General features: G+C 35.6%; 11 protein-coding genes, 2 long non-coding RNA genes, 4 other non-coding genes and 1 pseudogene across 26 annotated transcripts in view; 7 read left to right on the top strand and 11 right to left on the bottom strand.

Moving 5' to 3' along the window:
* The first annotated feature begins 11,844 nt into the window (after positions 1–11,844).
* On the top strand, positions 11,845–14,433 carry LOC110823805 (two-component response regulator ORR3-like). Of its 2 annotated transcripts, XM_022054284.2 has the most exons (6): positions 11,845–12,148; positions 12,305–12,468; positions 13,397–13,470; positions 13,662–13,733; positions 13,864–13,934; positions 14,040–14,433. In XM_022054284.2, the coding sequence occupies exons 2-6, from the start codon at positions 12,348–12,350 to the stop codon at positions 14,170–14,172; spliced, it is 471 nt and encodes a 156-aa protein (XP_021909976.1). In that variant the 5' UTR covers positions 11,845–12,148; positions 12,305–12,347; the 3' UTR covers positions 14,173–14,433. The 2 variants fall into 2 exon arrangements, with proteins under 2 accessions (XP_021909976.1, XP_088070221.1); XM_088214095.1 differs by lacking the exon at positions 11,845–12,148 and having other exon boundaries at positions 12,163–12,468.
* Positions 14,434–14,767: 334 nt separating this feature from the next.
* On the bottom strand, positions 14,768–25,388 carry LOC110823721 (uncharacterized). Of its 4 annotated transcripts, none has more exons than XM_088214094.1 (18): positions 25,207–25,250; positions 24,813–24,914; positions 24,277–24,328; positions 23,693–23,715; positions 23,247–23,428; positions 22,747–22,915; positions 22,579–22,621; positions 21,994–22,082; positions 21,654–21,749; positions 21,056–21,110; positions 20,247–20,346; positions 19,807–20,008; positions 17,550–17,715; positions 17,435–17,472; positions 16,366–16,432; positions 16,182–16,292; positions 16,060–16,085; positions 14,768–15,950 (listed from the first exon to the last, which is right to left on the bottom strand). In XM_088214094.1, the coding sequence occupies exons 5-18, from the start codon at positions 23,262–23,264 to the stop codon at positions 15,703–15,705; spliced, it is 1,428 nt and encodes a 475-aa protein (XP_088070220.1). In that variant the 5' UTR covers positions 23,265–23,428; positions 23,693–23,715; positions 24,277–24,328; positions 24,813–24,914; positions 25,207–25,250; the 3' UTR covers positions 14,768–15,702. The 4 variants fall into 4 exon arrangements, with proteins under 4 accessions (XP_088070220.1, XP_088070218.1, XP_088070217.1 ...); XM_088214092.1 differs by having other exon boundaries at positions 22,747–22,860; XM_088214091.1 differs by lacking the exon at positions 24,813–24,914 and having other exon boundaries at positions 22,747–22,860; positions 25,207–25,388.
* Positions 25,389–29,873: 4,485 nt separating this feature from the next.
* LOC148268971 (putative glutathione S-transferase parA pseudogene) lies at positions 29,874–37,146 on the top strand (annotated as a pseudogene). Of its 3 annotated transcripts, none has more exons than XR_015817250.1 (3): positions 29,874–30,572; positions 30,775–31,080; positions 36,850–37,146. The product of XR_015817250.1 is annotated as a putative glutathione S-transferase parA pseudogene, transcript variant X3 (transcript). The 3 variants fall into 3 exon arrangements; XR_015817249.1 differs by lacking the exon at positions 36,850–37,146 and adding an exon at positions 31,200–31,598; XR_015817248.1 differs by lacking the exon at positions 36,850–37,146 and having other exon boundaries at positions 30,775–31,598.
* LOC148268972 (small nucleolar RNA snoR100) lies at positions 31,218–31,333 on the top strand. The gene has a single exon (XR_015817446.1). It is a non-coding gene; the product is annotated as a small nucleolar RNA snoR100 (small nucleolar RNA).
* A 1,340-nt stretch (positions 37,147–38,486) lies between the features above and the next one.
* Positions 38,487–41,353, bottom strand: C4H (cinnamate-4-hydroxylase). Its single transcript, XM_022054210.2, has 3 exons — positions 40,468–41,353; positions 40,215–40,348; positions 38,487–39,253 (listed from the first exon to the last, which is right to left on the bottom strand). The coding sequence occupies exons 1-3, from the start codon at positions 41,250–41,252 to the stop codon at positions 38,655–38,657; spliced, it is 1,518 nt and encodes a 505-aa protein (XP_021909902.1). The 5' UTR covers positions 41,253–41,353; the 3' UTR covers positions 38,487–38,654.
* A 29,978-nt stretch (positions 41,354–71,331) lies between these two features.
* Positions 71,332–81,269, top strand: LOC110823708 (DEAD-box ATP-dependent RNA helicase 20-like). Of its 2 annotated transcripts, XM_022054147.2 has the most exons (15): positions 71,333–71,793; positions 73,831–73,923; positions 74,024–74,188; positions 74,302–74,397; positions 74,691–74,765; positions 74,957–75,118; positions 76,024–76,104; positions 77,061–77,159; positions 77,253–77,348; positions 79,070–79,201; positions 79,635–79,709; positions 80,040–80,129; positions 80,227–80,301; positions 80,482–80,722; positions 80,904–81,269. In XM_022054147.2, the coding sequence occupies exons 1-14, from the start codon at positions 71,461–71,463 to the stop codon at positions 80,656–80,658; spliced, it is 1,749 nt and encodes a 582-aa protein (XP_021909839.1). In that variant the 5' UTR covers positions 71,333–71,460; the 3' UTR covers positions 80,659–80,722; positions 80,904–81,269. The 2 variants fall into 2 exon arrangements, with proteins under 2 accessions (XP_088070216.1, XP_021909839.1); XM_088214090.1 differs by lacking the exon at positions 73,831–73,923 and having other exon boundaries at positions 71,332–71,793.
* A 3,522-nt stretch (positions 81,270–84,791) lies between these two features.
* On the bottom strand, positions 84,792–89,051 carry NET4B (Kinase interacting (KIP1-like) family protein). The gene is made up of 4 exons (XM_022054146.2): positions 88,853–89,051; positions 88,158–88,196; positions 87,304–87,415; positions 84,792–86,833 (listed from the first exon to the last, which is right to left on the bottom strand). Exons 2-4 carry the CDS (start codon positions 88,170–88,172, stop codon positions 85,125–85,127), a joined length of 1,836 nt encoding a protein of 611 aa, XP_021909838.1. The 5' UTR covers positions 88,173–88,196; positions 88,853–89,051; the 3' UTR covers positions 84,792–85,124.
* Positions 89,052–90,156: 1,105 nt separating this feature from the next.
* On the bottom strand, positions 90,157–95,663 carry LOC148268970 (uncharacterized). Its single transcript, XR_015817247.1, has 2 exons — positions 95,513–95,663; positions 90,157–90,739 (listed from the first exon to the last, which is right to left on the bottom strand). It is a non-coding gene; the product is annotated as an uncharacterized LOC148268970 (long non-coding RNA).
* Positions 95,664–98,034: 2,371 nt separating this feature from the next.
* LOC110823794 (pFDCC methylesterase MES16-like) lies at positions 98,035–99,820 on the top strand. 2 transcript variants are annotated; one of them, XM_022054271.2, is made up of 4 exons: positions 98,035–98,326; positions 98,434–98,562; positions 99,122–99,235; positions 99,394–99,820. In XM_022054271.2, the coding sequence occupies exons 1-4, from the start codon at positions 98,090–98,092 to the stop codon at positions 99,667–99,669; spliced, it is 756 nt and encodes a 251-aa protein (XP_021909963.2). In that variant the 5' UTR covers positions 98,035–98,089; the 3' UTR covers positions 99,670–99,820. The 2 variants fall into 2 exon arrangements, with proteins under 2 accessions (XP_021909963.2, XP_021909962.2); XM_022054270.2 differs by having other exon boundaries at positions 98,039–98,326; positions 99,122–99,265.
* A 2,156-nt stretch (positions 99,821–101,976) lies between these two features.
* LOC110823673 (uncharacterized) lies at positions 101,977–105,216 on the top strand. The gene is made up of 6 exons (XM_022054110.2): positions 101,977–102,143; positions 102,218–102,346; positions 104,174–104,351; positions 104,448–104,524; positions 104,614–104,842; positions 104,924–105,216. The coding sequence occupies exons 2-6, from the start codon at positions 102,293–102,295 to the stop codon at positions 105,022–105,024; spliced, it is 639 nt and encodes a 212-aa protein (XP_021909802.1). The 5' UTR covers positions 101,977–102,143; positions 102,218–102,292; the 3' UTR covers positions 105,025–105,216.
* A 442-nt stretch (positions 105,217–105,658) lies between these two features.
* LOC110823854 (eukaryotic translation initiation factor 2 subunit beta) lies at positions 105,659–110,946 on the bottom strand. Its single transcript, XM_022054347.2, has 10 exons — positions 110,725–110,946; positions 110,275–110,324; positions 109,972–110,080; positions 109,783–109,838; positions 109,615–109,669; positions 109,453–109,541; positions 109,142–109,287; positions 108,515–108,657; positions 108,313–108,398; positions 105,659–105,919 (listed from the first exon to the last, which is right to left on the bottom strand). Exons 2-10 carry the CDS (start codon positions 110,317–110,319, stop codon positions 105,842–105,844), a joined length of 807 nt encoding a protein of 268 aa, XP_021910039.1. The 5' UTR covers positions 110,320–110,324; positions 110,725–110,946; the 3' UTR covers positions 105,659–105,841.
* LOC148268969 (small nucleolar RNA SNORD34) lies at positions 107,500–107,577 on the bottom strand. Its single transcript, XR_015817460.1, has one exon. It is a non-coding gene; the product is annotated as a small nucleolar RNA SNORD34 (small nucleolar RNA).
* Positions 108,075–108,155, bottom strand: LOC148268968 (small nucleolar RNA SNORD34). Its single transcript, XR_015817459.1, has one exon. It is a non-coding gene; the product is annotated as a small nucleolar RNA SNORD34 (small nucleolar RNA).
* Positions 110,947–115,950: 5,004 nt separating the features above from the next.
* Positions 115,951–116,030, bottom strand: LOC148268967 (small nucleolar RNA SNORD34). Its single transcript, XR_015817461.1, has one exon. It is a non-coding gene; the product is annotated as a small nucleolar RNA SNORD34 (small nucleolar RNA).
* Positions 116,031–121,040: 5,010 nt separating this feature from the next.
* Positions 121,041–121,997, top strand: LOC148268966 (uncharacterized). Its single transcript, XM_088212277.1, has 2 exons — positions 121,041–121,062; positions 121,576–121,997. The coding sequence occupies exons 1-2, from the start codon at positions 121,041–121,043 to the stop codon at positions 121,995–121,997; spliced, it is 444 nt and encodes a 147-aa protein (XP_088068403.1).
* Positions 121,998–134,043: 12,046 nt separating this feature from the next.
* LOC148268965 (uncharacterized) lies at positions 134,044–135,589 on the bottom strand. Its single transcript, XR_015817246.1, has 2 exons — positions 134,818–135,589; positions 134,044–134,398 (listed from the first exon to the last, which is right to left on the bottom strand). It is a non-coding gene; the product is annotated as an uncharacterized LOC148268965 (long non-coding RNA).
* Positions 135,590–137,387: 1,798 nt separating this feature from the next.
* LOC110823790 (pathogenesis-related genes transcriptional activator PTI6) lies at positions 137,388–139,696 on the bottom strand. The gene has a single exon (XM_022054267.2). The coding sequence runs from the start codon at positions 138,571–138,573 to the stop codon at positions 137,782–137,784; it is 792 nt and encodes a 263-aa protein (XP_021909959.1). The 5' UTR covers positions 138,574–139,696; the 3' UTR covers positions 137,388–137,781.
* Positions 139,697–141,161: 1,465 nt separating this feature from the next.
* LOC110823740 (ubiquitin-conjugating enzyme E2-17 kDa) overlaps positions 141,162–143,484 on the bottom strand; it is a 3,080-nt gene continuing 757 nt past the window's right edge. Inside the window, exons 3-5 of the mRNA XM_022054204.2 lie at positions 143,239–143,366; positions 142,455–142,559; positions 141,162–141,599 (exon numbers count right to left, since the gene is read on the bottom strand). Coding sequence (XP_021909896.1) covers positions 141,456–141,599; positions 142,455–142,559; positions 143,239–143,366 — 377 coding nt within the window. The 3' untranslated portion in view covers positions 141,162–141,455. The remainder of the gene's footprint in view (positions 141,600–142,454; positions 142,560–143,238; positions 143,367–143,484) is intronic.

Genomic DNA, 143,484 nt, shown 5'->3' with positions numbered 1-143,484 from the left:
ATCAAAACTTGAGTTTCTCAATTAGTCTATCTTAGTTCTTCCTCTTATATTTCAACAAATTATTTTATTCACCTAGCCTATCTTTTCATTTTTTTCTAAAAAAACAAATTAATTAATTATTTTTCCATTTGTAGGTTGATTTGTACATTTAAATTCTTCTTCAATTGAATTTATCTGACAACGAAATTTTTTTTCTTTATTTAAATTAATTAATTAATTCAAGGAAGAAAATCTGAAAAAAAATGCTGGATAGTTAATAATACTATTAAAATAAATTTTTTTGTGATGTTATATATAATAAAATAGTAATAGCAGTAGCAGTATCAGTAATAGTAGCACAAGCAGTGGTAGTAGCAGTAGTAAACATAGTAGTAATAGTAGCAGTAGTAACATTAACAATAGTAGCAGTAGTAGTAGCAATAGTAATAATAGTAGAAGTAATAAAAGTAACAATAGTACTAGCAGTAGCAGTAATAATAGTAGTATTAGTAGTAGTAGTAGTATTAGTACTAGTACTTATAAATACCCATGTACTTGAAGGCTTTTAACATTAGCCACAAATCAACCACGTCCGGTATGAGACAACGTTCACGGTAGGGTTCCCCATGTACCTGGTCCGTCTACCATCTCTCGGAATATCTAGTAAGGCTGTCATTCTATCTGTTTATTTGATCATACCCCTTTCATGTTTTCCTTTAGTTTCCATTATCAAATCAAATATAATTACATAAACAAATAAACATGCATCCGGTAATGGAATCACGTCTCAAATCCCAAATTAAATGATGATCAAGTACGACAATAATACATGCATTTAAACCATAAAATAGATAAATCAGATATTATCATGCTTTTAGACTGTAACATAAATCAATAGATAACAATGTCTGGTTCGGGCTCCATTAGTAATCCGTAATTAATTATGCACATCTATTTAATTTGTACAAAATACCGTATTATTATTTATTTAAACTTTAATTCTATGATAGAGAATAGGGTGAGGAGTCCTTACTCGATTTGACGTTGAAAATCTAAATAGTTTACGGCACCTACGTGTAACGGCCCCGGAATTTAAATGAAGATGTATATATTAAAAATCTTAAATGCGGAAGCGTAATAAAAATTTTGATTAACATCCCTTACACAATAGTCAAAAACGTACTCAAGTAATGAAAGAATAAGCTAATTAAAAGTGATACTCGAAATAAAAACTATAAATGGAGCTATAAAGTTCTTAGGCGTCTAACTCGCCGTCTTCCTGCGGAACGGGCTCGGGAACCCCGTCTTCCTGATCTGAAATGGTTAAGTAAGGAATGAGCTACACTACCCCAGTAAAGACATCACACTATCTCACTGCCACATGAGTAAATGTTAGTAGAAAACAAAAACAACCAATGGAGCATAATTTATAACAAACTTATTTATTAATATAAAAATCTTTACTGTCCACTTACCTCGGTGAGATTCATGAAAATAACATATGAAAACAATAACCTTATAATATCATGAAATCATACACACTTTATAACATAACACATATCATACCTTTACATTTCAATCATCAGAAAAGAGATTTTCTCTTTTACTAGCCTACTAGTATCTATGGAGATCTATAGGGGGTCCTCGCTACACGTGAAACATTAACATTTACAACCTGATTCCAGGGTCGTCCCCATACCCCATCCGGTATGGGCGCCAAAACCATGAACCTCAATACCCCGTCCGGTATGAGGGTGAAACGGGTCGTCCCCATACCCCGTCCGGTATAGGCACCAAAACACATAAGGTCTCCATACCCCGTCCGGTATGAGAGACCACGTTCCCAGTAGGGTTCCCTACGGATCCGGTCCGTCCACCATCTCCCAGGATATCTAGTCAGACTGTCCACATTATCCACTCATCAATTCACATAACCTTTTTGCCCTTTTTCTTGGTCTCACTCATCTAATCATACACAAACATGTAAACCAGTAATTGACACCAAATAAGACAACACAGTATTGGGTTCACCATAATACCAACCATAATAAAAGAAACTATAATTCATGCATACGAGACCATAAAATGAATACATCAAACATCATGCTGCATTTAATACTGAAAAATAGATCAAACGACAACTGACCAACAATGTACTAGATTCGGGCTCCATTGGCAACCTTAATCAATTTCACATCTATAAAGTCACAAAATACCGTTTAATTATTTATTAAGCTTTAATGCCGTGATAGAAAATAGGGTGAGGGGTCCTTACTTGTTTTGGGATCTGAAATCGACTCTATAGTGCGCCTACGGGCTGTCCTTAATTTTCTCGAATTTTTCATAAAAAACTGAAACGTACTATCGGTACATGCACGTGTCCCAAAAATCTCAAATCAGACCTAGGGCCCCTTTCGGCCAATATCAGAATTCCAGCATGGGCGTCGATCCGCCTCGGGTTGGCCGTTTTCGACTGTTTTCGCCCGAATTCGGCCAAACTTGCATTGGTCCCTGCAATAAAACAACCCTAGGGCCCTCGGTGGGCCAAAAAATCACGAAAAACCGAGACTTACCGGCGGCGGTGCTCTCGGGTGCGGCGGCTCCTCTGACGTGAGTCACGTTTTGATGTTTGGCTTCGATCAACTTGTAGAGAAAAGAACGGTGATCACAGTGGTATAAAATTTGCATCGAACGGAGGCCGGGAAGGGTGTAACACCCAAGTAAAATAAAATTTTATTTTATTATTTTTTATTTTTATTTATTTGATTTTTATTTAATTTAATTTAATTTAATGAAAATAAAAATAATAATAATGATAAAATTGGGTAAAAATATTATTTGGATTTAATTGAAATTGATTTTGAGAAAAAGGGGTGAAATTTGGATTCTGGGGGTGTTATTGAAAAGAAAATCGGAAATCGGGGGTCAAAACGCAATTTAAAAAAATTGTGCAACGTCAACACCCACCTCAACAGCCACGTCAGCGGCCCGGTCAGCAGCCTCGGCCAACTAGGACACGCCGCGTGGCAATGAAATGTTGACCAGGGAACGGGCCACGTGGGCGATCTGCGTGCGTGCGATCGGACGGCCCAAATCTGTTCCCACGCGCACGGACGGCCCATATCAAATGTGCGCACGGACGGCCCAGATTGCATCGCGATGGACGGTCCAGATTTAATCCCAATTAAATCGCGATCGAACGGTCCAGATTTAATCTTGATGGACGGTTGAGATTAAAAGGCAAAGGGTATAAGTAACCCCACCCACACCTGACCACAAAACCCTAGCCCCCAGTGCCTCGCCGGAGAAGAAGAACCAGACGCTGGAGGAGCCGGCCGCCGCCACCCGCCGCCGCACCGGGGAAGTTTCCGATCGCCGATCGAGGTAAATTTTCTCCCCCTGGCTTGTTTTTCGATGCTGAGTTCGCCTATGGCCAAACCACCGGCCAGACGGTCAGAAAACCCAGCCGAAGCCCAGCGGCGCCGCCGCGCCCCCTCTCTGTTTTTTCCTCCGATGAGGCCCTTCCCGGCCTCTGTTCGATGCAAATTTTATACTACTGTGATCACCGTTCTTTTTTCTACAGGTTGATCGGAGCCAAACATCAAAACGCGACTCACGCCGGTTGAGCCGCTGCACCCGAGAGCACCGCCGCCGGTAAGTTTCTATTTTTCGTGATTTTTTGGCCCACCGAGGGCCCTAGGGTTGTTTTATCGGAGGGACCGATGCAAGTGTGGCCGAATTCAGCCGAAAACGGCCAATCCGAGGTGAATAGCCGCCGTGTCGAAAGTCTGATATTGGCCGAAAGGGGCCCTAGGTCTGATTTGGGATTTTTTGGGACACGTGCAGGTACCTGTAGTGCATTTTAGTTTTCCAAAAAAATATTCAGAAAAATTAGGGACAGCCTGTAGGCACACTGTAAAGTCGAATTCAGACCCTGAAACAGGTAAGGACCCCTCACCCTATTTCCTATCACGGTATTAAAGCTAAATAAATAATTAAATTGTACTTTGTGACTTTATGGATGTATAATTGATTAAGGTTGCCAATGGAGCCCGAGTTTGATACAGTGTTGGTATGTTGTTGTTTGATCTAATTTCCAGTATTAAATGCAGCATGATGTTTGATGTAATTATGTTATGGTCCCGTATGCATGAATTATGGTTTCTTTTATTATGGTTGATATTATGATTAACCCGATACTGTGTTGTCTTGTTTGATATCAATTACTGGTTTACATGTTGTGTATGATTGGATGATTGAGACCAAGGAAAAGGGCAAAAAGGTTATGTGAATTGATTAGTGGAAAATATGGACAGCCTGACTAGATATTCTGGGAGATGGTGGACAGACCGGGTCCGTAGGGAACCCTACCGGGAACGTGGTCTCTCATAAAATATGTGAATTGTTATGTGTTTTGGCGCACATACCGGACGGGGTATGGGGACGACCCGTTTCACCCTCATATCAAACGGGGTATTGAGGTCCATGGTTTTAGTGCCCATACCGGACGGGGTATGGGGACGGCCCTAGAATCAGGTTGTAAATGTTAATGGTTCACGTGTAGAGGGGACCCCCTATGGATCCCCAGGGATACTAGTAGGCTGGGAAAAGAGGAAATCTGTTTCCTGATGATTGAAATGTAAAGGTGTGATATATGTTATGTTATAAAGTGTGTATGATTTTATGATATTATAAGGTTATTATTTTCATGGATCTTACCGAGGTAAGTGGACAGTAAAAGTTTTTATGTTAATAAACGAGTTCGTTATAAATTATGCTCCATTGGTCATTTTTGTTTTCTACCCACCTTTACTCCCGTGGCGGTGAGATAGTGTGATGTCTTTACTGGGCTGGTGTAGCTCATCCTTATTTAACCATTTCAAATCAAGAAGACGTTGTTCCCGAGCCCGTTCCGTAGGAAGACGGCAAAGGGGACGCCTAAAGACTTTATAGTTATATTTATAGTTTTTATTTCGAGTATCTCTTTTAATTAGTTTGTTCCTTCATGTTTTGAGTACGTTTTGGTTATTGTGTAGGGGATGTTAATCAAAATTTTTATTACGCTTCCGCATTTGAAATTTTTAATACATATATTCTATTTAAATTTCCGGGGCCGTTGCAAAGGGCCTCATCGGAGGAAAAAACAGAGGGGAGTCGCGGCGGCGCCGCCGGACTTCGGCGGGGTTTTCAGGCAGATTGGCCGGTGGTTTGGCTCTGGTTTGGCCATAGGCGGATTCAGCATAAAAAAACGAGCTAGGGGGAGAAAATTTACCTCAATCAGCGGTCAGAAACTTTTCCAGTGCGGCGGCCGGCTCCTCCGACGTCTGGTTCTTCTTCTCCGGCGAGGCACTGGCTGCTAGGGTTTTGTGGTCAGGTGTGGGTGGGGTTATTTATACCCTTTGCCTTTTAATCTCAACCGTCCATCAAGATTAAATCTGAACCGTCTAATCACGATTTAATTGGGATTAAATCTGGGCCATCCATCGCGATGCCATCTGGGCCGTTCGTACGCGTGAAATCTGGGCCGTCCGTGCGCACGTTTGATCTGGGCCGTCCGATAGCGCACGCGGATCGCCCACGTGGCCGTTCCGTGTCAGCGTTTCCTTGGCATGCGGCGTGTCCTGGTTGGCCGGGGCTGCTGACGTGGCACAACTTTTTTAAATTACGTTTTGAACCCCAGTTTGTGATTTTCTTTTCAAAAACACCCCGAGAATCTAAATTTTCACCCATTTTTCCCAAAATCAATTTCAATTAAATCAAAATAATATTTTTACCCAATTTTATCATTATTATTATTTTTATTTTCATTAAATTAAATTAAATTAAATTAAAATCTTATAAATTAAATATATAAAAAATTAAACTAAAAATTCAAATACAAAAATAAAAATAAAAATAAAAATAAAAATATTTGGGTGTTACACTACGTGTGGTCCCTAGGTTCCCTGAATTTTTCTCCGGGAACTAAAACGTACTTTTAGTACCTACAAATGTGTCAAATAAACCCAAAATCAGTCCCAGAGTCCATTCGGCTAATTTTAAAAATCCAGCAGGGCGGCTCCGCCGTGCTCCGGCGACGGCGCCGCCACCCACGGCGGCAGTCCACCTCGGGTCGGACATTTTCGGCCAATTTTGCATCGATTCCCGCGAGCACACACGCTAAAGGGCCTCGATGGACAAAAAAAAAATGAAAAACTGAAACTCACCAGCGGCGGGGCTCTCTGGTATGGCGGCTCCTTCGGCTCATGTTGCGGTTAGGTGTTTCACTTCGGTCAACCTGTAGAGAAGAAAATAGTGATCATAAGGGTAGAAAAATTACGCGAAACGGGAATCGAAAAGGGACTCATCGTAGGCGTTTTGTGAAATTCTCCGCGACGGCGGTGCTGGGCTTCGTCGGTATTTTTTGGCCAATTGACCGGTTCTTTCACTCTGATTTGGCTATGGGCGGGTTTAAAATTGAATTTCGTGCAAAAATTTTTTTTTTACCTTTTTTGATGGTCGGAAAGGGTTTCGGTGCAACTGCGGTTGGCTCCCCGGCGGCTGAATTGTCTTCTCCGGCGAGGGGTTCTAGCGGCTAGGGTTAGGGTTTGGGTGCGGACGGGGTTATTTATACCCATCCACTTTTGATCTGGACCGTCTATATCGTTTGATCTGGACTGTCCGATCGTGATTAAATAGGGAGTGAATCTAGGCCATTCATCGTGATCCAATCTAGGCCGTCTGTGCACGATTCACTCTGGGCCGTCTGTGCGCGCGGGAATGGACTTCAGCCGTTCAATCATGCACACGCGAATCGCCCACATGGCTCCCCCCTATGGCCTCCCGTGTCAGCGCCTCTGCCACTTGGCGCGTCCTGGTTGGTTGGGGCTGCTGACAGGGCGTCTGACATTGCACAATTTTTTAAAATTGCGTTTTGACCTAGTTACCGATTTTTTTAAAAAAAATCTCCCGAACCCAATTTTTTTCCCATTTTTCCTAAAATTATTTTCAATTTAATCTTTAATAATTTTTACCCCTTTTTTCATTAAAATAAAATAAAATATAGTAAAGTAAATTAAACAAATAAATAATTATATTTATTAATAAAAAAAATGAAAAAAAAAAGTTTTTGTGGGTGTTACATTTCTTATGGTGATAAACTTTTTACTCTTATGGTGATGGATTTTTTGGTAGATTCTGAACATTCTCGTGTGCTCTTATTTCATAAATCATGTCTTGACTGTCAGATCATAAATTTGTACAATGCCTTTGATTTTGTAACAAGTTTCGTTGATTACATCCCACATCGCCTTTACTATGGGAAGGAACATTATAGTTTTCTTATATCTTGAGTCATGGAGTTCTAGAGTCATGTCATGATTAGGGAATCCTTACATCTCAAACATCAAAGTGAGGGCTCTGTGATTCAATCCAATACCTTGAAGATGCCTAAACTTCTCTTTTCCTGTGAATTGATACGCAATTTGAATTAACTAAAACTCATAAGTGAAATTTCCCATGTAGGAATATACTCAAGTATTTTGAGATGTTTTCTCCAATATCTTTTTAAAATTAGATGGTAATTAATTATCGAAAAGAAAAAAAATTATTGAAAGGATTTTACTTGAAAGACATGTCTGTATGAAGTTATTCGTATCTAGTCGCGATGAAGGCGATAGAGAGAGTTGTACGTGATGATGCGTGCTTGTGAAGAACTGTTGGATGCATAGCTGGATAGAGAGGAGCATGACAAAAATCACGACTCGCTGCTAGTTACTAGTAGCTGCAGGGAGCAGCGGCTGGTTCTAAGGTCGATTATGAAGGCTTATTGGTTGGTGGAGGTAGTTATTATGTGGTAGTCGGCGGAAAGGGGATGGTGGCCGATTATAAATGTTGACTCCTTTAAGGTTCTTTTATTTCGGCAATAAAAATTAAATATGATTTGCAAAAAGGTTTAGAGATTTTTTAAGTCTAAAATTTTGATACTATGTTAAGAATTGTTTTTTAATTGATGTGTATTCTATTAAATATTATAATATTATATATATATAATTTTTATATAAAAAAAATAAAATTAATTACAATAAATTACAAATGGTGTAATTTTATATTTAATCTTTTTTTTCTTTTAATATTCTGATTTATTTTATCTCTAAAATTTTGATTTACTTTATTTTAACACTCTGATTTAGTCCATCTCTAACAATATATGTATATATATACACCAGACACTTAGAAATCATGTTTGCTGGGTAACAATTTTGAGCAATGCATGAATAGATTTAATTATCAGAAGATTATATTAAATACATAATTACAAAAATTAAGAGTCCTAATTTAGAATCCAACTGAAAAAAAATATATATAATCTAATTAACCGGAAATTGTTTGTTTGCAATAAAGAGCAGCATATGGTATAATGGCTGCACACAGGAACTGAAATTATACAAGCATGAGTAGAATATATATATATATATATATATATATACACACACACACACACATATATATACTTATTAGAGGCATGCAGTGGTGGACATGTGGAAGTTGTGATGAATTGAGAAAGCATTTTGTTTTGACGTGCCGGCCGGCTCAACTCGACTGTTCTCGGCAAACTGCACGGACACCTTCTTCTTCATTGTGTGTGTGTGTGTGTGTGTGTGTGTGTGTGTATATATGCATGCATGCTAAAATATGTTACTGACCATTTTGCGGTTCATACGTGCACCAGCTAATATACAACATATATATATATATATATATAAACAATGAGGACTACGATATGATTGGTTTCGCGTTGCAACTTGCATAAATATGTACCTTTTTATTAATACATACAAACAAAAAATAGATATAGAACAAAAAAAAGTAAATAGTAAGGAATGGTTTACTTCGTTAATTAAAATTTAAAACACATGAAAAAGGTACTTCATCAATGTGGGAAACAGAAAATAATATATCATTTATTTAATCAAATAAATATATAGAATCTCTTCAAAAAAAATTATAATATAATTATTATATTTAAATAAATATTACAATTTAACAGTCTTACAATAAAATATATATTATTTTTTTTTGAAAAAACACATAATAAATAATATAAAACTAAAACACAAAAATATTAAAAAAAAAAAGGAAGATCTTGACCAAAATTTGGATAGAGTTGGATGATCGAGCTTTTATCTTTGAGCTATTTCTTTAATCTTAGTCAAAATTCTTTAATATTCTTACAAAATTTTATGATTTTTGTTTTAAAAATGATTTCCTCGTGTATCCGATATGGAGACAAAAAAAAAAATCAATTTATACTTCGACATTTATTAATCTATTAAACTGAGTCGTAATATTTACAAAAAAAATATATTTGTAACTTTTTCAAAATAACGAAATAGGTTATAATTAGGTCCAAAATCCAACAATTTTCTTGTTATTTACTTTTAAAAATTTTCAATATCGAGTTTCGATATTTTCTTTTTTGTTTGTTTATCAAACACATAAATAAAATAATACAATTTATAAATCCATGTTTCAATTAATTCAAAGTAAGAAACATTTAACATTGAAGAGTTTTACTACTCGGGAGATAAACTCAGACCAAAATGAGTATGAGAAATTATTTGAACAGCTTTGGGCTGGTAATGGCCCATGGTGAATTATTTATTATAAACTAATGGGTTGCGGTTTTGGGATTTTTGAGGTTTACTAGGAAGATTGTGAGAAGAGAATCAATGAAGGTAGCAGCTGGTAGTTGGCATTTGGCAGATTCAACCCATTTACTTGTAAAGATTTTAAGAGATATATGATTTTCTAAAGTAAATTCAGATACTTCCTGTTCTTTGGCTATGCTGGTTAAAGCCAAAAACTGTCGACCAGTTTCAGATTTTTTGGGGTAATTTCTTCATTTTAACTTGATTTTAATAGAATGAGGGAAAGAACAAAACACACAAGAGTCTTGGTAGGCTAAAAGTTGCAGGAGGATCCTGAGGGGTAAACCAAAAAAAAAATCAAGAATCATGCCCTTTATTGGGTTTTGATTTTGGGTTATTTTTTCTTGCCTATTTACTTTAATGGTTCCTAACATAGGAATCGGGTTAAGTAGAGAGGAGATATGATGGTGATGCTGGTTTGGAATTCACATTTTAACCTGGTTGCTCCTGGGTTTTCAATGGGAGGCCTAGTTAACATTACTGAACTGCTTCGTTGTGGAAACTGATTTTAGAAATTAAGTATTAAAATCAATTTGTAAGTTAAAATTATCCCAACAAGAAAATGTTTGAAATTTGTATTGGAATACAATTAGGATGCCAGCCAGTTTTCAAGAATCCAAAGGCAAAGAAGACTAGTTAAAAGGAAACAGGCTTCCTAAGATTGCGAGACAATCATGTGACTCTGTTGCCCAAAAGTCCCAACAAAATTTTTTTGGTTAATTTGAAAAGACTTGGCCTCTGCTCTGTTAAACACCATAGCCCACTAGCTGTTATTTCTGTCACTTTAAATCTCATTGATGGAAGCATCTGATTGTTTCTAATGACCTCATTCAAACACTCTATACATATATATATATATATATATATATATAGTCTGCTATTCAGAATAGCGTATAATCTGTAAATCCACAATAAATTCTTAGCATGGACGCACACAGTCGTGCACATTTACATAATTGCCTCAGCCAGTGTATTTATTTGCATTAAAACAGGCATATACATCAGGAAGATAAAAGATGGGTGAAATGGCCTATAATATTTTGGCGAGATGATTGTTATATTTTTTTCTTTATAAGAAATTGTTTGCTCAAAACATGTTGTGCATTTTCATATAATGTATAAGACTAATAAAATGTATGTATTTTTATTTAAAAAGATAACGGGGTTGTGTCACCAGAAGGACCAGATTAATAATATCAATGAATTAACAGAGTTCTTGTATTATGTCATCTTTTACTGTTTCAGGAAATATGTGGGTGTGTATTATTATTTTGTGTGTGTGTGTGTGTGTGTGTGTGTGAGTGATGTTAGCTTTAGTGATTTAGGTTATAGAGAAAAAGGCATTTTGGCTGCATTTACATGAATTGCGGGCAGTCTAATCTAATAATGAAATTACAGCCAAAAACTAGAAACCAAAAGGAAGAATCAGGCCGAATCTTCACACAGTGATCTTCTTAGCCACTTGATCAGATCAAATTAGTCTCAATTGAGTAAAATTAGAGGTGATCATATAATTTCTAAAAAGTTGAAAATATATATATATATATATATATATATATAGAAGGGGAAAGATTTTATTTGTCTTTTCACAAAATAAATGAGCTAGATAGGATCTTCACCAGTCAATATGCAGTTGTTACGTTTGCAGGATATTATCAATTCCATCCTCCAGCCTAACTTGGCATGATCATTGATCCTGGGATTTGCTTAAATTACCTTAAAACAGAAAATACATATCACATATATATATGTATAAGTTGGGGATATATTATGTTTGTGGGATATGAAAATCTTATCATTTGGTAAACTTGGGAGTAATCATAATCAAATAAAACCTTGATTTGGATACCAAAACCAGTTGGGTTTTGGAGTAATGTGGTGAAGTAGAAAATGTGAGGCGGCATTTCGTCGTTATGAAAGACTGCTGAGGGTTGAAGATTAGGATATTCATGAGCAGCCTTTTTCTTGTTTTCTTTTTTTTTTTTTTTTTAAAGAGAGAAACATCAAGTGACTGTTTAGCCAACTGGGCTTTTCTATAATAAAAACAAAACGCAGTGTTTTGCCAAAAAGAAAAACTAAAACCCAAAATAAAAAAAAATAAAAAAAAAAAAAGTTAAAATAGGGAATATACAAAAACCATAGAGATGAGCTGGAGAGAACTAAGTAAGCAGAGAAGAAGGTTTATGCATGCTTTTGCAGCATCTGCAATCAAATCCCACAGGCCTAAAAAGATCACAGAATATCTTGACCATCCTCTCTTCCCACCAAATGATTTTATCACAAAAATTCCTCAATATTTTCTTGCTTCTGTTTCCATTGTTGGTTTTTGGGTTTGATCATAATTCTTTTCACTTTTTTTTTTCAAAATTTAATTAAAAGTCTTGCTTTCTTTTCTTATAAATTAACCCACATGGTGTATTAAGTTACAGGCCCCCACCACAGCAGAAACCCTTTTCCTTTACAACATTGCCTTCATATAGGTTCGTACACCGAGCTTCTCTTTTTTGGGGTGATATAGAGACATTTCTCTCTTTCTCTCCTTTGTTATTCTTGTCTTTATATTCCTTCTTTCTTTTACAGTAGGTTCTTGTTTTTTCTTTTTTTTTTCTCTTGTTATTTTTCTTTCTTTCTCCTAGGTGGGTGAGTTTGAGGTCCGAGGACTCGTAAGAAATTTTGAGAATGGCATCCTCTTCTTTTGCTTCTTCTTCATCTGATCACAAACCGCATGTTTTAGCTGTTGATGATAGTTTTGTCGATCGCAAACTCATTGAAAAGCTGCTCATCAAATCAGCATGTAAAGGTTCGTATATAGCATCACGTTCCTCCCAAAACCTTTTTCTGTTCTTCTCATTAATCTCTCTCTGTCTTCTTTATTTTATCTTTTGTCTGCTGGGCGATATCTTCTTCTTAAAGCTCATTGTTTGGTGTTTGGCCATGGAGTTTTAGCTGTTGGTTTATTTTCGTGCTTGTAAGTTCTGTAAGTTCTCCTCTATCTTCCAATGACATGTAAACACAAATTTTTTGTCTTCCAATATTTGACGTCTCTGTATATTCATACTTTCAGTAAATGTACCGAGAGAATTTATACCTTAATACTCTCCATATCTATATATTCTTCCCTGATTGTTCTCTGGTTCTAGGCCTCTTCTGTCAAGTTGGCACTTGGCTATCACGCCGTGATAGTGAATGTCTGTGCCTGTGTGAAAATAAGACCACGGAACTGGTCTTCTTAGAGAGGGAGACAAGTGTTTAGTGATCTATAATTCGAATCATCACATGATAATCATCTGTGCCATTATTATTTGTGCATAGTCCCAATCAAGTATTTTGTTGAAAAAATTTAAAAAAAAAGGTATTTTTTTTTATCTTAGTTTTTGTCGATGACGATGTTGTTGCTGTGCATTTATTCTTCTCCTTTATGAACTTGCAACACGTGTGAACCAAATAGTGAGAGAATTTTTACCACCCTCTTGGCTGGCCATGCTTTTCGAAAAAGATTTTGAGAATCTTTTATTTTTCTCTTCGAAAGGAACGTGTTAATCATGCAATGGCATGCATCCGAGGTGACAAAATCTAACCATTGGCCAATCAAATTTGACTTTTCACTGTCATATTAGTTTTCTTCTCAGTAAATGTTATTGGGTCTTGCCATGTTTAGCTGTTTTAGAAACTTGATATGGACTTGACAATGAAGCATTACAGTTCTGTTTTTTTTTTTTTTTTATCAGTGACGACTGCAGTTAATGGAAGAGAGGCATTAGAGTTCCTGGGTCTGGCAAATGGGCAACACCCAACCAACAATGTAGGTCATATCTTTTAACAGTACTCATTTACTGGCATATTATTTACCAATGCCAACAACAGTACTTTACCCTTTATCCAAGAATAAAAAAAGAAAGTAAAAAACAGAATTACCCTCATATTTACTGGTTGATGGTTAGTTACCCCAAAAGCAAAGCTCTCTTTACGGAATGGTTTTGGTTCAATCTGCAGGATGTGAATTTGATCGTGACCGACTATTGTATGCCAGAAATGACTGGTTATGAGCTACTTAAAAGAGTTAAGGTCTGCGTCAATTACTTAATTAATTGGATTTTGTGTATCATTATTTTCCCCTGAAAAAGTTTTGTTATACCTCATAGCAAGAATTGTTAAATATAGACTGACGAAAATCCCAATCTTTCTTTGTTAAAAGGAATCACCCACCATGAAGGAGATACCGGTAGTTATATTATCATCAGAGAACAACCCTCACAGAATAGAGCAGTAAGTAGTTGTGAGCTTTGCTTCCTCCTTTTATAATTAAAAACTCTTAAGAGGATAGGCTTTAATTTTCGTTTGCGTTCCTAAATCTTGTTTGCCCCATGACAGGTGCTTGGAGGAAGGAGCAAATGAGTACATGCTGAAGCCTCTCCGACAACAAGATGTCAAGAAGTTGAAATGTCACATGAAAGAGTTCAAAAATCCTTGTAAAGTGCTTTGCTTTAGGAAGATGAAGAATTAATTACCACGAGTGATAATGAAGCAGAAAAGAAGAGATCAGACAAATATACACTTAAAAAAAAAGAACTACAGGAGGAGGAGTAAACAAATGACCTGGATGTATCTTTTAGTAAATCAAACAATAGATGCATCGTTAAGTAGATCATCCTTTAAGTCCAGTATCTAATTTTTTTAGATATTTATTAAAGAGTTTAATTCATCAAATTTTGTGGATTTTGAACTTTCTTATTGGCATTCAGAATTAAATTTGCTTTCTCTGTCACTCTATCTCAGATTTTCTTTCGTTGTTGTATAGCCTATAAGAGGCTTCTAAGTGAATGCAGCACCATTGTTACAGAGGGGGATGAAAGAGTAGGGGACACATTGGAGGATTCTCCAACTTCATCCAACATGGGCAGGAAGGAATATACCTTATGTTTATCCTGTCCAGCATAAATGCCTCTTTTGCTGCCTTTGGAACAGCATGGAAGTTGTACATAGCTTCCAAGCATCATCCGAGGATTAGATGATGTAAATAGAATTACCCAGTCTTTTACTTTGTTCTATCTTCAGGCTCAGCTAGAAATCTTCGGTATATATGTATAAAAAAATATGACTTGGCGTAAATGAATAACTAGGTCCGATAAAATGGTTACTATTGTTGATATCTAATAATAGTACGAGCCTTTTTTTAGTGTAGCTCAGATAAAACAGATAGGATCAAATAATAATAAAGGCAAGAGAAGAGAACGGCTCCAAATTTGTCTATCTTACACTACCATTATGCTGCTCTCGCAATGCTTGGAGATTTGGAGAATGGGAAATCTCCACAGCTGATTATATCTACTCTTCATGATCCGGAGAATGGGAAATCTCCACAGCTGATTATATCTCCTCTTCATGATCTGGAGAACGGGAACCTTCTAGACTCTCCTCCTGAATCCAGTTCTAATATTCCACCGCTTGCTTCCTTCCGTCTAGTGTCCTAAAAAATTTAAGCATCTGCTGTCCTATTTTCCTTTGGAACGAAGTTGCTGATCTCATTGCAAATTTCTTTTCCTAGTTCAAGTTGTTTACAGTTAGCTGATTGAAATCTTGAATTATTTTCTTCTCTGTTTATGCTTCCTTCTATTAATAAATCAGAAGCCTGTGTCTCTCCAAGAAAACAAGTAACGTCAGATGAATATAGAGGCATGCCTTTCAACTCAAAACCTGGAGATTAATCTGGCTTGGTTGGCTGAAAATCAACCTTTGAGATTGTGGGGGATTCAACAGTCTCCATGTGTCTAAATGGCAGATGGTCTAATAACTTCAATGCAAAAGAACAATCAAGGTGAATGATCAACAAACTCACCATGTTTGTGTAGATTAGAAGAAGATTAGTTATCAGTACATAACTCTGGAACAGGAAATGAATTAAAGGAATCTTTGCCCCATAACCAGGATTCTGGGAATGGAAGTTTGGTATGTTAGGCCTGATAGAAAGAACTGAATCCTAAAATTAAATCACCAAAATCATATTCTTCTTCAGGCAACCAACGCCTCTCTGCCTCTATTTTCTTGGGAAGGAAGAGGATATGTGATTAGACAGTTTTGAATTTCCCAAAAATAGAGTCCTGGTAAATTTTCCTGATCCTTGCACATTACCCCTGTGAATTTCATCCTTACTTTTTCCATGTTTTCCTTCAGCAAAAATGTTGCTTATATGATATTTATCTCCTGGGCTGTGAAAAACATGGGTGTCTTTTCTACTCGTTCTCTCTGTTGCGATTAGTGGAGTACTGATAGCCTCACCCCTCACTGACATGAATCATGGCAAAACAATCAGGTTCCATTTAAACATATGCTTTCATAAGAACAAATATGGGAAATTTGAATCACAAATTCATATTTAAATCAATTGTTCAACCTGCACTAGATGAGCATGATTCTTCGCTGTCAAAAGTTACAAGGGAATGGAAATTGTAAGTGAAGTTGGAACAAATCAGATGCAATCACCTAAAAAATAAGAACCTCGATGCTAAAATTTACCTCGGCAGGCTCAAATTATCCCTGGCATCTTCAGCCGCAGAGTATGACCAGTCAGCATTATTAGTTACATCTTCAAAACCAAAGGTCCTTCCCGAGTTAGGATGCCTGCCACTGTATGTAGACCAAATCTCTCATATATATATCCAAATTCCACCTATATGTCTTTAGAGGAAATTGGAGTTACCTTGGTTCACCGAATGATACAAAATCAAGATAGTTTTCTGATGTTTGGTGTCTTGGAAATGGTGATCCTGATTGCCAAAGGAAAAAAGAAAGAAAAGGACTCAAGATAAATACAAAAGCAAATAGACTTGTACGCCTCCATAATCACCAATTCAACTAACTACAGTGGAAGAATCAAAGAAAGGAATGGCATTCTTCTAAATAAATAATATCAAACAAAGGCATGATAAAATTTCATACAAAATATCTTGAACAAAGCTAAAGGATTATTCTATATACCAAAACAAAAGGGACTTACAAATCTGATACAGAAACTTTAGGATTAGAAGGAAATTACAATAGAAAGGCAGTCCCTGGAAATTCTATGAAATCTGTTTCACAAAAATTATCTTATGTTGCTGAATCTAAAGTCTCCTGACGCAATCTTCCAACAGCTAGCTATGAAATCACTAACATAAGAGAAGAGAACTAGGAGACCAAGCATCTCCAGAACCCTCTGCCTCTCTGATTGAAATAGCAGTAGTTTGTCAATTATCCAGTGGATAACACATGCTTACCAAACAATCAATTCATAATGAATTCTGAAGTCCTGACATCTTCGAATAAAAAGTAGTAACCAGAAATCCAAAAAGACAACTTCATCAAAGCACATATCATGGTGACATAACAAACAAACAAAGACTATGGCTCCATTTGGTAATGAAAATATTTTCTAATTTTCTACTTATATATGTTTATACATAAAAAAAAAAGTATGTGATAGTGGAAAATGAAAATAAAAATGAGAAGATTTTTAAAATAATAAAAAGTCTTTTAGTATTTCCTGGAAAGCTGTTTTTATTCATACTTGACTACTATACAGAGACATCCTAATACCAATATTTTTATGTATAAAATATGTGCCTAGGAAATAAAAATGAAAAAAACGCTTTAATGTACCAAATTGGGCCAAGGTATCCTTAAGCGCTAACAAGAAGAGAAGAAGAGAAGAAGAGGAAGAAAATTAAGGACAAGAATATCAATAAAGTCCACATGTTTACTAATCTGTAGTTTAACTGAGAAGAAGTTACCTAAGATATTGAATTTCTCTGTTGCTCCTACATAATCCCTGCACACACATTAACAATCATCATCAAGAAATTATACAATCCATTACCCAAAAGATAGGGCAGTTTCAATGTAAACCTTTTCTTCAGTGGATAAGGGCATCCAAATACATGATCTGACACATCGCCATTTCCATATTTCACACAGTCAGTCAAACTCTCATCCAAATGATATGACCCACTATTCCACGGTATATCATGTTCGGTTTCATAAACAAAGTCATCATCTAGAAAGCTAGGCTTATCTGAAAGACATTAAAAGAGAATAAAAAATTTAGTCATTCTACACTTCAATATTAACGAGGGAAATAGCTACATATATGCATCAAAACAACAAATCCAGTATAATGGGGACAAGCAAAAGAAATATGTCAAAAAAGCTGAGGAGATTCTCAGGAATCATATTAATTGATTAGAAGATTATAAAAAGCACAGCTATAATAAACCTTGACATGGAACTGAAAATAAGCAGTACTCTGTATCATTCTGAAATTTAAGGGCGATTAAGGCTTCGGCTTGGTGTAAGGGGCTGAGTGGTGGAGTTTGATATATGACCAGGACAGAAGTCATTCAGAAATTTAGGGGCGATTAAGGCTTTGGCCTGGGGGTGAGGAGCTGAGTGGTGGAGTTGGACAGATGACCAGGACGAAAGTCATTGTAAATGTGAATTATAACGTCATTGTAAATGTGAATTATACTCTCTGTTATGGGTTTGGCATGTCATTTATATGTATTTACTGACAGAATACATACATTTGGAGAGAACATATATAGCTTCACTGTATTGATTTTCAAGGCTGGTATTTGTACATGGGAATCCACCCTTGGATGAGATAGAAATAAGGAAAGTATAAAATAAATTACATTCTTTCCAAATGTACATATTATGTCAGTAAATACATATAAATTAAATGGCTATCCATCCATTTTTATGTTCAAATCTGAATTTGGCATGGCTATCCTCCTTTTATATGTCAATGACATTACATTAACTGCCTCTTCACAAGTTCTCTTGCAAGCTTTTCTGTATCAGTTCAAATGCAGTTTGCAATGAATGACCTGGGCAACTTGTATTTTTTCCAAGGTATTCGAGTCACAAGAAAATAAAAGACTCTTTTTGGACCAATCAGACAATGCCCTTGACTTATTACAAAGGAGACTATTTGAGTCCTAGAAGCCTCTCGCCTCTCCGTGTCAATTTAAAGGCAAATTATCTCGCCTATTCCTGATCCAACTTTGTACATGAGCTTAGTTGGTGCTCTGCAATATCTTGCCCACACTAGGGCTGACATCTCTTTTGCAGTGAATCAAGTCTGCCACTTTATGCACAATCTAAGGCACAACCATCTTCAAGCCACAAAATGAATCATTCATTACATTTGCAGTACCCTTACTTTTGCTTTACAGTTGCATTCCGACCCATCTTCTCAACTAATTGGGTATTCTGAAGTTGACTAGGCTGGCTGTCCGAATACCTACCACCAACAACCGGATATTATATCTTCCTCCTGTAGGGCAAAGAATTTCTCACTCCAGCACAACAGCTGAATATCACGCTGTGGCTTTTGCAGTTATGGATCTTACTTGGATATGAATGATGTTCTTAACTGTCACAACTATTGATTGTTTTTCGTGATAATATGAATGCTACCTACATGGCTGCTAATCCCATTCAGCATGCTTGACCAAAGCATTTTGGATTGGATATTCATTTTGTCAGCAAAATGAGTCCTTGCAGGGCTGCAAATCTGCTACATTTCCAAACTCAAGAAAACTAAGGCACTTACTTCAAAACGGTTTCACGAATTATGGTTCATTGTATGCGTGCTCCCACACACAGCTGGACTGGTGGGGGATATAATAGAGCAAACTCTCCATTATGTGTTTGGAGTGTCATTTATAAGTATCTACTGACAGGCTAATACATTTGGAAAGAATGTGTATCTTACCCAGGGGTGGACTCTCATGCATGTGAAGGAGCAATATCGTTCTCAGAATTTTATCAATGACGTTCTTAAATGTATCAAGAAAATATGACAAATTTAAGGGAAGCTTGTGAACTAATACTTAAATGAGGTTTTCATCACTATAATTAATAGTACCTCTAAAGAATTAGAAAATATTCAGTTTATGACTTAATATTTGGCTGTTTGTCAATAACGTGTTAGAAATAGCAAGAATATAAATGCATTTGAGGCAAGTTAGATCAATTTAACAGTAATGAAGGAGAAGATTCAGTGAAGATCTTCAATACATGGTTGGTCAAATGCATGAAACCAACCATACTGGAAAGAATAAAGGGGAAAATAAAAGAAAAGGTGCATAATGAAAACTACCATCCCATATATCTCCACTGTCGTGTCCAATGTTGTAGATTTTTGTGTTAAAGAAATATCTCTGTACTTCACTTCTATATTTGGCATCATCTCTGACACTGTATAAATTGTGCATTTCATTGCTACAAGAATCAAAGACACCTATTGGAAACTCCAGAGAACTTCCACTTAGGGGCATATTATCATCTTGGAATATTGCTTCCTGCAGTAGGCACAGTATGAGAATTCCATGTTCCAATCTAAATTTAAGTAACACTCAGAAATTCAATAATTCAATTTAAGCTACTTGAGACAACCTAAAGTTAATTAATTAAGTGCTAAACTTCAATAATAAAAACAGCCTTCCTAACCATAACTGACTTAAATCCTCAAAATATCTAGACAATTTCCCTACTGATAAATCCACCATGACAACAAGCTTATAGAGAGCTCATCCTCACCCCTTCAAGTTCAAGATCATCCAGAATGTAACTGAAGTTTTTAGATGAATTAGGCGGCCTTGCCGCCTTCCACGGCGACGAGCATTGATAGGAAAGGATCCTATAAGCTCAAAAAATTAAAGCACTGGTCAGGTCAAGTATTTATATTCTTTCTTTCTTAAAATGATAGCTTCGATGAAGTCATTGCCAGATATAAAGTATAAAACAAGAACCTGCTTTAAATAAAACCTTGTCATGCTGCAGACTAAAGGTCGTTTTCATGGAAACTAAAAAATTAAACACCTAAGAAGCCTTGGAGCATAGTTACAGTTAACAGCATGTCTAAAGCATATGTGAGATCGGACAAGAAATTGGTTAGAATACCGACAAACACTATCTAGCACACCTGTCTAAGAAAGCATCAACCTAGAAAGATCGTAAAGCATCTTTACAAGTTGAACGGCATGAACCACATAATGTGCGTGTACATTTCATCTTTCTTAGACCATGTCTCCAATCAGTCCATTCATTTAATAGGATTAAAAAACTGAACTAGCTTGGAAAAACACTGTGTTTAACACTAATGAGAATGTAGAAAGTGCTATACACAGAGTAAAAGTGTAGATAGTAAGTTATTATGGACTGCAAGCAGAATAGATGTTCAGGAGATGAACTGAACTGTATTGTGCCAGTCATGGTTCATGAAAATGTTCTCCAAGAATTACTGTCTTCTATCAGAAACAGGGAAAAAATCTAGTGACATTTAAGAGAAAAATTCTAAATGCAGAATCTAAAATACAAAATGCATATGCTAAATGTGTTCAAGTTACCTCTCAGGTTGTTTTGGTGAATGTCTTGGCGTTTCTATTCCAACTTTTCCTAAACCTGATGGGCGAATGTGAGTCTTAAACAAACGCAATTGTTCCAAAATAGTACTACAGATACTTTCAGCTAATATTTGCATAGATAAAATTTTTCAAACAGTCACATCATCGAATGAGAATTCAGAATATATGTTTTAACTTGCTAAGTAGATGCCAAATGTAAGGACACATAAGCCAGGACTACATCAATAATTAGAGGAAACACTAGAACTACATTTGCAAAAGAATGGATTCATACGTGGACAATTTGTTACTTTTTTTGCTAACTTCCATGTTCTTGACCATAAGCCATTTGTCCAGCTCTTAATCATTATCTGTCCCATTTACTTCCAAAGGCTAAACTTAAAACAGCAACTGTCTTTGAAACAGAGATATGAATCATAAATTTACATGAAAACAAGCTTCCCAACAAATATGAAAACAAATGACGGGCATCTTGGTAAGTAAAACCAATCACCACAGGTTTAAGTCAACTTATAGGTACACTAAAACCTGATTTTATGAATGAACCAAGAATTAAGACTACCAAATGTTTTGACCATACCTTCAACCGAAAAGGCAACATGAGCCTCAAACACTGGACTTCCTCCCTGGCCGCCATCTGGTCCATCATCACTAAGCAAATCAAACACAGATAATTCTGAAAACAAAACAGAGAAGAAAGGATGTCAAAACCTCAAAGAATTGAATTTTCAATGTATTTACAGTCATATTCAACAAAAAAAAAAAAAATAGCTGCAAACATATCTCCACATCATGAATGCACCTTAACAGAATGCTAAAGAAAGTAACAGGAGAAGATATTTGGCAAGCGACAATATCAGCAGGAAATGACAAGAACCTTACTTGAAATCTGCAACTTGAATCTAATATATACGACTTACGTTGGTCAGGAGCTTCCATTGAGAGATCTTGTTTCTTATCACTTCCACTGAGAGAATTGTCACAATTCTCAGGTGTGCTAAATGAAACCCTGTGAGCATGTAAAGGCATCAACTTTTCTCAAGGGTAGCTTTGCACTCTTGGAAAATAATAAAAGATCTAGGCATGTAAGAAAAACAGTAAGATTATAAAGAAGTTGGTCTCAATTTTCAACCATCTAGATGAGATGCAACTACAACGTGAACTCCTCAGGCTATGAGTTCAAAGATTTGAATATTTCTACGACAATTAACTATTGAACTATTGAATGTCAGACATCTGAAGACACTGATTCATCCTTTATACATTCACATTAGAAGTTACAAGGAATGAAAATTTCCATTTGCTGAAAAATCACAAACCAAAATGATGCTATGCATTTTATTCAATCTTTTTCAAATTATTGTAGTCATCCTGAGTAAATAGTAGATGCACATGAAAGCTATTTTTCCATCTCTAGGTTTTTGGTAGTTTTTGTTTCCATGTGTGAACAGGAGGGAAAGCATTCCATAAAAAGACAAGGGTGTATGAACAAGCTCATAACTCACTTCTTTGGAGATATAGTCTCCATGTGTTCGCCCGATGCACTTCCTATTTAAGCAGCAAGACAGTATAATAAAACATCTCAAAACCATTTAACAAGTTTAAATAACCTGATATATCCAAAAGGTAGACCTTCATTCCAAGAGTGGAGAAGACAGACCACATCTACGTACTTGTTCTTGTAATTTCTATGGAATCTCCAGAAGCAGTTGTTCCATTAGGCTTTGTTGGCAGACCTTTCATGATATGATCCAGTCTTGAAGCTTTGACTTCCATGTCCCCCCTCCCTTGTATGGTTTTACGAAAAGAATATCCAGGGATAAAAACAGCATATGGATTTAACTGATTGCAAGAATGACAAACAAAGAAAACACACCACACTTTACTCCTATGTTTATAAAACTAAAATAATGTCTATTGCAAAAATCTCCCAGAGCAACTAATGATAGAAAGAACTGTGTAACCATGTCATGGACATAAATACCATTTCATCATCTAATTCAGTAATTGAAGCAGAAAAACAGGTACATGAAAACATCTTATCCTGCTAGATTCAACAAAGAATCCCTGATTCTCCAAAGTAGAAAATGGTAGACATGACTTAATCTTATTCCTGCCTAATTTCATAGTGACATAAAAAGAAAATACAAGCATTGATAAATAGTAGATGTACCACTTGGATAAGGACCATTGCATTCTTGAGCAAATGTTGACAAGTTCAGCAAACTGAGAATATCCAATGATCGCTGTTCTTTCTGATGTCGATTAGCTGGGTTTACTCCATCAGCATTGTTCTCAAGCCCAGCTACCAGCTCCTGTTGTTGCCGTTTCCTTTGTTCAAAATATTGCTTTTGTCTAGCAAAGTTAGGGATTAAGGTAAGAACACATAGGTTTGTGTTTCTGATTCATTATATCTAACAAATCCACATTACTTATTCTTCAGTATGAAGACAGGTCGCATAATTACAGAGTTGATTTTACGTTCAATATGAGCTTCAGTTGCTTAGTGGAAGAACCTTCTGTTTTAATACAGGTGGGCAAAAACTGCATTTTGTTTGCGCGCGTGTGTGTGTGTGTCAAAGAAAGAGAGAGAGAGAGAGAGAGAGAGAATTCTTTTACCTCTTATGTGTAGACTTCCGTGACTGGAATTTCCAAAGATATTATGCAGCAAAGAAGCAACATGTTAGAACAGAAATTCAACATCATTTACTTAAATCTAGAGATGAAATGAAGGGCTACAACTCAAAGAATCATGGTCGTACATGTAGCAGAAGTTTTAACCAAGTTGGTACAAGTATTCAAGAATGACAAATTTTCTTCCTGACAAACTTATAAACGCAAGACTGAAGTGAAATTAGGCAGAATTACTTAAGCTCTTAACTTCAGGTGCGCCTTTAGACTTTAAATTCCACATACAAAGAACAGCAAATTTTAAATAACTTTTTCCACGACAACAATGGCACAGACTCACACACAAGGAAGAGTTCCTACCTCTAAGAGGAAACACTGGACTATTTTGCAATATTCAGCTCTGCATTAGAATTTATGTGAACTACCACTATCAATATTGCATCACAATTGAATGCTATTGCTGTAAATCCATCCACATCTATTGATCTGACTCTATAACCCGCTAACTTAAAACACACACATACACACACGGTGCACATTTACAAAAGTAAAACATAGACCAAACCACTTACAGTGGTCACTTTTCGCCTTGATCCACCCATCCATTGTAACATCTTGAACTCCCTACGAAAACAGATAGCACCACCAACAAAATAAAATAATATTCCAGAAGCAAAAGAGTAAATAGGGGAAAAATCATCTTGTTCAATAGTGACAGTTGTGTGAGTCTGGGAACCCATGGAGGTCGATTTAGCAACATAGCCATTAGAGAATATAGTATACTAATAATCTAATACAGTTATTGAGTGGTTAAAAATGCAGCAAGAGGTGACACCTAATATTTAATATAAAACTAGAGCGTCGATGAAAACTTTCGAACTGTTGAAAATTTGTAAGGAATAAAGCACACGGTGAAATATTATTATGAAGAGAAAGCTTAATGCCGGAAATCTAAAAAAATTACAATTATGACAACACCGTCATAATTCAGCAGGAAGAAACAAACATTGAATACAAATCTATAAATTGTTACAAAATCTCATCCAGCGGAAATCAATCTATTCAACTAGAAAGGTGACTACAACAACAGCTAACGAGTATTTATTACCTCGCAAACAAACAGAGAAAGACAAGCACAGCGAAGGACAGGAGAGGTCGTGTATATCACTGTCTTATTGTTGAGTGCAAAAGACGATTACTAAAGCTTGGTCTGTAATGATAGAGAAAGTTGCATAGATTGAAATCCGCAAACTTCCAGAAGCGTGAAATACTAATCTCCTCTAGAGAAGAAAAAAGTAAATTTCTAAAAAGAAAAGGAAAAGGCGCATGCAAATGTATCCCAAGGGAAGATGAAACAAAGCCGCAATGCGTCAAAGCAAGCTCATCCAGCTTGCCCGCCACTAAATTACAAGCAAAATCATAACCATCTCCACGACAAAAAAGTAAACCATGGTCCCGAGTCTTCAAAACTTTGGGATTAAAAAAGAGAAGAAGAAGAATACCTAGGAGGATCAGTTGCATTCTCGCGATCCGTTAATTTGATTTTAACAGGAAACTTTGTTCTGGCTATATATATATATGTGTGTGTGTGTGTGTGCGTGCGCCTTTTTGTACCCAAAAAATGTATCTGACTTCTTTCCCGCGACATGATTAATTTTTACCCCGATAGTCTTTTCTATTTGCAATTTGGGAGGGTCCGCAGATTAATGAATTTCCATTTTGGCCCCATATCCACTCCGCCGTTCAAAACGCAGTCAAACAAAGAGACTTATTAGTCGTTTATGTCCTTAGCAGTCAATGAAGTTCGGCGGCACCATATGATGCAAAACAGAAATCTACTTTAAATAAATTTATTATATTGTTACCGTTATAAATGTGCTTTGTATTTAATAAAATGTATTAATTATTATTAAAAAATTACGATAATTTTATATTAAAAAAATTTAATGGCATAAATGATGATTCTTCATAGATTCAATAACAGCAAATTACTTATTAAAATATTTATTATAATAAAATTTTTTGAAATATTTTTCTGGTTACAAAATTTTGATCATTTAAATTAATCTAAAAACAAGGAATTAATCTCAAAAATGAATTATGAAAAGAAAAAACTTGATAGGATCTAATGCAATAAACTAAAAAACATTGAGGTGTTTCCTTAAACAATGAATACGTTCTTAATTACAAGACCAGTAAATAATAGTCTCCACTTGGCATGGTCGCAGGGTAAAGACCAACTTGGTTTATAAGAAATAATTCTGGAAGAAAAGAAAAACATGGATCTGGTAAGGAATGATGTCATATTATTGCTATCTCCCTAAACAAGCATACACATACATATATATATATATATATATGGTGAAGTGAAAAGTAAAGCCTAATTCTCTTTGCTAAACAAAACAGGCCGATCTGTAGCAGTCTTGTGCAAAGATGGAGGATAAAGTGATTCTGTTGGATTTCCTGCCAAGCTCGTACGCAATGAGGGTGAAACTTGCCTTAGCCGCGAAAGGGATCGAGTACGAATCCAAGGAGCGAAACCTGGCCGAAAAGAGCGCTTTGCTTCTCGAGATGAACCAAATGTCTCAATCTTACTGGAAAAATATACATTTCCAGAAATGTTGTCTTCAATGAACTTGAATTTTTCTATCACCATGGCTTCGTCAAAACACATCAACCTGACACTGTCTCTTTAATCACACTCCCTTTTTGGTTAAATATTTCTTCCAAACCTGCATCTTTTATCCCAGAAAGTCCAAGCAGGCAAGTCATTGGAGAACCCCTCGCACCAGCTAACTCACCTGTGGTAGAGTACTCACCACAACACTCACCAAGAAATGAAGAACCAGTGTCTGGTTCCATTCAAAGCACAACACCATCAGAACAAGAAGAAGGGAGGACACAAACCGCAAATACACAGATAGAAGCACCAAGACACCAGATGATCACTAGAGCTCAAGCAAGGATCTTCAAACTAAGAAGTATGCCACAAGGTTTCCAATTGTTTAAAGCAGTACTTATTGACAACCTTACAACTCCCACCTCCATTGCAGAAGCACTCAAAATTCCTCACTGGAAATCAGCTATGGAATAAGAACTATCAGCACTTAGAAACAATCAAACACGGAAGCTAGTCCCTTATTAACCAAAAATGAATCTAGTTGGCAATAAATGGGTTTACAAAATTAAGACCAATGCTGATGGTAGCTTCTAACGATGGAAAGCAAGGCTAGTAGCAAAGGATTTTCACCAAACACCTAGAATAGACTTCCATCAAACCTTCAACCCAGTAATTAAAGCATCAACACTTCGAGTAATCCTAGTGTTAGCTGTAACAAACGGTTGGAATATCAAACAACTAGATATTAACAATGCTTTCTTAAATGGAGAATTAGAAGAGACTGTCTTTATGAAACAACTAGAAGGTTTCGAAGATCCCAAACATCTCTACCAAGTCTGTCAACTCAACAAAGCGCTCTACGGTCTGAAACAAGCCCCAAGAGCGTGGTTTGACAAGCTCAAATTCCTCATTGATCGAATGGGGCTTCAGAAACTCACAAGAAGACATATCCCTTTTTCATTTTCTCACAAAGACAACTCAAATCTTCATCCTAATTTACACTAATGACATAATAGTTACAGGAAACCAACCAGAAATGATGCAAAATATTGTCAACCAACTTCATAACTCCTTTGCTCTCAAAGACCTTAGAGACCTCCATCTTTTCCTCGGCATTAAGGCAACCCGTGATGACACTAGTCTTATTCTCACCCAAACAAAATATGTAAAAGACCTCCTTAAACAAAATAACATGTCATCGGCCAAGGCTTGTCCAACACCGGCTGTTCTTAGGAACAAGTTGTCTACTGGAGAAGGGGAAGAGCTGAAAGATCCAACTTCCTATCGGAAAATGATAGGGTCTCTCCAATATCTAATTCATACAAGGCCTAACATATCATTCATTATCAACAAATTTAGCTAATTCGTGCAAAAATCCACTGACCATCACATGAAAGCTTTGAAAAGAGTCATTCGTTACTTAAAAGGAACAACCGATGTCGGCGTTCGCATCAAACCCAGTGATAGACTAAACATTGTTGGCTTTTCGGATGCCAACTAGGCCTGCTCAAGGGATGACAGACAGTCGACTTCAGGCTACTACATCTACCTTGGAGAAACTTTAGTTTCTTGAAGCTCTAAAAAGCAAAGTGTTGTTTCAAGATCAAGCGCAGAATCCGAATTCAGAGCGTTGACCCTTCTTGCCTGTGAAATCATATGGCTGGAGTCCCTACTCAAAGAGATAAATATATCTTCATCACAAACTCCAATAGCCTGGTGTGACAATATGAGTGCCACTACTCTTGCAAGCAACCCCATTTTTCATTCACGAATCAAACACATTGAAGCGGACGTTCATTTTGTCCGCGATCAAGTAACAAAAGGAGCCCTGGACATTAAATACGTGCCTTCGTGCGATCAGACCGTAGATTGCTTCACTAGGAATCTGTCACAAACACAGGTTAAGTATTTCAGGAAAAAACTTGGATTAGTTCACCGACCGCTTCCCTTGACAAGTTTGAGGGGGAATGTTAAGAACAACTGGCATCAGTCTCTGCTTAAAGACAAGTGTGCCAACTTGTCCAGCTCAGCGGAAAGCTCCAATCAGCACGCCATCTCACCTCACAGATCACCGACCAACACGCATGGCCGACAACTGGAATGCAATCGTCCTCCTCCTTAGTGCCAAATCGTCCGGGACTGGAAACCGTTAAAGCTGCATGTACCAGCTACATTTCCATGTTACTTTTGTCTTTCTGTGTTTCTTACCTTGCTGATATTTTTTTCAGCACTTCAAGAGCTAAGGAGCTCTATACATATGTATTTTATCTTCCAACTCAAAATACAAGTAAATGAATCTTCCATCAGTGCTGAGAATTGTCTAGCTTGATAAACAACTTTCTTAACTCTGGGCAGACGACATAGACAAGAAGATCTCCCCGCTTCCGTATAAGATATGGCCGGCAAAAGGAGAGGAGCTAGCGGCTGCAAAGCAGGAGTTGTTTGAATGTTTGAAGACTCTGGAAAAAGAGATTGGAGAGAAGCGTTACTTTGGGGGTGAGGGACTTGGGTTGGTGGATGTGGTGTTGTTGCCTTTTGTCCGGTGGTTCTATGCGCTGGAGACTTGTGGGAGTTTCAGCGTTGAATGTGAGTGTTCGAAGATAGTGGTATGGGCGGAAAGATGCGCGCAGCTGGACAGTGTGGCCAAGTCACTGCCGGATCCTCACGAGATTTATGAGACTGGGGTGCAGCTTCGGAAGAAGTATGGGATGGAGTAGGTTGATGAATGCCATTGTTGCTTTTGTTTTATTTCTAATAATGAAATGAGTAGTTGTAATGTATGTTATGAGGATTTGTTAGTTTGTTTGTCATTTTGGATCAGAGAAAATAAATAATTTGAGTGTTGATCATGATAACAAGTTTATAGAGAAAGGCTTGTGCTTTTTACATAAGTTTTTTATTTTAATTTTAGGATTTTATAAATATTTTTATAAATAACAGGATAACATATAAAGTATTTTAAAAATTATGATGTGTAATTTTTTTTTAAAAAATAACATTCATATTAATTTTTATTAAAAATTTATATTTAAAGTTTCAAAAATCATTTTCACTAAATATACAGTTTTTTTTCTTAAATAATAATATTTTTTACAATTATTTATACCAAATACGAAATAATTTTTAATTAAAATTTTATCTCAATTAATAATTATTTTAATACTCATAAAGCAAAAGTACAATCGAGTCAAACACACGCATACATACACGCACACATATATATATATCTACATATTCTTAGTATATGTCCTCTTCAGTTATAGTTTTATTTTTGAAAAGAAAAAACTTGGGTTTAATTAATACTGAAAAAACCCAGTTAAAAGAGTGAGGTCTCTTCAAGAACTCGTAATAAGGATGTGATCTGATGGGGTAATTAACCTTAAAAACTAATTGAGATTTTTGCATGGCAACATCTTAAACATGTACTTGGAAGACAAGACAAGAGATTAAAAAAATCTTTTTTAAAAAAAAAAATGAAGAATTCGTAAGCGGTGATGTCATTTCTCCTACCTCCGGCCGGCCGGCTCTAGTTAACAGCTATAAATATGTGAAATCACAGTTTCTCTCCAAGTTGAAAACAACCCAATATGGAGGAAAAATTGATCTTGTTGGATTTCTGGCCAAGTTCTTACGCAATGAGAGTGAAAATTGCTCTAGCCGATAAGGGACTTGACTACGAGCGACAGGAACAGAACTTGGTTGAAAAGAAGAGCAGTCTGCTTCTCGAGATGAACCCGGTTCACAAGTTCGTTCCTGTTTTGATCCATAATGGAAATCCCATCTGCGAGTCCCTCATCATCGTCGAATACATCGATGAGGTCTGGAATAAAAAATCTCCTCTGCTCCCCGCCGATCCTCTCCAGAGATCCAAAGCCAGGTTCTGGGCTGACTACACAGACAAAAAAGTACTCTCACTTGGGAAGAAGATATGGGCGGGGAAAGGGGAAGAGTTAGAGAATGCAAAGCAGGAGTTGATTGAATCCTTAAAGACCCTTGAAGGGGAGCTTGGCGAGAAGCAATACTTTGGTGGGGAGACCATTGGGTTTGTGGATGTGAGTCTCGTGCCATTCACCAGCTGGTTTTATTGCTTGGAGAATTGTGGGAGTTTCAGCATCGAAGCTTCGTGTCCTAAGATCGTGGCATGGGCCAAACGGTGCGCGCAACTGGAAAGTGTGTCCAAGTCACTGGCTGACCCTTATAAAATTCATGAGTTTGTGTTGGAGCTTAAGAAGAAATATGGAATATAAGGTCTTCTAATACTATTATTATTGCCCTTGTTTTGTTTCTTGTAATAAAGACAACCTTTTCATTGCTCAACTGATCATGCTCATTTCTAACTAGTTCTATTTGCGTTAAGAGGATAAAAGGGAAGCCCGTGAAAAATTCCCATTAAAATTTATGCAATCAGAATTCGGGCTTTTTGCAGTTAATGGCCTTTTTGGTATTTCAGAACTTGGAAATTGAGGAAAGGAGAAGCCCTAAGATGTCTTTGGGAAGTGACAGGGCAAAGAAGGGCTATGAATTCCACAAATATATCCAATCAGAATTTGAACTTCTTCTGCTTCAAACTTCTAGGCCATCAAACGATTGGGCTTAGGCATTTTTGTAATTTCAAAGTTATGGTGATGGCCTTTTTGGTATTTTACAACTTCGAAATAGGGGGAAAAACCCTAAAATGAGTGTCTCCGCTATAAATACTCACCAAAAGGGGCATTCATCTTCGTCAGGGCTTCCGGTAGATTCAGGATTTCAGTCGGTAGGCTCCATAACTCTTCTATTTTGGAGTTATTTTCTCAAGTTTTGATCTTCTCTGATTGTGGGGTTTTATGTGCATGTGATACTGAATGTGTTTGATTTAAAACCGTGTACAATAAGCCGATGCTCTGGAATAAAGGATGAAGGAAGCATGGTAGTGTGCACGGAGAGGGACTCCGAAGGGTCGACATGTCTGCTCCCTATGAGCTTCTTCCTGGGGCTTTGATTAGGGGGCCTGGTTTAGACCCACATTTTTGTTCTTATTCTCTTCATCAAGTTTTTGTTTTTTCCTTCCGTTGAATTTTAGGGTTTTTTCATCCGATTTGGTTAAACTTTATCTGCGTAGTTAACTAATAAATCCAGCGACGATGAATTCCGGGATTTTCTTCCTACTTATTATTTTTTATCTGATGTGATTAGCAATTTAACTAGATCTTATCTAGTTATGAATTCCACAAATAGCAGATATGCAAATAATTTCATAAATAAATTGGGTTTTCGGCAGTTTGTTCGTCCTAATGCGATTAGTTTTTCTGAGAGAATTTGAGTATTAAGGCAATCTTACTCTATTTAAATTGTACAAGCCCTAAAACAATGTATTCACTGTAAAATTTCCCATAATAATTTCAAATGAATCTTCATTTCGGTTCATGCTAGCCTTCATGAATCCTTGCTGGTAAGCTTCGGAACCACCTTAAGGATTTGGATCATGCTATTTCTGATCCATGGATCCTTGTTGGTAATTCAAATGACATTTGCTTCTCCGGTGGACCAAATTGAGGGTTCCATTGATTATGATAGACAAGCTTACATCTTCCACTTTGATATAGAAGAATATGGGTTCATCAATTGGGATCTTAAAGGACCCGGGTCTACCTGGACGAAAGGCTCTGCGAAAGTGAGGCTTCATAAGTTTACTTCATTTCTGAGTCATATTCTCTTCTAGGATATGGAGTTTAACACCCTTACCGAGTGCTACCATGACCACTACCTTATTAAAATAAGCTTGGGAACAGTCAAGAATCATTGGATCATTGGAGACCCTTCAGATTTGGAGCAGCTTGGAGGCTCACCCGGAGTCTAAATCCTTTGTTGAGCAAGTTTGTTCTCCTAATCTCCCCATCTTTGAGAGTATTGTCAATTTTATGAAAAAGGCTAAAGAGTAGAATGATACGAAATTTTGGCACATTATTAATAACAAGAACTGCCTTCCTTGAAGAATTCTTGGAATCCAGAAAATCTTCCTTTCTCGAAAATCTAAATCCACCCTCAAAGCTTACTAGACTTTTGAACACCCTAAAGAGGGAAGAAAGTTTAGGTACCAAAAAGCTTGTACGGAGTATTAGAGTATACAAGGTAAATAGTTTTGTAAATAAAAGGACTGTGTTTTTTATTTCTGTTTTTCCATATTCTTCCACTCTCTCTTCTTCCTCACTTTCTTTCACTCAATAACTCGACTCACACATTAAATCTGTCTCAGCGTTTACTGGTTTAGTTGTTTTCTTCATCAATTATGTACTTTGATGAACGTTAGAATGTAATATAGTATCAGAGTTTGATATTTCTTCCAATTGAGTTTTTTTTTTTGCTAAAATTAAAACTTTAGGTTCGTGATTTTACAGAGACTTATGGAAGGACCTCCATGATAGATATTCTCAAGGTGATGCAGTTAAAATAGCTAATCTCCAAGATGAGATTTCAATGATGAAACAAGGAACCTATTCAGTCACACAAAATAACACACATTTGAAGATATTGTGGGATGAGTTTTCGAACCTAAGGCATCTACCTCCTTGTGATAGACCTTCTTGTGACAGTAAAACGCAATGTTTATGTAGTGTTGGAACAACAGTTCGAAAATATTATAAGGAGGATAGAACCATTAGGTTTTTGAGAGGATTAAATGAATTTTTTTAGCGTTATAAAGTTACATATTCTAATTCAGGATCCTTTACCTCCACTGAGTAGGGTAGTTACACTTACTATACAGCATGAGAAAAACCTTGATACAGGACTTTCATAACAGAATTTTGATTCAAATGTTTTGCATGTAAACAAGACTTTAGCTTCTCAACAGAAATGTCAGTTTTCTGGACAGAACATTAGCAATAATATAGGAGGAAATAAGAAGTATAATTCTAAAAATAATGGATTCAATAATGGTAAGAGGCCAACATGCACTTATTGTGGCTTCACTAGACACAGAGTAGAGAAGTGTTATAAGAAGTATGGGTATCCACCGGGATATAAACCTAAGCCTCGAAACATTTCAAGAGTAAGTCAAGTTAGCACTCAAATTGATGAATTAGAATCTGGTGTAGTTAATTCTCATGTAAGAATTAACGCACAATGCAGTGGTCAAGATGCATTGCCATACTCATTTACTAAATATCAATATCACAATATATTATGCCTTATTCAACTATCAATGGCTCCAAATATTTCAACAATACTCCTCAAATCAACACCCTCTCTACTAAGTTCCAACCTTCCACTGAACCAGGTAACACTACTTTCTCCTCTGTTCCATTTGCACTAGTTGACTGGATCGTTAATTCTGGAGCTAGCGATCATATATTGAGCTCGATTGAGTTGTTCACTTTACACATGCCTATTGAAAATATGTTCATTAAATTACCAAATTCACAAATGCTTAAAATCACACACATTGGTACAATACATATTACACCAAACCTCATCCTTCACAATTCCTGCTTCGTTCCCCAGTTTACAATCAATTTGATTTTCATTAGTCAGCTGTTAAAACACTCACATTCTTCATTGACATTCAACCGTCATTATTGTATCATTCAGGATGTTCATAGCCAGAATAAGATTGGTTTAGCTAGGGTAAGACATGGGCTGTATCATCTTGAAGTGCCAAAATTCAAGAATATATACAATGTGAATTCTGTTGTAAAACCAATTTCTTCTACTCATTCTGTTGATAAATCAAACCTTCGTGACTGTTCTTCTCTTGTAAACAAAAAAAAAAATATGTGGCACTTTCGTCTTGGCCATCTTTCTCCACCAAGGCTACAAGTGGTACATCAATTGAATGATTCAACAACTCCTTGTTCTTCATTTGTTTGTGATGTATGTTATTTTGCTAAACAAAGAAAACCTTCATTTCTCACAAGTGTCTCTACAAGTTCTTGTTGTTTTGACTTAATATATATTGATATTTGTAGTCTTTTTTCTGTTGTCTCATTCTATGATCATCGTTATTTCTTGACCATTGTTGATGATATGAGTATACATGGGTATACCCCATGAAGACAAAAAGAGAAACAAGGCAATTGATAATTATTTTTTTTGCTCATGCTGAGACATAATTTCAAACCAAAATCAAATGTTTGAGATATGACAATGATAAGGAATTCAATTTACACGAATGTTTTGCTAGTAAGGGTGTTATACATCAGCTTTCTTGTCCATATACACCACAACAAAATAGTGTGGTTGAAAAAAAGCATCAGCATATCTTGAATGTGGCAAGACCATTGCGATTTCAAGCCAATTTACCCACCAAATTCTGAGCATATTGTATTTTACATGCGGTATACCTCATCAATCGTATTTCGTCTCCAATCATCAACAATCAAACACCTTATGAACTTTTATTCCATATTATCCTTACATATCATCATCTTAAGGTATTTGGTTGCTTGTGCTATGCTTCCACCTTAGACTCCAACCGATCAAAGTTTGCTTCGCGTGCTACCAAATGTATTTTTCTCGGTTACCCTTCTCATATTAAAGGGTATCGAATCTATGATCTTTATTCTCATAAAGTCTTTATATTTAGAAATGTCAATTTTGTTGAAAATATCTTTCCATACCTTTTAATGACTTTGATAAATTTATTTTATCCCATTTTGATAATTTTACAACAGAGTTGCATAATGATACAAGTATTTTGTACAATAAAATTATACAAACCATGGAAGTCTACCTGAGTCAGTCACTTCTGGTCTTGTTTTCTCTCTCACTCCTACTTCACCCTTAATCGCCTCTCCTATATACAATGACTCCACATTTATCACTTGTACACCAGAAGAGCTGACCCATCCAGAGTCACAACTTGATCTACCAATTAGAAAGTCAACTAGGCTAGTAAAGCAACCGTCTTATCTTAAAGATTATCATGTGTCTGGTCTGAACTCCAGAATCAATGTATTCTCACCACATTATATTTCTAATGTCCTATCATATGACCATATTCCACACAAACAACAAACCTTTATCTTTGATATAAGCCAAGATCAGGAACCAAAAACATATAACCAAGCTGTTGTTTCTCTTTATTGGAGAAAGTCAATGCAAGCTGACATTAATGCACTTGTAGAAAATCAAACATCAAACCTTTATCTTTGATATAAGCCAAGATCAGGAACCAAAAACATATAACCAAGCTGTTGTTTCTCTTTATTGGAGAAAGTCAATGCAAGCTGACATTAATGCACTTGTAGAAAATCAAACATGGGATTTGGTTACATTGCCCCCTAACAAATAGCTTATTGGATGTAAATGAATTTTTAAAATCAAGAGGAATGTTGATGGATCTATCGAACAGTATAAAGCTCGATTAGTGGCTAAGGGATATACTCAACAGTCTGGTATAGATTATTTGGACACCTTTTCTCCTGTTGCTAAGGTCACAACTATTCGCACTTTACTAGCTGTTGTTGCAGCTAAAGGATGGCTGTTACACCAGTTGGATATTAATAATGTTTTTCTCCATGGTGATTTGTCTGAAGAGGTTTAAATGACTATTCTACCTGGTTTTAGTTCTACTTAACAGAATCAAGTTTGTAGGTTTAAAAAGACTCTCTGTGGGTTACAACAGGCAAGCAGACAATGGAATTTCAAATTAATTGATGCTTTGAAGCAATAAGGCTTCATTCAAGCTCATTCAGATTCTTCTTTGTTTATCAGATCTACTAGCTCTTCTGTCATTGCTCTTATTATCTATGTTGATTATGTGATTAGCTAGTAACAACATGGAAGAAATACAATCTGTCAAAAGTTTTCTACATGATCAGTTTAAAATAAAAGACTTGGGGGAGCTCAAATTCTTCTTAGGTCTTGAAGTTGGTCTAAGAAATGAATTAATATTTGTCAACACAAATATACCTTGGATTTACTTCAGGATAATAATTTTTTAACAGTAAACCCACTCAAACTCCTATGGTTCCTTTTGTAAAGTTGGTGAAAGATGATGGCTCACCCAAAGTTGATTCCACTACATATCGGCAGCTTGTGGGGAAGCTTTTGTATATTACCACTTCATGGCCAGACATATGCTTTGTTGTTCAACAACTTTCTCAATTTCTTGAAACTCCTACTCATATACATTTACAGGTTGCTCATCGAATCTTGAAATACTTAAAAGGCATACCTGGACAAAATTTGTTTTATCCTGTTCATAATTCTTTGAAATTGAAAGGTTTTAGCGATTTTAATTGAGCCATTTGTCCTAATTCACATAAATCTGTCACTTTGTGTCTTTCTCGAATATGCTCTTATTTCTTGAAAAACAAAAAAACAATCAATTATATCTCGGTCTTCCTCTGAAGCAGAATACGGGGCTCTTGCTGCCATCAGTTGTGAGCTGCAATGGCTCCGTTTTTTGCTTACTGATCTGCTTGTGAATCTTTATCCAGCTGTAGTTTTTTGTGATAATCTGTTAGCAATAAAAATTACTGAAAATTCGATTTTTCATGAGCGACCGAAACATATAGAAATTGATGGTCATCTCATTCGACAGAAAGTTGCGGCAGGCATCATTCGGTTGCTCTCTGTTTCTTTCTCCAATCAGCTGGCTGACTGTTTCACTAAGCCACTTTCCATTTCAAGGTTTACAGCACTTGTATCCAAACTGGGTATACAGAATTTGTATACTTCAGCTTGCGAAGGGGGTATTAGAGTATACAAAGTAAGTAGTTTTGTAAATAAAAAAATTATGTTTTTTATTTCTGTAAAGTTGGGGGTTATTTTGTAAATACACATTAGTTCCATGTATAAAAACCCTCAGTTAATGAGAAGAAAATATCTTCTATTTTTCTATATTCTTCTACTCTCTCTTCTTCCTCACTTTCTTCCACTCAATAACTCGACTCACACACTAAATTTGTCTCAGCGTTTATTGGTCTAGCTGTTTTCTTCATCAACTATGTACTTTAATGAACGTTAGAATGTAATACGGAGTAGATTAGTATTGGAGAATTGTAATAAGAGCTATTTTCACACCTTATGCAAAATTCGAAATAGTCATCGGTGGATCTCTCGTATCATAAATTTGGATGGTAATCTGGTCTACCTTGTTGAAATTTTAAGGTTGGCTTGAACATTTCATATGATCGTGTACTCTAATACCGATCACGTTAGCCTTCGTTGCATTCCTACCATGTTTCCTTCCAAAGTGAGAAAAATGAGAGCTATAATATGAAACCACCAATAAGAGATTCGGAGATCTTTGAGCCTCTCAGTTCCCTGGGCTTACTCTAAAACGTCCGGATGGAATCCATGCATGCTTTTACCAAAAACATCGAGAAATAGTTGGATTGAGCCTCAGTAATTTTGTTAAATGGACTTTTGAGGAGTTTTATAATATGAGTTGTACTAATAAAATCTTTGTCACATTCTTGAAAAGATAATGATGATTCTTTAATGGATTATAGACCCACTAGCCTTCGAAATATTATTTTCAAAGTTTTCACCAAAATTTTATGATTTTCACCAAAATCATAATTCGTTCGTTGATTTCAGTCATATTAGTTTTGTACGTCGGAGGTAGATTATTGAAAAATGTAATTATAAACCAGATAATTATTTACATAGTGTAAAAAATAGGATAATAAATAATACATGACTATTAAAATTAATTTTAAAAAAGTAATAATCTGACTTAATTAGAACTTTATTCAGGATATTATTGGAAAAGATGATTTTCCTAACAAACGGACCCAGTATATCGTTGACTAAATTAGATCTCCTATAGCTTCACCGGATCTCATTTACAAATAATGAGTTTATTTGTAGCTTCAAATGTAAATTCATAATTTTGCAGTACATAGTACTCAAAACAAAAAATGTTATAATTTTAATTTGTTTATATACGATTTTATTTTTATATTCCACAATATGTATAGATATGGAATACTATGATTTTTAGTTTTATTTCATTCAACACAATAAAATAAGCGAGAATAAATTTAAAATAATTTAAATTAACAGAGTAAAAATTGTGGTCTATCAAAAAGAAACATGCAAGCCTTGATGATCAAGAATATGACAAACTTGAGAGTAAATTGATTGAATTTTCTTGAACATAATTTAAAATTATAAATAATGACAAATATGATATTCCAAGTATAATTTTGATAAAAAAAAAAAAATGAGAACTTGTGATGAAATTATTGATACGACAGATTTTAATTCATCATTTCAAAGTTCAATACAGATTTACATGATTGTATATCGTACCAAATTCAATTCATATAGCCATTGTTTTCACCAGAACAGTCTCACGACAATACCAAACACTCTTCGAAGGAATAAAACGCAGTGAAACTAAAATGATCTTGGTTTCATAACGATGGTAGAGTGCTTCAAAATGTGCAAGCTGAATTGTCCACCTTTTTCTGAGGTATCAATCTTGGACTGTCCTGGCGGAGGCAACAGTTCAAAATTCTGAACCAAGCGACCTATTGTAATGCCCAAAATTGGCAAAGCCAGAATTATTCCAGGGCAGCTTCTTCTCCCAACTCCGAAGGGAAGGTAACGGAAGTCGTTTCCGTTGGCCTCCACCTTGGCCTCCTCTTCCAAAAACCTCTCTGGCCTGAACTCTTCTGGGTTTTTCCATTGAGCTGGGTTGTTAGCCAGCCACCAAGCATTCACCAAGATTTTGCTCTCTGCCGGAATTTCATAGCCCCCGAGTTTCGCGTCGTGGAGGTTCATGTGCGGCACGAGGAGAGGAATTGCCATTCGGAGTCTCAGAGTCTCCTTGATCACAGCTTGGAGGTAGGGCAGCTTATAGGTGTCAGGCTCAGTGATTTGCACGCCAGGGCCTAACATTGTGTCCAACTCGTTTCGTAATTTTGCTTGAATTTGAGGATGGTTCACCAACTCAGCAATGCCCCACTCGATTGACCACAATGTTGTTTCAATTGCTGTTGCATTGTAAATTTAATTAATATTAGTAAAGTACATTCTTTAATAAAAAGTTCTAAATTATTATTCATTTAAAAACCTACCACCCTATTAAATTTAATAAGATAAGATGTAGAGTGTGTGTGTGTATATATATGGGGATAACTGAGGTGGGTGGCTAATTTTAAGTTTGAGATTGGGATTTGGTAGGACGAGTCCAACTGCACGTTATGTGGGTTCACCTAAAATCACTTTATTTTCTTATATTTTAATGCCGCCAGCGCCCATCGCCATCAGTTTTATTTTTATTTTTTTCCTTCATCAAAATATTCAACCCTTTTGGTTAGTCAGCCCAAATCACGGTCGCTGAGTTTGACACAGCAACACGGCGCCGTATGACAACAAGGTTTCAGCGCCAGGCCCAGCCCTCCCCCTTCTTCCCTATAACATAATCTCTCAAAAAAGTGCTTTGAATTGTGTTCTGAGAAAATAAGTCAATACTTTGTAGTAACTGAAAATTGAATTTCGAATTCAACCCTCAATTATTACGTTTCTAATACTAATTATTGCAAAGTCTTCACGTTAGAAAACAAACAAAATAATAAATACCCAATTGCAAATTTGGATCAAATCAAAACGATTTAAAAAAAAAAAAAAATTAGTTTCAACCCTTCATCTAAATTAAGGGATTAGAATCACCGCCTGATATATATATATATAAGGATAAAAATCGAAACTGCCGAGCATTTTTGTCCGACTAAGACTTAAATGAGCGACACACCCCGACCCGAATTGGAGGTTGCAAATTAAAATCTTTCATCGCAATCGGCTCTTTAATAATTAATTTTTTTCCCCGTTTTAAATGACGAAATTACCCTTGTGTTTTAGATTATAGCAAAAGGAGTAAGATGGGTATTCCTGACAAATCAAAAGAGATGCAGAGATTAAGGCCACGTTTGGTTTGGTGAGTTTTGGACATACCAGCAACGTTGATATTCTCGACGATGTAAAGAACGTTGTCCTCATTAATCTCCCCCTTTTGTTGGGCGTCTAATATGTGGTCGATCGCGCACTTCAATCCCTCGTTCGTCATGCTCTTCGTGCTTGCTAGCTTCCTGGAATTTTGGGAAAATTCGTTGTTTATCAGACTGGGAAGACCAGTAAATTCGGAAACGAAGAAGATTAATGAAAAAAAATTATTCATACGAGAAGAAAAAAGTTAAGAGAAACTTACTTCCTTTCCTCCACGAAATAGTCCTTGAACAGCTGCAACCTTCTCTCCTTAACCTCCTTGCAGATCTTCAAGTAACCTCTCAGGAAGGGTCTTAAGATGGGTATAAAATCTCCGTAGTTATACTCAAAGCTCTGAGCCAATCTGCTTCTCTCCCCGTTCAATGCCTTCAGTTTATTGAACAGAGGATCATCCTCGCTCTCGAATCTCCTGTCGAACATGATTCTGTACATGTTATTGTACATCATCAGCTGCAATCGCCTTCTCAACACGATCCCATTCGTGGCGGACTCTGGGTTTTTCTTCACATCCTCCACTACACGTGCCGCCTCATCCTCCCACCCGTAACGATACTGCTGCACAACCTTGTTGGTGAAAAAAGGGACGGTCATGATCCGCCTCATTTTCCTCCAGTGCTCACCGTAAACTGTGAACACCATATCCTGTCCCTTACCGGTGAAGATATCGAATACCACGTTCCGGGTCCTGGACCCGAACTCCACTCCCTGAGTGTGGAGCACCTCTTTGGCTAGTTCTGGGGACGAGACGACTGTCAGGTTCCGCTGCCCCATTCGGAGGAGGAATATGTCGCCGTATTTCTTGGCGAGATCTGTGAGGTTTCGGTGGTTTAAGTCATCGCCGACTTGGAGCCAGTTGCCAAACACAGGGACGGGGATGGGTCCGGGAGGAAGCTTGAAACGCTTTCCCCGGAACTTGGAGATGGTTATTGCGAGAACGACGGCGAAGAAGACAGCCAAAAGGGTCTTCTCCAAGAGGAGGAGATCCATGGTGGTGTTATGGATGATCAATTAATGGCGAGTTTATGGGAGATGTGGTGGGAGTGACTGAAGAAATAAGAAGAAGATGAAGGGGATTTATAAGCCAAACGGGGGTTGATTTTGGTGGGCGTTAGGTGGGTCTTGTGGCCTATCTATTTCGTTATCGCGAGTGTGGGAGAGTGGGTGAGGTGTCAGGTGTTCATTGCCGTTAGATTTAACGGCAGACTTCTGTGAAGAGGGAAGGGAGAGTTCCGGTGGTAGGTAAGGTAGGCTGAGAGGTCGGGGTTGGTAGGAGAACAAATATTGTTTTATATTATGTTGTGAGTAAACGTGGGACCACCAGATTAAAAAAAATTGACAAAAATATTAAAAAAAAAAATTACTTTACTTTTTTTTCTTTACTGTAGAATCAGTAAGGTGTAACAAGAAAAAAAATAATAATTAAGAGTTTATATATTGAATAATTATAGAGCTTTAATCAGTTAAAAATTAATTGCATTGTGATATTATTTAATCAGTTTTATTTTTAGTTTAAAATTCATTTAATGTAATTTATAGTTTACTTAAAATTAAATTTGCTATCTACATTTAAAAGCTTTAAGTAGGTAACTGTCTTAAAAATAAGTTCAATTTTTATGTTTAAAAAATTTGACTAAATTATTGTATAAATTATCATATTATATTATTATATATAAATTAGTTAAATAGAAATTATTATATACTAACATATTAGATAAATAAATATCTATTATCATATTAATTACATTATTAATAATTTAAAATCATTTGTATATATTATATATTATCAAATCAAACCTCTATGTTAATCAATACATGAGATTGATCTAAACAAAATAAAAAAAAAACTCCCATAAATCAACACGTGAGATTAATATTAATCAATATTGACATAAGAGGGAAGAAATGTAAATGATATATTTTATAGTTATGAAATATCTAATTTTTTTTAATGTAAATGATATATTTTATAGTTATGAAATATCTATTTTTAAAAAAATAATTAAATTTTATTAAACATTAAAAGCTTAGTACAATGTTGTCGGGAGACAAAAATTCTTACCTCCCAAAAATTATGATAACAGCATGCAGTTATTGCCACCATGAAATATATAACTTACTCCTTAAAATATAACTAGTATTATATTTTGGTCATTATTATTTTTTATTATAAATTAATGTTTAAATCTATTTTAAAAGTTTGGGAAAATTTTTATGAAAATATCATATATATGATTTAGGATGTGTTTGAAGGAAAAAATAATAAATCACATCAATAAATAAAAAATAATTAAAATCAAAATTAATATTAATTTAATATGTTAAATTGTAATGTTAAGTAAAATTTTTAACACCAATTAAAAAATTATGGATCACAAAAATAATTAAACAATAAATTTTTCTTTTAAACAAGTAGTAGTTTAATTATGAAAATGTTATTTAAAATTGAATAACGTTAGATTTTTTGTAACACTCGATCCCGAAAATTGACCAGGATGATGCTTACGGATTATGAATATATATATATATATATATATAATAATTGAAATTTTTTTATTTTATTTCAATTTGATTGAATTTAAAAAAAACAAATTATGGACGAAATTGAAAATAATTTTGGGAAGAATGAGTGAAAATTTGAGTTCGGTAGGTATTTTTGAAAAAAAAATTAAAAACAGGGGGGTTAAAGTGCAATTAGAGAAAGTTCGGTCACGTAGGACCACCTAGTCAGCAGCTTCGACAAACCGGAGCACGCTGCGTGGCCAACCACGCTGATGTTGGCGCCAGGCAGGAGGTCACACTGGCAATCCACGTGCCCCACGATCGGACGGCCTAGGATCGATCCCACGCGTGTGGACGGTCCCGATTCGCTTCCCCCTTAGGCGCGATCGAACGATGGAGATCAAACGCGATGAACGGTCCAAATTTGTTTCCCACTTAGGCACAATCGAACGGTCAAGATCAAACGCGATGAACATTCCTGATTCGTTTCCTTCTTAAGCGCGATCGGACGGACGAGATCGATCACGATAGACGACCCATATTAACGCGGGATAGCTATAAATATTTCACATTACACATAATTCGAACCCTAACTGCCAACCCCCCTACCGGAGAAGAAGAGCTAGATGCTAGAGATGGAGGCCGACTGCTGATCGCCACCGCACCAGAGCCACCTCAAACCGCCAAAAAAGGTAAAAATTCTCATACTCGCTCGGGATTTGATTCTCAGCACTCTTGTGTTCATATCAAAGCAAAACAAATGGCAGGTGAACCGAAAACTACGGGTAAAGCCCGGTTAGGCCACCGCGGCCTAAAACCCGCAACCTCCTCCGATGAGCCCCTTCTAAGTTTCTGTTTCGTGCGAATTTTTTACCATTGTATTCACTGTTCTATTTTCTACAGTTTGACCGAAGGAGGAATCCTAGCTGCAAAGGAGAGCCAGTAGAGCCGCTGCACCCGGAAACCCCACCACAGGTAGGTTTCGATTTTCTAATTTTTTTGGCCAACCGAGACTCTCTAAGTGTTTTTTCACAGAGATATGTGTAAAATCAGCCGAAAAACGGTCAGGCCGAGGCAAACCATGGCCACAGGAGGCGGTGCTGTCACCGGAGCACAGCGGCACTGTCGTGTCAGAATCCCGAAATGTGTCGGAAGGTATTTTTAACACCAATTTTAGATCTTTTGAGTATTTTTTAGGTACGCGGAGCGTGTTTAATCTTGCAGGAAAATTTAAAAAATCTTGGGACCGTCAGGAGGTGCGGTAGAAAGTACAGTATTTCGGATACCGATTCAAGTAAGAATCTCTCTCCTTATTCCTTGTTATGGAATTAAAGCTTAAAAATCAATAATATAGTATTCTGTGGAATTTAGAAAACTTCAAAAATAATTACAGGTCACTAATGGAGCTGGAACCAATTAGTTGTTTATTTGTCCTGTTTAACTTATTACTTGGTCGTATAACTTTAAATACATAATAATATATTGAAAAAGTTAAATGATTCAGTTGTGTTTTCTTGATACATATATCGGTTGTTTTGCATGATTTACAGTTGGTGGTGAAACGTGAGATTAATATACAGATGAAAAATTGTTTGATGATGTGAATTAATAAATGGTTCTCTTATTGGATATCCTGGGAGATGGTGGACGGACCAGGTACATAGAGAACCCTACCATGAGCGTCACCTCATACCGGACGGAGTCTCGATGAATGATATTTTAGCGCTCATACCTGACAGGGTATGGGGACAACCCAGTTCACCCTCATACCAGATGGAGTATCGAGGGATGACATTTTGGTGTTCATACCGAACGAGGTATGGGAACGGCCAGATAATCAACAAGTTTAGATATTGAGTTCACGCGTAAGGAAATATCCCTATAGACCCCTAGAGGTACTAGTAAGCAGATAAAAAAGAAAAAGTTATTGTTTTTATCACTTGTATAAGAAATCATAATGTCATTTGAATTATTGTCTTTATAGGTTGATTTTAAAAATTTCATAATAGTAAGTATGCAATAAATGGTTTTCCTTATGATAAATGACCTTACTTAAATTAGGAGCTCTATTAGTTATTTTATATATTTTTTACCAACCTTCAGTTTCCGTATCGATAAGTAATGTGATATTTTATTGAGTTAGTGTAGCTCACATCTATTAATCATTTCAGATAAAAAAGATCAAGACTCAGATCCTGATCAGCATAAGGGCTGTGAGTAAGTATTCCCTAGACCCCATTAAGAGCTAATGGAGTTTAACTTCCCCACAATATTTATTTACTATTTTCACATGTTTATTTCTTTTTTTATGCGTTGTTATGAAAGAGACATTTTTGTAATCCTATTGGGCATTTAAATTTATGTGTAAGGAATGTAAACCCTAATGTTATTATATGCTTCCAAATTAAATTTATGAATTTATTTTTCTTCTAGTTTCAGGCTGTTTCAGTTGGTATCAAAGTCGGGTTTCTCGGAACTATTCCTTACACAAATACCTAAAAATACCAAATATAAAATTATCACTTAACTTTTCCTTGTGAAATGCACGTAAAAGAAATGAAGAGAGGAAGACCACCATTAAATCGAACAGCCCAGGATGGCTCGCTTTGGGAGGATGTCAACCAACTATTTGAGATGCTGGAGAGACTCATCTCTACCCAGCAAGCCCGGGATGAAAGGAGGGAGCTGCCTGACCCTCCCATGTTGCCACAATTTGAGCCACCCTTGCAACGGGAAGATCCAGAGCTATCCGGCATTACCACAGCAAAATTCGGTGCCTCAACCGCATCATCCAATACCGCCACAGTATCATCCGGTGCCTCCACCGTATCATCCGACACCGCCACAAGGCCACCAAGTCCCTTCCCAGCACAATCTGGTTCCTCTTCCACAGGATCCAGTTCCACCCATGATGGACCCAGGCTACATTGAGAGGTACAAGAGACTAAACTCTTCTACCTTTGTAGGGGCATCCTATTTTGAAGATGTCGAGTTTTGGTTAGCTGAGACAGAGAATGTCTTCGAGACTCTTGGAGTGGTTCCCGAACAGAAGATTATACTTGCCACCTATATGTTTGTGGGAGAGGCAGGCCGTTGGTGGCAACTCAAGCAAGTCACCTTACCCGTTCCAGTCACTTAGGAACAGTTCTTGATAGCTTTCAATACAGAATACCTCTTGGAGCACCTTCGACATTCGAAGAAGATGGAGTTTGCACACCTTGTCTAGGGTGAGATGACTGTGTCGGAGTATGCCCAAAAATTCTTAGAGTTGGACTGGTGTTCTCCTAAGAGCATGATGAATGAAGGCAGGAAGGTAATGAAGTTGGAGTGGAGCCCCCGCCTTGAGATCAAACAGCAGCTGTACATAATTAAGTTCAGTACTTACTCAGTAGTTCTTGCCAAGGCACAGCTAGTGGAGATGAACATTCGCATCTTTTCTCCAGCAATGGGGAATCCCATACCCCCGGTTTCACACTGTAGACTAGCACCCAGTCCACCGGCTCAGCAGAACAAAAAGCTTAGGTTAGCGACTCAGGCTCCTCCTCAGACTCTAGTAATAGGACACGGTAGGACTTGCAAGTACTGTGGCAAGGATCATGGGGACCGATACTGCTATCATCTCAATAATATCTGCCAAATTTGTAGGAGTACCCAACACTACACGAGAGAGTGCTCGCGGAACCAGAATTAGGCCAAACCTCCTATCTAAGGTAAAGCTTATAACCTCACTCAACAAGATGTTGAAGCCAACCCGAACGTGATACAAGGTACGTATATTATCTATAATTATCTTGCACATATTTTAATTGATACTAATGCTTCACATTTGTTTGTCTCGTACACTTTTATATAAAACTTAAATATATCATCGGAAAGATTTATTTATGTATTGTTGTGTCCACTCCTAGAAGTATGACACTACTAGAAAAATATCTATATAAAGCTTATATCATAGACATATCAGATAAAAAATTAAGTGTGGATCTGATAAAGATTGACACGGGAGACTTTGATGTAATCCTAGGGATGAACTGATTAGCGGCATACCACGCCACCATAGATTGCTTCCATAAGAAACTTGTATTCAACCCTCCTAACAAAAAGCTGTTTACAAGTTAATGAAAATTTTAAATGTAATTTCCTCATTTCATAGTGTTTAACTCTGTGGTCTTCTCTACATTAGGCATACCTAATAAAGAAGTCTATATTCAAGATATTCCAATAGTCCGAGACTTCTCTGATGTGTTCCCTGATGAACTACTCAGACTGTCAGTGGACAAGGAAGTTGAGTTCACCATAGATATCAAGCTTGGCACCCAGCTTATCTCGATGGTCCTTTACCGTATGAGTCGTATCGAGATGGAAGAACTGAGAAAGCATATCAATAAATTGTAGAATAGTGGGTTCATCTAGCATAGTGTATCTCCTTGGGATGCCAGAGTCACATTTGCAAGGAAAGAGGACGGGACGTTACGATTGTGTATTGACTACAGATGATTAAATAGGGTCATGATCAAGAACAAGTACCCTCTCCCTAGAATTGATGATCTCTTTGATCAGTTGTAGGGTACCCAAGTCTTCTCCAGAAATAAATTTATTTTTGGGTTACCACCAGGTAAAGATTAGAGCAAAGGACATTCCTAAAACAGCTTTCAGAATTAGGTACGGACATTATGAGTTCCTGATCATGCCATTTGGACTAACCAACGCACTAGTCATTTTTATGGACTTGATGAACAGGGTTTCAAATAATTTTTGGGTCAGTTTGTTATTTTGTTTATTAATGATATCCTGGTCTATTCAAAGAGTAGAGATGAACACGCTCACCACCTGATTCAAGTTTTGTAAGTTATCAGATAGAAGAAATTATATGTCAAATTGAGTAAGTGTGGTTTCTGGCTCGAGCAAACTACCTTCCTAGGGCACATGGTATCAAGGGATAGAGTATCAGTGGATCTTGAAAAAATGAATTAAATTTTTGAGAAAAAATGAATTAGAGACGAAATTGAAAATAATTTTGAGAAGAATGGGTGAAAATTTGATTTCAAGGGGTATTTTTGAAAAAAAAAATTAAAATAAGAGGTTAAAGTGCAATTATAGAAAGGTCGGCCATGTAGGATCGAATGGTCGAGATCAAACTCGATGAACAGTCTAAATTTATTTTCTCTTTACGCGCGATCAGACGGATAAGATAGATCGGGATTGATGGACCAGATTAACGCGGGATGGGTATAAATATTTTACGTCACAAAGAACCCAAACTCTAGCCGCCAACTGCCCCGCCGGAGAAAAAGGACCAGACACCAGAGAAGGAAGTCGATCGCCAATCATCGCCGCACCGAAGCCACCTCCGACTGCCAAAAAAGGTAAAAAAAAAATTTTACCCACTCGAAATTCGATTCCAAGAACCCCCATGGCCATATTCGAGTAAAAAAAATGACGGGTGAGCCAAAAACAGCAAGCAAAGCCCAGCAGGGCCGTCGCGGCCCAAAACTCGCAACATCCTCCGATGAGCCCCTTTCCGGTTCCCATTTTGTGCAATTTTTCTACCATTGTGTTCATCGTTCTATTTTCTACAGGTTGACTGAAAGAGGAATCCCAGTCGCAAAGGAAAGCTAGTGGAGCCACTGCACCTAAAAATCCCACAACTGGTAGGTTTCAGTTTTCTAATTTTTTTGGCCAACTAAGTCTCCCTAATGTATTTTTTCGCAGAGATATGTGTAAATTTAGCTAAAATGGTCTAAACTTGTCGAAAACGATCAGGCCGAGGTAAACCACCGTCGCGGATGGCGGTGCCATCGCTAGAGCACAATGACGCCGTTGTGCCAAAATCCCGAAATTAGCTACAAGAGATTTTTAACACCGATTTTGGATTTTTTGGGTAATTTTTAGGTATGTAGAATGTGTTTAATCTTCGCATAAAAATTCAAAAAATTCAATAACTGCCAGGAGGTGCAGTAGAAAGTATGGTGTTTCGGATACTTATTCAAGTAAGAATCTCTCACCTTATTCTCTGTTATAGAATTGAAACTTAAAAATCAATAATATGGTATTCTGAGGAATTTAAAAAATTTTGAGAATAATTACAGATCGCTGATGAAGCCGAAACCGATTAATTATTTATTTGTCCTGTTTAACTGATTACTTATTCGTACAGCTTTAAATACATAATAATAAATTGAAATTGTTAAATGATTCAGTTATTTTTTTTTATACATATATTGCTTGTTTTGCATGATTTACGGTTGATGGTGAAACGTGAAATTAATATGCAGATAAAAAATTGCTTGATAATGTGAATTAGTAAATAGTTGTCTTACTGGATATCTTAGGAGATAGTGGACAGACCGAGTACATAGGGACCCTGCCATGAACGTCACCTCATACTGGATGTGGTATCGAGGGATGGTATTTTTTGCGCTCATACCGGACAAATTATGGAGACGACCCGATTCACCTTTATACAGGACGGGGTATCGAGGGATGACATTTTAGCGCTCATACTGTATGGGGTATGGGGACGGCTGGATAATCGACAAGTTTAGATATTGGGTTCACGCATAAGGGGACATCCTTATGGACCCCAGAGAAACCAGTAAGCAGATAAAAAAACAAAAAGTTGTTGTTCTTACTCACTTGTATAAGAGATCATAATGTCATTTGAGTTATTATTTTTATAGGTTGATTTTGAAAATCTCATAATGATAAGTATGCAATAAATATTTTTTCTTATGATAAATGACCTTATTTAAATTAAGAACTCCATTAGTTGTTTTATGTTTTTTTTTATTAACCTTTAATTTTCGTATCGATGAGTAGTGTAATATTTTTATTGGCTTAGTGTAACTCACCGCTATTAAGTATTTTAGATCAAAAAAATCAAGACTTAGATCTTAATCAACAGGAGGACTGTGAGTAGGTGTCATCCGGATCACATTAAGAGATAGTGGATATTAACCTCCCACAATATTTATTTACTATTTTCATATGTTTATTTAGTTTTTTTTATGTACTGTTATGAAATGGATATTTCTGTAATTCTATTAAATATTCAAATTTATGTGTAAGGAATATAAACGCTAACATTACTATACATTTTCGTATTAAATTTATGAATTTATTTTTCTTTTAGTTATGCATTGTTTTATTTTTTAAATAAATTTATAAAATTAAGATTAATTTGTAATTAAAAAAAATATTTAAAGTTGAAATATAATATTGATGATATTTCATAAGTTAAATTGGATATTTACTCTTATATTTATAATTAAAAAGTAGTAAACTTGAATTGTTTAAAAATAATGTGCATATTATAACTTCATACAGGTCCATAAATAAGAATATGCAGTTTGTATCATGACCAAAACAGCAATATTTTTTTTTTTTTTAAAAAAAAAAGTTAGCGAGGGGATCAATCTTACATATAAATATATATAATATATGATGCCTTTTTTTTTTTTGGAAAATGTCAACTCTCGCCACTAAACGCTGTTGGTTTGCCGCCTTTATACACCGTTAAATAACATTTGACGACGTCAACACAATGAATATGGTAGCGCCGTTCTGCAGCTCACATGCGTGTCTACCCACTCATCCCCCTTTCATCCTCTTACTTTTAATTTACACTATTTTTTATTATAATTTGACATGTTAACAACTCTATATAAATTGTTTCAAACATTTTTAATATTTAATTTTTAATAAAATAATCATTTACTTACCAAGTTGTATTGTCCTCACCTAACCCCAGAAGCATTCAAAACTCCTATTATTTCCAACCTAACTCATATAATTTTATATTAACAACACCATGGTTTATGGTTTAATCCGAAAGACATTTGAGAATTAATATTTAACTAAATAAAATTAATAACTTTAATTAATCAATATTTTAATTTGATAATAGTAACTAAGTTATTTTAAATTTTAACAAGTCATTTGATTTTTTTAATTTAATTAATTATAATATATTAAAAATCTGACTTTTTATTTTTTAAATAAAAAACTGATATAATTCTATACCATGATATTATTAAAAAAGATTTCGTACAAAATTATGAAATTAGGGGTGAGATAATCCTACGAAAGTATTGACTAAAATGGATATTACACGTGACAAAAACTCATACCTTACTATTGTATTTGATTGTTTTTTTTTTAATAAATAATTAATATATATAATATTTGATAATTACAAAAAATGATAATTATTAAGTTATATTATTTTAAAAAAAATTGTATACTAATATATATTAATAACACTTGATTTGTTTGAATTAATAGGATGATATAATTGTATGTAATATTAAATGAAAATATATAAAAAAAATTATTTAACTTATAATTAAGTCATTTAATTTGTAAAATTATTTAAATTATAATTTTTAGTAATTTTTTTAATTTTTAAATTAAATTTATTATGAAGAATAAAAATTTAATTTTTTAATATTTAATATAAAATATTAATTTAATACTATAATTTTTTATTCATAATTATAAACTAAAAAAAATTAACAAATTATCTATTATATAATATTTAGTATTATCATTTTTATGACATAAATAAACTAAATAAATAAATTTTATTAAAAATAATTTTCAGTTTTATTAATAATTAAATAATTGTATACGTTCAATAATTTCATTTAACTCGTAATTAAATCATTTAACTTATAAAATTATTTAAACTGTAATTTTTAATAAATTTTTTTCTTAAAATATAAAAAATAAATTTACTATAAATAATAAAAATTTAATTTTTAACAAAAACTCATTTAATTTAATTCTTAAAATATCAGAAAATAAATTTGCTATGAAAAACACAAATTTAATTTTTAACAAGAAGTCAATCAACTTGTATTTAAGTTATTTAATTTGTAAAAGATCTAATAAAAACTCATTTAACTTATAATTAAGTCATTTAACTTATAAAATTATTTAAGTTTTTAATATTTAATATAAAAAATTAATTTAAATCTAGAATTTTTTATTTATGATTATAAATTAAAATAATCTAACAAATTATCTATTGCATAATAATTACTATTATTATTTATATAATATAAATAAACTAAATAAATAAATTTTATTGAGAACAATTTTCAAGTTTGCTGATTTTTAAATAATTAAATAAGTATATACATTTAATCATCTTACCTATTTTAATGATTCTCTTTTTAATACGTATGCGATCATTTTTTTTTTAAGAAGGAAATACGTACTCGCATAAATAAAAGAATTTTAAAAATATAATATTTGTTAAATCACTCCAACTATAAATGCAATACTAAGGCTTGAAATTTAGTCCGGAATCAAATTTTAGTATCAATTTAAACTAAATTTTATTAATTCATTGAAAAAAATAAGTTAGAGATGTAATTGAAAGTAATTTTTGAATAAACTGATGAAAATTTGAATTCAATAAGTCTTTTTGAAAGAAAAATTAGAAATAAGGGGTTAAAGTGCAAACATAAAAAAGTTTGGTCATGTAGAACCGCCCAATCAGCAACTCCGACGAACCGGAGCACGCCACGTGGTAAGGCACATTGATGTTGGTGCCACGTAAGAGGCCACACAGAAGATCTGCGTGCCCTACGATCGGACGGCCTAAGATCGATCATGTGCGTGTGGATGACCTGAATTTGTTTCCCCATTAGTCATCATTGGACAGCTGAGATCAATCGCGATGAACAATTCAGATTCATTTCCTCCTTATGCGCGATTGGACGGACGAGATCAATCGCAATGAACAATCTAAATTAACGCAGGATGAGTATAAATACTTCACATCGCATGGGAACCCAAACCCTAGCCACCAGCCCCAGCCAGAGAAAAAGAACCAGGCATCGGAGAAGGAGACTGACCGCTGACCGTTGCCGCATCAGAGCCACTGTCGGCCACAAAAAAAGGTAAAAAATTTTCCTACCCACTCAGAATTTTATTCCAAGCACCCTTGTGGCCAAATCGAAGCAACAAGGATGGCGGGTGAGTTGGAAACTGGAGGCAAAGCCCGGCAGAGCGATTGCAGCCAAAACCCCAAAATCCCTCCAATGAGCCCTTCCCAATTTTCATTTCACGTGATTTTTTGATCATTGTGTTCACCGTCCTTTATGTGAAGGTTAGCCAAAGAAGGAACCCCGGCCATGAAGGTAGACCAGCAAAACCGCCGCACCCGATGACCCCCCCAGTATGTTCGGTGTTTTAGTGATTTTTTAGCCAACTAAGACCTCCTAACGTGTTTTTTCGTAGGAATACGTGTAAAACTGGCTAAAATCAACCAAAACTGGCCAAAACCAGTCTGGCTGTGGCGGATTGTCGCCATGGGAGGCGGAGTCATCACCAAAGCATGGCAACGCCACCGTGCCATAACCCTAAATTTGGCCAGAAAGAGTTTTAGATACTGATTTTAGATTTTTGATATATTTTTAGGTACGTGTTAAGTGTTTTGAATTCTGTAAAAAAAAATTAAGGAACCCAGTTCCCGTTAAGAAGTATGGTAGACAGCGCAACGTTTCAAAAAATTAATTCAGGTAAGAATCCCTCATCCTATTCTCTGTTACGGTAAATTAGAGTTTAATGATATGTAATTTTGTGTTTTTACAAAAAATTAGAAAACCCTAAAAATAATTACAAATTACTAGTTGAGGCAAAATCAGTTAGTTTATAATTGGTTTAATTTCCTATTTATTTTCTTGTACTGCCCTACTTACTTGATTTTCGTATAGTATATGTTCTTAATTTATAGTTCAATGGTCTTATCAACTTATCTAGTTATTTTAGTTATATAATATCAACATAAATGTAGTTTAATTAATCTGTGAATGTGATGAGATATTGGTATGCGTTTGCTGGTTGTTTGTTGATGAAAATCTGCATATGAAAGACTTTTTGGTTACCTAGAAAAAAAAGGCAGATGGGCACGGTACATAAGGAATCCTATTGTGAACGTTACCTCAGTCGGATGGGGTTTGAAAGTACCTTACTGAAAATATTTGAGAGATATATTTTACCCTCATACTGAACGAGGTATCAAAGCGATGGAATGTTTAGCGTCCATTACCAGATGGGGTATGAGAATGACTGGTCAATTGTAAAATTGGATATTGGATTCACAAGTAGGGAGAACATCCCTATGGACCCTTAGGGGTACCAATAAGCAGGTAAGAAAGAAAAGTTATTGTCTCTTATTTTCTTATACGTGAAAGTAAAAAGTGGTATGGATATAGGTCTTCATAATTTGTTTTTGAAAAACTCATTACGGTTAATATCAAACAAACATCTTCAAATTTAAAGGTATTTAAATAAAGTAAGGGTTTCATTAGTTGTTTTTCTGATTTTTACCAATCTTCAGTTTTTCGTATCTATGATTAGTGTGATATTCTTAGTGGGTTAGTGTAGCTCACCCTTTTATTAACTATTTTGGATCAAGAGGATCATGATCCAAATCCAGATCAGTAAGAAGGTTATGAGTAGTTCACCACTCGAATTTCCTTCAAGTGCTAGTGAAGGTTGTTTTAGGGTAATTTTGTATTCGTTATTTTTTTTATTTCTTTAATTACCGTTTGTCTTTCAGAATAGATATTGTTGTAACCCTATTAAACATTCTAAATTATTGTGTAAAGAATGTAAACTCTTAATCGCTTCTGCATTTAATTTTATGAATTCATTTTCCTTTAAGGTTTCGGGCATTTACAGTTGGTATCAGAACTATGTTCCTCATAATCATTCTTTACACAAAAACTTAAAATATAAAATACAAACTATCACTAAACCATTCCTTATGAAATGCAGGTACAAAAAAATGAGGAGAGGAAGACCCCCACTAAACCGAGACGCTCGGGATGGCTCACTTCGAGAGGTTATGGACCGACTTTTTGAGATGTTGGAGAGACTCATCTCTACCCAACAGACCCAGGAGGAAAGGAAGGAGCTGTATGACCCTCCACCGTTGCCACAATTTATCCACTCTTACAGCGAAAAGATCTAGAGCCACCCCAGTACAACCCTACTCCTCCACCGTACCATCGGGCACCACCACAGTACAATCTGGTGCCTCCACCTCGTCATCTAATACCACCACAATACAAACCGGTACCTCCAGTGTATCATTCGGCACCACCACAGGGCCACACTGTAACACCCAAATTTATTATTTTTATTTTTTAATTTATATTAGAATTTTAGTTTAATTTTTCAATACTTAATTTATAAGGTTTTAATTTAATTTAATTTAATAAAAATAAAAATAATAATAATGAGAAAATAGGGTAAAATTATTTTTGAAATTTAATTGAAATTGATTTTGGAAAAAATAGGTGAAAATTTAGATTCTGGGGGGTGTTTTTGAGAAGAAAATCAGAAACCGAATGTCAAAACATAATTTAAGAAAGTTGTGCCACGTCAGCAGCCCAGTCAGCAGTCCCGGCCAACCAGAACACGTCGCGTGGCAAATGAAGCTGACGCGGGAGGCCACGCGGGACGGAGAAACATAAAACTAAGAAAAAAATAGAAAAGGTATGTAAATTGATAAATGGATAATGTGGACAACTTGACTAGATATCCTGAGAGATTGTGGATGGACCAGATCCGTAGGGAACCCTACCGGGAACGTGGTCTCTCATATCGGACGGGATATGAAGACCTTATGTATTTTGGCGCCCATACCGGACAGGGTATGGGGACGGCCCATTTCACCCTCATACCGGACGGGGTATTAAGGTTTGTGGTTTTGGCGCCCATACCAGACGGGGTATGGGGACGGCCCTGGAATCAGGTTATTAATGTTAATGGTTCACGTGTAGCGAGGACCCCCTATGGATCTCCATGGACACTAGTAGGCTGGTAAAAGAGGAAATTTGTTGTCTGATTATTGAAGTGCAAAAGTATAACATATGTTATGTTACTAAGTGTATATAATTTTATGATGGTTATAATGTTATTGTTTCCATATGTTATTTTCACGAATCTCACCGAGGTAAGTGGACAGTAAAGGTTTTTATCATTAATAAATGAGTTTGTTATAAATTATGCTTTATTGGTCGTTTTTGTTTTCTACCAACCTTTACTTCTATGGCAGTGAGATAGTGTGATATCTTTACTTGGCTAGTGTAGCTTATTTCTTACTTAAACATTTCAGATCAGGAAGACGTAGTTCCCGAGTCCGTTCCGCAGGAAGACGGCGAGTTAGACGCCTAAAGATTTTATAGTTCTATTTATAGTTTTTATTTCGAGTATTTCTTTTAATTAGCTTATTATTTCATACGTTGAATACGTTTATGATTATTGTGTAAGGGATGTTAATCAGAATTTTTATTTCACTTCTGCATTTAAAATTTTTAATACATACATCTTCATTTAAATTTTCAGGGCTGTTACACACCCGATCCCTCCCAGCATAATTCAGTTCCTCTTCTACGAGACTTAGTTCCACCCATGATAGATCTAGGCTACATTGAAAGGTATAAAATACTAGTGCTTCATATTCGTTTGTCTCACACACTTTTACGCAAAATTTAAATATATCACTGGAAAGATTTGATTTTGTGTTGTTTGTATCTACTCTTGAAAGTATGATACTACTAGGGAATGTCATACAAAGCTTATATCATAAACATTGCAAGTAAAAAATTGAGTGTGGACTTAATAAAGATTGATACGAGAGACTTTGATGTAATTCTGAAAATAAATTGATGAGTGGTGTACCACGCTACCGTAGATTATTTCCATAAAAAACTTATATTCTGATATAGAACTCAAGAAACAATTGACTACTGCACCCGTGTTGACCTTATCGAGTGCGATATGTGGATATATAGTGTACAGTGATACCTCCTATTGGAGGTTGGATTGTGTTCCGATATAGATGGCAAGGTCATAGCTTATGGGTCTAGGCAATTGAAGAGTCATGAGAAAAATTACCCCATCCACGACTTAGAACTTGTCGTCAGCCATTATCCACACCTTAAATACCTAGCACCACTATTTGTATGGGGAGACTTTTGAGATTTTTATTGATCATAAGAGCTTGAAACATATATTCACTCAGAAAGATCTGAACATGCGTCAGACGCATTGGATAGAGCTCTTCAATAATTATTATTATAACGTAATAGCTGACACGCTTAATAGAAAAAGTGCAGGTATGTTAGCTAACCTAATGATTTTTGAATGCAGGGTAATAGGCGTTACACAATAGATACGACTTCAGAACTTGAAGAGAGTTACATATTTGGCCCATCTGACTGTCTAACCCGAATTGATTCAGAGAATAAAAGAAGCTCAATTAACCGATTCCACCATAGCTGCCTTAAAAAAAGATACAGAACAGGGAGTACATCAAGAATTTTGAGTCTCTCTCGATGGATTAATCAGATTTCAAGACAAGGTGTATTTTTCAGATGACAGTGAACTAAAAATGGACATCATGACAGAGGCTCACAGCTCCAAGTTCTCTATATATCCTAAAAATACTAAAATATATCAAAGTATGCGGCCCCAGTTTTAGTGGAGCAGGATGAAAAGAGAGATAGCTGACTTTGTCTCCAAGTATCTGCTATGTCAACAGGTTAAGGCTGAGCATTAACGATCAGGCAGGTTACTTCTGTCATTACCGGTCCCCGAGTGAAAGTGAGAGCATATCACAATGGACTTCGTGACAAGATTGCCTAAGGCACATATGAGGCATGATACTATTTGGGTATTGTTGACCGACTTACTAAGTTCTCTCACTTCTTGACTATTAAGATGACCGACCCTTCGGACAAGTTAGCAAGAACGTATATCTGAGAGATAGTCAGGTTACATGGAGCTCCAATGACAATGGTATCCAACAGGAACCCCAAATTCACTTTTCAGTTTTGGTCTATTTTTCAACAAGGCATGAGAACGAAGTTGTCTCTTAGTACCATATTTTACCTTCAAACTGATGGACAATCAGAAAGGACGATCTGCACACTAGAAGATATACTCCAAGCTTGTGTTCTAGACTTCGAGGGTCATTGGAATGATCACCTACCTTTAATAGAGTTTGCTTACAATAATAGCTACCAAACAAGCATTAGCATGACCTTGTACAAGGCATTATATGGCTGCCCCTGAAGGTTGCTGATCTATTGGGAAGAGGTGGGTGAAAGAAAATTGTTCGGCCCAGATATTATGGAGGAGACTACAACCAAGATAGTTAAGATCATGAAGAACATTCAGACAGCTCAGAACAGGCAGAAGAGTTATGCGAACATCTGGAGGAGGGATTTATAATTTTAGAAAGGTGATCGAGTATTCCTCAAGGTCATCTATTTTAAGAAAATCAGTAGGTTTAGCAAGAAAAAAAAGTTAAATCTCCGGTTCATTGGGCTATTTGAGATCTTAGACACGATTGGTACGACAAACTACAGACTGACACTATTTCCAGAGCTATTCAGGGTTCATAATATATTTCATGTATCTATAGTACACAAGTACAACTCAGACCCCTCACATATCTTGTTTCGTGAGTTCCTTTCACTTCAAGAGGATATATCCTATAAGAATGTACTAGTAGGCATTGTAGACCAAAAAAGCAGAGTACTTCGCAACAGAAAAATTTCCTTCGCCAAGGTCCTATGGTAAAATCATACATAGAAAAGGCCACATGGGAGCTAGAATCAAACTTCAAAGTTCAATATCTTCAACTATTTAACTAGTAAAATGGTGACAATTTGAAGAACCAAATTTTTTCTTAAGGGAGGAAAAGTTGTAATATCCGAGCCCGAAATTTAGTCCCGGATGAAATTTTAATATCAAAGAAATAAATAAATAATTATTTTTAAATCAATTTAAACTTAATTTTATTAATTAATTGAAAAACACAGGTTAAGGATATAATTGAAAGCAATTTTGGAGAAATGAGTGAAAATTTGAATTCATAGGATGTTTTTAAAAGAAAAATTAGAACAGAGGGTTAAAGTGTAAATAGAAAAAATTTGGTCACGTAAGACTGCCCAATCAGCAGCCCTGAAAAACAGGAACATGTTGTGTGGCAAGGCACACTGATGTCAGTGCCATGCGGGCAATCCGTTTACCCTGAAATCGGACGACCTAGGATCGATTCCACACACGTGGATGGCCTAGAATTATTTTTTCCATAGGCGTGATCAGATGGTCGAGATCAATCGCGATGGATGGTCCAAATTTGTTTTCTCCTTAGGCACGATTAGACAGACGATATCAATTATGATGGACGACCCAGATTAACATAGGATGAGTATAAATATTTCGTGTCGCATGGGAACCCAAACCCTAACCACTAGCCCCCGCCGGAGAATGAGGCTGACTGCCAACCGCCATCTCATCGAAGCCACTGCTGGCCACTAAAAAAGATAAAAATTCTTTCTACCTACTCAGAATTCGATTTTGAGTACCCCTATGGCCAAATCAGAGCAAGAGAGATGACAGATGAGACAAAAACCACAGGTAAAGCTTGGCAGACCGCAGCTAAAACCCCAAAATCCTTCCGATGTGCCCCTTTATGATTTTTGTTTCATGCTATTTTTCAATCATTGTATTCACCGTCTTCTTCTGTGCAGGTTAGCTAAAGAATGAACCCTAATCGTGAAAGAGGACCGACAGAGCCACCGCACCCAGTGACCCCCTGCCGATAGGTTCAGTGTTTTTGGTAATGTTTTAGCCAACTAAGGTCTTATAACGTATTTTTTCACATGGATACATGTAAAGCCAGCCAAAATCGGCCAAAATCAGCCTGGCCGAGGTAGACCACTGGAGCACGGCGGCGCCACCATGCCATAACCCTAAATTTGGCCGGAAAGAGTTTTGGACATCGATTTTAGATTTTTGGAGTATTTTTAAGTACGTGACGAATATTTTGAATTATACAGAAAAAATTCAGGGAACCCGGTACCCGTTAGGAGACGTACTAGAAAGCACGACGTCTCAAAACACCGATCCAGATAAGAATCCCTCACCTATACTTCATTACGGTAAACTGAGGCTTAATGATGTATAATTTTATATTTTTATGAAAAATTAGAAAATTCTAAAAATAATTACAGGTTACTAGTGGAGTCGGAACTGATTAGTTCACAATTGTCTTAATTTCCTGTATTGTCCTACTTTCTTGATTTTTGTATAGTACATGTTCTTAATTTATAGTTCAATGGTTTCATCAACTTATCTGGTTATTTTGGTTATATGCCGTCAACATGAATGTAGTTTAATTGATATGTGAATGTGATATGAGATATTGGTATGCGTTTGTTGGTTATTTATTGATGAAAATCTGTATGTGAAAGACTTGTTGGTTACCAAGAAAAAGGGCGGACAGGTCTGGTACAGAGGGAAGACCGTGAACGTTACCTCAGTCAAACGGAATTGAGAAATCTCTTACTGGAAAGGTTTGGGAGCTATGGTTCACCCTTATACTAGACGAGGTATCGAGACGAGGGAATGTTTGGCGCTCATTACTAGAGGGGGTATGAGGACGACCGCTCAATTGTAAAATTGGATATTGGGTTTATGAGTATAAGGATATCCTTATGAACCCTCAGGGGTACCAGTAAGCAGGTGATAAAAAAAATTATTTTCTCTTATTCTCTTATGCATGAAAGTGAAAAATGGTATGGATATAGATTTTCATAGGCTATTTTTAAAAAACTTGTTGCGGTTAATATCAAACAAACGTCTTCAAGTTTAAAGGTATTTAAATAAAGTAAGGGCTCCATTAGTTATTTTTATAATTTTTACCAATCTTCAGTTTTCAATATCTGTGGTTAGTGTGATATTCTTACTGAGCTAGTGTAGCTTATCATTTTATTAACCATTTCAGATCAAGAGGACTAAGATCCAAATTTCGATAAGTAAGAGAGTTGTGAGTAGTTCACCAAGTTGTGAGTAGTTCACCACCCGGACTCCCTTCAAGTACTAGTGAAGGTTGTCTTATGGTACTTTTGTATTCATTTTTTTTTCATTTCTTTAATTATCGTTTGTCTGTCGGAATAGACATTCTTGTAACCCTATTAGGCATTCTAAATTATTATGTAAGGAATACAAACCCTAACTCTATTAATCGCTTCTGCATTTAATTTTATGAATTTATTTTTCTTTAAGGTTTCGGACCTTTACAATAAATCCAACATAAATTAAACAGTAAATAACAATAACATAGTTTCATATTAAACATCTACTTTCCTAATTATAAATTAAGCATCCAACATATTTTTCACAAATTTTCTAAGTCCATACTAGAGTCCTATATTTCACAACAACAACCCCCCTTTTCAATTAGTTGAAAATAAAAAAAAAATTAAAAAATCAAATACTATAAATCAACAAATTTTAATATTTAAAAATGAGATTTAATATAATTCATTACCTGATTATTGAAGTATCCTACTTAACAAGGAATTACGTTGTTTAGGAGTACATTCCATGAAAGCAGCAGCCAAGGTTGGATCCCTCATAAGAAGCATACAAGCTTCTGTTTCTACATGTGGTTCGAGACCCAAACGAGTAATCTCTTCATACAACTAGTTCCCTAAAAAATGAACTTGTATATTTGTTGCAATTTTCTCGATTGCTTTTGCAATCACTCCAAAATTCTGAGCCAGATAATCTTTATATGGAATAATTGGAAAACGTTTCAATTTCTTTTGTTTATAGGAAGATTGTGATTCTTGTTGAGGTTGTGAACTCAGAGTTTCAGGCATTGGAGCATCATTCACCGAATCCATGCTCTCAAAATTAAAATTGCCACCTAAATTTTGGGTAAGTTATGGTCAACCTCCTCAGTACTCATTGCATGTTCATTGCTACTCCTCTTCCTCTGTCCTTGATTAGAAAATGCTGTCTCACAACTAATTCTGTTGGCTCTGTCCCTTCCAAACATTTTCAACATTTTATCGTAATTCTGCACACATTTGTTCTTCAGTTCAGCTACTTCGGGTTGAACCTAGGATGAAATAATATATCAACATTCAAACTATATAAAATAATGCAAACAACATGTGATAAATTAGGTGATTTACCTCTAGTAGTTGTTGCCACACCTCCTCTTCAGCTTTAAATCTTTCAGATGCCGGATTCCAAGCAATACCACTCAATCCATGTTTGAAGATGTCATACCATTTGAAGAATTGTTTTTTTCAAAATTTTGATGTGGTTGTGAATCCGCTCTTTATCAATAGGCATATTTGGATATACATTCCTCAGTTGATCCACAATACAATCAATAGCTTGTGTGGTGAATGTCCCACTAGATCTATGGGCCAACATATGCTGATCGTAAAAGGCATTTACTAACACATCATTCATAACATCTATCTAATGGACAGCGTTACTCCCTCCATCTACAGATCTGTTCCTCTTTGCCATTTTCTAAAGCACATAGCACAATACCAATAGATATAATCATATACCATACAACACCAACAGATATAATCATATAATTATAATGTCATATACTATTCAACATAAACATATATAACCAACATATATAATCGTATACCATACAAATTCCAAATTATATTGTTTAATTAAAATTTTAAAATATCTCACAAGTCATAAACCATACAAATATCATAATCAACACATTAGTTCAAAATGTAATCAAGCATTATAAGCAGCTCACATATCAGCTGTTATATGATCTCTAATAGCTTATACCCTTCTTATTTCCTCAATATTATCCTTAACATTATATTGAATTCATTCATCATGATAAATGTGCTAAAGTTCTTTATCAACCTCTGTAAGAAGTTCATCATTTAGATCCTCTCCTTGTAAGTAATTGTGCAAAATGCAACAAACAAATATAATGCGATTAAGAGGATTGATACGATATGAGTTTCAGTAAAGCTTGAAATAATTGGAAAATGTTTCTTAAGAACTCTAAAAGTACGTTCAATCACATTACATAAAGAAGCACGACAAAGATTAAATAGCTCATGAGTGTTGCGTGGTGGATTCCTTGAGTATTCACTCATATGGTACTGTCTCCCTGATATGGAGTAATTATTCCACCATGCAACATAAAATTAGCATCCCCGAGGTAAAACTTAACTATAAACAAAGAACAATTTGAGTTATAACTTTTTCTTCATACTTATATATTATACATTCAAATTCAATGTATTTTAATTACCTTCGGGAATAACTAAAGAATCCTCAAATCTATTTAATACATGCTTTAATATTCTTGAATATGATGCGGTCTCCTCCCACCCGGCTAAGACATATGTAAATTTCAAATCAAGCTACAAATACATTTTATGTGGGGTAATTTTTTCTCCCACGAAACCTTGGGCATCAATTCTAAACACTTTTCACGTATATGTGTTCCATCAATTGTACCAACACAATCCTGAAATTAATTATTCTTTAATTAGTTAAATTTACACTTATTTAAAAAAAACTTAATTAAACTTGTAAATTATGAAAAATTACAAATTAAATAACTTATATATTTACCTTAAAATATGAAAATAATATAGGATTGTTGGTTATTTTCAAATGGACCTGTGATCCATCTGACTGAATAAGAAATTTATCTATCATTTGCACTATACATCGTAGCACAATATGAAAATGGGGTTATTTTCAAATGGACCTGTGATCCATCTGACTGAATAAGAAATTTATCTATCATTTGCATTATACATCGTAGCACAGTATGCAAATGGCGACTTATCGTTTCGCCGGATCGTCGAAAATGCCAAGATAGGACTCGATTTTTCTCATTGTGTCATAATAGGTAAAGGGTCTTGACAACTTGTTCCTCAAAAGTAACACGAACAATGTGTCTAGGTCTACCATCTATAACTAGCAAACGACATAAATTCATAAAGGTTGAAGCTCTCATCCTGATGATATATCGACAAAACTCACTTGAGACCAAACTTTTTATTAGCTTATCTCGAACTTTCTCTCTGTCCAGTTGTAATTTCTTAGTAAGTTGAAGTTTTCTCATTTTATGAATACATATCGCAATACGCATGAGAAAATACCCCACTAAAATAGCCACATGTTCTGCAATATCCATTTTTTTACCTTATGAGGAAACATAAAACAAGAATAAGTTTTAACATAAAACAAGAGTGAGAGGGTTACCTACTTTTAATAGTTAAAGCAAATCATATTCTAAATTATTTAATTAGCAGTGAATCAAATTTTTGCATCTGCCTTCTCATTGTAGAGTTAAACACACCTGAATTATAGAGCTAAACACACCTAAATTAGCTAAAGATGTGGTTGATAGAGAAAATGACGACGACAGAAGCAGCAACTGCCACTTCTGCCCCTAATTTTGAAGCATCTTATTACTGCTTCTATGCTCTTTCACCCCTATTTTTTTTCTTTTTTTTTCTCTCTCCCTCTCAAAGCATAAGCACATGAACATATAATCTTATTCTATGATGATTCTACTAGGTCTTAAAAATGGCATCAACAGCCTAAAAAAAAAATTTAACACCTTTTTTAGACGAGAAAAAAAATTGAAGCAAAGAAAACAGGCTTGATCTCATGAGTCACTAGGCTAGCTTAACAAATACATAGATAAGCTTGATAATACTTGGCTTCATAATCTAATGGGCAACACTCAACGAGAAAAAATAATGAGAAAAAAGAAAAAGAAGGAAAAACTCAAAGCGATACTACATTATGCACGCGAATAAAGAAAAAAAATGTAACACCCAAATTTAATTTTAATGTAATTTTTTTAATTTTTTTAATTTTAATTTAGTGTAAAAATTGGAAGAAATTTGATGGAGGATGAAATTGAAAACGATTTTGGGAAAAAGAGATAAAAATTTGGTTTTTGGGGGTATTTTTGAAAGAAAAATTAGAAACCGGAGGTCAAAATGCAATTTAAAAAATTTGTGACATGTAGGATGCCTAATCAGCAGCCCTGGCAAATCAGAACGCACCACGTGGCAACGGACGCTGACGCAGTGCCGTGCGGGAGGCCATGCGGGCGATCTGTGTGCTCGTGATTGAACGGTTCAGATCCGTTATCGCGTGCACGAACGGCCTGGATGCGTTCCCTCCCCAAATGCGATCGCATGGTCAGATTTAAATATAATCGGACGGTCCAGATTTCCAGATTAGATCGCGATGAGCGGTCTAAATTCACTTCCTATTTAATCGTGATCGGACGGTTCAGATTAAATATGATGGACAGTACAGATTAGATGAGGACGAATATAAATAACTCTCTTCACACCAAACTCTAACCCTAGCCGCCAGACGCCCTCGCCGGATAAGAAGACCCAACCACTGAAAAGGAGAGCCGCCGCCACCCGCCGCCGCACCGGAGAGTCCTGCCACCGGTGAGTTTCGATTTTTTAAATTTTTTAGGCCAACTGAGGCCCCTTAACGTATTTTTTCGTAGGAACTGATGCAAAATCAGCCGAATTCAGCCAAAAATAGCTGACCCGAGGCGGACCGCCGTCACCGAAGCATGGCAGAGCCGCCGTGCCGGAATTCCAGAATTGGCCAAAATGGGCCCTAACACTGTTTTTGGATTTTTTGGGATATTTGTAGGTACTTGTAGCGCATTTTAATCCCTGAAGAAAAATTCAGGGAATTCGAGGACCGCCAGTAGGCGCAATCAACAGCTTAACCTTTCGAGCATCAAATTGAATAAGAATCTCTCACTCTATTCTCATTTATAGAATTAAAGTTTAATTAACAATAAATATGACATTTTATTACAATTTAAAAAATATTCATAATTAATTACGGATTCCTAATGGAGCTAGAACCGAAAATTATCTACTATTGTTCTATTAATTTTTTTTATAGTTTAAATGTATGATAGTATCTTATTGATTGATTATATAGTTTTGAATGCATGTATTATTTATTTTATGTGTTTACGACTGAATTGGAAAAAAAAAAGAGATTAAAGGTGAACGAAAAATTGTGTGATTAAGTGAATAGATGAAACGACAGCCTTACTGGATATCTTAGGAGATGGTGGACGGAATGGATACATAGGGAACCCTACCGTAAATGTTGTCTCATACCGGACATGGTATCGAGACTTTGTAATTTGGTGCTCATACCGGACGAAGTATGGGGACGGCCCGTTAATTGAGAATGTTAAAGGAAATGGTTCACGCGTAGTGGAAACATCTCTATAAACCCTCATGGATACCAGCAGGCTGATAAAAATAAAAAGTTGTTATTTTGGTTATTTGAATATGAAAATATAATATGTGCTATATTGCCAATTACATATGAAATCATAATATGTATAATGTTATCGTTTTTATAGATTATTTTTATAAATCTCACCACAGTAAGTGGACGGTAAATGGTTTTATTGTTGATAAATGAATTTATTTAATTAAGAGCTCCATTGGTTGCTTTGATTTTCTACCAATCTTCATTTTGAGTGGAGTGATATTCTTACTGGAGTAATATAGCTCATTCCTTATTTAACCATTTCAGATCAAGAGGAATAGGATTCGGAGCCCGATCCACAAGAGGGTTGCGAATAAGATGCTAGTTTTATTTAATTTCCGTTTATTTCTTTATTTTTTTTGTATTTCTTCCAAAAGGGTAATTCCCCTAGCACTATTTGGTACTTTAAGTTATTGTGTAAGAAATGTAAACCTTAACTATTTATTTCGTTTTCGCACTTAATTCATAATTTATTTTCTTTGAAATTTCTAGGGTTGTTATAAAAAAATCAATACATAAAACAAGTTCATGACTTGAAATCTTGAAAAAAAAAGTATACAACTCATGGGACCGACAAAAACTTGTCATAGTTCAATGAACATACAAATGCAATAAAACATAAATTGCATACCTTTGCACTCTTTTATTTAATTACACTTGAAAGACTTCACTAAGCACACTAACAACAACTGTGAATATACTTGGTTTCATGAATGAATTGGACAAGAAAAACTTATATTTGGTGTTTTTCCTGGCAATCCATAGATTATTCACCAATAGATCAATCGACTAGTGGAAGTAATTACATAAAAGGGTAGCAATCTACTAGGAGTTGAAAAGAAAAAGAAATAATTTACTAAACCAGATATCGACATTTCTCCTTCAGAGATCCAAGGCATGATAACAAATGAAAACAATCAACCTTGAAAGGCAATAAAAGTTATAATTTTTCCCTTTTAAATTTCAGCTTAAAGGGTCCCTTTTGTCCCTTTCAAGACTAATGAATTTTTCTTATAAATTTTGTTTTAGAAGTTTTGACTTAGATTTCTCAAAGTTTTTTTCAATTTTCTTCCTTTTAATATCTGTTGGCATTTGATGTCGCTACTGGTGTGTGTTATCAGGCTGATTTAACCAACAAGGTTTGAATAAATTGTAAAAGAAGGAATTTTGGTCCTTGATATAATCTTTAAATATAAAAGGGTTTGCTAGAAAGATACACTCTAATTCTACTACTCTGGTGTGTTTACTTTAAGTGGGTTTCATAGCACGTAGAAAAACTTGATGACTCCACTAGTTTATTGCCCAACAAATTTATCAAATTTTAAACTCAAATTGGTTGGTGATAGAAATTATTTCATTGTTATGGTCAGTATTCTCATTTCATCATACCAACTGCAAAACAATATGACACTGATAAATTCAAAGAATATTTTTAAGTTTTACTTAATATATCAAAAGAACATACATATGACAAATGAAGAGATAAAAAAGAAAAATAAAGCATTAAATGTACATTTGAAAAATTAATTTAAAACGAGTTAGATAGGGTGCAGCCCTAACATTCTACTTGTAAAAGACGAATTACAGAGGGAATGTCTGACCCTTTTTTGAATAAAAGATAAACCACATGTTAACACTAGTAACACTAATCCATTTCTGACTCTTAAGCCTAGTCATTACTGAATAGGTACAAGAAAACAAACTAAATCAAACGCAACCTAGTGGAATAAGAAACATCCTTAAACTTCATTTGTTAAATAGAAAGATGAAGGAATTTATGAAAATTGTTAATCAACTTTTTCTATGAGAGTGTAATAATCACAAAACATCACCTGTGAATTATATATCAAGGGAGTAACTCTCTCCCTCCTGTACAACTCTTTATTTACATATATATTGATTCGGTATACACAAGCACACACACATATCAACATCTTTTTTTCCACTTTACTGAGCATTTGTTACACCTTTCATATATTTTGTTGAAATGTGAATATTATATATTATAGAAATGTGTAAATCCTCACCAAAATTTTTTCAACATCCACAATATCCATATTGACATGGAATACCAGGCCAACAGGAGCAATACCATTTCCTCTCTCAAATAGAAGAGGTAAAGTTGATTCAGATTGGAACAATATGGGTATAGAAAGAGAGAGAGCAAAAGAGAGGAGAGTGAGGGAGAAATGACTATAAACTAGTTAGAAAATTGCTTTAATGGTCCATATACTAAAACTGCTTTAATCATTTCCTCTCTCAAATATATATACTTTGTTCCTAGCAAGAAGTCTCAATACATGTTTTTATGCAGAATAATGAATGGGCTAGGTAACAAACTAGATACAAAATCATGCTTCATTAATCAGGTAGACAAATGTTCTCAATAATTATAAAGCCATTTTCATTAAAAAAAAAAAATTTAATAAGTACATACCTCGATTGTTGCTGTGTTTGGTGAAACAAGTTAACACTGGTGGTGACTCTTGCAACAAACAGAAGCAAGTAGGAGGAGAAATAAATAGAAGCTGCTTTTCGCAACAAGTAGAAGCATAAGTAGGAGCACAATATGAAAGTAGAAGCAGATGAGAAGATGAGAAGCAAACGACATCAAAGAAAAAAATGACAGGTTTAGATATAAGAAAAATAAAATTTAAGAAATGATAAAACGAGAATTAATAAATAATTGTGAAGATAAAACGAGAAAAAAAAAATTTCAACTATTAAAAACTACCAAATCGGTGATTTGAAAAATCTGAAGAAAAAAAATTGAAAAATAAACTACCACTACAAACCATTCAACCAACTATACCATATATTTGGAAGTTATCCAAACAAGACAAAATTAATGAATCACCATACCGCACATTAATAGTTTATCAATCAAATACACTGTACATAATTTATATAGTTAGAGTTTAAAAGTAATTTGATTTGGAACCAATTAAATTCATTGTTATCCATACCTTTATTATTATTATCATTTTTTTTTAATTTGTTGATTACTAATTAAAATGTTAGTATTTAATGAGTGTCTCAAAGTATATGATAATGGCAACCAAACCAATTTAACCTTGCTACCTAGTCATGAGCTACCGATAGGCAAAAACACGTGTACTACATTTTTGTGGGTGTTGTTTCTTTATAAAAATAGATATGGCTAAGTGAGGGAAATTAATATACACCTAATGCATGCGCAGATTTAGAAAAATTTAGGCTGCCATTCAAATTTATTAAAAAGGAGGTTGTTTACTGCCATCCAAAATGTGGAAATGGTTAAAGTCCGAATTATGAATATTGTGGCAGAGCACGAAGCCACGATTTATTTTATTTGAAAAAATGAAGCCATAAATTGATGATGACGCAATAAATGGACGTTGTGAGGACGGAGATGACGTGGAGAAACGTACGTCAGTGAGAAGAAACGGTGCCGTTGGTAGTTTAACGCAAAACGGAGTGGCTTTCGTTGGAAGGTTGGTGGCCATTTGTCAACGTCTCTTTCTTTTGTAGTAGGTAAAAGCCTAGTTCATCTAATCATTTTCCTTTTTGCTTTTTCATAATTTTAAATAAATTTTAATTATTTTTTAGTCATTTATTAGAACACGGGTTACTATTTTTTAACAAAAAACTTATATTAAATATGATGAATTATTAAATTAATTTTAAAGATTAGCATTTATTAACAAATTAAATTTTAATATTTTTTTATTAAAATTTAATATTTAATTTATTAAAATAATTAATAAAAATATTTTTTAAATATATTAAATATGATTCAATTATTTTAATTTTTTTTTAAATAACAGATTAATGTTTAAAATAAATAAAATATATTATTAAATTTTTAAAAATTAATAATCCAAATTTTACAAACTAATTTAATAATTTATTCGATTAATTATCATTCCATTAGTAAATAATATATATATATGAGCATATATGTATATATACCATTACTTCACTCGATCATTACAAAAAAAAGAACATGACCAGAAATTATCAATTTCATTATAACTATATATTTAATTGTTTTTAGATCGGCACATAATCATCTAGTCCTCAAAATTTTTGTTATGTATTATATTTATATTTGTAGCTAGATATATTGATTCAATATAGTATATTTCAGTTTATATAAATTTGAAGTTTATATTAAAAATTCAAAAAATAAATAAATAATGACGAAGTAACATATGATGAAATTATTTGAAATTTAATAATAAATTATTTCATAATTTAGTATCAAGCTTCGTGATTTTTTAAAAAATTACATGAAATTTTATTCAATGTGTTAGTTATAAAGTAAAGGTTATTAATCCTCTAAATTTGAAATATTGATGATAACATAATAATTTTGATGATAACATGTTTGATTATGAGTTAAATATGTTATCACTCTAAATTTATAGGGAAATTTTTACCTTACTAATGTTAAACATTAATTAGTTCAACTAAATTTTTTTAAAATTAATCTGTTACTGTAACTACTAATTACTATCGAGATATAACTATTTAAATGCTCAAAATTAAAAATAATATTTTTTAAAAAATGACATGTGAACAATTATTATAATAATTTGTCACAAAATTTCAAAGTATTTTTTTTTAAGAGTTTGTATACAATAAATTTTTTTTTTTATATTATATCTCAAATCAAAATATAGTACTAATTTCACGTGAAAGTTTATGTCATTTGTCATAACATAATTAGTTAAATTTTAGTTTAATTAAGTTAAAAACTAATTTATACTTGCTCAAATATTTGTTATTCTCGAAATAAATACTCTCGAGATATATAATTATCTTATTTGAGAATAATAACTATCTATTGATACTTATTTATTTTTATATTTGTAAATGTATCACTTCAAAAAAATAAAAATAATATTAATTAAGTGTGAAATAACAAAAAAAACCAACAAAATTATTTAATCATACCTAACATAAAAGATAATATAAATGTCACGTAAAATATAAATTTATTTCATCTACAACTATATAATATAATTAATTAACCTCTTAGTTTGATAAAAGTTGAAAAATAATTTATACTTAAAACATTTGTTATTCTCGAATAAATACCTTCGATTGTACAAGATGTACGTTCTCTTATTTGAGAATGATGAACCCTCTGTTCGAACTCATTTACTTCTACTTAAATATATGTATCCCTTTAAAAAAAAAATAATTAAATAATTGTGAAATAATAAAAAAAAAGAATAAAAATCCAGTTTATAGGATATTAACGTAAACTAATTGGGCCTAATTAGTATCTTCATTTCAAGGCCCATATAATATATAAAGCTTCTTATGGGCCTAAAAATTCATAACGGTCCAAATAACCACCTGCACAGTATCTGTCGTTTGTTTATTTATTATGTACTCCACCACTTCCAACTGACCAGACAGTCTTCACTGCCCGGTGCCTATTAAAAGTATTTCTTCTCCGAGAATTAAGTACATTTCTTATCTTTTCTTCTATCTCGAGAAACTCTGAAACAGAAACCACGAGCAAAACAGAACGATGTCGTATGTGCCTCCACACCTGAGGAACTCAAGCTCAACCTCCTTCACCAAATCCTCCTCTCTAAACCTAGACTCGTTTGATCAATCCAAGCTCTCCTGTTCTTCCAATTTCCATTTCAACAACTCCTCTTTTACCAATACTACCGTTGCTGCTGCTGCTTCTTCGTCTTCGTCTTCTTCTTCTGCTTCCTCTTCTCCTCCCTCCACATTCTCAAATGGATATCGTCGGGTGTCCAGCATGCCAACGTCGGTGAGGGCTCTGCATGTTCCCGACCCTGTTTTCCATCCGTGGAAACCCTCCGACCGAGTTCTCCGCTTGACGCCTGAGCAGGTTCGGCTCTTTCACTCTGAAATGCTTTCTAGTTTGCCTTTGTTTTGGAGGTCTTCTATCCTTGCGCGAATTTCTGCTGTTCTTGTGTTTATTGTGTGTTTATGTTCATCGGCTTGTATTGATTTGTCCGAGAGGTTGTTAACTTGTCATACTTTAATTGTATTTTCTTCATTGTGGTTGGACTCGCGTCTGTATTTCCAAAGCAGGTATTCCTATTAACGCATTTTCTTTTCGTGTAAATTTTGGAATCTTAGAATGAAGGTTGTTTATCGATGAATTTCCCTTTTTTTATTTGAAAATTTTCCTAAAAACAAATGGTGTCTTCTCGTTCTATCCATTTGTTATATTGATATTCAAATCTGGATCCCCCTCGTTAGTCTTGTTTCCAATTTTTCTTTTATTTTTCTTGCAGATTTTTTAGACAGTAACATTAAGTTTGAAATTTTATTCGTTATTGTTACCATTGTATTGTGTCGACTAAGTCTGATGTTCCTTAATCCGAAATGAACAGTGCTAGTAGTGCACCAAGAATCTCTCCAGTGTATTGGTGTAACACCGCAAACGATTAAATCAGCAACTTAGATTGAGAGGGGAGAGATTAGACCAGCCATTTAGGGAAATAAGGGTAGTAAAAGATTACCTCTCTTGGGATTCAATTGTATTTATAGAGACTAATCATGGGGAACAGGTAACATGTAAGGACTAAGGAGGGAGGTTTTTTCTGATTCAAGTGGCTCCTCTTAGGTGTAAGATTACTCTGTCACTGATAAATTTTGGGGTATGAGCTGACATTATGGGATCTTTGGAATCAAAGATGTTAGTTAATAGGAGTTGACTTCTAAACAGATTTGACATCTATGCCTTTAGCATTCTGCTAAGATGGATGGCATAGATTCTTTTTATATGTAGGGCTGATCCGAGGCCTTTAGGGGCCAGGCCAGGGTTTGATGCCTGAGCAGATGACTGGGATGTATGATGCAGGTAGTATGAGATCTACCGAAATGCCCTTTGGTTGGATATTGATAGGCATGTATAGGCTGGGAGTTGTCTCTTTAGACACGTGGTGTTGGTTGGGGAGCTGGGTGTAGCAGTCGTATCACTAGTCACCTTCTAAAATTGTCAACAACAAATGGAGGTAGATCAAGTCACTTCTCCACAAATAATGCCTTGAGAAGGCGTCAGGCACACAAGGCCTACTCCCACCCCACTTTTTAAATTGAAGGATCTGGCGGTGGTGGGTCATCTTTGGAACGTGTGGTGTCTGATCACAAGATTGCAGCCTTTGTTTCACTTGTCAAGGATGATGTGTTAGGTCTTTCTATCATTACTTAACCAAGAATGACTCCGTAGAGACCAGTTTTCTTTTCCAGCAAATCTGGAAGGTGAATGCTCCTCTTAGAGTTGCTTCCTCTGTTTGAAAAGTAGGACGTGGGCGTATTCTTACCATTGACAAGCTAATGAAAAGGGAAAAGATTATGATGAATGATTTTTTTCTATGTAGAAGGGCAGAGGAGTCTCATAATCATATTTTGGTTTGGTGCCCACTTGCGTACAAGTTATGGACCATGGTAGATGGGTTTCTAGGGATTCGTTGGGTAATGACTAGTCCTATTAGGGATGAAATATGTGAGAAGAAATATGTGAGTTTCATTTTCCTTGCTATATTTTGGGTGGTGTATAAAAAAAGAAACAAAATACTGTTTAAGGTGGTAGAAGATGATTTTGATAGGGTTAGAGATAGATGGTTTTAGACCCAGGATTTTTTGGTCATAGGTCATTCTTTGTATTTTATAAGGATTATTGGGACTTTGAATGATCCATTTTGATTGACATGTAAATGATTTTGTACATGGGTTGTCATTCCCTTGGTGCCCGTAATTAATGATCCATACCAATTTTTTATTTAAAAAAAGATATGTATTGGTGCAGGAGCAGTATTCCTAAAGACCTTTGGAATTTTGCGTAGGATAGTTAAATATCTTTATACGAACTTGAAATGGGTGTTCTGATCATCCTAATCTCATGTTTTTATTCCAGACCGAAGAGGTTCGTTCTCGGCTCAATGTTGATGTTACTGTAGCTTCAGGCTCTCCTTCTGCTCCTGCACCGATTGAGTCTTTTGCGGACATGGTAAATATGTATTTAGCTGATGAGAACAAGCGCTTTTTTGGTTTGAACTGTTAAGTACTGGTTATGAGTGAATGAAACTATGGACTTGCACTTTTTGCAGTGTTTGCATCCAAGTATAATGAAGGACATAATATTTCATGAATACACCACACCAACTTCAATTCAGGCGCAGGCCATGCCAGTAGCTCTTAGTGGAAGGGACCTGTTGGGTTGTGCTGAAACTGGTAGTGGCAAGACTGCTGCCTTTGCCATTCCAATGATACAGGTCCTTGGCCATGATAGATGATCCTATATTATAATTATCATAGTTATCTTTTATTATGTTGCCGCTACCTGATGATCTTTCTTCACATATATTTTTCTTAATTTCTCATGCAGCATTGCTTGGCTCAATCTCCTGTTCAGCGTGGTAATGGACCTTTGGCACTTGTGTTGGCTCCTACTAGAGAGCTTGCACAACAAATAGAAAAAGAGGTAAGATAGCTATATTTCAACCAAAGAAAGTTAGTCACTCTGTTACGCTTTTGTTCTATGCTTTCGGAGTAGCTGAAAATTTCTAGCTTCTCCTCTATTACCTTCACGACCATTCTCCTTTTTAAAGACAGCCTAGTTTATTCAGTTTTAGATTATCCAATTGCAAGGGTCTTGATGTATGGCAAGCATTATTTTCTGTACAAACTTGATCTGTTATCCTTTTTTTTTTCTCCAGAAACCAGTGAGTTGTTCTAAGTATCATCATGTTGAGTAATAGAACAGTGCCTTTTCAGGTTAAAGCTTTTAGCAGATCTCTGGAATCTTTCAGAACTGCAATTGTGGTTGGTGGAACAAACATCGGTGAACAAGTGAGTAATTTGGTCTTTTAGTTTCTCTTAGTTGTTGATTGACTTCTCCAGATAGCTTCTTTATGTCAGAATCATCTTGTCATTCTCAATGTTTTGCTTACAGTAGATCCCATACTTTACTATCAGAATCTGAAGATTCTTTGTGGTTTCACCTAATTTTGATAATCTGTTGTTTCTGGATGCAATTATAGAGATCTGAGCTTCGGGCTGGAGTGGATATAGTGGTGGCTACTCCTGGAAGATTTATCGACCATTTGCAGCAAGGCAACACTTCCCTTTCGAGAGTTTCATTTGTTATTCTGGATGAAGCTGATAGAATGCTTGATATGGGGTTCGAACCACAGATAAGAGAGGTATATATCATCTCAAGTTTGTATGTATCTGTATGTGTTCTAAATGCAGCTAACCTGGGGCCTGACTGACTGATTATTTCAAGTCGCATGATTATTTTCTTAAAAAAGTAAGACAAAGAGGGTTTTAATCGTATGTTTTTCTTTAGCTAAAGAAGATTTATGAGGAAGAAAGAGGACAAATACAATGTATACACAGAAGATAATGCTTCTCCGTAAGGAATCCTAAAACGAAAGAGAAAAAGAAAAAAATCATAACAAAGCGACACCACCCTAGGAGCTATAAATAATAGCATTCCCAACTAAATGAGATGCTGAAATACTAGTATTATGACAGTATCCATTCACTTTAGCCCAAAGGATAGCTAAAAAGGTAGCTCTGTCCGATAACTCATGAAAAAATGTGTGATAGTCCTTAAAGATCTGACCATTTTGGGAAAGCCACAAACACCATAAACCAGCGAATACGGCCCCTTGCCAAAGTCTAGTCGGATATTTCTGTTACATGAACCCACGATCCACTTCCTGAAGGACAGGCAACTTGTTGTGGAAGCAAAATAAACTATAACATTCTTCTCTCAAGAGAAACAATGACAATAATGAGGGAACTCAATGCTGGGGAGTTCTTTTTTCTTTTCCTAGCTCCCTTTTGTGGAGACTGGTGAAATCTGCACTACCACACTCCTCAATTCCTTAACAGATGAATTCTTTAGCTTCTTGTAAACATAACATTTCCCAGTGGGATGGTTTTCCTTATCTTTGAAAATGCTTTTCCGCCTCTTGACCTATAACATAGAATTAAAAGTAACCTTATCCGGTTACCAAAACTAAGTTATCATCAAATTCTTTATGCATGGTTCATTTCATACCTGAAATATACATGTTTTTCATTTCATACCATACAACAGGTAATGCGGAACCTTCCAGCAAGGCATCAAACTTTGCTGTTTAGTGCAACCATGCCTGTGGAAATTGAAATGCTAGCGCAGGTAAGATCTCCCGCTAATTTTTGGACTCTGTTTGCTTGTATAAGCATTCTTCAAAGTTATTGGATAAAGAGTAGCTTTATTATTTTTTACGTTACTGAATTAGATCTGCCATAATGGGTGTGGCTTTTAATGTGTATATCTTTTAATCTGAATTAATGTAAATGTGGACATAATATTTTGAATTTGTCATGTGGATTTATGAGTGTGCATATTTCTCTGCATGATAAGCATAAAGTATTCTGCTGTCAGTAATTCATTTAGATCTGCGATTTAATGTGATTGCATATTTCTAACCAACTAGTTCTTGGTTGAATAGTGAATACTTCTACCAATTTCTATGAAGATGTGGATTCAAATTGTAAGTTGTGTATCGAGTGTTATCCTAGGAGGTTGTCGTCACTTGTGTTCTTGTTTGGAGTTTGTGTTATTATTGGTATGCAGGTGCTACCTAATTAGTGCAATGTATGAATTTTCACTCCAAAAAAAAAAATATTTCTAATTACATATTTTCATAAGTTTTAGTCACCCCTGTTAATTAGGAATGCATATGACTTATTTCTTCCCACTTGAATAAACCACGGGAACCTGTCTTTTTATGCGTGATGCTTAGAACTTTCAAGTTTTCCATGGTTTTTCGGGCTTTAAAATACCAGAAATTTAATCCATTATATGGAAAAATATTTTTCCCAAAGTAATATTATACTTTTTTGTTTTATTTGGTAAAATTGAAAAGAAAATTCTCCAGCGAATCTTATTGCTTTATCAATATGCCAAGAAGTTTTACGTGTGATCTGGAATGCAAGTTTATGATCTGTAACTTCTGCTTTGTCTTATAGAATTTGTTAAACATTAAAATATGGAGAGGTAACTTTGAGAAAAATATCATTTTTATTGTATTTCCTGACTTATCTTCTGTGAGAATTTCTGCACAATTTTCTCTTCTTGCCTCATTTCAGGATTACTTGACCACTCCTGTACAAGTAAAGGTCGGCAAAGTGTGCAGCCCTACAGCGAATGTACTTCAAGTTTTGGAGAAAGTTTCTGAAAGTGAGAAGGTATACTTACCTCGACGTTTCAAGTAAATTTAGTTATGGGGTGGAGTTGCTGGCTTAACACTAATTTCTCTTCCGGTGTTTATTATGTTCTAGGTTGATCGACTTCTAGATCTACTTGTTGAGGAGGGATCTCAGGCTGAGAGATCTGGTCATCCATTCCCTTTAACCATTGTGTTTGTAGAACGGAAGGTAAAGCTTAATCTGGACATCCTTTAGTTAATATACTAGCTTCTTATGTGAATAATGTCTGTCTGTTCATTCTGTGCCAATAGACAAGTATTTATTTGTTTTCCAGCTACCTACTGCTCAAGCAAACCTCCAAAATTTTCAAGTGTGTAAAATTTATTTTTCAAATCAAGCCGTACAGAAGTTTTGTGTTCAAATGAAACCGGTACTTCTAAATTTTTTTTCAAATCAACCTTACCATATACTTCCATTTAGTTACCATTAAATCTTATGCCCATCTAGCTGCTGACATGGCACGTGGGCAGTTTTATTTAACCATTTAACAATGTGGCATCCGCATGTGCGGTGTGTTTAAATATATATATGTGAATATATATATAATATATGTTCTTCTCTCTCTCTCCAAACAGATTTAAGTATTCCTTTTCTGCACCTTCTCCTCTTTCTTTCCCCTCGCCATCGTACTTCGGGGGATTGAAATCCGCCTGCTTCAATAGCAGGCTAGTGTTTGCGTTCGGTTTTCTTTCCCCATTCATTCAGTAAGCTCGGCTGCTGGCAGGGTATTGAGAGAAACATTCGAGGGTTATTATTAGAATCTGGGTTGGGGATGGAAGACAAAGATGAGGAGCAAGGGATGAGAGAAGGGAATCTGAGAGTGAAGGGTGTGGGGTGCAAGGAGAGAGAACCAAACACTAATTTTCCCTTTTGATCTTTGCACTAGAAAATTATTTTGTTGGTTATTTTTTTAAAAAAATCTCAAGTCATAAAGAAAGTTTTCTAGTTAAACAAACGCAAATTTTCTTCTAAGAATTTTGCATTTTGTTGGCATTGTCGTTTTGAGATTTTTTTTTAATTAAGAAAAAATCATGTTGAGTTGAAGATGGGTGATTGAAAGAGTTTATATATGAAATATCAGCAGGCTGAGAGTAGAAGAATGGGAAGTAGTTGAATAGAGAAGTCAAGAGAAGAGGACTGTTATGCTCTGGGGAGGACTGTTTGGAGAGAGGGAAGAGGACTATTTGGGGTGTGTTTATTTGTTGCCAATGTGGGATCCACATGGATACCATCTTGCCAAATGTTCAAGTGAAATTGTTCACATGCCATGTCAGGTAGCCACATAGCATAAAGTTTCAGTAACTAAACAAATGGTAAGGACTGTTTGAAAAAATTTTAGAGGTACAAATTTCATTTGAATGCAGGGGCTGATTTAGAATAAAGTCAAAAACTACATGGGCTTCTTATACATTTTAGCATTGTATATATTGTCCTATAAAAAATTTATATATTATCTAGTGTACCATAAGAGTCATTTTGTACGATGTACCTAATGTTCATGAAAAAATCACCTATAAAAAGTACCATCAGAGTCATTTTGTACGATGTACCTAATGTTCATGAAAAAATCACCTATAAAAAGTACCATCAGAATCATTTTGTACGATGTTGGTATATTTAGTGTGGAAATAAATTTTTCTTGTGAGCAACAAGGATGAGTGAAACAGGGTAGTTGCTGATGAAAATATGAGTTTTGCCATATCTCCTCTGGGGGACACAGCAGACAAGTCTCCTGGTACTTACCCCTCAGTGCTCACTTGGACCTAGATTTCTTGTTATAGCCCACGATTTGGTAAAGATAAAGTTAATTTATTATCCTATAAGCTGGAATCTTATCCTTCAAAAATTTGGTAGAATGTTATAATTCTTGAATGTGGGTATGCATGCAGACACGGTGCGATGATGTCGCTGAAGCTTTGGTAGCACAAGGTTTACATGCAGTCTCTCTTCATGGTGGCCGTAGTCAGAACGAAAGAGAATCTGCCCTTCGTGATTTTAGGAATGGCTCAACTAATATTTTGGTATTGTCCATTGCATTTCCATTGAGCTGTCATTCTACCACATGAAATCTTCACCATGACCGATAAAATGTATAATTTATGAGATAATTGGGCCCCTCTGTGCATTTCAGATTTTTTTGCGGGTCAATTCTTTCATTCTGTTTTCATATGTTTGGTTGCAAATTTAGATATTTATCATAAGGCTTCTATCTGTCTTTGATATCGTAAGGGTTTTATTGTTCCTTTTGTATTTTTCTAACATCCACGAAAATATAGCATCCTAATTTAGATTGGGAAGCTCATATGGGCTAGAAACTATTTTGCATACTTATGGAACCAGAGTAGTTTAAGGATATCCAGAACTGATCCATACCTTCCTCCATTTTGATTAATTAGTGTCTATGTGTATGGATTGAGCACTTTCAACAAGTCTAATTAAGACCTTAATGTGCAGGTTGCAACGGATGTTGCATCTCGTGGTTTGGATGTCTCAGGAGTTTCTCATGTTGTTAATCTAGATCTTCCAAAGGTATTTCTGGCTAACTGAATTTCTCAACCGAGTCTTTTCTGGAAGGTAACATTGTAGTTGCTTGTTTGAAAATTCAGGAATCTGTCTGGTTTTTAAGATGCCTTCTTCTATCAAGTCATGATACTGTTGGTATAATCTTATCGAATATGAAACTTTTGTGAGGCTATGACTGATGCATTTGGGATTTATTCATTGCCTCCCAACCTATGGTTAAGAGTCTTTATTGTGCCTTGATATGTTAGCATCTCCTTGGCCTGGTATTTTTAGTGTCCGTTGGTTTCTTTGTGAATTTCTAATCTGAGGCATATGTTATGGATGCCTCAACTATAGACCATGGAAGATTATGTACACCGGATTGGGAGGACAGGGCGTGCCGGTTCTATGGGCCGAGCTACTTCATTTTATGTAGATCGTGACATGGTACATTTTTCTGCATTTCTTTCCATTTCCATATCTTATGCGTTTTATGTAAGGATGACATTCAGTTCTATTTCGTTGATGTGGCTTTCTACTTTAGTTCCTGGTGACTCAAATAAAGAAAGCAATAGCAGATGTTGAATCTGGGAATACTGTGGCTTTTGCTACTGGGAAGGTACAAATAGAGTTCAACTTTTCAGGCATAATATCTGTTATAAGAATTCACATTTTCTAGCAGAACACTAGTATTAAGCCTGATTGCTGTGGCTTTTAGAAAGATTTTTAAAAAAGATATTTTTAATCTTAAATACCTCCTTTTCCTAATCAAAGATGTTTGGTGGTATTTAATTTCCAGGTTGCAAGAAGGAAGGAGAGAGAGGCAGCTGCTGCACAAAAAGAAGCAAGGAATGCCTTGTCAAAGTTGGCATTGATGGGACCCACTTCAATAAACATTGAAGACAAGTATAGGTTCATGATTGCACCCTCAAATGTCAAAAGTGCAGGTGCAGCAGATAGTGCTTGGGATGATTGATGTTCTTATTTGGTGTTTCTCAAAAGATTGATGATCACTACCAAGGGCTCCAAAATGATTGAAGGTTGGTGAGAATTTGCATCTTCCTGCTGCATATTCTGCTTTTTGTTATCTTCTTTTCAGCTGATCTATGTGAGAAATTAGAACTTGTGTAACACTTTCCCTGAATTTTTGTGCTATGCATGCATTTGCTTTGATTATGATTTCAGTAAGCTGCACTTATTAAAAGGCAACTCAATTTATAGGTTTTCACAATCCTGACTTGGGGTTTGAAACACAAAGAGGCTATACAGATGACAGGCTTGCTGTAAGTTGCTGTGTTTAATCATTTCTTGTGCTCCATAATTAACAATGTTCCACGAACAGTTTCTTGATGGTATTAGAACAGAGTTTGTAGAATCAGTTTACATGGTTTTGCTTATGTACATCTGTAGAAGACTTTTGACTTAGGAATTTGAAAAGCTTCTGCTGATTCTTGGCATCTCTAAGGCAGTCCGATGATGATTTGAATTTGACTTCATTTTTTATTTCTGCGGGAACAAGAGGAGAATTGTGTTAAGTAGGTTTTTTAGATATGCAATAAAAGCGGAGCTGAAGTTCGTGTGCTGTCATGGCAAAAGCTTTTGGTTGCTTTAAGTCGGTCTTGGCTTCTTGTTGCCAAGCAATTCCCATGCACCCTTTCAGGAGTAAGTTTCATTTTCCTGGTATTTGTTTGCTTTTGTTTTCACTTACATAATCATATAGTTGTTTACATCTTAACATGTTTAGATATGTATTTTTTATAATCAGAAAATTAATATGAAAACTTTTTGGTGTAATTTTCATGAACCTAAGAAAATACTCTCATCAACCAAACGTTGCCTGTAAATTGGAAGTAGATGTCTTTTGATTAAGAGGCACACTTGATTTTTGGTTATGGTCTACAGAGGAGCATTTAACCGGTGGATGGAGTTAACATTTTAAGTGGCACACGAGGTAGATATGTAGGTGAAAATTGTAACATTCATCCATAGAATGTGAACCGACGCCGATAGAAGAAAAGAAGAAAAAACAGGGACAAAAGATTGAACTCTTTCGGAACCAAGAATCTCTAACATTTCTTATTCAGCTTCGGAACCAAGAATACCTGATAAATTCTTAAAGGAGCAATTAAGCAATGAGAGAGGATAGAACAAGCAATACCAGTTATAAACAGATGATTGTTCTCAATTTTCAAAAAAAAAAAAAAAAAAAAAAGGAAAAATAGAACCAACCGTATGGAGGTCGGAAAGAAAGGAAATGCAACAGCTGGATTGCGGGTTGCATTTTACGAAAACGTTGTCGTTTTCACGAAAAAAAATGGTGGGCTGTCGGTTGGGCCGGATTTAAGAGGTTAATGGGCTTTTACGTTGGATTTTGTGGGTTCCGTTTGATTTGGTTAATGGGTTTCGTGTGTTGGTTTCGGCTTTTATCTGTGAAAGGATTCAAGGGAATGAGTTTAAATAGATGAACAAATGATAGTGTCTTTGGATTAAAAAAAAAAAGGCAGGTTTGCTAAAAAGTGTTAAAATTTTTTGTAAGTTCCATGGTAATAGAGACTACTAATTCAATGTATATAAAAAATTATTATTTATGTAAAATTAGAGTGTAATTAATTTGGGGAAATTTAAAATATGATTATTTATTTTATAAAAAAAAAAAACATTTCTTTTTCAAAAGGAAATTAAATACTTCCACTTGGAATGCCATTCTTTTACTTTAATCGTAATCGATCAGCCAATGACTCGAGGGTGAATATATAATTACCCCCAGAGTTCCAAGGTAATATCGAATTAACGAAATAGAATATTGCGCTTTCGTGTCTCTTCCTTCGAAATAGCAATTCCAGGGTTTGCCATCTTGCTCTTAGAATTGAAGGCAGCAGGGGGGTAAAGCTCCGGAGCATAATACTTTGTGGTGAAAATGGGAGGTGCTGGAATAGCTTCGGGATCAGGAGGTCTTTTCAAGTTCTTACGTCCTGGATTACGGCCACAATCCACCGATGTTCAGGCTGCTGCTATGTGGGGTGTTGCTGCTACCACCGCTGCCATCTGGCTCGTCCAGGTTTTCTCTTCCTTTCTTTTTCTTCCTGTATTTCCTTGTCATCCAACAGATCTCCGAAGATTTTTATTTATCCATCTAAATCGGATATGGATTGCTTGACTTTTCCTGTTGTATGGATTGAGTTCATTATTTCATTAATCATGACTTTTGTCAACGACTAAAGATTTCGTAATAAATGTTGATCTAGGTAAACGTAAAACATTGCAGAAACACAGATTCCGTCCTTGAAATTTTTACTGTGCGTTTTCTCTTCGCCATGCTTAGTGTATGTGTAGGATTAAACAGAAAATTGGTCGATTTTTAGTAGTTAATATAATATGAACGCTGATGAAACTCTTCGTATATTGTCAAAAACTAATTGTGATGAAACATGTATAGCTAATATTTAGTTTTGATTACTGTTGGTCCTGACAGAGATTGGTTAGGTGGAAATATTTAGAATACGTTTGGGACAAATAATTTCAAAGAAAAATTGTGAATTTCACTTATAAATCTATATTCAATCTTCTTCTCAAAAAAAAAAAAAAATCAGTGTTTAGAATGAGGGTACAAGGTAAATTTGCAAATAGAGTTTACTCTCTTTTTTGTCTTTGGGTTCCCAATTTTGGTATTTCCGTAGCAAAAGATCAAGAGATAAAATGTGAAACGAAAAGAAAAGAGAAGGTAGTCTTCGTATTCATATTCAGCTTTCCCATTCTCCTTAATAATCTTAACATAATCTGTTAAGGACTCGTGAAAGGGGCTTGGTTATTTCAACTGTTTCAAAGACGAAGTAAGGGAGTGATAATTTTTTTATTCATCTTGTCCTATGAGATACTTGGAATTTATGGTGAAAAACAAGCAGATGATGGATTCTAGGGAGCAAGGGATTACACATGATGTTGGACAGCTTGTGTTTGCTAGAAAGTGATTTTTTAAAAAAGGAATAGGATTGAATTGAAGAATCGGGGAGGAATACAGGAAACACTATGACGAGGGAGAAAGAACGAGAACGAGCAGAAGAGAACCAAGAAAAGAAACGGAGGCTGAGAGATAGAACGGGATAAAGAGGGAGAAGCAGAATATGAAGGGCAGAAGAAAATTAGAGAACACTTTAATTAAGGAAATCTCAACTTCAATGAAGTCTGTGTAGCCTTTATTTAGTCAATAACTAAAACCAAACAAGTTAGTATCAAAATCAATGACAAAGAGGTGAAAAGGTCTAAATCCTAATAAAATTGTAGAATTTCTAGAACTACGATTGCCTAAATATATAATGGTAATTACAGAAGTATCCTCAAGCACTAAAGTGATTGTAGCTTCTGGTCACTGTGCATCACGTTCTCTTTGCATCTGATGTTTCTAGTTGCTTAAGAGGATAAAAAGTTATATTTTGCAACAAGAATTATCCAGTACTCTGATATACAAACCTGGAGTGTTGAGCATCTGTGTAACTTTAGATGATGTACTAGTCTGTGTAATTCTCACCTTGTGCTTGTTTATGCTTGTCCTGGTTTTCTGTTTGATTTTCCCCTGTATTCTTTTTACCTTCTCCCCATCATAATCTCTGACTACTGTGTTTCTTGGATTTGACAGCCATTTGATTGGTTAAAGAAGACATTTTTGGAGAAACCAGGAGGTGAAGGGCAGTGATTTTGATGTGGGGATTCACCAACATAACAATTGGGAAAACCATAAATTTAAATAATGTTCATCTCTGTATCTTGTTTACTGTTTCACCGGAAGCGAAAAGGTTCATAACTTGTTTTCGTGAACATTTTCTTTGAGATCATAATGATGGATTTTGTTTTCTTATTTGCCAATTGATTGGAGAATAAAGTAAAAGTTTTTTTCCGGGTTATTTACTTGTTATTGCGTTATGTTTCATCATGTATTCGTGTGCCACACCATGAAAGATATGGCATGACACAGCATGAAACGAGATAAAACCAGAATTAGACATTAAATGAGAAACAGGTTCACAGCTTTTAGGTGATGTATGCGACATTTCTAGAGAAATAGAAGAAAATAAGGTATGCATGTTTCCACTGTCAATTATTACACAAGAAACAGAGGAAACTATAAGTAAATTTATGGAAACCAAATTCCCCTACCAGGCCTCATATGTTAGTACAACTTAATCTCAACCAAATGACTACTAATACAAGGATGCTGCAGTAACTTACATGGTTACCAACAAACGGAGGATCATAAGGACCAGGCCTCATATGTTAGTACAACTTAATCTCAACCAAATGACTACTAATACAAGGATGCTGCAGTAACTTACATGGTTACCAACAAACGGAGGATCATAAGGACCCAGGCCAGCCAACACCAAAGGCAGCCTTTTCTATTGCAAATACAAACAAGTAAAGATACAAACATATGCCCATATCACATGCTCATGATGCCAAAATTGGAACTCCTTTGTGTCCGATAACTGCCTGCCGAAGCCTGTTATACCCATTTCTATAGTGCTCCAGAGAGAAACAAAGCTGCCGGATAGCCTCCCGTTTTTCTTCTGCTGCTTCTGAAATTAATACACTTTGCCTCTTGATCTCTTCCTCAAGTTCCTTTACTCTTGATCTCAACTCTTCTATAAGTTTTCGTGCCACTTCACCACCGGCAATCAGCTGTACGTGCTCCATATGTAATTGATGCAAATGCTGATCCATTTCATCAATTCGGTTATCTCTGGAACTCATCTCTGATTTCAGTGAAACAATTTCCTTGTTAAGCGAATCTCTTTCAGATTTTAAGGCAACAAGGCTTTCATTTAAGTTTTCAATGTGATTGCTTCTCTCAAGGATGTCGATTTCTAATAACTTGATTTCTCCGGTAAGCCTTTCCTCCATTTCTGTTTTATTGATTGTGATCTTCCTAATCTCATCCTCTAAAGAACGGCCACGTGATTCCCACTCCCTAAGCTGCTGCTCCAAATGAGTTCTCTCCTCTAACAACTTGGATATTTCAGCTTTAATCTGTGCCTTCTCTGGAAAGATTTTCTGCTCAGCATCAGATACTGCTATATTCAAATCCCTGATTTCATGATCCCTGTCTGACAAACTAGTTTTTAGCCTTGTAATCCTTTCTTGTAGCTTAGAAGCCTCTCGTTTCTCCACATTCAGTTTGTTTTTCCCCATTACGACATCTTTCTGGGCCGACTCGAGCTGATCCTGCAAGTTGCGGATCTTGTCAGAAGATTTGTTACTTTCAAGTTCCTGTTTCAGCCTAGCAATTTCTTTCTCTGAATCCTGAAGGCTTTCTTTTGCAATCCTCAGCTCTTCCACCAATGCCTGAATCTTGCCTTCTTCATCCTGTGTTTCTCCTTCCAAACTGCAAATCGTTTGTTGAACATCATTCACTTCTGACGATTCAGTATGAGCATGAATGCCATTGGTGGTTTCAGATGATTTATATTTTTGGAGCTCATACTTCAATCTAGCAATTTCTTCCTCTGAAACCTGTATCTTTTCATTAGCAGTTTTAAGCTCCTGCTCATAAGCAGCAATTTTAACATGAAGATCAACAAAACTCTCACTTTTCACTCTTCTCAATGAGCCATCTTCACCTTCTTCCTGTTGCATCTGTAGTAGCTTTTCTTTTGCTTCACGAAGTTCAATCTCCAATTCAATTATCTTTTTGTTCAGTGCTTGATCGCCACCGTTCCCCATTAAAATCGAGTAATTATTTACCGAGGAAGCATCAGATTCGGATTCAGAATCTGTTAGTGAAGATGATTCATCTCCTTCTTTTTGGTTAACATCAGAGCTGCTTCCACCAGATCCAAGGAAAACATCAAAACCAGCGGCTCGTGGACCAGATTTATGGCGAGTTATCCTTTGATCAGGAGAGGGCGAAGCAGAAGGGAGTTCAGAAACAATCTCAGAAATGCCTGAGCCCTGGGATTGGAGATCTGAAGGAATGTTTTTCTTCAATTCTCCTGTCACATGATCATAACGCTCTGCCAAAGACCGGTACATGCGGTAAAACTCTTCAACAAGGGCAATCAATTCTGGTCTCTTCTGATAATACATCTCAGCCTTTTTAGCAAATGAATCTCCATCTTCTTCTATCAGCTTCAACATCCGCTTGACACTCTTGTCCATCTCTGGTGTCAGGGATCGTTTTGTCATTTTCTTACTCAGCATTTTGGAGATTAATAAAATATAACATCAAAAACTTTTTTTGTAATGTAAAATTCAGAAATTGGAACCTATTCCCGCTGGGTTTTTTGGCAGAAGAACTAAGAAATGGGAGAGGCTAACCTAGCTGGACAATTGGATGTGGAATTACCACACCCGTTGTTTGAGGTTGAGAGAAGAAAAAGTGTTTAAAAGTATTTATCTCTGCCCATATTTACCTATATACAAATATAACCTCGGCCAAATTTAGAATGTTAAACAAAAACCTTCATGCGGATAGATTAAGATATGCTATAATGTTTGGTAAAACAGAAATGTTTCTCCTTTAGATTTGGTTAAAACCTATATGGAGGTTTAAAAAAAGAAAGAAAAGAAGAAAAAAGAAAAGAACTTAAGTGCACCGAAACGTTAGCCATTGAAAAGGTTATGTCCTTACCTTCAAGATTCTCCGCAAGCCATTTCGAATTTTTAGGACTAATGTGACTATCCCACCACCAGGAATGTGATTTTCTCGATTCTAATCTTTTCATACTCTTCTTTGATCCGGTCTAAACAAAGAACAAAGTACCATTATAGGGTAGACCAAATCAATGTTCAAGTGTTTTGTTAAAACACCATGTAAGAGGATAAATACAAACACTAGAACTAGGAAATTATAAAGATGTTCAGCTGAAAGATAACAGCTCCTTTGTGTCATTGGCAAAATTTTTAGAATGATCAATGCAAACATTCTATATATTTCATCCTCGTCAGACACAACTTATGGTGTAAGTATGCACCCTTAAGACAAAATATACAGCCGGAAGAAAGAATCTATTATGGGTGAGATTGTTTCTTACCACCAGATTGTCTGATAACATAATTAAATAAATAAACAATAATCATTTCAATTTACCATGAATGGGGAAGTTAAGGGGAACATACATATAACTGTAACAATGATAGGAGATCAAGAATCTATCCATAGTTAAGATTCTAAAGCATATGTGTGTATGTAGATATTATATATATATATATATGTGTGTGTGAAACATTTGTCAAAACAAAAATTATTCGGGAGTCATCATGCCTCGAGGTCAATTTCTTCTTTTATTTTTCTAACATTTGATAATAAGTTTTTAAATTTAATGCATTAAAAAAACATACTAAATTATATGGTTAAGTAATCACTACCATCATCTAGTTATCTGTTACTATACATTATCAAGTGATCACTCCATAAATCACTAAATTAATATACAAAATTCATAATGCCTCCGAGTCAACCATTGAAGCTTATTCTGGTATTACCTCCGTAGCGGCCATTGACAAGGTGGTGAATGGAGAAACCTGCAAATGAGAAGGCAAAGCCAAAAAATCAGATTGAACTTATCCAATATTACAATATTTTATTATACGAAAAAGTCAGCTTAGGCCTGGATTAAATGAATAATATAATTGAAGTAAACATCATTCAGTTGATCTGAATTCGGATCATGGATTTGTGGGGGCCCAAAACAAAGCCCATTTAGGATCCGGGAAGTTAAAAGCACGCACACGAAAAGCGCGGGAGGGATCAGGATTCCTCGAAGTGATAACATATGAGACAAAGATATTATTATTAAAATAATTTTCAGAAATTTATCTGAATTAGCGGGAAAATTGACTCCCCTGTACAACTGTCAGAACGAGACGTCCAACTTCATCCACGCGTTTCCCTCTCCAAAACCAGGCGTCTCATCAACTCAAACTCAGAATCCCCAAATCAAACTTCACCCAAAATTATCATCTCAAGAAACCAAATTTAAAAAAAAAAAAAAAAAAAAAAGTGAAAATCGAAGAAGATCAACTTGGCTTTCCGAAATAATTACACACTTTTTTGATTTGGAAGAAAAAAGAAAAGGATGTCGGTTCACAGGTCAGGGACAGAGCGATCCGACTGTAAATCGGGCCATAAAACATTATATATAGATGCATGTAAGAAGACAGAGAATCGGAGATCTTACTCAGAAGAGGAATAGAGCTTGAACTGATTGATGATGGGAGCAACAATCCACTTAGACGAAATGAACAGCGAGGTTTCCCTCAGATTCAACGACACAAGCGCTTAAACAGAGAGAGAGGGAGAGAGAGAATGGGGAGAGATGGTTGTAAGTAAGCTCAGCACCAAAAAGGAGAGAGATGGGAAAGAAAAGATGAGTTATTTTTTATATCAATCACGGCCTCGCCTCTCACATGAACTCCTTCAAAAAGTCAACACCCTTTCTATTTATTTTCTTATTATTTACTCATTACTTTTTACCATTTATTAAATAGTTATAAACAACCTTAATTATTTTGTTATATTTACTAAAAATAAAAATATTTTAAAAAAACAAAAAAATTAGTTGAGAGGACGTCCAAAATAACATCATTACTTTGGTCGATTTGACCATATTAGCCCTTGCTTTATTTATTATGAATTCTATGTCCCGTAATTTTCACAAAAAATAAACCTTTTTTTTAGAAATTAAGAAACGTACCAGAACAAAATAAATAAACTATACGTACGTAGATATTTATAGAAAAGGGCATTATTGGTCACGTCGCCCATGTTGTTTCCAAATCCCAATAAATACACAATTTATAGTTTACCGAGTGGAGGTGGAACACCCCCATTTATTTATTTTTAGTATTATTATTTTTTTATAATTTCTTTACTACATTATAAATTACAAATTATAAACTAAAAATAATACATAGTTGTTAATAACTAAATTATGTATTGTTAATTATATATCTAATAAAAATGTCAATCACTCAAATTTTAATTAGTTAATAATGTATGTTTAATTATTAACCAGCGTTGGTGACTCAGTTCACACCTTAATAACAGCTATTATTCTGCCATCTGTCTTCTCTTCTTTTATTTATTTGACGCGGCATTTTTTATATATTTTTTTAATTTTTCTCGTCAACTTTAATTAATTTTCTTAATTCTTACATATCCTTGTTAATATAAAAATACCGAGATATGCCAATTCACACTCGTACATGCATACATTAATTATGGAAGAATTATTTTATTTTATTTTATAATGTTATTTAATCATAATTTAATTGACTTGATCTTTTAAGAATTTAATTAATAACATCATATTAAATTAAATTTTGCAGATAAATCAATGATAAAAAAAATTTGTGCAATTTATTTACTGACCCAGAGATATATATATATATATTTAAGAAAAATAAAACAAAAACCCAGAATAAATTGCAATCCTATTAATATATAAGATTGTAATTAAGAAAAGATTATTAACTATGATAATTATTTTAATTATTATCAAAGATTTTATTAAGTAAATAAACTCCGAATTCAGCCCGATTAAAATCGTCGGATGAGACAAAATTATTGGTAGAGAAACGAGAAAACGACACGTGTACTTTCATTAACGGAAATGCGGAGATTAAACGTGAAGCAATTTGGGGGAAAGCAGGGCGGGTAAGGCAGACGATGAGTGGGATTACAGCAAAGGCGCATTTCGCGTTAGTACACGGCGCGTCCCATGGCGCATGGTGCCTGGTACAAGATCAGGTCTCTCCTAGAAGCCGCCGATTACGACCTCACCTGCCTCGACCTCACCGGCGCGTGCATTGATCATACAGACCCTAACACTGCTCTCACCTTCCAACACTACAACCGTCCTCTTTTCCACTTCCTCTCTAATTTGCCCTCCGGCCACAAGGTCAGTATCCTTGATATCTTCTCTTTCTAATTTTGTAACTTCATGATCGTTTCATGTGAATTTTTTTGCAGGTGATACTGGTAGGTCACAGCGCAGCAGGTTTCGCATTGACATATGCTCTCTGCAACTTCACTAATCAAATTTCCATGGCAATCTACGTTGCCGCTTGTTAGTCGAAAAACGAAGAGCTTTGAAGTAGGCTCTGCAGAACAAACTTAGAGAGAGAGTTGAGGAGAGAGAGAGGGCAGCAAAACAGAGCAAAAACCTGCAACTGACTCTGTTTTGCTGTTTTCTAAGAGGAGTTTCACTTTCTATTTTTTTGAGAGAAGAAGATAATTGATCTTTTTATTTCAGCATATATATAGAGATATCGATTACAAGTGATCAAGTCAAATCATCCGAAAAACATGCATACACGTCTCGTGAAGTTTACGTATCCTACTGTGATATATCTTCTCGATAGATTTCCTTCCTTTTGAATTTAAACTGAACAGATAAAAAAGTCATTAATTTTAACACTCCCTCTTAATGACTTTTTCCACCAACCCCTATTTTTTATCGCAAATCCTCAAATTTAGCTTTAGACAGGACCTTGGTTAGAATGTCCGCAAGCTGATCATCAGTGGAGCAATGTATCAGCTTGATTTCTTGATTCCTCTCAACCTCACGTATAGCATGATACTTAACGTTGATGTGTTTAGTTTTCCCGTGCATTACAGGATTTTTCGCAATGGCAATTGCAGACTTGTTGTCAACATACAACACTGTAGGTGATTATTCTTCCAGCTTTAGATCGTTGAACACCTTCCTCAACCAAATTGCTTGGTTAGTTGTTGTAGCTGCGGCTACATACTCAGCCTCAGCTGTGGATTGAGCCACAGTATCCTGTTTTTTAGATGCCCATGAAAAAACACCGGAGCCTATTTTGAACAAGTACCCAGTTGTGCTACGTGCATCTTCTACGCTTCCTGCCCAATCACTGTCACTGTAGCCGACTAATCCACCTTCTGGTCTTGCTTTGAATTGAACACCAAAATTCCAGGTTCCTTTCAAATACCTCAGCACATGTTTGGCAGCTTGTAAGTGTGATTCCCTCGGTGAAGCCATGAACCTTGAAAGTAAACTTACTGCAAACAAAATATCTGGTCTGGTAGCTGTGAGATACAGAAGGCTCCCAATTAGACTTCTGTAACTCCCTTCTTCAACTTGGCTACCTTTCTCATCCTTTGACAATTTCATATTGGACACCAGTGGTGTAGATACTGATTTATAGTGATTCATATTGAATTTATTTAGAATTCCTTTGGCATACTTGCCTTGTGAAAGAAAAATACCCAAGTTATTTTGATGAATCTCCATTCCCAGGAAGTAGGTAGCTTCTCCAAGATCAGACATCTCAAATTCATTTTCCAATTTCTGCTTGAACTCTATCATTTTCCTTTTGTTGCTGCCTGTCACCAGTATATCATCAACATATACTGCAGTGATAAGTTGGTCTTCATCTTTATTCACATACAGTGTATTTTCTGTCATACTTCTCTCAAACCCACAGTGAAGTAAGTATGTATTTAACTTATCATACCAAGCTCGTGGAGCCTGTTTGAGGCCGTATAGGGCCTTGTGAAGAAGATAGACGTGACTCTCCTTTCCAAGTTGAATAAACCCCGGTGGCTGCTCAACATAAATTTCTTCATTCAGTTTGCCATTCAAGAAGGTCGATTTCACATCCAAGTGCATCACACTCCAACCAAACTGAGCTGCCATGGCCAGAATGAGTCTAATTGTTTCATATCTGGCCACAGGAGCAAAGGTTTCTGTGTAGTCGATTCCTGGAAGCTGGGAATATCCCTTTGCCACAAGTCGTGCCTTGTGCTTGTTTGTTGTCCCGTCCGGATTGAGTTTCACTTTGAACACCCACTTTACTCCAATCGATTTTTTATTTGTACTTAATTTTACCAAAGACCAAGTATTGTTTTTGTCAATCATTCTGATTTCCTCTTACATAGCAAGTCTCCACTCTTGCTGTTGAAGTGCTTCCTCAACAGATGAAGGTTCTTTTGAGGCAAAACTGCACCTTTCATAGGTGTCAGCCAGACTTTTCAATTTTATTCTCTCTTCTGCTTCAGATTCTTCATCTTCTTTATCTTCTTCATCATCGTCATCATTTTTACCATATTTATCATCTTTATCTTTCTGAGTTGAGATTGATACTGTCACTGATTTCTTTCCTTCTTCAAATGTGACACAGTCTCGTTCGACTTTCTGCTTCTCCCAATTTTAGTAGATGTGTTCATCCACCGTTACATTTCTTCGAATCATAAGCTTGTTGGTTCTCAGGTTTAGAATTCTGTATGCTTTTGCTTCAGTACTGTATCCCAAAAATATTCCCAACTCAGCCTTCATATCTAGCTTGGATCTCTTGTCATCCGAGACATGGCAGTAGCACACTGATCCAAGCACCTTTAGATACTTAGTTGATGGTTTGATGCCACTCCAAGCCTCCACCGGTGTCATCTGTTTTACAGCCTTTGTAGGCAGCATGTTAAGCAGGAACACAGCAGTGTTCACTGCCTCAGCCCACAAGGCTTTAGGCAGGTGTTTGTCAGCAAGCATGCTTCTTGCCATTTCCAGAATGGTTCTGTTCTTCCTCTTAGAGACACCATTTTGCTTAGGAGAATATGGTGCCGTGAGCTGCCTTTTGATCCCATTCTCAGAACAGAAATCATTGAATTTGCTGGAATTGAATTCAAGCCCATTATCTGTCCTTAGACACCTCAGTACGCTGCCACTTTCTTTCTCTGCTATAACTTTGAACCTCTTGAATTCACAAAAAATTTGAGCTTTATTCTGCAAGAAACAAACCCAAATCATCCTTGAAAAATTATCTATGAACAAGCCAAAATACTTGCAACCACTCATAGAGTTTTCTGTCATTGGACCACAAATGTCAGAATGGATAAGTGTCAGCTTCTCTTTTGCTCTCCAATCTGCTTGCAGAGGAAATGAATTTCTTGCCAATTTCCCCATCTGACATGCTCCACATACTATCTCAGTGACAGCAAAATTTGGGAAGTCCTTGGTTAGACTTTCCTTCTGCAGTTGTTGTAGCCCAGCCGCATGAAAATGCCCAAGGCGCCTGTGCCAAATCTCGCCTTCAGTTACAGAGGCAACACTGGCTCTTTCAACTACTTCTCTGAGTTTCAAGGAGTAGACTTGATTCTTCTTTTGGATGAAGGCAATCAAGCGATCCTCAGGATCATATATCCTGCGGCAGTTATCCTTGAATCCAACCGAGTAGCCTTGATCAGTCATCTGATTAACACTGAGTAGATTCTGTGAGAGGGTAGGAACAAAATTTACATCAGTGATAAATTTTTTACCTTCCTTGGTTTCAATGGCAATGTTGCCTTTGCCCTTGATGGTTTCCAGCATGCCATTTCCAAGTCTTACTTGGCCTGTTGCTGATTTGTCAAGTGACACAAACATGGCTTCATTCTTGCACATGTGAGAAGTGCAACCACTATCAACAACCCAGAGGCTGTCGTCTTCCACTGTCAATTCACTTGAAGTAACAAGAATTGTATTACTTTGCTCACTGGATATCTCAGTGATATTTATATGTTGCAACTCCTGCTTAGATTGTGCCGCTTCCAGCTTTTGTTTTTGCCGACAGAACTTCTCCTTATGGCCCAGTCTTTTGCAGAAGTTGCATTGGATAGCTTTCTTTCCCTTATACCAGCATTCATTCTCAAAATGATTTGTGAGGGAGCAAATGCTGCAAGGAGGATACTTCTTCTGTTTTCTGAAACTTTGGTTTCCAGTTTGATTTCCTCCATTCCTTCTCCCTTGATACTGATTTGAAGGGGTAGCTTTGACTTGAGATGAGAATAAGGCTCCTTCAATAGGTACACGAGCATGCATGTTGACACGTTGCTCCTGTGTTTGCAGCTTATTGATTAGTTCAGCTGAAGAAATCTTATCAATATCTGCAAGTTCCTCCAAAGCTGAGATTTTAGACTCAAATTTTAGTGGTAAGCTTATAAGAATTTGTTCTACCACCCTTGATTCAGGAAAATCCTCCCCCAACAATCTCATTTTATTCACAATATCCGAGAGTTTGGAGGCATAGTCCCTAACTGACTCATTTTCCTGCATTCTGAGTAATGTAAATTCACTTTTTAACCTCAGTAGCTTGATCTTCTTGCTTCTGTCTCCTCCATCAAACTCTTCCTTCAGTTTCTCCCACGCTTCCTTAGGTGATTCATAGTTCATAATCCTAGAGAAAACCCTGTCCGAAACCGCTGAGAAGAGACAAGCAAGTGCTTTTGGTTTCTTGGTCTTCTCTTCCTCATGTCTTTTAATCTGGTTCAAGGTAGCAGTTTCTTGTAGTGGAGTTGGTTCGCTATCGTCTATAATAACGTCCCATAAACCCAGAGCTTTGAGGTGAGCTCTCATCTTTATTGCCCACATATGGTAATTTTCTCCGTTGAACTGCAGAGCAGGGGTAGTTCCTGAGGTTGCCATCGGGTTTGAGAAAATTTTTTTTGATTCACCTGATACGGGGGAGAACCAGGCTCTGATACCAGTTGTTAGTCGAAAAACGAAGAGCTTTGAAATAGGCTCTACAGAACAAACTTAGAGAGAGAGTTGAGGAGAGAGAGAGGGCAGCAAAACAGAGCAAAAACCTGCAACTGCCTCTGTTTTGCTGTTTTATAAGAGGAGTTTCACTTTCTGTTTTTTTTTAGAGAAGAAGATAATTGATCTTTTTATTTCAGCATATATATAGAGATATCGATTACAAGTGATCAAGTCAAATCATCCGAAAAACATGCATACACGTCTCGTGAAGTTTACGTATCCTACTGTGATACATCTTCTCGATAGATTTCCTTCCTTTTGAATTTAAACTGAACAGATAAAAAAGTCATTAATTTTAACATTTTATGGAAAAACCTGGATCTACTAGTTCAGGTTTATCAAATCGATCGCTCCTCTGTATGTTAATAGTTAAGTCATTCGCTACATACAGTATTGATAGTGTAATATATTGCATATGCTAAAGGGGGAAAATTCAGGAAGAGAAAAATCGCTCGTGGATTTTTTTCGATTACACATTCGGTTTGAGCTAAGATCAACCTCCAACAGGTGTCATCATCAAAAAGGAATGTCAACGACAATTCTTCTATAATTTGAGCCCAGTTGAGGTATCAACAACCCTAAACCCTAAAGTAATAAAATAAAATAAAATAAAATTAATTAAATCATCATGTATATGTATAAGATATAGGATTGGACATTAGCCTTAATGTTGGTACGACCAGCACCAGCAAGTGCACTGCGAGGAGCTCCGCTGCCAGAAACACCAGAGGCGGAAGGTGTGCCGCGTGTGTATATAAAGACATTGCAGGATCGAGCGGTTGAGCCGAGCAAGCAACAAGAAATGATAAGTAAATGGCCTCCTGCTCTGGTATTTGATTTAGACAGCCATCAATCCCCATTTTTCTCCACCCCATCTGCTCTCTTTGCTTTCCTGCTCCAAGCTGCTGCTTCTTTAAACTCAACTTAATAATAGTTACAATGTGAATGCTTCCTCCAACAATGGTATATTATACATATATATATATATATATATGCATTATGTTTGTAGAAATAATAATTTGAAATTATTATATGAGTCTTAGATTACATATAGATTATTGAAATTATTAAATAAATCTCACAATTCATATGCTTATTAGAATTTCTAAGCAATAAAGTATTGAGTCTAGTAATTAATTTAAAAATATCTTTTGGGTATTATCTCACTATTAAGAATATTTAAGATGTATCTCTTGGTTTGATTGTTGTACCTATAAATACCTCCTTCTCTACTGGGCATTTGAAAGCAAGCAAAGAAAAAATTCTCTCTTTATAATTTTCTTTTCTCCAATAAAGAACAAAGCATTATCAAAGTAAAATTCTTTAAAGTTGAAAGAAGAGTGTGGACAATTAAAAGATGACCAACAATGTAGTTTCTTTCTTCCAATTCACTCAGTCTCATAAAGGAGGATTATGAAAGATGGTGTTTGCTACAATTGAGTAATGTGAGGCTCAACTTTTGGTAAAGATAAATTTGAATATTTTTTAAAATTATTATAAATTTTATTAGAAATGGGATCAGACACTATAAAAATTAAAATTGATTGATCGTGTTTTAAAAATTTTAAATCCGAAATGATTGAAGAGTTGGAAAGATATTAGACACACATTCTTTGATGTAATTTAGTTAATTGTGATATTTAATTATTTATTTATATTATTTTTTAATTTGTCATTATAATTTTTTTGTGTTTTTTTTTATTTTTTTTTCTTTCTCTTCTTTTATTACTATATAGTATTATCTTTATGATGACGCGTATGATGTGTTACATACATTTATAATTAATTATTATGTTATTTGTAAAGCATAGGGGATGAAAATTTAAAATAAACTAAAAAAACATAGTGTTTTATTTGACTTTTGTTTTCTAGAAGTTTAGTGCCTTTTTGGCCAGATTTTTCATCTATTTTGTTATTAGAAATTAAAGTATATATACGTTTTAACAAACACAAAGTAGTTATTTTTTGTTTGGTATTTAAATTAATGTAAGTCTCATTTAAATTTTGGCTTCAACTCTAACTCAATAAACTAATTATTGCTTTACCTGAATGATTTATATGTTTATCTTTTTATTAGAGTCGAATCATATTTTCATGTGTTTCATTTAGAGATTATATGTATTTTGTTATAACTAATATTTATGTATCATTTATTTGATCACTATATGCGTTCTTAATTTTGATTATAACTCTCTCCATAACTTATAAATCTGAAAAGATAATTACCGATAAATTGTTTTTCTACCTTTTGACATCAAGCACTTCATCATCTCTTCTTATAATCTCCATGTTTAACCTTAACTCTTGCTCTTGCAGTCGTTGTTAGCCACTTTGTCTCCAATCTCGTTGTCTTAAAATTATAATTATAATTATAATTATAAGTGTTTGGATTAAATACCATTAAAGAAGAGTAAACAAAAAGAATACATCTACTCCTCTGCTGCCGGCAGATGGCTACCTTTATCTACACTTTCCTAAAATCCTTGTTGCAAAAAGCTTTCTAAGTGAATCTATCTCCCCTTCATAACATGGAATATTAGAGTGGGAAAGAATGAGGAAAAGAAACAAATGAAACTTTGGGTCAAACACTAATCAAATTGAATGCAATTTGAATGTAGAGTTCAATAATGAGGCGGAAGACATAAAAGCACTTGAAATGAGCGAGAGGAGAGTTAAGAATCTATTCAGTACATGCAAATATTTTTTAATTTTTATTTTTAAGCCGTATGTGTATTCATAAAAGCACGTGGAAGCTACCTACATATTATTTACAAACCGGTCTTTGCTTTAGGCATATATATAAGGCAGGGAACCGGCGGGGGGGGGGGGGGGGGGGAGGGAGGGGGAGGGAGGTGAAGAAGGAAATATTGAGCGACTATGAGTGAGGAAAAGGCAAATCCAAAGGCGCATCTTGTGTTCGTTCATGGTGCATCACATGGGGCGTGGTGCTGGTACAAGATCAGATCTTTTCTGGAGACCGCCGGCTACAGTGTGATCTGCCTGGACCTCGCCGGTGCCGGAATCGACCTTACTGATCCCAATACTGTTCTCACCTTCGAACAACACAACCGCCCTCTATTCGATTTCTTCTCTACTTTGCCGCCCGGCGAAAAGGTCACCTACGTGTATATATAGTCATACACTATGCACACTCGATGTATATATATATATATATATATATATATATCTCCTCATCTACGCCCTGGTTTATTGTTTTACAGGTGATAGTGGTAGCACACAGTGCAGCAGGTTCGTCCTTGACATATGCTCTTTGCAACTTCACTAACCAGATTTCCATGGCAATCTACGTTGCCGCTGGAATGGAAAAACCTGGATCCATCGATCACTCTGTAAGTTAATAATGAATTAATCCTTCTTAATCTTTACATTAATTATTACATCATGTGAAGATGCAGTGAGGGAGATTAACCTATTTACTTAGTTGAAGTTAATTTTACTAGATCGGGATATAAGTTATATATGAGGAGCAGTGAAATTAATCATTACTAGTTCAAATATATATATATATATATATGTGTGTGTGTGTGTGTGTGGAGGGACTGGGTTGGGGGATCTACCTTATCTTATAGACAGATATATCATATAGATAGCATGTTAAAGGCTGAAAAACGAAAGCCGTCAAAATAAAACCTTATCTCCTTATCGTTCTTGCATTTCGGATTTCTCAATGGATACTTGATGCTCTTATTAATGTACTTATAATTTAATGATAATTAAATGCTATTATTGCATTTCGGATTTTGAAAAGAAAAATATGTTTTATGATTTAATGAACAAAAGTTAAGCAGGTAATTATTACTATAATTTTCTTTTAAAAGAATCTATATATAAATATGAGTTTACTTATATTGTGTGGTTGTTATTATATATATATATACATATATATAGGTTAATTTATGGTATAGAAGGTTGCCGCCACTAACGGAGGTGTTCGACTGCACATATGCATTAGGTGAAGACCAACCCCCAACCAGTATCATCATGAAAAAAGAATATCAAAGGGTATATTACTACAACTTGAGCCCTTTAGAGGTGAGCATGCAATTGCACTGCCATTCATACATTTCACAAAATTAAATATATAACTAATGATTAGTTAATTAATTAAGTTGTTTGTATTATTAGTAGGTAATTAATTTAGTGAATAAATTAATTTATAGGACTCAACATTAGCCTCCATGCTGCTACGACCAACACCAGCAAGAGCATCTTTAAGAGATTTGGGTGAATCGAAAGAGGCAGAGCTTGTGCCTCGTGTGTTCATAAAGACACTGCAGGACCGAATCATTGATCCGAGCAAGCAAGATGAGATGATAAGAAAGTGGCCTCCTTCTCTGGTCTTCACTTTGGACAGCGATCACTCTCCTTTTTTCTCTGCACCCGAAGCTCTATTTAATTTTCTGCTACAGGTTATTGCTTCTCTCAAATCAGCTTAATTAAAATTATATAAAGACTATATCTTGACTGAATGACTATATTATGTATGTTATAAGAAATTATATTATTATTATTTTGCGCATATTCCATTGTACAAGTTCATATGTAAGAAAAATTGTATGACAATTGTATGTTGTTTTCTTTTTTTTATTTTATTTTCTTTGGTAACAACGATGAACATATGACTATATTTAATTATGAGGTTATATCTAGTTAATCATTTATTACCATAATAACATAATAGTTACAGTGCATGTCTCTACTTTCCTCGTCCAAGCTACAGCTTCTATAAACTCAACTTAGTAATAATAATTATTATATAAATGCCTCCTCCAACAATCGTTATATATATTTATTATGTTGAGAGAAGAGTGAAAATTTAACAATACAGTTTCCTTCTTCCAATTCTCTCGCCTCACAAAGGAGAATTATAAGAGATGATGTTTGTCACAATTGGGTGATGCAAGGCTCAACTTACTCAAAAGTGAAAAATATTAATCACGTTTTAGAGATTCTAAGTTCGAGAAGATTAATAAATTAAGCGGGTGTTAACTCATCCCGTAATATAACTTAGTTAATTGTGATTAACATGCTTACTCATTTATTTATTTATATTATGGTTATTCTTTTCTTTGTTACTACTTAATATTGCCTATATGATGATGAGTATGATGTGGTGCGTACATTTATCATGATATATTATTCGCAAAGCATAAGAAATAGAGAATCTAAAATACATCTAAATTTAATATTAAATTAAAAAAAAATAATTTTTCATTGTTTTATTTGACTTTTGTTTTCTAACAGCATAGTACTTTTTCAAACAATTTTTCGTCTATTTTGTTATTAGAAATTAAAATATATATAAGTTTTACCAAAGATTAAAAAAAATAAACATCTTTCGTTTTTATCTAAATTTAATGTTTGATTTAAAATCTCATTTAAATTCTACATTTAACTCTAACTCAGTAAATTAATTACTATTTAACTTAATAATTTATTTATCATTTTCTTTATAAGAAATTGTATTTTTGAATTAGATTATATTTTTTTATGCATAATTTGAAGATTATATGTATGGTGTTATTACTGATTTTATATATCACATATTTGATTAATATATGCATCATTAGCTCAAAAAAAAAAAAGTAATTCAACATAGTAACACCTTATGATATCCTCTATTGCTTGACGATAACTCTCTCCATAACTTGTAAATAAAAAAGGATAATCACCAATGAATTGTCTTTCCACCTTTTGACATCTAACACTTCCTCATCTCTTCTTTTAATCTCTATGACAGCTTAGTTTAACTTTTAAGTCTTACTTTTGCACTCTCTGTTATTTATTTTGTCTCTACACTTATTGTCTTAAAATTATAATTATAATTATTTTTTATTTTTTAATTTTCACTCTTTGTTTATCATGTACTTCACTGTCCTATCTTATATAATATTTTAACGCATTTATATTTTGTACACTTTGTTAGTATTACTACATCTGCATGATTTTACTGTTATGATTAATATTGTTAAAAAAAAATTATTCAAAAAATATACCTCTACTCCTCTACTCCCACCGGATAGCTACCTTTATCTACCATCCTTCTCTATGCTTTCATAAAGTCCTTGTTACGAAAAGCTTACTAACATGGATCATGAGTGGCAAAGAATGACGAAAAGAAGTAAATGAGACTTTGGGTCAAATACTAATAAAGTTAAATACAGTTTGAGTATAAACAAATCCTCAATATTGAGATGGAAAATAATAACACTTGAAATGAGCGAGGAGAGAGTTAAGGATTTATTCAGTACATGAAAATATTTTTTAATTTGTATTTTTTAAATTATATGTGCATTCATAAGAGATGTGTTTATATGTTTTGAATTAATTGAGACAAAAATAAAATAATTTTTTTAAAAATCTAAAAATTGCATTTAATTTTTTTTTAAATCATTATTCTCTTCATTTTCAACTATTTGTAAACGAAATAAGTATAAGTTTTAAAAAATAAATATAGAAAATATGTATGTAATTGAGGAACATATTTGATTTTTCAAGTGTTCTTGATGAGTTTTGACTAATTGCAAGTGAAACAGTTGCTGCATTTAATTATTGTATCTAGCTATTTCACATTTTTTAGCTCATCAGTTGCCATCAAAGGTATAATCTTCATAAACCGGTCTTTGCTTTAGATTTATGTCACAGGCAGAAAATATTGAGTGATTATGAGTGAGGAAAAGGAAAATCCAAGGTGCATCTTGTGTTCGTCCATGGTGCATGCCATGGCGCCTGGTGCTGGTAAAAGATCATATCTCTTCTGGAGACCGCCGGCTACAACGTCACCTGCCTGGATCTCGCCGGTGCCGGAATCGATTTTACCGATCCCAACACTGTTCTCACTTTCCAACAACACAACCGCCCTCTCTTCGATCTCTTCTCTACTTTGCTGCCCGGCGAAAAGTTCACCTACGTATATATATACATATACACTATAAACACTCAGTACATACATATACATATATATATTCATTTATTGTTTTGCAGGTGATAGTGGTAGCACACAGCGTATCAGGTTCGTCCTTGATATATGCTCTTTGCAACTTCACTAACCAGATTTCCATGGCAATCTACGTTGCCGCTGGAATGGAAAAACCTGGATCCATCGATCAATCTGTGAGTTAATAACGAATTAATCCTTCTTAATTTTTACATTAATTATTACATCAATGTGAAGATGCATTGAGGGAGATTAACCTATTTACTTGGTTGAAGTTAGTTTTACTAGATCGGATATAAAGTTATATATGAGGAGCAGTGAAATTAATCATTACTAGTTCAAATATATATATATATATGTATATATATATGGAGGTACTGTGCACGGGGAGTCTATCTTATCTTATATATGGATATATATCATAATGCATATCATCTTATAGGCTGAAAAAAGAAGCCGGAAAAGTCAAACCTAATGTCCAAACTGTTCATGCATTTCGGAATTTCTCAATGGCCACGTGATGCTGTTTCTGTAGTTGATATAATAATTAATACCAATAAATTATTTTTATTCTTATAATCATTATAGACATACATACATTTTTTATATGCATCTTAATATATCATAGTACAATTAACTCTATTTTCTTATCGCCATTTAAATATTAATCATACATAGATTATTCAAAACAAAAAAGGTGCATGATCTAATTTACATAATATATATTTATAACCTAATACAAAATATATAAATATTATTTCTTGGTACCAAACGTAATTTTTATCTCTCACACACTAACAGTGGAAACCATCGTAGAAAAGAAAAAATTACATAACAAACATGTAAATAAGGTGTTGCTTAAATATATAATTTTTACTTGCAATATTAAGATGCAAATTTTTATGGGATTGATCTAATTTTATTGGGATAATATTTGTTGACAAGGAGATTGCATATGAAAAGAATATTATTTTTTATAATTTAATGGACAAAGAGTTAACAGGTAATTATCACTACAAGTTAAAGAAAATATATATATATATATGTACGAATTCACTTATATTGTGTGATTGTATGTTGTATATGTATATAGGCTAATTTACGGTACAGTAGAAAGGAGGAAAATGCAGGAAGAAGGTTGGGGCCATCAATGGAAGTGTTTGACTATATATATGCATTAGGTGAAGACCAACCCCCCAACCGGGCTCATCATGAAGAAAGAATATCAACGGGAATATTACTATAATTTGAGCCCTCTAGAGGAGAGCATACAATGATTAGTGAATCAATTAATTAAGTAATCTGCATCATTAGTAGGTAATTAATTAGTAATAAATTAATTTATAGGACTCAACATTAGCCTCAATGCTGCTACGACCAGCAACAATAAGGGCATATTTAAGAGACTTGGCTGAATCAGAAGAGGCAGACCGTGTGCCTCGTGTGTTCATGAAGACATTGCAAGATCGAATGTTTGATCCGAGCAAGCAAGATGAGATAATAAGAAAATGGCCTCCTTCTCTGGTGTTCACTTTGGATAGCGATCACTCTCCTTTTTTCTCCGCACCCGAAGCTCTATTTAATTATATGCTCGAGGCTATCGCTTCTATCAAATTAATATAATTACTTTTTAACTGTCTGAGTATATCATGTAGGGTACTATTATGAATTTGTATTATTATTAATGTGTATATTTAAAAAAAAAATTGTATAATATAATTCTGTACTATTCTATTAATGTCTAAAAATAATCCACTACTTATGTAAGCAGTCCAAATTTTTGTCTTGGTTTCTCAACTGGATTAACTTTTTATGTCTCTCTTCCTAGGTTTTTTCACGATTCCCTCTTATATACCTTGAGCATATACTCGGATGCAAAAATAACATTTCCTCGTTTCTTTCAACTTATGCTAAAAACCAACACGACAGCAACCTATCATTTTTGCTCCTACGTACATGCTCTTGTATGTATATAAGTAATATATTAGTACCCTTGTTCTCAGCCTATACATGTACCCGAATGCATAGACGCAATCTTTTCTCTCACCGATAAATTTGCTGCGGTGGAAATATATCTGAGAATCTCCTTTGAGATGGAAAGCTACAAGAGTTTCTGTACCGGAGTTTATTTTCTTTGTCTGGCCTTGGCCATTTTTACTATTGGCTGTGCCAACGCTGAAAGTAATTAACTTTTTTTATACCCATCTTGCTCTTGAATACATAATAGCAAAATGAAGATTGATGTTAATGCTTGTATGGATGTTTTGTGTTTTTCAGATAAGACAGAGCCCAGGATAAATCCCAACTTGGGTCCAGTTTGGGGATGGAGAAGTGCCTATGAATGCATTTTAAACGTATATAATTATTTGCACCTCCTGTCAAATATATAATTAGATATGAGATTTTTGTTTGGTCGGTAAATTTTCCGTGTCTGCGTCTGTAGGTATCTAGGCATTGTACGAAAGAAGGATATGCACTGACACTGAGCGGGTTAATCGACGTGAACACATCAGAAGCGGCGGATTTTTGTGGAGGAGGATGCGCAGAGCATACCAGGGATGTGCTTAAATGTATTCATGATGTCAAACGAGATTTCTGGTTCGGCAACCGCGCCACCGTTGATGTTCTTTTCGATGCCATCGACGCCGGCTGCTCACCAAACTCTAAAGCAGGTTGATTAATGATGTTTTAGTATTTGCAGTGTTGAGTATTTTCATGTTACAGGTTTTAACATCATGGTGATCGAATTGCAGGTATCAGTACGGTGGGTTACAGTGGTGCGGGAAAGGTTTATACGTCTTTCGTATTGTCTTTCATAGCATCGCTGCTCTTGCTGTTTGCGTTGCAAGTCTGACAGATTTGCTTCAATGAAAAAGTTACATATATATATATATATATATATAAACATATATCATGTGTGTTTATCCTGTGAGAAATAAAGAGACTGCAACATACGTCTACACTGTGAATTACTTATTCTATTTTTCTAATAATAATATGACACTCAAAAAATTTTATCTGCGATGATAACTATCAGTCAATAGTTATTGCTGATGAAAGTACGTATAATCTTAAACAAAAATTTATGCCAAAGCCTCAAATTACCCTGATAAGTATAACGTTTATTTACTTTTAATCCATAAAACAATAAAATGGCCAAGGCGCAATCCTTGAGAGGCATGAAACCTGTATCGCACATTGCAAATCAGATCCAAACATTTTAAATTCAATGGCATAGCCCTTTTTTATATATCGCAGCGGACAACTTCCCAGGAAATGTTAAAAGCTGGTTTTATATATATATATATATAGCATATATTAATCAGCATTGACAGTCATAATACACATGCTACTTTAACAGAAGTCAATGAGGATTTTCGCATATGATTCATATCATTCAAGAAATCAAATAAGCTGAACCAAACTCTTGCCGTGGAATAAAAAGAAAACAAAACAAACAAACAAAAAAGAAAAGACAAGGGCATCAATTCCAAACAAGCAACTCCATAGTACTACCCAGCTACATATATTGCAATTATTAAACTTCAAGCCAATACAACGTAAACTGTTCTCTCCAAAAAAGAAAAAAGAAAAGAAAAGAGGAAACTGTGGATCATTAATACATCCGTAAGCTCATAGGTTTCAGAAGGCTGCATATTGAAATAACTCTCTCATGTCCCTGCATTCCTACGACCAACACGGGCAACAAAACCAGCTTTGATCGGAGCAACCGATCGTCCAGAACCGCACTGCAAGAATGTCATACAATCAATTAGCTCACAAAATAGAACCAGATAATAAATAAAATTAGATCCAAGCACACAACTGGAATACATCCCACCAATTGAACGACCATAATTATGAATCAATACACACAAATATAACCCTGAGGAAGAAAAACATCAGTATAATAGTTGCATAGCAAATGTTGTTACAAACAATTTTTATCAGACTCGAAAGCTGTCTTTCTGTTGGACTTGGAAAGAAAACATCACTATAAGCCCACCATAACAGAACACCCCCAAAAGCTACATACGATTTCTGTCTACTAAGAAACATGGGAAAGAAAAAAAAAATACATGACCATAAGAGCACAAATGCCACATTCATTGCACGACTCTAACCATGTACAACTATATTGCTAACCATTCTCTCCACCCCGCACCCTTGCCCCTCCCTGGTTGTCCCCTTGCTGGTGCAAACAAATACAAATTGTCCAATTTCAAGTAAACAAGATAGTAGCATTCATAAAAACTTTTGAATCCAAAATGTCTTCCTATTATGAGCATGAGTAGGCCGTCAACATATCTGTCAGATGACAATCTGACAATATAGGCAATTCTTCAACATCATAGGCCTTTGACCAACAATAATCAGTAAACCTAAATATCTAACACTGCTCAGATAAAAATTACCAATCGAAAAGGGCAAGGAACATGTTTTTCTTGTTTGCATCACTACAAGAGAAAAATAACAAATAGAATTGCTAGAATACTTTATTTAGTTTAGCTATATAAAGAAAGGATACACTGCCAGGTAGTTTCAGTTGTATCCTCAAAAAATAAGTAAACATTTGAACATAAAATAACAATTTATGATAATTACTAAATCATTTTGCCCCTCCTTTCTTTTTACTTTTCTAAGTTATGCCGCTTGTATACCTTCCATAATTCAGTAATAAATCACTGTTTTTTAAAATCATATAAGTTGAGATTAAGTCATAACAATAATAGCAGTCTGATTAAAATAAACACCACAATTAGGAACTTCAGCGAGAGTAAGAACAGAAGGTATCTTCCAGGAGATCTCAGAATAACACTTTCTCTATCATTATCAAGACATTCTGACAATGTAGGCAGTTGTCATGTCATCACAGACGTCCTTAGAAGACAATTTTTGGAAAAAAAATTAAATTATTAAAAACCCTCTCTTATAACAATGACAGAGAACACTTAGTGCTATCTGAATATCATATACAAGTATAACAACAGTCATATCTGAACAGTGAGAGGCATATAAATTTCCCCAATCAGGGGGAATGGGAAAGGATGATTTGTAAGCGAACCCTTGATGTTCAGCTGTCTTTATTTCCCTTTTTTTATTTTTTACCCAAATAAGGAAAAGGATTGTCTGTTTCCCCAGCTTTCTTTTCATTCTCCTTTAGTTCTCTCCAGTCCCAATCCACAGAATAAACCTTTCAAAAATTCGTCCTAACCCGTTGCTAAAACAAAAACCATAATGAATAATGTAAGATTCTGATTTAAGACCACAATATCCAATCAGCATGAAGGAAACGAAAGGGAATATAGCAGCACAAGGCATCCTTCCTAGAGGCCTCAGAACAGCACTTCGTCATTGTTAAGACATTCTGACAATGTAGGCATTTCTCAAGTCATCATAGGCCTCCACGTTAAAAGATTCTAATTAAAAGAAGAAACTACCAAGGACTCCATCTCATATTGATGATACCAATATCTTAACATTGCCCTTATGCTTTCAGAATAAATCTGAATAGTGAGAGGCAAAAGATTGTTACCTTCTCAAATCTGAGAAATTATTTATTTAGTTCCTTTCACTCCCTTCTCTTTCAACCCAATTTGGGGAAATAGGAAAATTTATTTTTACACAGGCCCTTTCCCTTTCCTCTTTTTTTATAATATCTTATCTAAGGAACAAAGATGTCCCTTTTCCTGGCTTTCCTTTCCTTTCCTTTTCCTTTCCTTTACTGATCTAAATCCATATGTTAGTTGAACCTTCCAAAATTTTAGATTACCTCATTGTCAAAACAGTCTCAAACAAGTGACTAAAACCAAGTGATCAAATACTACAGCAGTCTGATATAAACACCAGAATATAAAGATGCAGGAAACTTAAGTGACAATAGAAACGCAAGGCATCCTTTCAGAAGGCCTCAGAACAATACTTCTCTGTCATTTTCAAGACATTCTGACAATGTAGGCAATTGTCATGTCATCATAGGCCGCCTCAGAAAAAGATTTTAGAGAGAGAAAATCAGATAGCCAAGGACCCTCTCATATCTTAATGACATGAAATTCTATGATTATCTTTTATGCTTTCAGAAAATTTAATGCAAATATAACAGCTGTCGTATCTGGATAGCAAGAAGCATATAGACCGCTACCTTCTCACATCTGAGAAAGAAAAGTCGATTCTCTTTCGAGAGAATTGTGTCTGGACTTTTACACCCAAGGCAGATAACATACTCATCTGCAAACATAATGTGACAAAAAATAATATTAATAAGCGATAGAAAAACACAGTTCTGAGATTCAGTTATACAGTGACAAACGACATTAAAATGGCCCTAAAAGCTCAATACTTACTGACATATCGCCGTAGGATTCCTTCAAAATTTTTGGGAGCAAATCTCCCTTTGACAACCAATCTTTGCTGCCCGTCAAGTGATCCACTTGTACCCAGCTCAGCAAGCAAGAAAGCCATGACATGGTCTGGTTGCCGATGCATCCTACAAAATTACCAAATTAAGGAAAATGTAAGGGAGGAATTAAAGTTTCCCATCAAAAAATTAGTTAACAAATTAGCCAAAATATATAGCACCAGATAATAATCCGAAGTAACAGACCAGTGGCACTATGATCAATAAACTCAATTATGGCGAAAACTTTATTGAAGTTACTGTCACCAGTTTGTAAATAAGAACCAAAAAAACTATCGTATTACTAGCCTTTGGTAATCTATGCAAAAATACGGCAATGTATGTTCTCATATGGGTGTCAGCGGTCAAACCAAAAGACCTTTGAGATGAGCTAGTAAAGTCTAGGAAAAGGTAGTAATAAAAAAAAAATCATACTGCTTTGATAAGCAAAGGATTCACAAGCAAAAGCAAAATCCAGGATTAATATCTCCTGTTTACCATGATTTGCAAAAAGTTATTTAGTATTGAGAAACAGATAAGCAATATAATATTTATGAAAATAATTTAAACATACGTCTTGCACAGGTCCATGAAGTTCACGAAAACAGTCTTCTTTGTGCCCTCACGTAGGACCTGGGGAGGCCTCATAACAGTTCTACGCCTATCGCCTGCAAGCTCTGGGTTATTCTCCCGGAGAATATTAAAGACCCTACCCAGAAGCTGCAGGAGCCATATCATATAAGTAGTACACAGAATTGTTAGAGAAGAAATATTTAACATTAAAGTAGAGAAAACAAGAGAATACAACAGCTTCAAACATAAGGAAATCAGGAAAATATCGCAATTGCAATTCAGAAAGAAATGAAAGGAAAAGAATATAAATACCTCCTCATACTCATAATCACGGTCACTCCCATCCCAAGGGTATTGCTGTTGTGGGGAAACTCCACCTTCTTCATCCTCAGCAACATGCTCTGCACGATGCTATCAATTATAATGAAACTTCTGAATAATTTAATTGTCAATCTTAAGAACAATTCTTCTTACCATCCCCGTCTTCTCCTGCATCCAGACTCTCCTCGTTCAACAAGTTAGTTTCTACCTACAATAACAAACCAAGAATCCTCAATGTTAATTCCTTAGGAAAATACAAATGTTTTCCACATGAAGTACTAATTGAAAAACTATTCCTCTGTCTTAATTTGGGAAGCTTACAGGTTTCTTCTTCTTCTTTTTCAAACCAACGAAGGTACTTTCAAGTCCCTCAGAGACTGTATATAAAGAAAAAAAAAAAAGAAATACTGAAAAACAACAACTCTAAAAAAAGGAGTTCCTGACTATCTGGAACTGTCAAAGCAACATGGAAGGCCACAGGAATAGATAAGCATGAATTAATCTACTCACCTGACAAAGTTTCAGTTTTCTCAGCCAGCTTTTCCACAGAATCATCTGCAGGATCCTGTATTACAACCTTCTTCTTTTTCTTCTTTTTGGCAGGATCAAAAGGTGCAAGCTGGATTGAAGATACTTGTCAGGAAATTCAAGAAAACATCAAAACAAAATAGTATCACTTTCAATAATTATTCTTGAACAGTTAATAACATGAAACATGAATTCTAAAATACTGATTGAAATTAACAAAACCTCAAGAATCCCCGTTGGAAGTTAACATGACCAAAAGGAAATAAAATAACATATAAAACATACTTCTGACACCTCCTCCCTCGAGTCCATGGTAGCCTCGTCCGCCATGACTCCTACATATATAAAAAGACACCGCAAATCTCAATAATAACAAAAACTCATTTAAAAAATTAAGCTCATTTCCGTTGTGCACGTTGACTCTAATCTTTTTGTTATCACAGAACAGCATCATGCCTCTCAAAGGTTTATAAAACACCATCGAGGCAATACTAACATGCCAAAATTTTTCAAGAACACTGACCGGATCAAGTTAATGAAAAATGAGAATGGAAAAGATATCACAAGAACCAGAGAATCATCATTTATTCAATCCTGTGTATCGTGAAAGAATCGAGAAACAAGGTAGAAAATCAGAGGCAGTATTCTATAATTCTAGTAATCAAGCATGTAAAGAACATAATCCACAAATCGAATGCATATACAATTCCACTGAGGTATACGGTAGTGAGAAACCTTTGTGGGCGAGCTCAGACGTCCAAGGCTGAAGGCAGAGCAACGCGGCGGGCGTCGGTAAGTTTGAGAAAGAGCGGTGCGCTTGGTCAGGCGTTTGGGCTTCGACGGCGGAAAGAGTGGATAGAGCGAGTTTCAGTGGCGACGAGAAAGGGCTAGCTAACGGGCTCAGGGTTTAGGAGAAATGAACAGTTGAAAGATCGATTAGCAAGAAAGGAGTCACTCGCCCAGAGGATCTATACGACAACGTTTTCTTCCCCGCCACCTAGGGTTTAAACTGGGCTGAATACTTGCGTATCAAAGTTCCTGGGCCATGGCAGTTTCTGGATGGAGCTTTTAGGCCCGAATCTTAAACGAGTAGTACTATAGACTTCAAATCAATATGAATTAAAAATTAAACATAAAGTTTATTATATATAAGAACATTAAATTTGAGAAAGTTTAAGAAAATAATATTAAACATTTACTATTTCTTAATTTAATTTAATATAATTTATTTTTAATAAATTTATTACAAAATAAATGTGGTAATGATAGAAGATATTTATTTTAAAATAAATTTTATTTTGCGTTTTAAATTCCATCATATTTAGTCAATGAAATTTTTTATAAAAAAAAATTAGTTTAGAAAATGACTTTTAAAAAATGTTGCTTATATTTGTGCAAGTGATTCGAAATTCCACAAAATTTTATAAATATTAAAATATTCATTTATAAATTGTGGAAAAAGTAATTATGCATAACAAAAATTATTTGCTAAAGCTAAATATTATTCGAAGAATTGAGATAAAACTCGAAAAATTTAGAATTTATTTTAACTCATACAACTTTTCGTTCAATTCTTTAAAAATCATTGAATTTTATTTTCATTTTTTCACAATATCACAAAAAATATTTAGAATAAATTCAGTCATATTTTCATGTTTGAAACATTTTTTATTTTTTATTATTCTTCGAAATTTGACACATATATGTCTGTATTTGGTCAAATCAAGTTTGCTGTTATCTAGGTAGACTTTTGTGACATTTGACTATTCCTCATGGCATGTGGAATTTTCCTCTCTTTTAGCTTCTGTATGTATATCTATCTTCTTTTTTTTTAGCGGTATCTTACAAATAAGTAGGTATTACAATTTTTTTGGGCAATGTAAAAATTTATTTTTATAGATATGCGCTACCATAATTTTTTTATTTAATATAATATAATGTATATATTTTGTGCTAAATAATAGTTTTAATATGAACAAAAAAGTTGAATAAAATTTGTTACTTTGCTACCATAATTTCTTAACTTATGTATACTTTTGACATTTCCCATAAGTTTCTTTATTTTGTTGTTTTCTGATTGTCTCTGTAATTGTATTTCTAAGACATCCCCACTTGCGAGGGGAATGAAAGTGGCTCAACTCAAGTGTACTGTAACGACCCCGAAAATTCAAAAAGAAATATATAATAATTTAAATATAGAAATAAAATAAAAAGTTAAGATTTACATCGCTTACACAATAACTTAAAAGTACTAAATAAATATAACGGAATGAATTTTCTGAAAAAAAATACGAGAGATGAGAAAAACAAATGAAAAAATATAAAGTATCTAATATCTACTCGCAGTCTTTTTGCGGATCGAGTTCAGGAATCAGGTCCTCTTGATCTAAAATAATTAAATAAGGAATGAGCTACACTAGCGCAATAAAGACATCACACTATATCACCGGTACAGAAGTAAATGTTGGTAGAAAATTAAAACAACCAATTGAGGAGTAAATTTAATGCAATACATTTAGTTAAAATAAAACCATTTAACATTTTACTTACCATTAAGGAATTTATGAAAATAAATTATAGAAACAATAATATCATACAGATTATGACTTCATGTACGACCAGCAACATAAAACATATCATAAATTCACATTTATTAACGATAAACAAAATCGTAACCGTTTCTCGTTTTATCAGCCTACTAGTATCTATGGGAATCCATAGGGGTGTCCCTGCTATACGTGAACTCTTTCCCTTAACAGTCTTAATTACATAGTCGATCCCATACCCCATCCGGTATGAGTGTCAAGACATTAAACTTCAATACTCCGCCCGGTATGAGGGTGAAGCGAGCCATTCCTATACCCCGTCTGGTGTGAGACAACATTCACGGTAGGGTTCCCTATGAATCCGGTCCATCCACCATCTCCCAAGATATCTAGTGAGACTATTATTTTATCTATTTATCAGATCACACCCCTTTCATGTTTTTCCTTAGTCTCCGTTACTAAATCAAACATAAATACATAAACAAGTAAACATGCATCCGACAATGCAATCATATCTTAGATCCAAAAATCAAACAGTGGTTAAGTAAGGCAGTAATACATACATTTAAATCATATAATATATAAACTAGAAACCATCATGCTTTTAGACTGCAAGATTAATCAACAGAAATCAACAGATAACAATGTCCGGTTCGGGCTCCATTAGCAATCCGTAATTAATTATGTACATCTATTTAATTTGTACAAAATACAGTATCATGATTTATTCAAACTTCAATTCTATGATAGGAAATATGATGAGGGGTCCTTACTTGATTTGACGTCGAAAAGCTAAATGGCTTACAGCGCCTACAAGCGGTCTCTAGGTTCCTTAAAGTTTTCTTCGAGAATTGAAACGCGCTTACGATACCTAAAAATGTCCCAAATAACCAAAAAATGAGACCCAGGGCCTACTCAGCCAATTTTAAAAATTCGACACGACAGCTCCGCCATGTTCTGGTGATGCGGCAGCGATCCGCCTTATGTTGGCTGTTTTTGATCGTTTTTGGCCGAATTCAACCAAACTTGTATCAGTTCCTGTGAGAAAACACACTTAGGGCCATCGGTTGGCCGAAAAAACATAAAAAATCGAAACTCACCATGGCAGGGTTCTCCGGTGCGGCGGCTCCTCCGACTCACGTTGCGGTTGGGCGTTTTACTCTGGTCAACATGTAAAGAAGAAAACGGTGATCACAATGGTGGAAAAATTACGCGAAACGGGAATCGGAAAGGGCCTCATCAGAGACGGTTTGTGAAATTTCTTGTGGCAGCGCCGCTGAGCTTCGGCAGCATTTTTCGGCCAATTGGCTGGTTTATTCACTCCGATTTGGCCATGAGTGGGTTTAAAATTGAATTTCGTGTAAGAAATTTTTTTTTTACCTTTTTTGGAAGTCAAAAAAGGTTCTGGTGCGTCGGCGGGTGGCGGCGGTTGGCTCCCCGGTGGCTAGGCTGTCTTCTCCAGTGAGGGGCTCTGACGGTTAAGGTTAGCGTTTGGGTGCGTATGGGGTTATTTATACCAATCCGCTTTTGATCTGGGTTGTCCATCGCTTTTGATCTGGGCTGTCCATCGCTTTTGATCTGGACCGTCCGATTGCGATTAAATAGGGAGTGGATCTGAACCATTCATTGTGATTCAATTTGGACTGTCCGTGCACGATTCAACTTGAGTTGTCCGTGCGCGATCCAATCTGAGTCGTCCGTGCGCGATTTCAATCTGGGTCGTCCGTGCGCGCGTGAATGGACCTCAGCCGTTCGATCGCACGCACGCGGATCACCCACGTGGCTCCTCCCCCTCCCTCCCCCCCCCCATGGCCTCCTGCGTCAGCGCCTCTGCCACCTGGCGCGTCCTGGTTGGTTGGGGCTATTGACCGGGCATCTGACGTGGCGTAATTTTTTTAAATTGTATTTTGACCTCCGGTTTTTTATTTTTCTTTCAAAAATACCATCAGAACCCAAATTTTTATCCATTTTTTTCAAAATTATTTTCAATTAAATCATTAACTAATTTTTCACCCTTTTTATTACTATTATTATTATTAAAATAAAATAAAATAATTTTAATTTAATTAATAAATAATTATATATATATATAAATTAAAAAATTAAATGTTGGGTGTTACATGTACTGTACTAGTGTTCTTTAAATTGATCAAATTTATTTTATGGTTTTATATATGAATAAATAAATTATTTATAGTGATTTTTTTTAATTAATAATTTGTGTTATTTAAGTAGAATTGTACATTTGGCATGTGTTCTCTTTAAAACATTTAATTGTGTTATTTTTTATTAATAGGTTGATTTTATTATTATTAGCATAAAAGTCCAACATAATTATTAAAATTTAAGAATTTCTGCTTCGAAAAATTATAATATTAATTTTTTTAAAACTTTACTTTTGACATTTTCTTTTTTCGAATTATCATAAATTGATCGGAATATTATATATATGTTTTATAGTTACGCAATCTAAAATAATAGTAGAAATACTACCGAATTCGATTCGATACATATTTTATAAAAGATGAACTTGATTTGACTATTAAAAAAAAAAAATTGAACTTGATTCATTACATTATATATAATGTTATATATTATACATATATGTACTAATATAATACATTTGTATAAATAATAAAATATATTATCGGCAGGAAAAATTAGTTAATAAAAAAATTTTAATTTAAATTATTATTTATATATTAATATTAAAAGATAATAATTAATTAGTTAGTTTTTTAGTTTTACCAACATTAAAATTGTTAATGACGATGACAACTACGTACATTGACAGCAATGAGTGACCGACAACGAGTAATGAAAGAAGGTGTCTTCTGGGTGGCAGATAGTAGCATGTGACGAATGGTGGGCAGAGAACGGTGATCCACCAGCAAGGGAGGCGTTGAGCAGCGGAAGGTGGGTAAGGACGGTAAAGGGCAGGTAGTAGGTAGCATATGTGGGGGGACATAGGGTGATTAGCAGACCACAGAGAGCGGGCAATGCACGGCGGCCGCCTAATGGTGAGCGGTGGGGATGGAGGATAGTGGAAGGTGGGTAAAGCGACCGGGAACAAGCGGTCCCTTTCGATTTCGATTTTATTTTTCGATCCCTAGAAAAGAGTGGAAGAAAGATTGTCTTTTTGTAAAAGGAAGACGAGGGCGCGCAGCTGATGCTCACATGAACCATGCTTCACCATGGATGGCGGTCTTAATTTTAGAAAATGACCAAAACAGAATATGCAACAAAGACAAAGACAAATATTTTCCTTTATATAAAAAATTATCTAAGAAAACAAGATGTATCTTTTCTTGGCTTTCCTTTCCTGTACTGATCTAAAATTTTATATTTTACCTCAATTGTCAAAACAGTATGATATAAACACCAGAATGTAGAGATGCAGGAAAGTTTGAAGTGAGAAGGCCTCAGAACAATATTTCTCTGTCATTTTAAAGACATTCTGACGATGTAGGCAATGTCATGCCATCACAGGCCTCCTCAAAAAAGGATTTTAGAGAGAGAAAGTTTTAAGAAAATTTAAAAAAGTTACTATCAAACATTTACTATTTCTTAATTTAATTTATTTTTAATAAATTTATTATAAAATAAAATAAATGAGGTAAGATGAGTTACATAACGATAGAAGATATTTATTTCAAAATAAATTTTATGGAAAACTTAATAATATTTTGCCTTTTGAATTGCAGTCTATTTCATCGATGAATTTTTTTTTAAAAAAAATTAGTTTAGAAAATGACTTTTAAAAAATGTTGCTTAATTGTGCGAGTATAAATATTAAAATAATTCATTTATAAATTGTAAAAAATGTAATTATATATAACAAAAATTATTTAGTAAAGATAAGTATTAATCAAAGATTTGAGACAAAACCCATGAAAACTGGAGTCCAGCTATGTTTGTGTTTGGTCGAATATGGAGGATTTTCAGAAGGATGAAAATCAGATCGCGAGATTTAGGCGAGGAACATCAGCTCCCAAATTTTCTGTAATAGGAACGGAGGAAGATCAGTCATGAATCTCTGATCGTTGACAAGTAGATTTTCAGAGCGGATAAACTGTATCTTAACAGGCTCCTCTCGCCTATAAAAAGGAGGAGCCTGGAAAGCAGAAAAGATATGGTTTGTGCGGGAGGCAGAGAGAGAGAGAAGACGGAGAGAAGAAGAAAAATGAAAAAAAAAAAAAAATGAAGGAGAAGAAAAATGCAGGGATTTTTGTATATAATATATAATATTAATATATATATATATATATATATATGAAGTTTGAGTGACGGCCAAGTGAAAAAAGAAAGGACTCGTCACGTCTCCACATCAATGACGTTACCGATTACGTCATCAACTTGGCCTTTTTCAGGAGCAAGTGAAATTTAATTTTGCTTTGGATGATGATGCCTCCCTCCTCAAGTTCTGCAATTCCGATTCTTTTTGTTGTGGATTTAACTATTAGGTAGATTATTTTGCACGTGAATTTTATTCAAAATTTATTACGTAATTTTTTTTTTAATACTAAATAATTATTTTTTTAATAATTATTTTAATTTACATAATTAATTATATTTCTATTTAAAATTCAACAAAATTATATTATTATAATTTAAATTAATTTTTATAACATTTGACTATTCCTCGTGACAAGTAACAATACTTAGAAAGAAGTGGGTTTTACAAATTTATGTTGGGTAATGTAAAATTTTATTTTTATGAATATACTTTTTCATAATTTTTTGATATAATATATATATATATATATGTTGGTAATAAATAAAAGTTCAAATTAAAATCTCTGATACGAACAAAAAGCTAATTATTGTTACTTGGCTACCATAATTTTTTTGGCTTATGACATTTGCCTAGAATTTTCTTTATTTCGTTTGCTTTCACATTTTCCCTTGCAAGGGGAATCGGATTGGCTCAACTCTGTTGTATTTGTACTAAACCAATTTAGGACGGACGCCTGAGCTGGTCCTTTTTTAAATTAATTAAATTTATTTTATAGTTTTATATATGAATAAATAAATTATTTAAAATAATCTTGACCGCCACCTAAAAAGCTATTACTTTAACTATCAATTCAATGATTATTTTTTAAGATTAATGTATTTTATGTGTGTTTTATATAAAAGTTTGATTGTATTATTATTAATGTACAAATACAATATAATTGTTGAAATTTCAGAATTTTTATTCAGAAAAAAATTTAAAAACTTTACTTTAATATTTTCTTCTACTACTTTTTTTCTTTTAATTTCATCATAAATTTACTAGAATATTATATAAATGTTTGTGTGTGTTTTGTAGTCAGGTATGCCAAAACAATAATAGAGATGACACCAGCTCTAATTCTAAGACAGGTTTTATAAAAGATGAAATTGACTCGGTTATAAAAGTAAAAAAAAAAAAAATTCAAACTCATTTTGATTATGACAACTTTATAAAATATTATATACTTAGTTTTGTACGAGTTTCAGGTTAAAACTGATTTGCCTTGTCGTGCATATATAAATTTAAATATTTTGATATATTAAAATATACTTAATAAATTGGATATGGTATATGATCCGGTTTAAATAGTTCTTTCATTTCAAGGATGTATTTGTCAACAGCGATAATTTTTCCTGTGAATTTAAAAGTGTTGTTAAAATAGTTATTGAATAAAAATATTTTTAATAAAAAATTATTAGATATTTAATTAAAATAACTGTTGATATTAAAATTAGAATATCGATATGAAATATTGGGTAATAATTTGGAGATTTAAGGTGGAACGATGTGATCCTGTAACGATCCCAGAAATTTCAAAAGAAATAAATTATAAATTTAGTGCGGAAGCGATGTAAATAGTTAAAGTTTGCATTCCTTATATAATAACTGAAAGTACTAAATAGAGCTTACGAGAATAACTCTTATGAAAAAATAATTAATAACCAAAGAAATAAATTAAAAGTAAACAACTGAACGTGCTACTCGCAATCTTCTTGTGGATCGGGCTTTGGATCTTGATCCTCTTGATCTGAAATGGTTAATGAAAAAATGAACTACACTAGTTTAGTAAGAATATTACGCTACTCACCGATATAGAAATGAAGGTTGGTAAAAATCATAAACACAACTAATTGAGCTCTTAATTTAGTAAAATCGTTTATCATAAATAAAATCATTTACCGTCTACTTACCGTAGCGAGATTTACAAAAATAATCTATAGAGGCAATGATATAACACATAGTATAATTTCATATGCAATCGATTGGAATAAACATTTTCTCTTTTATCAGCCTACTGGTATTAATGATGGTCCATAAAAATGTCCCCACAGCGCGTGAACAATTTCCTTTAACATTTCTAATTAACGGACCGTCTCCATACCTCATTCAGTATAAGCGCAAAATTACTAAATCTCGATACCCCGTCCGGTATGAGGGTAAAACGAACTATCCCCATACCCCGTCCAGTATGAGTATAAAATTACTAAATCTCAATATTCTGTCGGGTATAAGGGTGAAACGGGCCGTCCCCATACCCCGTCCGATATAAGCTCCAAATTACCAAACCTTGATACCCCGTCCGGTATGAAGCAACGTTCACGGTAGGTTTCCCTATGTATACGGTTCGTTCACCATCTCACACGATATCTAGTAAGGCTAATGTTTCATCCATTCACTTAATCAAACAGTTTCTCGACTTCCTTTAATTTTCAACTTCTCAATTCAACCATAATCACATGAAGCAAGCAATACGTGCATTCAAACTATAAGATCAATCAATCCAGTATTATCATGCATTCAAACTATAAAATAATTCAATAGAATCAATACTGAATAATTTTCAGTTCTGACTCCATTAGTGACCTCTAATTAATTATGAATATTTTTTAAATTGTACAAAATACCACATCATTTGTAATTAAATTTTAATTCCATAACAGAGAATAAGGTGAGCGATTCTTACTCAAATTGATGTCCAAAATGCTAAACTTGTTGGCTGCGCCTACTGGCGATTTTCGGGTTTCCTGAAATTTTCTCCGAGGATTAAAACACACTTCAATGACCTAAAAATATCCCAAAAATCAAAATCAATGTTAGGACCCCTTTTTTTGGCCGATTTTAGAATTCCGGCACCGGCGGCTCTGCTATGCTCCAGCGATGGCACCGCCGTCCGCAGCGACAGTTTACATCGGCTTGGCAGTTTTTGGCCATTTTTGTCAAAATTCAGCCGACTTTGTATCAATCCCTACGAGAAAATACGTTAAGGGGAATCGGTTGGTCAAAAAATATTAAAAAATCGAAACTCATCGGCGGCAGGATTCTCCGGTGCGATGGCTCCTCTGGCTCACCTTTGCGGTTGGGTGTTTTGCTTTGCTCAACCTGTAGAGAAGGAAACGGTAATTATAATGGTGGAAGAATTACGCAGAAAGGAAATCAAGAAGGGCCTCATCGGAGGTAATTTTTATAATTTTTTGCAGCAGCACCATCGGGATTTGCCCGCGATTTTTGGCCAATCTAACGGTCCTTTTGCTCCAATTTGGCCATGGGGGTATTTAAAATCGAATTACGAGTAAAGGATAAAATTTTTACCTTTTTTAGTGGTCGGAAGTGGTTCCGACGCGGCAACCGCCGACTTCCCTTCCGGTGGCTGGGTCTTTTTCTCCGGCAGGGGGCTTTGGCGGCTAGGGTTGGGGTTTGACGTGAAGAGAGTTATTTATATCCGTCCCATTTTAATCTGGGTTGTCAATTGCGTTTGATGTGGACCATCCAATCGCGATTAAATCGAAAATGAATCTTGACTGTTCATCACGATTTAATCTGAGTCATCTGATTGCGTTTAAATAAAAAATGGATCTGGACCATTCATCGCATTTAAATTTGACTGTCCAATTGCGTCTGGGGAGGGACAGTTCCAGACCGTCCGTGCGTGCTGGAACAAATTTATACCATCCGATCACGGACATGCGGATCGCCCACGTGGAACAGCATCTGTTTCCCTTACCAGGCAGTGCACTCCAGTTCGTCGGGGCTGCTGACTGGGCGTCATACGTGGCATAATTTTTTTAAATTACGTTCCGACCTCCAATTTTTGAATTTTCTTTCAAAAATACTCACAGAACCCAAATTTTCACCCATTTTTCTCAAAATTATTTTCAATTTCATCCTCCACTTAATTTTCTTCATTTTTACATTATGTTAATAATTTAAAAAAATTTGAAAAATTAAAATTAAAATTTATACATTAAATAAAAATTCAAAAACTCAAAAATTGTATTTACACACTAATTTTAAATATTTCTTAAAATTAATTGAGGGCATTACAAATCTGACTTGGTGCTTACTACCTCGCATCAACGGCAGGTGAACAGGGTTTGAATGCAATGCCGGTGGAAGGAGCTTCGAAAATAGGGATGATGGAAACCAGACCTGGTGCGACCCGACTTGCGTTCTAGTGTGCAACCCAGCCGAGACGATTCAGGTGTTGGTTTGTGGAGGACGAGTTGATGATGGAGGCAACGCAGGTTGAAGGTAAGCTGGTAATAGAGGCGGCTTTCCCCTGTTCTGGTGCAACCCGATCGGAGTCCTAAACCCTTCTCCGAGCTGGTGTGGAAAAATCAGTTTTTGAATATGAAAATATGGTAGACGCTGTGATTGGGTATGAGTCCTATGGAATGGGTAGAGAGGTGGTGAACCTTGGGCAAATAACAAGCGAGAAAAAGCATACCACACACCTTAGGAAATCTCCTCCACCGTAGGGAGCACTGAATGTAAAAACCTCCTTTAGAGATAAACTTATCAATATTCATTAGGATGTTAATAGCCGAGATAAAATTGAGATCATGGACGGGGATGTTAAAGTTGATATAAAGAATGAAATACTGAGAATAAGTTTTTTTAATAAGGTGTACAACTTTGTAGCACAAAATATGAAACTTACAATGATTATTCGACTGCTTGGGAAGTCGATTGTGTATAAAGCACTTTGGTCAAAACTTCATAGCCTGTGAAAGCCTAATGATCGACTACACTTAATTGACCTAGATAATGATTACTACATGGTCAAGTTCCACTCGACAGATGACTACCTGCATGTTTTTACGGATGGCTCGTGGGTTATATACGACCACTACCTCACGGTGCAACCCTGGTCCCTCAATTTCTCTACTGCAAATTCGGATGTCACTAATATGGTGGCCTGGGTTCGATTTCCTAATCTCCCTATCCACTACTACCATAAGAATGTGCTTAGAGCTATCTCCAGGGTGATAAGGAATGTGTTTCGCATTGACTACAATATTAAATCCACTGAACGGGGTAAGTTTGCTCGGTTGGCAGTTGGAATTGATCTGACCAAACCACTCATCTCTAAGTTCATACTGGACACACACCTACAGAGAGTGGAATATGAGGGCTTGCCTACTATATGCTTCGATTGCATAGTATATGAACACCTCAAAGACTAGTGTAATAAAAATGTTGAGACAAATTATGAGTCAGTCAAGAGTGAAAGCACAGGTCCCGGTGAATAGGATAATGTGGCAATGCTAGATGAAAATTATGGTCCCTGAATGCAAGTCCAACGCAAGGGGAGGAAAATTAAAAGGAATGGCCCTGTTTGGCAGACAAAGGCTCAAGTATTATAAGAGAGAATAATAAGAATAGATCAAAGACATGGAAGGAGCTTTAGAAAGACCAAATTGACTGGTGGTAAAAACCCCTAAATAGGTGGGGGTCTCAAATGAGGGACAACCCTAAAGGAACAAAGGAAAAACATCAGTGATAGAAGACAGTGATCAAAAGATGATGGATGCCCTCACTAAAATCATGGGTTCTATCCTGCTGGCCAAGTTTAAGCCTAACATTGGACGTCTGGTGCCCATGACTAGTATGGCTGGAGAAAATAGTGGGACAAAGGGATGCATCAGCCCTCGTGGAGTAGGAATGACCTATAATGAGAAAATTGAAATAAGTCAGGATACTACTATCCTTGAACCTTAAAAGAATACAGTTATAATAACTAAAAATAGGGTGGACCAAGGCCATGATCTCAATCAGGCCTCCTCCCCTAGCCCTATGTCACCAACGATCTCCATAAGAGATCACTTTAGGATGACAGTCAAATCGCCAGATCGACTTGGTATCAACAAAGGCATAAAAATCACTAAGACTTTTAAAAAATAATTCAATACCAAAAAAGGGGATGAGACACCTACATCCATTGCTTCCACTATGATCAACCCTCTTATATCCAAAATTCAAGAGCTCGTCAACAAAGATGTAAGTCTCATCTCGAACACTGTTGAGGCCCTTCAGAAGGGGCAAATATAGTGTTTCCTTTTGAGTATTAGCTCCTCTTTTCCTTTATCTTTACCTTATGGATTGCTCATTTTTTATGTGGAATTGTCAGGGTGCAACAAAAGCTAGTCTCAGATGTATCCTTAAGGCCTTTGTTAATATGCACAATCCTGCCTTAGTTGCAATGTTGAAGCCTAGGACGGCGGACAAGAAAGCGGATAAAGTGATCAAAAACCTGAGATTTGACTACTATTACAAAGTTAAGGCGGTTCGATTTTCAGGTGGCACTTGGATGATATGGAAAAATTCTATCCAGGTTAATATCGAATACAATCACCATCAGTTTATCTATTCTAGGATTAGTAGAAATGATGGTCAATAGGACTTCTCCATCTCCATAGTCTATGGGAGCTCGAATCCTCAGAAATGTAGAGACCTTTGGAAGGAGCTCACCATTATCGGGCATCACATGGATCGCCTGTGACTCCTTGTTGGGGACTTCAATGTCATCTTAGATATGAATGACCGAATAGGAGGGGCAACTAAACCATCTAAAGGCTGCATTCTCTTTAACCACTTTATTAATGTTAATTTCTTACAGTAGCTTGATTATATAGGACCGAACTTTACATGGTGATTTGGGTGTCTAAAGCTCCATAAAGTGAGTGCGACTAAAACACTTACTTTTTTTCCTCGTAATATTAACACGAGTGAAGCTACTAGCATTAGCGAGATATTTGGTTTTCAAGTCTACAATAATCTTGCTAAGTATTTGAGCATTTTGTTGTTATATGATAGAGTCAATAAAGATACTTACCATTACGATTAATTAAAAGTTATCTGCCTGGAATGTTAACTTCATTTATTTTGCAAGGCATTTAATTTTGACCAAGTCTGTCCTCATGACTATCCCTGCTTATGTTATACAAACTATGATTTTGTCTAAATTTCTATGTGATCAGATTGAAACTGTGGTCAGGAACTTTCTCTAGGCTAGAGGAATGACAACAAAAAAATCAGCCTTGTCAGTTGGGAGAACATATGCATGCTTTACGATGTTGGGAGAAGTGACATTCGGTCTATCTATAAGCAAAATCAAGTATTCTTGATGAAATTAGGCTTTGCTATGGTTGTGAAGCTCGACCTCCTATAGGTCCAGGTCCTCACCCACAAGTACAAATAACTTGACTTATCGTGAAACTACAATTCGATGGGATTGACTTTCCATCTTTGGCGTAACTTTAACCATCTCTAGACAAACCTTCAAGTTGGCATCAATTGGTCCATTGGTTCAGGGAGAAATGTTAGATTTTGGGAAGACTGCTGGTTAAGGGACATAGGGCTGCTTAAGATTTTGGCTTTTGTGTCTATTGAGGAGCAAGATTTCCATAAATGTATCATGGACTACATGGTGTCGTCCGGTCAATGAGATTGGGAGGCTCTGCACTAGGTGTTGCTAATGGGTATACTGCTCCATATAGCAGTAGTACGGACTCTTAAAGATGACAATATTCTAGAGTCCTACTTTTGGGGTATGATGAGCTATGGGTGCTTCTCGATTAGCTCGGCTTACGTCCTCTTAGAGAGCGATCATTGGTACCTAGAGGATAAGAATTGGAGAGACATTTGGTGTTGGAAAGATGCTCAAGAGGTGCGTATGTTCTTCTGGTTGGCTATTAAGGGAAAGCTTTTGACGAATTAGGAGAGATACTAACGTCACATGTCCTCTATTACAGAATGCAGTAGGTGTGGCGGCCTTATTGAGGATGTGGATCATGTCTTCTATAATTGTAGTATAGCCAAGCTACTGTAGTTGAAGATCATATTCACAAAAGCCCAATCAACTTTCTTCAGTGGTGTTGTAGACGAGTGGTTAGTGCTAAAACTAAAAAAAAATTGGCTTTGGTACAAGACATTTCGGGATTGGTGAGTGACCTTTGGCCTTACTTGCTGAAACTTATGGAACCATTTAAATAAATTTGTTTTCTAAGAGAGTGAGAACAGTATCGAGGAGCTTACTAAGGATGTTTCCCTCATGACTAATTATACTTTCTTGGCTAATAATATGAATATTTATTTCTTTCAGGTATGACGCAGAGATCGAAAGAACTTATTGTTTGACAAAAATCACCAAAAGGTTGGTTGATGGTGTTTATCGTGCTACAACCAATCTCGTCCGCTGTAGCGGACTTATTAGAGGTGAAGACAGTGCTTACTTGAGAAGCTTCAACAGGAAAATTGGTAGATACTATGTTCTTCAAGTCGAGTTTTGGGGTGCCTTTGATGGTTTCAACTCACTTGGAATGCCGGATTTCGTAGTATCATTATAGAAATGGATAGCGTAACGAACCCAGAAATCCAAAAGGAAATATATAATAATTTAAGTGCAGAAGTGAAATAAAAGGATAAGGTTTATATCCCTTACACAATAACTTAAAGGTACTAAACAAACATCACGGAATGAATTCTCTGAAAGAAACACGAGAAATGAGAAAAGTAAAGGAAAATATAAATTATCTAACATCTACTCGCAATCTTCTTGCGGATCGGGCTCGAGAACAAGGACATCTTAATCTGAAATGGTTAAATAAGGGGTGAGCTACACTAGCCCAGTAAGGACATCACACTATATCACCAGCACAGAAGTAAAGGTTGGTAGAAAATAAAAAACAACCAATGGAGCATTAAATTTAAACCAATACATTTATTAAAAGTAAACCCATTTACCCTTTTACTTACCATTGGGAAATTTATGAAAACAAATTATAGAAGCAATAATATCAGACAGATCACAACTTCATGTACGATCAACAAATAAAACATATAGTAAATTTATATTTATTAATAATAAACTAAATCATAATCGTTTCTCATTTCACCAACCCACTAGTATCCATGGGATCTATAAGGGTATCCCTACTATACGTGAACCATTTTCCTTAACAATCTTAATTACAGAGTCATTACTATACCAGGTCCAGTACGAGCACTAAGACATTAAACCTCAATACCCCGTCCGGTATAAGGGTGAAGCGTGTCGTCCCCATACGCCGTCCGGTATGAGACAACGTTCACGGTAGGTTTTCCTATGAACCTGGTCCATCCACCATCTCCCAAGATATTTAGTGAGGCTGTCATCTTACCTGTTTATTTGATCACACCCCTTTCCTGTTTTTTCTTAGTCCCCGTTACCAAATCAAACATAATCACATAAATAAACGAACATGCATCCGGTAATGCAATCATATCTTAAATCCCAAAATCACAAGGTGATCAAGTAAGGCAGTAACACATGCATTTAAACCATAAAGTAGATAAATCAGATACCATCATGCTTTCAGACTGTAAAATAAATCAACAGAAAATAATGTTCGGTTCAAGCTCCCTTAGCAATCCGTAATTATTATGCACATCTATTTAATATGTACAAAATATCGTATTATTATTTATTCAAACATCAATTCCATGATAGAAAATAGGGTGAGGGGTCCTTACTTGATTTGACGCTGAAAAGCTAAATAGTTCACTGCGCCTGCGGGCGGTCCTTAAGTTCCTTGAATTTTCATTCAGGAATTGAAATGCACTTACGGTACCTACAAATGTCCCAAATAAATCCAAAAATCAGTCTTAGGGCCTACTCGACCAATTTTAAAAATTCGACACGGTGGCTCCGTCTTGCTCCGGTGACGGCGCTGCTGCTTGCGGTGGCGATCCTCCTCGGGTTGGTTGTTTTCGGCCATTTTTTGCCGAATTCAGCCAAATTTGCATCAATTCCAGTGAGAAAATACACTTCGAGCACTTGGTTGGTCGAAAAAACGTAGAAAATTAAAACTCACCAGCGGCGGGGCTCTCCGGTACGGCGGCTCCTCCACCTCACTTTGTAGTTGGGTGTTTTGCTCTAGTCAATATGTAGAGAAGAAAACAATGATTACAACGGTGGAAAAATTATGCGAAACGGAAATCAAGAAGAGCCTCATCAGAGGCGGTTTGTGAAATTTTTTGCAGTGGTGCTATGGGGTTTCGGCGGCATTTTCTGGCTAATTGGCCAGTTCTTTCACTCTGATTTGGCCACGGGTGGGTTTAAAATATAATTTTGTGTAAGAGGAAATTTTTTTACTTTTTTTAGCGGTCGGAAAAGGTTCCAGTGCGACGGCTGGTGGCGGCGGTCGGCTCCCTGACGGTTGGGCTGTCTTCTCCGATGAGAGGTTCTGGCGGCTAGGGTTAGGGTTTGGGTGCGGATGGAGTTATTTATATCCATCTATTTTTTATCTGGGTCGTCCATCACTTTTGATCTGGGTCGTCCATCACTTTTGATCTGGACCGTCCGATCGCGATTAAATAGGGAGTGAATCTGGACCATTCATCGCAATTTAATTTGTATTGTTCGTGCGCAATTTAATCTGGACTGTCCGTGCACGATTCAATCTGAGCCGTTCGTGCGCGATTCAATCAAGATCGTCCGTGCGCGCGGGAACAGACCTCAGCCGTTCGATCGCGCCCACGCGGATCACCCACGTGGCTCCCCCCCGTGTGGCCTCCTGCGTCAGCACCTTTGCTACCTAGCGCGTCCTGGTTGGCCGGGGCTACTGACTGGGCATCGGACATGGCGTAATTTTTTAAAATTGTATTTTGATCCCCTGATTTTCAATTTTTTTTTTCAAAAATACCCCTATAACCTAAATTTTCACCCATTTTTCTCAAAATTATTTTCAACTAAATCCTTAACGAATTTTTATCCCTTTTTTTTCATTAAATTAAAATAAATTAAATAAATAATAATTATATTAAAAATAAAAATAAGAAAAAATAAAATGTTGGGTGTTACAACTCTCCCCCCTTAAAAAAAATTTGATCCTTCAAATTTTTCTCTCACTCTCAATCAAAGAACTGGGGATACTGGGCTCTAAAGTCTGATTGTAGCTCCCATGTCTCCCTTGGCGTATGGTTATGCCATATGACCTTTACAAAGAAAATTTCTCGGTTGCGGAGTAATCTACTCTTTCGATCCGTAATGCCGACTGGTACTTTATCGTAGGATAGATCCTCGTGGAGTGGAAGAGGCTCGTGGGCCAAGATATGAGAGGGGTCCGGGTTGTACTTGTGTAGCATGCACACATGAAATACATTGTGGACCTTAAAAAGTTCTGAAGGCAGTGCTAGTCTATAGGCGGTGGTACCAATCATGTCTAAGACTTCAAATTATCCAATAAATCGAGGGTTCAGTTTCCCCCTCATGCCAAACCTACTGATTCCCTTAAAATGGGTGATCTTAAGGAACACCCGGTCGCCTTCCTCAAATTCTAAATCTCTCGTCCAGGTGTCCGCATAACTCTTCTGTCTGCTCTGAGCTGTCTGAATGTTATTCATAATCTTAACTATTTTGGATGTAGTCTCCTCTACCTGCTCTGGATCGAACAGTTTTTTATCACCCACTTCTTCCCAAAAAATCGACGATTTACATGGGCGCCCATATAACGCCTCATACGGAGCCATGCCAATACTCACTTGGTAGCTATTGTTGTAGGCAAACTCAATCAGGGGTAGATGGTCGTCCCAATGGCCCCCGGAGTCAAGGACACAAATTCAGAGCTTATCTTCAAGTGTACGAATTGTCCTTTCTGACTGTCCATCAATCTGAGGCTAGAATGCAGTACTGAGGGATAGCTTCGTTCCCATGGCTTGCTGAAAGCTATTCAAAAATCGAGAAGTGAACCTGGAGTCTCTGTCGGATAGCACTGTCACTGGGACTCTATGCAATCTAACTATTTTTCGGATATACATTCTTGCTAACTTGTCCAAGGGATCAGTCATCTTGATGGCCAAGAAGTGGGAAGACTTGGTAAATCGGTCGATAATTACCCATATGGCATCATATCTTGAGCGTGCCTTAAATAATCCTATCACGAATTCTATGGTGATATGTTTCCACTTCCATTTGGGATCAGTAATAGCTGAAGTAGCCCGTCTGGCCGCTGATGCTTTGTCTTGACCTGCTGACATACCAAATACTTAGAAACAAAGTCAGCTATATCTCTTTTCATCGTGTTCCCCTAAAATTAGAGTCGCATACTTTGGTAGATTTTAGTACTTCTGGGATGCATGACAAACTTTGAGCTATAGGTATCTGTCATGATGTCTTTCTTTAACTCATTATCACTTGAAACACACACCTTGTCTTAGAATCGGAGCAACCCATCGGCAGAGACTCAGAATTCTGAGCTAACTCCCTGTTCTGCATCTTTCTTGATGGCTACTAGGGCGGGATCAGCTGACTGAGTTTCTCTTATTCTCTAAATTAACTCAGCATGAATGGTCAGATGACCAAACATGTGACTTTCTTCAAGTCCTAAAGTCAAACCTGTTGTGTGGCTCCAATCTACCAACATTCTAAAACCATCAAATGAGCTAATATACTTGCACTTTTTCTGCTGAGTGCATCGGCTATCACGTTGCCCTTACCCGGATGATACAAGACGTCACAATCATAGTCCTTAAGAAGTTCTATCTACTTTCTCTGACTCATGTTGAGATCCTTTTGAGTGAATATGCGTTTCAAACTTTTGTTATCGATATAGATCTGAAAGGTCTCTTCATATAAATAATGGTGCTAAGTCTTCAAGGCGTGTATGATTGCGGTAAGCTCTAAGTCATGGGTGGGATAGTTTTTCTCATGAATCTTTAACTGTATAGACCCAAAGGCCATGACCTTCCCATACTGCATTAAAACACAACTCAGGCCTAAATAGAAAGTATCATTGTAAACTATATACCCCCCCGATCCACTCGGTAAGGCCAGCACATGTGCAGTAGTCAGCTGCTTCTTTACTTCTGAAAAACTTTTTTCACAGTTCTCATTCCACTCAAACTTGACATTCTTATTTGTGAGCCGGGTCAGGGGAGTAACTAGACTAGAAAATCCTTCAACAAACCTGCGGTAATAGCTTGTCATTCCCAAAAAGCTACGGATCTCTTTAACTGATGTCAATTTCTCCCAGCCGAGCATCGCTTCAACCTTTTTAAAGTTCACTGATACTCCATCCTTTGATATAATGTGTCTCAGGAAGGTGGTCTACTCAAGCCAAAATTCACACTTATTCAACTTTGCATACAACTTCTTTCCTCTAAGAACCTGCAAGACCTGAGCTAGATGGTGAGCATGTTCCTCTCTGCTTTTTGAATAAATCAGGATGTCATCGATGAACACAATAACAAATTGATCCAAGAATTGTATGAAGACCCTGTTCATCATATCCATGAAGATGGTTAGGGCATTAGTTAGTTCAAATGGCATGACTAGGAACTCATAGTATCCATACCTAGTTCGAAAAGCTGTCTTGGGGATGTCTTCTGTCTTGATTTTCACTTGATGGTAACCTGAACGCAGGTTTATTTTGGAGAAGACCTGCGCACCCTACAACTAATCGAAGAGGTCATCAATCCTAGGAAAGGGATACTTGTTCTTGATTGTGACTCTGTTCAATCATCTGTAATCAATACATAGCCTCAACGTTTCATATCCCTTTCTAGCAAAAGTGACTCTAGCACCCCAAGGGGACACACTATGTATGATAAAACCAATGTCCTATAATTCAGTGCTCTGTTTCCTCAATTTCTCCATCTCAACGTGGCTCATACGGTAAGGAGCAACTGAAATAGGTTGGGTGTCTGGCTGTAGGTCTATGGTGAATTCGACTTCACTGTCCACTGGTAATCTGGGTAGTTCGGATACACATCTAGGAAGTCTCGAACTACCGGAATCTCTTGAACATCATTCTCTTTCTTGGGTTTGCCTAGTTAGAGAAAATAGTAAGGTTAAAGTACTTGACGAATAAGAAAACTTGTCATCAAAGAATAAGTACTAAATGAGTTTATTAATTGGTAAATGACTCCTAATTAGGAGGATTGAATACAACTTTCTTGCTAAAACAATCTACGGTGGCGTGATACACCGCTAGCCAATTCATTTCTAAAATTACATTAAAATCCCCCATGTCTAATTCTATTAGGTCCACATTCAATTTCCTATCTGTTATCTCTACGACACAAGTCCTGTAGACTACTTCTCCCAATAGTGTCAAACTCCCAGCAGTAGACACAAACAATATAAAATCAAGTTTATTAGGTAATACATTAAATTTTGATACAAAAATAGGTAAAAAATGAATGTGATGCACCAGTGTCAATTAAAACATGAGCAAGATAGTTACAGATAGTGTACATATCTTGTACCACGTCCGGGTTGGCTTCAGCATCCTGTTGAGTGAGGTTATAAGTCATGCCCTGGATAAGAGGTCTGCCCTAATTCTGGTTCCTTGGGTACTCTCTCGCATAATGTTGGGCACTACCACATATGCGACAGGTGTTGTTGAGGCAGTAGCAGAGCCGGTCCCCATGATCCCTGCTGCAATGCTGACAGATCTTACCACGTCCTACCACTGGAGCCTGAGGGGGAGCCTGGATCACTGGCCTAGGCCTCTTGTTCTGTTGGACAGACATAATAGGTGCTGGCCTGTGGGGTGGAGCTGAGGGTCTGAGGTTCCCTGCTGCCTGAGGGAGGGTATGGAAAATCCTCTCCACCAGCTGTGCCTTAGCCAGAACGGCCGAATACCTCTAACATGAACAAATGTTTCCTGATCTCTGGGTAGAGGCCCCATTGGAACCTCCTAGCCTTCCTGCTCTCATCCAACAACGTCTAAAGGGAGCATCGGCCCAACTCCAGGAACTTACGAGTATGTTCTGACACAGTCATGTTCCCCTGTACAAACTGAACGAACTCTATCTCCTTCAGATGTCGGAGATGCTCTGGGAGATACTATACATGAAAGGTTGCCAAAAACTGTTCCCAAGTAACTGAAACAGGCAGGGTGGTCTGTTTGAGTTCCCACCAGCGATCTGTTTCTCCCACTAGCATGTAGGTAGCAAGGCTGACATTCTTTTCAGAAGTCACCCCTAGGGTCTTGAAGGCCTTCTCTGTCTCTGCCAACCAGTACTCGACATCTTTAAAAGAGGATCCCTCGCAAAAGTAGATGGGTTTAGTCTCTTGTACCTCTCTATGTACCCTGGGTCAATTGTGGGAGGAACTGGGTCCTGTGTAAAAGGGACTGGGCCAAGCTGAGGATAGATTGGGAGGCCCTGTGGTGGTACTTGCTGATATAGTGGGGGCACTGGATTGTATTATGGCGGTGCCAGGTGGTACTGTGGCTGGGGCACCGGATCATACTGCGGTGGTGTCGAGTGGTATTGTGGAGGAGCAGGGTCGTACCGGGGTGGCTCGGGATCCTCTTGCTGCAGTGGTAGCTTAACCTATGGCAGCGGCGAAGGGTCAGATAGCTCCCTAATCTCCTCTCGGCCCTGCTGGGCAGCAATGAGTCTCTCCAGCATCTCAAATATCCTGTCAACATTTTCCTTAAACGAACCATCCTGGGCTGCTCGGTTTAGTGGAGGTCTTCCTCTCCTCATCTCTCTGTACCTGTATTTCACAAGGAAGGGTTGAGTGATAATTCATTGGTTTGGTGTTTCTTTAAATATTATTGTGTAAGGGAAGGGTCCGAGGAACGCGACTCTAGTACCAATTGTAACAACCCCGAAAATTCAAAATGAAATATATAATAATTTAAGTGCAGAAGCGAAATAAAAGATTAAAGTTTACATCCCTTACACAATTGCTTAAATGTACTAAACAAACATCACAGAATGAATTCTCTGAAAGAAGTACGATAAATGAGAAAAGTAAAGGAAAATATAAAGTATCTAGCATCTACTCACAATCTTCTTGCAGATCGGACTCGGAAACCAGGTCCTCTTGATCTGAAATGGTTTAATAAGAGGTGAGCTACACTAGCCCAGTAAGGACATTACACTATATCACCGACACAAAAGTAAAGGCTGGTAGAAAATAAAAAATAACCAATGGAGCACTAAATTTAAACCAATACATTTATTAAAAGTAAAACCATTTACTATTTTACTTACCATTGGAGAATTTATGGAAACAAATTATAAAAGCAATAATATCATACAGATCACAATTTCATATACGATCAGCAAGATAGAACATATTATAAATTCACATTTATTAATAATAAACTAAATCATAACCATTTCTCATTTCACTAGCCTACTAGTATCTATGGAGATCCATAGGGGTGTCTCCGCTATACGTGAACCATTTTCCTTAACAATCTTAATTACAGAGCTGTCCCCATACCACATCCGGTGTGAGTGCTAAGACATTAAAACTCAATATCCCGTCCGGTATGAGGGTGAAATAGGTCATCCCCATACCGTCCGGTATGAGTGCTAAATGACCAAGTCTTCATACCCCGTCCGATATGAGACAAGGTTCACGGTAAGGTTCCCTATGAACCCAGTCTATCCACCATCTCCCAATATATCTAGTGAGGCTATCGTATTATCTGTTTATTTGATCACATACCTTTTCTATTTTTCCTTAGTCCCCGTTGCCAAATTAAACATAATCACATAAACAAATGAACATGCATCCGATAATGTAATCATATCTTAAATCCCAAAATCACACGGTGATCAAGTAAGGTAGTAATACATGTATTTAAATCATAAAGTAGATAAACCAAATACCATCATACTTTTAGACTGTAAAATAAATTAACAGAAAATAATGTCCGGTTCAGGCTCCATTAGCAATCCGTAATTAATTATGCACATCTATTTAATTTGTACAAAATACCATATTATTATTTATTCAAATTTTAATTCTATGATAGAAAATAAGGTGAGAAGTCTTTATTTGATTTGACGCTGAAAAGCTAAATGGTTCATTGCACCTACGAGCGGTCCCTAGGTTCCCTGAATTTTTCTTTGGAAACTGAAACGCGCTTACAGTACTTACAAATATTCCAAATAAACCCAAAAATCAGTTTCAGGGCCTACTCGCCCAATTTAAAAAATCCAGCATGGCAGCTCCATCGTACTCCGGCGATCCATCTCGGGTTGGTTGTTTTCGGCTGCTGACCGGGCATCCGATGCGTCCTGGTTGGTCGGGGTTGCTGACCGGGCATCCGACGTGCCGTAATTTTTTTAAATAATGTTTTGACCTCAAATTTCTAATTTTTCTTTTAAAAATACCCCGGAACCCAAATTTTCATCATTTTTTTCCAAAATTGTTTTAATTTAATCATTAACGAATTTTTACCACTTTTTTCATTAAATTAGAATAAAATAAGTTAAAATAAATTAAATAAAAAATAATTATATTAAAAAAATAAAAATAAGAAAAAATAAAATGTTGGGTGTTACAGATAGTGTTCTGGCGGTGCAGTTACTCACTAAAGAATATTATGATACTAATGCGCATGTCGCCCTCATTCGTACAATCACTTACTATTACAGGATTGACAAGTTCGAATTCAATGTCTATCACGAAAGTAATAAATGTGTTGATTATTTGACGAATGATGATTTTTCTCCACCGGTGGAGCTTCATTCTCATGTTCAAGTGTCGAATGATTTCCAACAGTTTATCACTGATGATATCATGAATGTCTCTTCGATCAGGATGTGCATGACCATCTTTTCTTTTAACTTTTACCTTTTTTATACCAAAAATAAATAAATTTGTTGATCCTAAAATTACCAAAAAATATATGAAAAAGATAATATATATCGGCATAAACTGGTATTTGGTATATTAATACATATATACATAATATTATATAATATGTATTCTGTTGATGTTAGACATAATAGATCGTTATATATATCACCATACGTTTGTATATATAATAATATATATTATATAATATATGCACTTAAAAAATTAATTTAAATTATTATTTATATAATAATATTAAAAGATAAAAGTTAATTAATCAATTTTTTTTTTTTAATTTTAGTAATGTTTAAATTTTTAACGACAGTCACAACTACAACTACCTACACAAGGTGACTAACAAATACAAGTAACAGATAGCAGAAAAATGCAACTGGAGGCAGATGGAGGGGACTTACGGGTGATAAATAATAGCATGTGGCATATGGCAGACGGTAACACTAATTGACGGGCGGCAGGGGGCGGAGAGCAGCGGAAGGTGGGCAGGAACGGCAGAGGGCAGCTAGTAGGCAACATATGTGAGCAGCGGAGGGTGATTGGCAGACGGTATAGGGCGGGCAATGTGCCGTGACAACCAAAGGGCAGGCGGCGAGGGGGTAGAAAACGGTAGAAGGTGGGTAGGCTGACGGCGAGCAACAAACAGACAGAGGGCATGCGACGAAGGGTAATTAGTAGACAGCAAATAGCAGGCAATAAACACTAAATCCATATGATAATTTTTTCGCTACCGAAGAGTCAAAACTGAAGTTTCAAATTTAAACAAAAATATGACCTGCCTTTGATTGTCTTCGTCCAAAAGGAAAACGTTGGCACCCAACTGATGCTCACATGAACCACGATTCACCATGGATGGCGGCCTTAAATTTTAGAAAATGACCAAAACAGAATATGAAGTACTGTGCAACAAAGACAAATCCTAATATGCAACTATTTTCTACATCATGACGTGTCTCTATCCTTTCTTTTTAAACTTACTACATCCCCATTTTACTCTCTATTATTGCACCTTTATCCTTCCTCATATCCATTTCCCCATTCCTTAAACACCCACATATACATAATATATATATATATATATATATTTCTTCTAAAATTTGTATCAGAAAAGAAAAAAAGAAGACAACCGAGAGGAGCACGCTTAGATTTTTTTGGGTGCAGGGCTCATTCACACAATATCTTTTCCTTTTTTAAATTTTATTGAGATGGGCCATTAGGAGCTAACATATATATTATGTGTATATGTATAATATATATATATATATATGTATATCCCCTTAGGTCTTGATTAGTGGATTTAACCTTTCGCCGCCTATACAGGGCCATCTGCATTTCTTATTGCCTATTTGGGTAGCTCGTGGGTTAAAACAAAAATATAGATGTCCACAGAAACAAACATGATAAAAATTTCAGTCAAAATAATATTTATTTTCAACTTAACTTTATAATAAATAAATTTAGTTTACTATTTCTATAATTTTTTTTTTAAAAGATTATTGACAAATACCTGTCCAAAATAGTTTCTACAAAATTATTCAAAAGAAAATAAGGAAAAGATGTTGACGAAATTATTTGGACTATTATAATCTCCAATTGACTTGAAATATCAAAATTATTTTAGAGGATAAATCATAGAATATGGACACGTGAGTGAGAACAGGTTATATATAAATATATATATATATAGTACCTAAAGTTGATAACTTATCTTTAAATTTTGGCTCAATTATTATCCATCAAAACACCCAAAAACAAAAAAAGAAAGAAAGAAATTTAACTATCACCCATTATTCACCATCACTTTCGTATTATTCAACTTGTGATAGCTTCCAATTATACAAACTAATTTCACCACATAATTCATAACAATATGTGCTTAATGTGTATCAATAATTTCAACTAATCATACAAGTTCAAAATTAGACCCATAAAACAAAACTATGGAGAAATACGTGGCAAGTGTGGTTGAGAAAATCACATATGTTGAATATATATATATATATATATATATAATGGGGTAGTGGGAGGCGGCTCTGTCATGGCGTATGCAACGGTGGTGAGTGGTGACGGTCATATTTTGGGAATTTTTTTTTAAAAAAATTATTTTCTTATTTTCATATCTGTTTGGTCACCAACCATGGGGTCCACAAAATCCCATTTCTCCTCTTATCTAAAATATATTATTTGGGTTAATTGTTAAGTGATTAAAAATTATCACAAGGCAACCAAAAAAATTTAAACGTAACATTACAGCATAAAAAAATATGTTTTTTCATATGATAAAAAATCAAAATTAATACGAGATTTAATAATGAAAAATGGAGAGTAACGTTTTGTCGTAATCACAAGTTACAACATTTATTATAATTGTTTTTTGATTATTAATTAGAAAAATGATTAATTTGAAATAGAATAGAGCCGCCGGTAGCCAGGAGAGATTTTTCCCGAGGGTCCACGACGAAAGGACGGTATGGCTCGAGCATGACCTGCAGCATTATTAGTAACCACTACCCACCGCCTCTTCTGCCCCACCACCCACTCCGCTCCATTCCTACTTCCCAGTTGCCCTTAAACTCATTTCATTCATTCATTCATTACCATCACGTGAATTTTCTGAAAATTCAAAATTCATCTCATCACCAGGAAAATATCTAATCAATAAAATTAATTAATATTTGACAAATAAAATTAAATGTAACGTTCATTATTGTACATGTAAAAATAAAATCCAGAATTATAGAAGAAATCTGCTTTTGAGAAAAGGAAAGCAAGTAAATTATAATAGAGCCCAGAATTATCCGACAAAAGCCAACCTCACCGCATGACGAATTCATGACTTTTTCCGAATACTCTCTTTTTTTAACACGTGTTCTTCTCCCCTCTCCCCCGCCTGCCGTGGTAAAATTCCAAATCTGCCCTCCCCACTTTCCACGGTCCGGAAATTGCATCCAAAAATATTTGTAAATTAATGTTTTGTTCTAAAAATACGTCGTATTCACTTTTCAACCATACATTATTAATAATATAATTACAAAACCACCAAAATTATAAATAATTAACTACTCCACAACGTTAATCTCTCTTCGCAACAGACAAAATCGTCCTACATTTAACTCTTTCCATAGATAATTACACTCCCGTAAATTTAAGGGGCCTACTTTCACTTTGACACCACAATAAAATATGTAGAGGGGTATTTTTGGTATTGCATAATCGGATTCACCGGAAGCCCCCTTCAAAAACTGTAGTTATAACAAATAGTATTATGCCACGTAACCACCTCACTGACCGGGTTGCTAACGGAGATTGCCGTCAGCACCCACCTAAATATCTTCGGATTACTGGTACTAAAATAACGTTCGTCGTTAGGCAACGGCGTCGACCAGAAAATCGTCAACGTCAAGCTCCCCGAACTCTTCCTCCGCGAAGCTTTTTCCCGAAAACATGAAATCCGGCACGCTTAACGCGGCGTCGATTCCGAAGCCGAAGGTATCAACGTCGCAGTAATTGAGGCCATCAAACGGTGTTATCTCCTCGTAACGGAGAACTGATGTCGGAGATGACGTGGCTGTGCTTGACGAGTCAAATCCGTCTTTTTGACTGTCCACAGCCGTCAACTCCGTTACACTCGGGTTGGGAAAGTTGGTAACGGCGTCTGAACCCTTAAACTTCAATGCAGCTTCGTCATACACGGCGGCCGCTTCCTCGGCGGTGTTGAAGGTTCCCAGCCAGATACGTTTTCTCTGGGCTGGGTCCCGGATCTCTGCGGCCCACTTCCCCCAAGGTCTCTGCCGAACACCCCTGAATTTTTGCCCGCGACTGACGTCAGATTTCGTCACTCTCGATGGTCTCCTTCTAGGTGACTTCTGCTTAGGTAACGTAGTAGGAGCCGGAAGTGGCGTCGGAGATCGAGGTGGATGTGGGTCTGGGGTTGAAGATGAATCAAAGGTGATAACTTGAACTTGCCTCTTAACTCTTCGTAGAAAACCATGTCTTTCCTCTTCATCCTCGCTGGAAGAATCAGTGGCGTCGGCGTCGGTAAGTATGATCTGGACACGTCTCCGACGGACTTTGGCATCCGCCGGGGGATCATGGAGGAGCTTGTTGGTGGTGAAGACCCGAGAAGAGAGCTTGAGAGTGGACTGTATGGACACCATGGGTTGATGGTGGGAGGGAGCAGATCCACGGGTAGGAGACGAGCTTTGGTCAGGACATGAGTAGAAAAGCACGTAAAAGCAACAAAACTGCTACTGCATGGGAGCAAGAACAGCTTTTCAAGATATAGGAAGCTAGGGATGAAGATCCTGTGATGTTTCGAACATACAATAATCTCGAGGAGAGTAAAAGAATCCGCGTGGTATTTATAGGAAAAAGAAAAGAAAGATGTTGAAGAAAAGAAGAACTGGGGAAAGGAACGAGAGATCAGGACAGGCGGACAAAAAGAGGCAAACAAAAGGTTTTGAAGTATTAGTGAAAGAACCAGACAATCACACTCTGCACACTGGCTATACCTCTTCTACATATGGAAGTGTGTCTGGGTGCAAAGAGTATTGGGTCTTTCACACCTTTGGCGGGAAAAGAGTCAGTCCTAACTAGTAGAAACCCAATACATAGGAAAACAGAGAAAAGTAGGGTGAGAGAGAAAGAGTGGGAAGAAAGAGGGAGGAAATGAGTTGAAAGTTGAAGCAGGTGATCTTATATATAGTTCACGGAGTGTGGGTGCATATAATTGTATTATATGTATATTGGTAATAAATAATCGTGGGACTTTGAAATTTCTTTGGTCTTCTTCTTTCGTGGGTCAGGGGCCAGTGAGAGTGGAGACTGGGAGAGAACACTTACACTGCATCTAGCTGCCTTCCATTGACGTGTCAAAACTTCTGCTCCTCAGCTGTCCATTCTCATTACTAACTACCAATGAAATTTCAAATTTGTTTTGTTGGGTAAATTCCATTTCCGAAGTCTTCTCCACTCTCTACTCCATTTGCAACATAGTGATTGGAGAAAGAAACGTCAAACGCTATAAAACAGGTAATTAAGGCAAGTAAAAATCTTGGTCTTATCAGACAGAGCCTGAAACTTGAAACTGCATGAATTAAACCCTGAATGTCAAATTAATTTAACAAGATAGTATTTGCTGGGGATGGAGAACAGCGTGCAACGAAGACGTGAACTTATAGGGACCGGAAATGATAGCTACAAGACTTTTGTCTTCTTGAGAGACTGTGCAAGTGTTGAATGGGTTAGGTGATTGAGATCATGATAACACAGTGATAGAGTCTGTGGTTACTCCTCCCTCTGTTTGTCCTCCGTAAACTCTGGTCAAAACGGAGACTCTGAATCTGGGTTTCCTTTTTCCCCCCCTTTATTCATATTCCATTTTAACCAGAGTGATAAACTTGAAAAAGATCCTTATGATTATAGCAACACTCAATCGTCCACGTAAGTTGGGATTCGACCAGGAAGACTCGTGGATAGCAGAGTTGTTATATTACCTACAGCTACGTATTCCTCTCTATCTGTTTCTTTCTATATATTCTTTTATGGTAATGTTTATCAATACAAAAATAAGCCAAAGGCCTTTCTTTTTCATGCCCACTTTAAGAAGAGAAACACCCAATTAATATTGCTGGCTAATTAAAATATCAAGATTGATTATAATTTCTCGTTGAAAATAACAAAAGTATTTCTCTCTCTTTTTCTGGTGAATATTTTAGTAAGCAGCACCTTGATTATTTTAGTGAAAGAGAAAAATTAGGCTTTGAAATAAGGCACTAAAAAACGTTAAAGAAAAGCAAGTTGTGGCAGGTGGGTTTTAGCTTGAGGAAGAAGCAAAGGCAGCAGAGAAAGAATGAATCAGCATATAAGATGTAGTTGAAGAAGGCCGCTCCCTGTCTTTGCTTGTCGATAAAGCGATAAGCCTTTCGCTCTGCTTTTAACTACACGTAGCTTTGGCATGCAGATCTTGTAATAATGGTTCCAATAATATCATTCTTACTGATTAAATATCATGTGATACCCTAACCACCGTCCTAATATGTTCCAGATGCAGAAGCCCACCATCACCACGCTGGCTTCCTCTGTAAAATTAACCATTCTAATAAATGGAATTATGAAAATGGCTTGTTTTGTGGATGTCGGCCTTGCTCCCACGATGTAACAAATTAAGAGAAGACAATAAAGACAAATGTCATTGAGAGGAAAGCCGATGAAGAAAAAGATCGGGAGCCACATGGTTAAACTTAAATTCAGAGATTTTTTCTCCAGGCGATGCTATTATTAAGAATAAAAGATAATGAAAAAAAGTCCTCCGAAGAAAAAATCTTACAAGAAAATGACGCTAGCTATATAACCTTAGCTTACTCCTAAAAAATACAGTTGCATTTCCAAAAAATCCTCTTGCGCCTTCCATGGATATCTAATGTTGGACAGTGCAGTTCCATTCACCAGGAGCACATACCTGCTGCAAATCTAGAGCAAACAGGCACAACTACAATAACCCAAAAAAAGATAATCCTTGACCTAACACACCCTCGGTCTAGGACACAGCACGGCATGTTGCGTGCACCTTGCTCCCAAACTTAAAAACAGGTAACCAATCCCCTAAGATGAAATGAAACCTGTCTTGCTGAAAAAACAAGCAATTCATTCATTTCTTTCCAAAAAAACAAGAATTTGGTGCACATGCATGTATGGGTTCAACTATAATAAGTATTAACTTATCCATGCAATTCCAGAATATAAATAGTTTCAAAATAAATCTTTTAAAGCCTTAGATAATAAATAAGAGAGTTCTAGTTAATTGACAAGCAGCGCGTGCACTTGACAATATAAAAACATTACATTACACTTCTTCTCTCACTCTCCAATGTCTTCAAACAACTATTCACAGAATTATGATTGAAGTTCCCTGCCAATTATGAGTGCTCAATTCAAACACAACCAAAAAAGCAACATTCTGGATACTGCTTTTCTTTTCACCTAATGGAGAATACAACCAATCTTGAACTCTTTTCAAGTTCACCGGTGATAAAAATCATCAACCCATGGCATACTTCTGGGTCCAGCTGCGTGCTGTGGCCTCATACTTTGCTCGGTCAGTCTTGTACATGTGAGCAATTTCTGGCACAAGGGGATCATCTGGGTTTGGATCCGTCAACAGGGAGCATATAGATAAAAGCACCTACAATGAGTAGAAGGAAAATTGCAAAGGAACTCCATTAATCATCTTTGTAATCAATCTTACAAGTGCTTGAACCAAATTAACTGATACAACTTCTTCACGTTGTGTAGATAACAAAAATAGAAACCTCCCAGATATAGACATGTTTGTTAACTGAATGAGCATCGTAAGGAAAAGTGCAAATCAATTCACACAAACACCAATTCCTTGTCCTAAAGAACTAAAAGAAGACACAAGACAAATTTTCATATATTGAAGCAAAAGACTTCAAGGTCCTAGTTAGCCTACGGTACTCATGACCGAAACCTTATCAGGACTGTAGGGTATTTTTGCTACCCCTTGGATAACTAGGGAGGTGGATTCCATCCAATGCCAATAAGCAAAATGCATTCTTTGCGTGAAACAGTAATGGAGAAACATTATTAGCAACAAAGTTAACTCACGTGGAACGAACACATATAGAGTCAATCTTGGAGCTCCTAATCAAACAAAATACACATATAAAAAATGAAAGACCCACAGAGTAGAAACAAAGTTTGAAGGTGGAAAATGGTGGTCCTTTGATAACCTTGCAGACCCACAAATTATTTATGGGATGTTGCCACTCTATGTACAGACATATAATTGAAGTGTGCAAGTTTGTGTGATATCCCTAAACTCATATAAGCAGCCAAGCTTTCAGAAAACTAAGTTCCACCAGAGCTGGCCTGAGCAATTGATCAAACTCCACTTTCTTCGACAATAAAGATAATGGTTACTTAATTGCTAACACAGATGAGTTAGCTAAACATGTCAATAAAATAGCTCAATTCTGATGCTTGACTATTAAATATAGAAGAAAAAACTATCTCAAACCTTGGAGATGGTTAGCGCTGGGCTCCATTGTTCTTTAAGAATATCCAGACATATGCTTCCATTACTATTGATATTTGGATGGAAAACTTTAGTCCTAAATGCGACCTGGAAATATGAAGAAAAAGAATTAATAAAGAGGACAAAGAAATTAAGGAAAAGACAAGTAATTATCACTTACTATAAAGTATTAGTCTCCAACCTAATAAGTGAAATCAGTAAAATAAACAAATAACACAGCCAACGAAAAAATAACTCAAAATGAAACCAGATATGCAAATAGAACTGTGGAGATGCATATAGCAGTTCCCCACTTCAGCTTAATGAAGTGCCAAGGTATAAGAAATGCTAATCATCTATAATTTTCAATTTTTTTTTGTCTCCTCTCCACTTTTGTACCGTAAGACCAATTTGATTAAAAGATTATTTTCTTGCATAAGGTATATTCTACATGTCTTTGTCTTGAAGATAATGGCGTAGAAGGATACAAGTCTTACTGAACATGATAAGACGACATCTCACATAATTCACTCTTAGTGGTGGTAAACTTTCTACTTTTCCACAACCAATATGTTAACTAATTCCATAAACAACAGACACCTTTCCTTTATTTTCAAAAAGAAATAAGTTCCAGATTCAAAATTATACTCCACAAGAACAACCCTTGCTGGGAAATTTTATATACTTTCCTATATTCAACAAAGATTTTGCAATGACGCACATTATAAATATTAGTCCATATAGGAACAGCAGCACTAAAAAAAGAATGCACTAAGAAAAAATTTACCTTGGGAGGCTTAAATGGGTAGTCGGGAGGAAAATGAATGGAAACCAGAAAGACACCCCCAGCATAAGGGCTATCTGAAGGCCCCATAATAGTTGCTTGCCAATGGAACATGTCTTCAGCGACAGGACCTATCTTATAGAAAAGAGGCAAAAGTTACAAGCGTTGGTTCATTTATTTGCTCAATCAAATAAAAATCTGAATCCGTTAACAGTAAGTTCAAATTGATTTTTCTTAACGACTAGAAAC

This window comes from Carica papaya, chromosome 2 (genome assembly GCF_054855325.1).
Source record: "Carica papaya isolate Zhongbai chromosome 2, ASM5485532v1, whole genome shotgun sequence".
NCBI classification, from domain to species: domain Eukaryota; kingdom Viridiplantae; phylum Streptophyta; class Magnoliopsida; order Brassicales; family Caricaceae; genus Carica; species Carica papaya.
The sequence above is the reverse complement of the archived record's forward strand: the minus strand, read 5'-3'. Positions and strand labels throughout refer to the sequence as shown.

Coding starts and splice junctions, on each gene's coding strand:
- LOC110823673 (XM_022054110.2), top strand. CDS start 102,293: ATGGCAATCTACGTTGCCGCTGGAATGGAAAAACCTGGATCCATCGAT. Junction 104,525..104,613: donor CCTATGAATGCATTTTAAAC/GTATATAATTAT, acceptor CTGCGTCTGTAG/GTATCTAGGCATTGTACGAA. Junction 104,843..104,923: donor CTCACCAAACTCTAAAGCAG/GTTGATTAATGA, acceptor ATCGAATTGCAG/GTATCAGTACGGTGGGTTAC.
- C4H (XM_022054210.2), bottom strand. CDS start 41,252: ATGGATCTCCTCCTCTTGGAGAAGACCCTTTTGGCTGTCTTCTTCGCC. Junction 40,349..40,467: donor TATTTCGTGGAGGAAAGGAA/GTAAGTTTCTCT, acceptor CCAAAATTCCAG/GAAGCTAGCAAGCACGAAGA. Junction 39,254..40,214: donor CGAGAATATCAACGTTGCTG/GTATGTCCAAAA, acceptor ACAATGCAACAG/CAATTGAAACAACATTGTGG.
- LOC110823790 (XM_022054267.2), bottom strand. CDS start 138,573: ATGGTGTCCATACAGTCCACTCTCAAGCTCTCTTCTCGGGTCTTCACC.
- LOC110823854 (XM_022054347.2), bottom strand. CDS start 110,319: ATGGCGGACGAGGCTACCATGGACTCGAGGGAGGAGGTGTCAGAA. Junction 109,542..109,614: donor TGCAGGAGAAGACGGGGATG/GTAAGAAGAATT, acceptor AGCATCGTGCAG/AGCATGTTGCTGAGGATGAA. Junction 109,288..109,452: donor GTGATTATGAGTATGAGGAG/GTATTTATATTC, acceptor TGGCTCCTGCAG/CTTCTGGGTAGGGTCTTTAA.
- LOC110823721 (XM_088214091.1), bottom strand. CDS start 25,352: ATGTCGCGGGAAAGAAGTCAGATACATTTTTTGGGTACAAAAAGGCGC. Junction 22,083..22,578: donor GAGACTATATCTCCAAAGAA/GTGAGTTATGAG, acceptor ACATGCTCACAG/GGTTTCATTTAGCACACCTG. Junction 21,111..21,653: donor TGTTGCCTTTTCGGTTGAAG/GTATGGTCAAAA, acceptor TTCGCCCATCAG/GTTTAGGAAAAGTTGGAATA.
- LOC148268966 (XM_088212277.1), top strand. CDS start 121,041: ATGGAGGCAACGCAGGTTGAAG. Junction 121,063..121,575: donor GGAGGCAACGCAGGTTGAAG/GTAAGCTGGTAA, acceptor TAATTGACCTAG/ATAATGATTACTACATGGTC.
- LOC110823708 (XM_022054147.2), top strand. CDS start 71,461: ATGTCGTATGTGCCTCCACACCTGAGGAACTCAAGCTCAACCTCCTTC. Junction 74,766..74,956: donor GAACAAACATCGGTGAACAA/GTGAGTAATTTG, acceptor ATGCAATTATAG/AGATCTGAGCTTCGGGCTGG. Junction 76,105..77,060: donor AAATTGAAATGCTAGCGCAG/GTAAGATCTCCC, acceptor GCCTCATTTCAG/GATTACTTGACCACTCCTGT.
- NET4B (XM_022054146.2), bottom strand. Junction 86,834..87,303: donor GCTTGCGGAGAATCTTGAAG/GTAAGGACATAA, acceptor CCCTGACACCAG/AGATGGACAAGAGTGTCAAG.
- LOC110823805 (XM_022054284.2), top strand. CDS start 12,348: ATGGCATCCTCTTCTTTTGCTTCTTCTTCATCTGATCACAAACCGCAT. Junction 12,469..13,396: donor CATCAAATCAGCATGTAAAG/GTTCGTATATAG, acceptor TTTTTTTATCAG/TGACGACTGCAGTTAATGGA. Junction 13,471..13,661: donor GGCAACACCCAACCAACAAT/GTAGGTCATATC, acceptor TTCAATCTGCAG/GATGTGAATTTGATCGTGAC.
- LOC110823794 (XM_022054270.2), top strand. CDS start 98,090: ATGAGTGAGGAAAAGGCAAATCCAAAGGCGCATCTTGTGTTCGTTCAT. Junction 98,327..98,433: donor CTTTGCCGCCCGGCGAAAAG/GTCACCTACGTG, acceptor ATTGTTTTACAG/GTGATAGTGGTAGCACACAG. Junction 99,266..99,393: donor ACAACTTGAGCCCTTTAGAG/GTGAGCATGCAA, acceptor ATTAATTTATAG/GACTCAACATTAGCCTCCAT.